Source organism: Podarcis liolepis (assembly GCF_965112155.1).
Source record: "Podarcis liolepis genome assembly, chromosome: 6".
NCBI classification, from domain to species: domain Eukaryota; kingdom Metazoa; phylum Chordata; class Lepidosauria; order Squamata; family Lacertidae; genus Podarcis; species Podarcis liolepis.
The window spans coordinates 3,396,407-3,539,600 of NC_139559.1; the positions used below are offsets into that span (position 1 = coordinate 3,396,407).

At 48.7% G+C, this 143,194-nt stretch overlaps 3 protein-coding genes across 5 annotated transcripts in view; all 3 read right to left on the reverse strand.

Annotated features, from left to right (window-relative positions):
• Window positions 1–13,334, reverse strand: part of HCK (HCK proto-oncogene, Src family tyrosine kinase) — a 40,543-nt gene extending 27,209 nt beyond the window's left edge. The window contains exons 1-4 of the mRNA XM_083507471.1: window positions 13,313–13,334; window positions 3,143–3,248; window positions 1,194–1,236; window positions 333–432 (exon numbers count right to left, since the gene is read on the reverse strand). Coding sequence (XP_083363597.1) covers window positions 333–432; window positions 1,194–1,236; window positions 3,143–3,247 — 248 coding nt within the window. The 5' untranslated portion in view covers window position 3,248; window positions 13,313–13,334. The remainder of the gene's footprint in view (window positions 1–332; window positions 433–1,193; window positions 1,237–3,142; window positions 3,249–13,312) is intronic.
• The window catches only part of CCM2L (CCM2 like scaffold protein), an 881,881-nt gene extending 837,690 nt beyond the window's left edge, over window positions 1–44,191 (reverse strand). The window contains exons 1-10 of one of the 2 annotated variants that reach the window (XR_014527168.1): window positions 43,856–44,191; window positions 38,663–38,830; window positions 37,754–37,837; window positions 36,932–37,115; window positions 33,440–33,948; window positions 32,029–32,164; window positions 30,701–30,764; window positions 29,629–29,776; window positions 28,379–28,517; window positions 24,231–28,130 (exon numbers count right to left, since the gene is read on the reverse strand). Coding sequence is in view for 1 of the 2 variants with exons in the window: in XM_083507468.1 (XP_083363594.1) it covers window positions 27,820–28,130; window positions 28,379–28,517; window positions 29,629–29,776; window positions 30,701–30,764; window positions 32,029–32,164; window positions 33,440–33,948; window positions 36,932–37,115; window positions 37,754–37,837; window positions 38,663–38,830; window positions 43,856–43,885 (1,773 nt within the window). In the remaining variant the exon portion in view is untranslated. Of the gene's footprint in view, window positions 1–24,095; window positions 28,131–28,378; window positions 28,518–29,628; window positions 29,777–30,700; window positions 30,765–32,028; window positions 32,165–33,439; window positions 33,949–36,931; window positions 37,116–37,753; window positions 37,838–38,662; window positions 38,831–43,855 lie in introns of those variants that run through there. The other variant, XM_083507468.1, reaches the window with a different exon arrangement.
• Window positions 44,192–61,430: 17,239 nt separating this feature from the next.
• XKR7 (XK related 7) lies at window positions 61,431–110,856 on the reverse strand. 2 transcript variants are annotated; one of them, XM_083507682.1, is made up of 3 exons: window positions 110,753–110,856; window positions 65,808–66,007; window positions 61,431–62,764 (listed from the first exon to the last, which is right to left on the reverse strand). In XM_083507682.1, the coding sequence occupies exons 2-3, from the start codon at window positions 65,929–65,931 to the stop codon at window positions 61,803–61,805; spliced, it is 1,086 nt and encodes a 361-aa protein (XP_083363808.1). In that variant the 5' UTR covers window positions 65,932–66,007; window positions 110,753–110,856; the 3' UTR covers window positions 61,431–61,802. The 2 variants fall into 2 exon arrangements, with proteins under 2 accessions (XP_083363808.1, XP_083363809.1); XM_083507683.1 differs by lacking the exon at window positions 110,753–110,856 and adding an exon at window positions 66,737–66,772.
• Between the last annotated feature and the right edge of the window lie 32,338 nt (window positions 110,857–143,194).

The window sequence follows — 143,194 nt, forward strand, 5'->3', positions numbered from 1 at the left end:
CTTGCCGCGGAGGACGCGCCAGGCAGCCCCTCCTCACAGCCCCGCCTCCGCCGCTGCTGCTGCTGCTGCAGCTGCTGGGCCGTTGCATTTTCCTCGCCTCTCTGCCCCCCTCCTCCTCCGCGCAAGCGGCGTCGTTTGGGCGGCAGCGCCAGCGGCAACTCGCAGGTTAGGGGTTAGGGGGGGCGCAAATTACTTGCCTTGCCCCAGGTTAGGGGGCGCAAATTACTTGCGTTGCCCCGGCTGCTGACAACTCATGCTACGCCGCTGCCCAGATTAGACCCCCCCCACCTTCGCTCAATAAACAGCAGCACTAGAGGGCGTCTTGTACTTACTTTTCTAGGACTTTGAGACGGTCGCCCTTCTGGAAGTTCAGGTCTTCCTTGTGGATGGCTTCATAGTCGTAAAGAGCCAGAACGATAAACTCCTCTGTTCCTGCGAGAAGAGCAAGGGTTGTATTCACACAAAGACAGTGTTTACTCTGGATGCAGGGACAAACCTCACTTCGCCGGCAGCTAAATTATTGCTAAGTTATTGTTGCTGAATTTCCTCATTGACGATTTTATTCTTCTATCTTTTTTTCTTTTTTGTAAACCACTATGATTTTTTATTTTTGTTTTTGCAATTGGTATATAAACGTTACAAAATAAAACAAATAAAACCAGCTGGTTGATAGGCAGGTATGGATGTGGAACAACGGACGCGGGTGGCGCTGTGGGTTAAACCACAGAGCCTAGGACTTGCCGATCAGAAGGTCGGCTGTTCGAATCCCCGCGACGGGGTGAGCTCTCGTTGCTCGGTCCCTGCTCCTGCCAACCTAGCAGTTCGAAAGCACGTCAAAGTGCAAGTAGATAAATAGGTACCACTCCGGTGGGAAGGTCAACAGCGTTTCCATGCGCTGCTCTGGCTCGCCAGAAGCGGCTTAGTCATGCTGGCCACATGACCCGGAAGCTGTACGCCGGCTCCCTCGGCCAGTAAAGCGAGATGAGCGCCGCAACCCCAGAGTTGGTCACGACTAGACCTAATGGTCAGGGGTCCCTCTACCCTTTATCTTTTTATGGGTGAGGAAAGCTGAGCCCCTGGCTGACAAGGAGACATATGTCTTTGCAGCACACAGCTCTCTGATGTAGGCCAGGGGCCATAGATCTATGTGTCTCCCTCCCGCCAAGACAGACCATAGAAGCAGGTATACATACCATCGGTTACGGAAGGCTTCGGTTTGCTGGGTGCTGTGCCACGCTGGGATGCAAGAGAACAGAAATAATTTATGAACAGGAAAACAGAACCTTCGCAAGACAGCATTTCTAATCCTCAGTCTGCTCCACAGTCTCTGTAGCACGCTTTGCCAAGCTGGTGCCCTCCAGCTGTTTCAGGAGACAGGTCACATCACTGCCGGCCTTACGGAAGATGGAGTTCTTGTTATTAACTATACCAAGAGCACACCAAGAACTCAGGCCAATACAGTGGTGCCTCGCAAGACGAAAAGAATCCGTTCTGTGATTCTCTTCGTCTAGCGGTTTTTTTCGTCTTGTGAAGCAAGCCCATTGAAGGATTAGCGGATTAGCGCTATTAGCAGCTTTTAGAGGCTTTTAGCGACTTATCTGCTGATTGGATCAGCTGATAAGCGGCTTAGCGCTATTAGCGGCTTTTAGCGGCTTATCTGCTGATCGGATCAGCTGATAAGCAGCTTAGCGCTATTAGCGCTATTAGCGGCTTTTAGCTGCTTTTAGCAGCTTATCTGCTGATCGGATCAGCTGATAAGCGGCTTAGCGGCTTAGAAAAGGGGGGGGGGAGAGGAAAAAAAAAAACCCAGCAGGAATTCGCAAGACATTGTCGTCTTGCAAAGCAAGCCCATAGGAGATTCATTTTGCGAAGCACCTCCAAAACGGAAAACTCTTTCGTCTAGCGAGTTTTCCGTCTTGCGAGGCATTCGTCTTGCGGGGCACCACTGTATAAGTTTCAATAGTGGGAGTGGTCCCTACTCGCAAATCAATAGTCAATTGTAACAAGAACTAATCCATTCAAAAGTATGTATTCTGACGAGGATTGCAACCTCAAATAGAGATTACAAACTCAAACTCATAAGGATATGTATAACACAATAATCCGTTACAGAATTAGAGATAAGAGTTTATGAGTAGGGATAAATTCATGTTAGTCCATAATCAGGTTTGACGTGAAGGTCTTAGTTTCAATCCTTGAGCAGAAGTCAGAAGTCAATGACGGATCAGAAACCAGGAAAGAGCCCTTTTTCGATGTATTCACCTTCATCAGCTGGAAGTATCAAATATTACATGAAAATACATTTAAATTCTAAATTAACATAAATTGTAAAACAGTCATAACTCTATTTGAGTTTGTAATTCTTGTCAGAATACATACTTTTGAATGGAGTAGTTCTTGTTACAATTGACTATTGATTTTTGTGAGTAGGTACCACTCCCACTATTCAAACTTATATTGGTCCGAGTTCTTGGTGTGCTCTTTTCTCTTGGCCTTACAGAAGATGGCATAAGCTCTTACGGCTTAGAGACTGCTTCCTCTAATGGTGATCTCTAACCCCCCAAAAGCTTATCCCATCACAAATATACCAGCCTTTAAAGCTAATGCTTCAAGAGTTTGAAGGGACCCCCAAAGGTCATCGAGCCCAGCCCCCTGAAATGCAGGAATCACAGCTAAACAATCCATGACAGATGGCCATCCAGCCCTCTGCTTAAAAACCTCCAAGGAAGGAAAAGTCCACCACTTTTGGAGGGAATCTGTTCTGCTGTCAAACAGCCCTTACCATCAGAAAGTTCTTAACACTCCGTTAAATACCCTTAACACTTCATAAAATACCGTATTTCTCGCTCTATAAGACGCACCAGATCACAAGACGCACCTAGTTTTTGGAGGAGGAAAACAAGAAAAAAAAATATTCTGAATCTCAGAAGCCAGAACAGCAAGAGGGATCTCTGCGCAGTGAAAGCAGCAATCCCTCTTGCTGTTCTGGCTTCTGGGATAGCTGCGCAGCCTGCATTCACTCCATAAGACACACACACATTTCCCTTTACTATTTAGGAGGGAGAAAGTGAGTCTTATAGAGCAAAAAATACGGTATCTCTCTTGACTTTTTCTTTGAGACTGGCAAGTAATTTAGACTTACAGGGTTAGTGGGGTCTGGCATGTAATTATTCAGATCACTCAAGCTCTGGCGAGTTCCTGAGTCTTTTTCATCGAGGTTTATTTCCTTGGATTTCATGCAGCCCATTCTGGGGGGGGGGGGGGGGAGAGAAGAGATTCTAAGCCCAGGCTCTAGATGAAAATACGTGTTTTTCTTTATTTATCTAACAAAATTTATGTACCGCTTGATGGTAAGGAAATCTCCAAGCGGTTTACAGAGATATAAAACAAAACATTAACATTGCTGATTAAAACAAGTAAAAGCAGGTGGTTTAAAATATTCAGAAGATTGTTAAAATCAACAGCAGCTAAAAAGAAATAAAAGACGTGTAACTTCGACACGTCTGTAGGCTTGCCGAAATAACAATGTTTTAAGTCAACTGTCAAAAAGTACAGCCAAGGTGTCAAGTGGCAGGGAGTTCCAAAGTGCAGGTGCTGCCACACTAACAGATTGGTTTCTTGCAAGTGCAGAACAAGTAGGATGTTGTGCAGTCAAGAGGGCATAGCCCACAAGTAAACTGGTCCCAAGCCGTTAAGGGCTTTGCAAACCAATAGTAACACTGTGAGCTTTTGTGAGCAACCATAAGCTTCAGAGTTTGCATCCACAAGCGCAGCACCCTCAGCGTCCGAGTTGAGCTGCACCCAATTTGCATCCCAAACAGACCCTTTCTTCTTCTGCCCTTGTAACTCAAGCCAACATAATTCTGGAAGCTTCAAGCTAATCCCGTGGCCCGTCCATCATTATTGAAATAGGCAAAGCAATATTTAAAAGACTAACCCAGCGGCGGTACTCCTGCTGCTATCAGAAACAGGAATCTTCCCTCACAGATGGTCAGAGTTGTGAGGCTGCGCAGCAGGTGAAAAATTCGGGAGTGGAAACCGAGTTCCCTGCACACAGAAAGCAAGCCCTTCAGGATCTTGCCTCCAACTTTTCACCATGTCTTTTCTGTGTGCAGGGAAGTGTTGGCTGTGCGCTTATGGTTTGTTCAGGTGGAGGCCTTCACTCATGTGGTGCTACACCCTTGCGCATGAATCCGGCTGGCACAATAGGAGTGTGGACCAGATGAGCCATTGGCCTGATCCAGGAGACTATTCTTTTTTTGTTTTAAATCATTTTATTAAGAATTTCAACATAACAAATTATCAAAACATATCATCTTCATTGTTTTCCCCCCTTTCCCCCTTCCGCAACCCCAGGAAGAACCCCCAAGACTTCCCTCAGCTCCTCTCTCTGATTTTTCAACACATGTTATTCTCTGCACATTGTAAAATTGTAAAGATCCTCAAATTCTCTGTCTATTATGTTAACAATCAATAAATTTGTGTATGTTTATTCAAAACCTGCCAAGGAGTCCTATTCATTTTGTTGTTTTTTTTAAGTAGTTTGTAAAAAGTTCCCATTCTTCTTTAAAGTCACAGTTGTCCTTGTCTCGCAGTTTATATGTCAACTTGGACAATTTTGCATAATCCATCAATTTCTCTTGCCACTGTTCTTTTGTCGGGATTTCCTCATTCTTCCATCCTTGTGCTATTAAGACTCTTGCTGCCGTTATCGCATACACAAATAAATTCTTAATTTTCCTTAGCAGGTCTTTTCCTACAATCCCTAACAAAACTGCTTCTGGTTTTTTTTACAAATGTTAATTTGAACATTTTCTTCAACTCATTATATATCATTTCCCAGAATTTTTTAATGTCTCATATGTAAATAGATTCTTTATTTTCCTTGGCAGATCTTTTCCTACAACCCCTAACAAAAATGCTTCTGGTTGGTTTTTTTTTTTTTTTTTTACAAATGTTAATTTAAACATTTTCTTCAACTCATTATATATCATTTCCCAGAATTTTTTTATTTCTCTACATTCCCACCACATATCATGAATAGCAGACTATTCTTAACACCTTACGCTCTCAGGAAAAACACTCACCCCAGAGCATTATCTCCCTACGAACCGTGGCCACCACAATAACCACAGAGCTGTGATAGGAGGCAAGTGGGGAAAGGCCATTTCCTTCGCCGCTGACATGATCCCCTGTAGACATTTAACATCCCCTCTCAGCCTCTGAAAAGCAGAATCATAGAATCATAGAATCATAGAGTTGGAAGAGACCACAAGGGCCATCGAGTCCAACCCCCTGCCAAGCAGGAAACACCATCAGAGCACTCCTGACATATGGTTGTCAAGCCTCTGCTTAAAGACCTCCAAAGTAGGAGACTCCACCACACTCCTTGGCAGCAAATTCCACTGTCAAACAGCTCTTACTGTCAGGAAGTTCTTCCTCATGTTTAGGTGGAATCTTCTTTCTTGTAGTTTGGATCCATTGCTCCGTGTCCGCTTCTCTGGAGCAGCAGAAAACAACCTTTCTCCCTCCTCTATGTGACATCCTTTTCTATATTTGAACATGGCTATCATATCACCCCTTAACCTCCTCTTCTCCAGGCTAAACATGCCCAGCTCCCTTAGCCGTTCCTCATAAGGCATCGTTTCCAGGCCTTTGACCATTTTGGTTGCCCTCCTCTAGACACGTTCCAGTTTGTCAGTGTCCTTCTTGAATTGTGGTGCCCAGAACTGGACACAGTACTCCAGGTGAGGTCTGACGGTGCTCTCAACTCAGTGGATCCAGAGGCATGGCACACAGGGAACAGAATTTGGCCACCGGCCCAAAGCGGCGCCACAAGGATACGAGATAAGCTTTCCTCAGCACAGCGGAAGTTGGTTAGGAGGAAGAGAAAGTTTCTTCTCTCTCTCTCCGGGGACAGGAAGAAGCACACACACAAGCTACCGGTTTCAATTGGCCTCCGCCTGCTAGCATTTGGGGTTTTGATCTTTACACATTGCATTTGTTGCAATGGCGGCCTCCAGACGTTTGCGTGGCAACTCACGCCAGCTCTGGCCGGCACGGCTGCAAGTTGCCCCCAAAACATCGGGGAGGCATTTCTCCTCTTGCGCCCTCGGTGCCAGTGGCAGCAATTTTAAATCTTGAGTCGCCAAGACTTCTCAAACTGCTTGCAATCAGTCGCCAAATGCGCCTGGCGCCTGGCTAATTTCGAACGCTGGTCAGAAGCCGGGGAAGGGTGACATGCAGCAAGAGGGCAAAAGTGCCTCTGAACATACTTGGGACAATAGACCAAGGCACTGCTGGGGTGGAACTGTGTGTTTCGGGGAAATTAAGCCCTGTTCGCAGCACTGTCATAAGTCGCTCCACACACTGGTCCGTCTAGCTCAGCCTGTCACTTTGCAGGGGTTCGCACTAGCGGAACTTCAAAACGGGAAGTTCTTTTGCTATAAAGTGCTGTTTCATGCCACCTCAATCTCTGAGCGGGGAAACGCCAAGGCTTTCTGGGCACTTACTCAGGGTTCAATTTCCTCAGAATGAAGGTCAACAGAGACTGAGGTATTTTGGATACAGTGGTACCTTGGGTTAAGAACTTAATTTGTTCTGGAGATACGTTCTTAACCTGAAACTGTTCTTAACCTGAGGTACCACTTTAGCTAATGGGGCCTCCCACTGCCGCTGCACCGCCACCATGTCATATCTGTTCTCATCCTGAAGCAAAGTTCTTAACCCAAGGTCCTATTTCTGGGATAGCAGAGTCTGTAACCTATAGCGTCTGTAACCTGAACCGTCTGTAACCCGAGGTACCATTGTATATGTAAAAGGTAAAGGACCCCTGGAGACTATGGGGTTGTGGTGCTCATCTCGTTTTCAGGCCAAGGGAGCTGGCGTTTGTCCACAGACAGCTTTCCGGGTCATGTGGCCAGCAGGACTAAACTGCTTCTGGCACAATGGAACACCGTGGCAGAAACTAGAGCACATGGAGACGCTGTTTACTTTCCTGCCACAGCGGTACCTATTTATCTACTTGCACTGGCATGCTTTTGAACTTCTAGGTTGGCAGGAGCTGGGACAGAGCAACTGGAGCTCACTTTGTCGCGGGGATTTGAACCGCCGACCTTCCGATCAGCAAGCCCAAGACGCTCAATGGTTGAGACCACAGCACCACCTGCGTCCCTAGTCTTTTGCATATATGGCTTTATTTACACACAGTGGTACCTTGGTTGTCAAACTTAATCCGTTCTGGGAGTCCGTTCAACTCCCGGAAATGCTCGAAAACCAAGGTGCAGCTTCCGATTGGCTGCAAGAGTTTCCTGCACTCAATTGGAAGCTGTGATGGACGTTTGGCTTCCAAAAAACGTTCGCAAACCAGAACACTCACTTCTGGGTTTGCGGCATTCGGGATCCAAAACGTCCGAGTACCAAGGCATTCAACAACCAAGGTACGACTGTATCTACAACCTGAGCATAAGATAAGAGGGGCTGACAGCATGAATACCCCAAAGGATCTTGCTTCTCAATGAGTCACTGCTTTGAACCCAGCACAGAGCAAGCAGGTCTCTGTGTATCCAGCTTCCTGCCTGCTTCCAGCTCAGCTCACACCCCAAAACTCTGGCAGTTGTTCTCCTACCTAGCAGCTAGGAGATGAGGGGCACCTATCTGCCCAGATGGCGCCACCACTCAGTTGTAGTTCTTGCAACCTAGCTCATTTTTTGAGGTGCTGACCAGGACGCTTAAGTGGCCTGCAGAGGTCATTGTCCTAAGAGAATTGTCTAACTAGTTTGGCGAATTCCTCTGTTAGATTCTCTTCTTCTTCTTCTTCTTCTTCTTCTTCTTCTTCTTCTTCTTCTTCCTCCTCCTCCTCCTCCTCCTCCTCCTCCTCCTCTTTGGCAATCACTTGTAGCTGAGTAAGATTGTCTTCCATGAAAACGGTTTTAACAATGAGTCTGTAAGTGACTATGGAGGCCAATTCTGGATCCACACATCCTTCCACAGTGGGGACATTGGTTTCCAGGTGGGAGTTGATCACAGTGTGGATTTGCCAAGCATGCCTTCCTCCTAGCACGTTTTTCCCTTGTGTCCTGAGTTTGAGTGTCTTCAAAGCCCAGGACACCTTTGGTAAAGGCTGTTCTCCAACTGGAGCACTCACAGGCCAGTGTTTCCCAGTCGTCAGTGTTTATATTACATTTTTTAAGATTTGCCTTGAGACAGTCTTTCAACCTCTTTTGTTGACCACCAGCATTACGCTTTCCATTTTTAAGTTCGGAATAGAGTAGTTGCTTTGGAAGACGATCATCAGGCATCTGCACAACATGACCAGTCCAATGAAGTTGACATTGAAGAATCATTGCTTCAACACTGGTGATCTTTGCTTCTTCTGGTACACTGGTATTAGTTCACCTGTCTTCCCAAGTGGTGTGTAAAATTTTTGCTGGGACAATTATTAATCAAGATACAAGAGATGGGAGGAGGAGGAGGTCATGGAAAGAAGGTAATGAAAGTGGAGAATTTGAAAATGATGGTTTTATAGGATTTGCTGGGACAATTATTAATCAAGATACAAGAGATGGGAGGAGGAGGAGGTCATGGAAAGAAGGTAATGAAAGTGGAGAATTTGAAAATGATGGTTTTATATTTTTTCTTTTTATGTTTTTGTCTTTTTTCTCTGTAATTTTGTTTTTTTTTTCCTTTGTAATTTTTAAAAATTATTTTCTCAATAAATATTATTTTAAAAAAATAAAAAATAAAATTTTCCGGAGACACCGTTGATGGAATCTTTTGAGGAGTTGGAGATGGCGTTTATAAGTGGTCCACGTTTTACAAGCATATAGTAAGGTTGGTAGCACAATAGCTTTGTAAACAAGGATTTGGACCCCAAGAACTGGAAGGGACTCAGGACATCATCCAGACTGACCCCCCAAACCGACGACAGTGCAATATTAAGCATTTTAATGTATTGCACATTTGCAAATGTAGGGCCAACAGTATCTCCAGGTAGGCCTTCCTGAGCTGTCAGCTGTCAGTGTGTAGAACAAACTAAGCTAGATCAGACCCTCTGAGTGTCCCTATTTTTCAGGGACAAGCCCAAATTTACAGAAGCCATCCCAGTTTCTGATTTGATCCCGGAATTTCCTCCTTTTCCTTAAAGGTAAAGGGACCCCTGACCATTAGGTCCAGTTGTGACTGACTCTGGGGTTGCGGCGCTCATCTCGCTTTACTGGCCGAGGGAGCCGGGATACAGCTTCTGGGTCATGTGGCCAGCAGGACTAAGCCGCTTCTGGCGAACCAGAGCAGCGCACGGAAACACCTTTTACCTTCCCGCCGGAGTGGTACCTATTTATCTACTTGCACTTTGACGTGCTTTCAAACTGCTAGGTTGGCAGGAGCAGGGACCGAGCAACGGGAGCTCACCCTGTCGTGGGGATTCAAACTGCCAACCTTCTGATCGGCAAGTCCTAGGCTCTGTGGTTTAACCCACAGTACCACCCCCGTCCCCTTTGGTTCCTAGCAGTGGTTTAAAAATAATTTAAAAAGAGAACTTGTCTTTTGGCTCAACAGATCTGCAGACAAGGCAGCCCCTGTGCACTGACCATGCTTTTGCATGAGGAAGAAGAACTTTCTCGGGAAATTAAGACTTTTCCCCACAGTGCATAATTTCATTCAGGGGCCCTGCCAGCTCCTTTTTCCTATGGTGGCCACAAGTGTTCCAGTAAATATACCCTCAAAAAACTACAATGCCCAGGACAGGGGGGTAGGAGATGCTTGCTCAATTTTGGGTCCCCAATCTCTCTTTTTTCTGATCTTTTAGATGTGGCAGCTATTAGGTGTTACGCTCCTGCCTAACGGCAGCCATTTTGTGACTGGCGCCCCCGGAGTCTTCTGAAGTTTCCAAATGGGTCCGTTGGCCAAAAAAAAAAAAAAAAGGTGGGGAATTTAATTCTTTGCATTCACTGCCACACAATGAGATAATGGCCTCCACAGCTTTGTGACTTTAAAAGGGGATTAGGCCAAGGCTTCTCAAACTTTCTAACTCCAGGGGGCCTGTCTGAAAAGTCCAAAAATTACTGAGGTTCATCCCCCTCACAGAGCTATAATTCCCAGAATGGTTTAAAAGCCAATCTCTCTTCATAGCGAACTCTGGGAATTGTAGTTCTGTGAGGGGAATGGGGGGGGGCGTCTCTTAGCAAGTTTCACAAACTACAGCTCCCAAAATTCTTTGGGGAATACAATAGGGCTGTCTAAAGTGGTATCACAGAACTTTAAAAGTATGGCATGAAAGTTGCCTGAAATTGTCCCAGTTGGAAAGGGCGCATGTTGCACTTTTCTAAAAGAAAGAAGGAAATCTGTTTTTTTTAAATAATAATAATAATTATTATTATTTATTTATTCCCCAGCCACTCTGGGCGGCTTCCAACAAAACACTAAAATACAATAACCTATTAAACATTAAAAGCTTCCCTAAACAGGGCTGCCTTCAGATGTCTTCCAAAAGTTTGGTAGTTATTTTTCTCTTTGACATCTGATGGGAGGGTGTTCCACAGGGCGGGCACCACCACCGAGAAGGCCCTCTGCCTGGTTCCCTGTAACTTGGCTTCTCGCAGTGAGGGAACCGCCAGAAGGCCCTCAGAGCTGGACCTCAGTGTCTGGGGAGAACGATGGGGGTGGAGATGCTCCTTCAGATATACTGGACCGAGGCCGTTTAGGGCTTTAAAGGTCAGCACCAACACTTTGAATTGTGCTTGGAAACATACTGGGAGCCAGTGTAGGTCTTTCAAGACCTACTTGCATCAACACATTTTTCCACTTAAGCACCATTGCACAAGTATTTTTTAATTGGCAAAAGTGGGTGCAAGTACAAATTATGAGATCAATTCGAATAAAATGGTGCTGACGAGACAGGGAATATTTTCAAGGTGTGCTGAAGTTGAGGAGTGACAGCAGGGGCTCACCTGTCTGAAACATCAAAGCTGCCGAGTCACGCTAAAGCCGCCTGCATTTGCAGAGAGAATATGCAAGCGAATCTTTTGGCCACTTAGATCCCGCAATTCCAACCATATGTGGCTAGGGGCCGGCTGGTTGAAATTCTGCAAGTTAAATGCAAGCAAAGCGGAGAGCTTGAAAGCTCTTTCCACACCACGTAAGCCAAGCAGAAACAGCGTGGTATGAGCTCTTCAGCTCTCTGCCTTGCTTGGAGGGGGCGGGGGCGGGGTGAGGGGCAAAGCCCTGTTGGTGCACCAATTCTGGAGTGCTCTTGCGAGGTCTTGCTGGGCTCACATGAGCATCCCTGGCCTTCCGGAGCCCATGCGCAGAGCATCCCTTGGCCTCTAAGAGACCTCGTGCTCTGTTGGAGCAAAACCAACCACAATGGACATACTTCACCCACCAGGAGAGTTGTTAGGGGGTAGACCAGTGGAGATATGTCTATGACACACACAACACACTCTGCACAATTTGCTCAGAAGCATTCATACATTATGAAACAGCTAATGCAAATTTGTGCCCTAGACCTATGTGCAATGCGCCTGACACTAGGAACCATGGTTTGTTTCCTCTGTGTGTTGAGGGGACAGGACAACCCACCATCAACTATGGTTTACTGTGACGTGCCATTTGGTCACAGAAGCAAACCAATATTTCATTTTATTTATGAGAGAGGAAGAGAGATGATTTTCAAATATACCAAAACTAAGGAAACAACAATAAGAATATTAGGTGCACATTCCACTCCAAACTCCTTGAAGACCCTGGGTGGAGATGTGGGCTCAGTTTTTTACCCCCCAAAGCAGCAGTGTTGGAGGAGGAAATTGTCTGGTTTCCATGTAACACTACACTGTGGTTTGACAAACTACAAGTTCACCATGAGTTGCCGCACAGACAATCAGACAAACAATGGCTTATTTATCCAAAGTTTGTTTGTTTGTTGTTGTTTTTCCAGTTGCTCCTGCAATTGAGGCGGTCTGGCCAAACAAACCTTGGTGAAGGAGGGGGTGGAGTTTAAACATGATGACAAGCTGCAGTTAAAACAAACGAAGGTTCATAACCCAATAACAAACCATGGTTTGTTGGAAACCATAGTTATACCTATGGACAAAGTTTGTGTGTGTATGATTTTAATAAACCATAGTGGTGCTGTGGGTTAAACCACAGAGCCTAGGACTTGCTGATCAGAAGGTCAGCGGTTCAAATCCCCGCAACGGGATGAGCTCCCGTTGCTCGGTCCCTGCTCCTGCCAACCTAGCAGTGCGAAAGCACGTCAAAGTGCAAGTAGATAAATAGGTACCACTCTGGTGGGAAGGTAAACAGTGTTTCCGTGCGCTGCTCTGGTTCGCCAGAAGCGGCTTAGTCCTGCTGGCCACATGACCCGGAAGCTGTACACCGGCTCCCTCGGCCAGTAAAGCGAGATGAGCACCACAACCCCAGTCGGCCATGACTGGACCTAATGGTCAGGGGTCCCTTTACCTTTTTAACAGTCTGAGGCAGCCATGCCAATGGTTAGTCTTTCCTCACACAACTATTGGAAGAAAAATACAGGTACCGTATTTTTCACTCTATAACACGCACCCGACCATAACACGCATGTAGTTTTTAGAGGAGGAAAATCCGTAGGCATGCCACCCGTAGGCATTCCCTCCATACCACGCACAGACATTTCCCCTTACTTTTTAGGAGGAAAAAAGTGAGTGTTATGGTGCAAAAAATACGGTACTTGTATCCCCCCACCAACTGGGTGAGCAGTGGATTGCAGCTTTTGCAGGGGGAGGGGGAGGTGTGTATAAACAACCAGAAGGACAGAGCTGGACACCCCCCCCCCCCGAGCTGCGATACAGACTAAAACAGAATCAAGATGCTAGATTTCCTCCATTGTTCCTTCCCTTAGAATATCTTTGCTGTGCCTCTAGAAACTATGATGTGCTGAAAGGCCTTAGGGCACCAGAGCTTGCGCGACTTAACTCCGGTTCAATTGCAGTGTACAGCACGTTCTCAGGTGCACACTGAATAGCGTGGTTGAGGGCTATACATTTAGTTGAAAGGGTGAGTTGAGTCCTTGTGAAACTCCTTTCTTTCACCACCTGGCTACATATTCCAGCAGCCTTCTCCAACTTGGTGCCCTCCAGGCTCCAGATGTTTTGGATTGCAAGGTTCAGCTCCTGCCGCAACAGCCACTGAAATTCAGTGGGGTGACTTATGAGCTATACAATGCAAACAACAGAGGGTTTTGGGGGGGCATGTCCCCTACAAACCCCCCCTGAAAAAAGAGACGTCTGATCAAGCAAGATGAGCGCCGCAACCCTGTTACTTCGTAACAGAGAAGTACCGAGGCTCACGACTACCCAGATGCGCAGGTGAGTGATGACTCGGGGAAAGAGGAAAACAAACTCTGCACATGCTCTAGAGAACGCTCTCCGCTGCCTTATCATTCCACAGGCTCCAGGGCCTTAAACACACAGACAAGACTCCGGGTTAAGGATTCCTTACGCTTCCCTCGTACGACCCATCTCCTTCCTGCCATTGCCGAGGGAGGGGAGGGTCGCGGCTGCCCCCTGTCCCCGCCGTCTCTCCCCGGATTCACCTGCCTGCCGCCTTCCGACGTTCCCTCGACGGCGCGTTCTCAGCAGCCCGGCAGCTCCTGCGCGCTCGCTAGTGCCTCTTCGGGGGCCAGGGGCATCTCCAAAATGGCTCTCGCCTGTACGCAGTCCTCGGGGGGACGGGACGCGCCCCACAAAAATGCCCGGCAAGGGGAGAGGGAAAGGTCTCTGCCCCGTGCAGTTGCTGCAGCAAAGCAGGAAAACAGCAGTTGTTGCGCCTCCCCGACGGTTTCACGGTCCGCAGAAGCCAACGCGCCCGCGATGGGGAAGCCGCGCGCTTAAGAACCGCCCAGCCCCACGGCGGCCGCGCCTCTTTCCCGAAGGCCTCGCCCCCCAGGCTCCTCGTCCCCACCAGCCCTTCCACTTTTTAAAAAGAGGGCTCTCTCTCAGCAAATACTGTAGTTACCTTTCACTCTCGCAAGAGGCAAAGGGCGGTCACCCCTCCGGATGGAGACTAGGCAAATTCATGGCTAAATTGGATAGAAGCGTTTTCCTTCCTCTCTCCTCCTAACACTAGAACTCTTTAGCTCAGTCGGTGAAGCGAGAGACTCTCAATCTCAGGGTCGTGATGGCCGAAAGATTCTTGCGTTTTAGGGGGTTGGACTAGATGACCCTCAGGTTACCTCCTAACTCCTCCTCCTCCTCCTCCTCCTCCTCCTCCTCTTCTTCTTCTTGTTTAGTCGTGTCCGACTCTTCGTGGCCCCCTGGACCAGAGCACGCCAGGCACTCCGGTCTTCCACTGCCTCCCGCAGTTTGGACAAACCCATGTTGGTAGCTTCAAGAACACTGTCCCACCATCTCGTCCTCTGTCATCCCCTTCTCCTTGCACCCTCCATCTTTCCCAACATCAGGGTCTTTTCCAGGGAGTCTTCTCTTCTCATGAGGGGGCCAAAGTCTTGGAGCCTCAGCTTCAGGATCTGTCCTTCCAGTGAGCACTCAGGGCTGATTTCCTTCAGAATGGAGAGGTTTGATCTTCTTGCAGTCCATGGGACTCTCAAGAGTCTCCTCCAGCACCATAACTCAAAAGCATCAATAAGAGCTTACTGGGTCAGTTTGCCCCTATGGGAAGTGCACGAGCAGGACCTGAACACAAGACCCCTCCTGTGGTTTCCAGCAACTGGGATTCAAAAGCATTTCTGCCTCCAACTGTGGAGAGCCATCATGACTGATAGCCATCAATACCCCTTTCCTCCCAAGAGTATGTTTAATCCTTTTTAATTCTTAAAGGTATATCTCTAATCCCTCTCTAACACCATCTAAGTTGGTGGCCCTGTCTCCTGTGGAAGGGAGTTCCACAGATTTAATTCTGCCAAGACTTTGCCCCCCTCCTGAGAATAGAAGACTCCCTGGAAAAGACCCTGATGTTGGGAAAGATAGAGGGCACAAGGAGAAGGGGACAACAGAGGACGGGATGGTTGGACAGTGTTCTCGAAGCTACCAGCATGAGTTTGACCAAACTGCGGGAGGCAGTGGAGGACAGAAGTGCCTGACGTGCTCTGGTCCAGGGGGTCACGAAGAGTCGGACACGACTAAACAACAACAACAAGCTCTTACTATGTTTTTGCCTTGCAATATGGAAATGTGAACCCTGCATAGATGTTCTCAAGAGGTTAAAGGATTGCAGCAGGTGCAGGGGGGGGGGGAGATAGGGGAGGAGGGAACGGTGCTTTCCCTCCCGGGCAAGCAGCTTATTTCTCTGCTTGCCCTACTCCACAACTGGACCCCTGTCGTTACTTGCACCGCTCATATCCAAATCACAAATTACACATTCAAATAAGGGTGCTGCCTTAACCAGACTTACTGGAACGTTAACTCCTGAAGAAACCAACAGGACTTCCTTCGGAGAAAATAAGCGCCAGATGTTTGTGTGGAATGTGCTGCTGTTCATCTTTCAGAAATGTGGGGTGGGGCTGCTATCCAAAATGCACTTTGCCCCTTCTGGTCCTGAATGGGGTAACTGTGCCCCTGAAGGACCAGGTGCGCAGCCTGGGAGTCATTTTGGACTCACAGCTGTCCATGGAGGCACAGGTCAATTCTGTGTCCAGGGCAGCTGTCTACCAGCTCCATCTGGTACGCAGGATGAGACCCTACCTGCCCGCAGACTGTCTTGCCAGAAAGGTGCATGCTCTGGTTAGCTCATACCAAGAACTAACTTAGTTGGTCTTTAAGGTGCTACTGGAAGGAATTTTTTTATTTTGACTATGGCAGACCAACACGGCTACCTATCTGTAACTGGTTATCTCCCGCTTGGACTACTGCAATGTGCTCTACGTGGGACTACCTTTGAAGGTGACCTGGAAACTACAACTAATCCAGAATGCGGCAGCTAGACTGTGACTGGTAGCGGCCGCCGAGACCACATAACACCGGTCTTGAAAGACCTACATTGGCTCCCAGGACGTTTCCAAGCACAATTCAAAGTGTTGGTGCTGACCTTTGAAGCCCTAAACGGCCTCGGTCCAGTATACCTGAAGGAGCGTCTCCACCCCCATCGTTCTGCCCAGACACTGAGGTCCAGCACCAAGGGTCTTCTGGCGGTTCCCTCACTGCGAGAAGCCAAGTTACGGGGAACCAGGCAGAGGGCCTTCTCGGTGGTGGCACCTGCCTTGTGGAACGCCCTCCCACCAGATGTCAAAGAGAAGAACAACTACCAGACTTTTAGAAGACATCTGAAGGCAGCCCTCTTTAGGGAAGCTTTTAATGTTTGATGTATTACAGTATTTTAATTTTTTTGTTTTTGGAAGTCGCCCAGAGTGGCTGGGGAAGCCCAGCCACATGGGCGGGGTATAAATAATAAATTATTATTATTATTATTATTATTATTATTATTATTATTGTTGTTGTTGTTGTTGTTGTTGTTGTTGTTGTTGTTGTTGTTGTTATTATTATTATTACTTCTGAACACCCCCAAATCACGTAGGATGAGGCCACCATTGGCTCCTATCTCCCTCCACTGCTCTTGCGGCCGCATCCTGCTCATGGCCTTACCTTTGGAGCATCAGATTCACCACTCTGGGAGCAGGATGCTGTGCTAGACGGGCTACCTGTGGTCGGCCAATCCAGCCACCAAATACCCAGCTCAGTGTTGCAATTTTTGCTTTGTTAGTCACTTAAAACCAAAACGTCACCATCTTTTTCCCCTCCAGAGTGTCAGCGGCTGGTGGGTGGGTTAATCGCATTAGATTTCTTTTCTTTCTTTAATTGCCACAGCAACAATCTTCCAGGTTTGTTTGCAAATTCAGACTGTTTCCGTTTAGGATATTTTAATTTCATGTAGAGTCAGAATTGATAACTGTGTTTGTAGCATTTTAATAGTCTGCATTACAACCGTGTTTCCCAGTTTTTCAGTTCATTTATTTTCATTCATATTAAGTTCTTATATTTTCTCTTGCTTCTTGTTTTCTGATTTATTGTGGGAAGTGTTTTGTTGTATATAAAGAAGCCTCTTATTACTGCCTTACCGGCATCCTGTACCATATTTAAGTCTGTCCCTTTGCTTAAATTTATTTCAAAGTACCGTAGTCTTTTAGGACTTTCACCCCTTTCCCCTATAGCTCTGGCTTCTTTAATAATCCTTCATTTAATGACCATCTATATGTTGATTTCTGTTTTATTATTTATATGCCACCCACCTGACTGGATTTCCCCAGCTGCTCTGGGTGACTCACAACAAAATATTTAAATCACAATAAAACCTCAGACATTAAAAACTTCCCTGTACAGGGCTGCTTTCAGATGTCTCCTGGAAATAATAGAGTCGTTTATCTGTTTTACATTTGACAGGAGGGCATTCCACAGGGAGGGTGCAACTACGGAGAAAGCTCTCTGCCTGGCAACAACAACAATAATAAACATAATAAAAATTTATTATTTGTACCCCGCCCATCTGGCTGGGTTTCCCCAGCCACTGGGCGACTTCCAACAAAGATTAAAAATACATTAAAATGTCACACATTAAAAACTTCCCTGAACAGGGCTGCCTTCAGATGTCTTCTGAATGTCAGGTACCGTATTTTTCGCTCCATTGGACGCACACCATAGGACGCACTGGACCATAGGAGGGGGAGAACAGGAAAAAAATTTTTTTTCTTGTTCTCCCCCTCTAAAACAAGGTGTGTTCAAGGTACATTCACCAGACCTTGTGGGGCTGGCGGTAGAGGGAAGCGCTGCTTTCCCCCACCGCCAGCCTCAAAGATCCCTGAAGCCTTTGGAGCGCAGCGCCCCGCTGCCCTGCAAAGGTTTGCGCGCAGCCGTCCCCAAGCTAGAGCAGCGAGACGGAGCCCTCCGTCTCGCTGTTCTGGCTTGGGAACAGCCTTGCTAGCTTCTGCAGGACAGCGGGGTGAAGGCACCCAGCTGCCCTGGAGAGGCTGTGCGCGCAGCCGTCCCCAAGCTAGAGCAGCGAGAGGGAGCCCTCCGTCTTGCTGTTCTGGCTTGGGAACAGCCTTGCTAGCTTCTGCAGGACAGCGGGGTGAAGGCACCCCGCTGCCCTGCAGAGGTTTGCGCTCAGCCATCCCCAAGCTAGAGCAGCGAGACGGAGCGCTCTGCAGTGCTCCGTCTTCCTGTTCTGGCTTTGGGCTTAGCGGCGCAGCCTGCATTCGCTCTATAGGACGCACACATATTTACCCTTAATTTTTGGAGGGGGAAATGTGCGTCCTATAGAACGAAAAATACGGTAATTGTTTATCTCTTTGACATCTGATGGGAGGGCGTTCCACAGGGCAGGTGCCACTACCGAGAAGGCCCTCTGCCTGGTTCCCTGTAACCTCACTTCTCGCAGTGAGGGAACCGCCAGAAGGCCCTCGGCGCTGGACCTCAGCGTCCGGGCAGAATGATGTGGGTGGAGACGCTCCTTCAGGTATACAGTGGTACCTCGGGTTACATACGCTTCAGGTTACAGACTCTGCTAACCCAGAAATAGTACCTCGTGTTAAGAACTTTGCTTCAGGATGAGAACAGAAATCGTGCAGCGGCGGCGCAGTGGCAGCAGGAGGCCCCATTAGCTAAAGTGGTGCTTCAGGTTAAGAACAGTTTCAGGTTAAGAACGGACCTCCGGAACGAATTAAGTACTTAACACGAGGTACCACTGTACTGGACCGAGGCCCTTTAGGGCTTTAAAGGTCAGCACCAACCCTTTGAATTGTGCTCGGAAACGTCCTGGGAACCAATGTAGGTCTTTCAAGAGCGGTGTTATGTGGTCTCGGCGGCCGCCCCTGGATCCCTGTAGCTTCACTTCCCGCAGTGAGGGAACCACCAGAAGGCCCTTGGAGCTTGACCCCGGTATCTGGGCTGAACGATGGGGGTGAAGATGCTCTTTCAGTCTATTTCTACTGCAGAAATAAGCAACCTTTCACTCTCTGGGGAGAAGAAAAGAGGAAACATCCCTCTCTCCCCCCCCCCCGCACTTCCCTCTCTAGCTCAAAAAAGCATGACAGCTCTGGAGCCAACCCGCCCACCCCTGCCCACGGGAGGTTCATCTTCTAGGGTCACCGAGGAAAGGAGCCTCGCTGGCGTGCTTCTCTGTTAAAAGTTTAAAACAGGAACATGCAGAAAATAGAGGGAGGGAGGAGGCCGCTGTTAAGGGCTGCTGCACTTTGAAGCAGAATTACTCTGGAGTAGCATTTTGAAGCTACAGCAAAGCCTGGGCTGCTTGCTGTTCCTGCAGGACCCCTCCCCACCAAAATGCATTTTTCAGGGCTCATTATTTGTTCCTTATGTGCTGATTATACCAAAATAAGCCCCAGGGTACGTGGTTGACAAAACAAAAAGAAAAGACTAAGCAAATGAAAAAAACCACAAGCATCTCTCATCTAACACCATTTACAGAAAGGAAATGCACAAGCCGATCGCATTGAAAATAGTGTTATAGGTGGTGGGCTGGTCAGTCACGGGTCATAACCCGCGAGTCCCTTGCGCACCTGTGACCTGCCATTGTGAGTCTAGATTCTACAAGAGGAAGCACGGTGAATCGGTCATACTGGTTTATTGGTCAGATAATGGCCTTAGCTAGTCAGTTAAGCACAGATGGACGTTTACATGGCCAAAGAGGGAGTTCTGTTGCCATAGAGGCAAATGGACGGGACTTTTCACAACTCATTCTATTATTTTTTTTATAAAATATTTATTAAGAATTTAAAGAATAAAACACCATTCACATACACAACCCGAAAGATAAAAAACACCATCACCGTCCATCAAATAGACCAAAAGAAAAAAACAAAAAAAGACATACAAAAAAAGACAAAGGACAAAAAATCATAAAAAAGGACATGAAAAATAGTTCAGTTTCATGAATAGTATTTCCATAACCCTCTTTTCTGACTCCCTCACATCTCCCTTTTCTGTGTTCAAGTTTCACCTTTGTTCTTATAGATCAATTGTTTCCATACTCCTTTCGGCTATGTCACTAATGCCATATTATCTTTATATCCTGCATCATTCTAACATTCATACAATTTACAATACTTTTGTAAATAATCCTTAAATTTCTTCCAGTCCTCTTCCACTATCTCTTCTCCCAGGTCTCGGATTCTGCCAGTCATTTCTGCCAGTTCCATGTAGTCTATCAGTTGCATCTGCCATTCTTCCAGGGTGGGCAAATCTTGTGTCTTCCAATATTTTGCGATGAGTATTCTTGCTGCTGTTACTGCATACTTAAAGAAAGTTCTAACCTTCTTTAACACCATTTGGCCAACAATGCCCAGAAGAAAGGCCTCTGGTTTCTTAGGGAAGGTTCACAACTCATTCTAGAATGGAGAGCAATAGGCCAAGAAGGAGCAATGTGTGAGGCTTGTGGTTGGTGCTGGAAGCTGGAGACACAGAGGCTTGTCTTGCTCTGAGCTGAACCTTGCAAAGGACCTGCGACATAAACATTTCTTTTTTAACTGACTGAAACTCAGAATGTGGTTGAAGTATCGCACATAACGGCAGCTCCTGGCTGTGTGGCCGTCAACGCGTCCTCTCAATGCAATTTTGCTTATATTTATGTAGCTACGAATGTTGCCATCTTTCTGGCTCAAGAGATAATGGAGTGCACCTCTGGGGGTGTTTGCTGCACCAACGTGATCTCCCCGGGTGCAAGCCTGTGCAGGGTGTCTGGAGCTCCTGGGCTGCCCAGACGACAAGACCTCCCCCCCTCAGCCTCGCTGCTGTGGCCCAAAGGATATATATTCATAGCTATGGGGGGCTAAGAATTCCTAGGGGGGGCAAAGAGGTAAGAGAGTTTCAAGGGCTGCTGGAGGTGTAAACCACAATCAATCTCTGAAAAGCTGGCATCCCTGGATGAAGTTCGTTAACATTGTTGAATTAATCGAACTAAGTAGTTTAAACGGACCCTCCTAGCAGGGCTGTCTTAAGATGGGTAGGCCTTTCGACAGCTTGCCCATCCCAGGTGCGCAGGAGGGCAGAGCTGGCCGGCTGCCTCAGCGCCTCGCTCGCTTGCAGCAGAAGAGCTGCAGCGCTCAGAGGGCTCTACTTTGCTTGGCAGCAGCTGTCGGCTCTTCCCAATACCTGGACTCCAAATCTCGGCCCCAGACTCTCGGCTTGGTGCCCCTGAAAGCCCGGTGCCTGGGTGCCCCGCACCCCTAGCACCTATGGGTAAGACGGCCCTGCCTACAAGTGTCTCTATTTTCCAGGGTCAGCCCCAGATTTACATAAGTCTTCCCATTTTCTGATTTGATCATGGAATGTCCCTCTTTTCCTTAAAAAGGTAAAGGGACCCCTGACCATTAGGTCCAGTCGTCGCCGACTCTGGGGTTGTGGTGCTCATCTCGCTTTATTAGCCGAGGGAGCCGGCATACAGCTTCTGGGTCATGTGGCAAGCAGGACTAAGCCGCTTCTGGCGAACCAGAGCAGTGCACGGAAACGCCGTTTCCCTTCCCGCCAGAGCGGTACCTATTTATCTACTTGTACTTTGACGTGCTTTTGAACTGCTAGGTTGGCAGGAGCAGGGACTGAGCAACAGGAACTCACCCCGTCGCGAGGATTTGAACCGCCGACCTTCTGATCGGCAAGCCCTAGGCTCTGTGGTTTAACCCACAGCGCCACCCGTGTCCCTCTTTTCCTTAGTACATCCCTATTTTAATCAGAGAAATGTTGGAAGGTATGAAGTTATGTGACCCATGAACCAAGGACATAAGTAACCATGCAAACTTTAGAAGACATCTGAAGGCAGCCCTGTATAGGGAAGTTTTTAATGTTTAATGTTATGTTTTCATATATGTTGGAAGGTGCCAAGAGTGGCTGGGGCAACCCAGTCAGATGGGTTGTTATTATTATTATTATTATTATTATTATTATTATTATTATTATTATTATTATTCTGAATAGGATGCCCCTATTTTAATCAGAGAAATGTTGGAGGGTATGGTGTAAATTGAATTTTGAATAAACAGGTAAGGGGCACTGTGTGAGAGATGAGTTTATGGAACCAAGGGGGCGGTAGTTAGAAAAAGTTTGGGATTCTATTATTTCAAGTTCCCACACTTCATAACAGGACGGTGTGGGGGTCATCGTCTGAGAGCACCATGAGTCATTTCCCTCTCTTGACAAGGCACTGGCATGAAAAAGAAGGCACTTCTCCAATTTTGTTATTTTCTCAGTCCCTCCACGCCTCTATGTGGTCACTGCCCTGATTACGACGAGCTTAAGAAGGTTCCCAACACAAACTGTGCCACTTCACTGATGTGAAATAACTGCCCACAAGTATTTTTCTTGTGATGGCCTGGGACTTGGGCTCGGACTTGGAACCAGAGGAGTCTCAGTCCGCACCGGATCTTTTGCCTCAGGCGGCACCTGAACCGAGTCTGGGGCCTGATCCTGAAGAGTCCCATTCTGCACAGGTTCCCCTGCAACAAGCCTCAGCTGGGCCAAGTCAGGGGCCTGAGCCTGCCGTGGCTCCAGATGCGGGGATGACCTCTGTTATGTACTGAGTTGAATAGGATCCAAAAGGCAGCATTCTGATTGGTCCACAGGAACCACCCAATCCAGCTCCAGGTGGAAGTGAATCCCCAACCTGATTGGCCTACAGGTGAATCCCAGAATTAGCCAATCACCTGTGGCCCATTATGTAAATAATGTATATAAAGCAGACATTCTGGGGGAGCTTCCCTTCCTCCTCACCACTATGAGCTGAATAAAGAGCATGAAATCCACTCTCAACTCCAAGTTTATTTTTTCAACCTCGTTGCCTCCAGCTGGGCCATCACTTACAGCTGCTCCACTATCGGTTGGGTCAGGGGAGGCTGAGGCGGCCTCTGGGTCTAGTAACCCACCGACGTCTCCTGAGCTGCAGAGACTGAGGTCTGAGAGAAGGAGAGACCTGAGTACTCGCAGGAGGAGTGCTCGCCTTCGGCCGAGACAGGGAGGTGAGTTGCCGGGGGATCAGGACCGGCCGTTACCCCATCAGAGAGAAAAGGCTGTTGGACCCCGCCCCAGGGTCCATTGCTGCTTGCTGGAACCTGCCTGAGACCCTGTGCCTGACCCCTCGCGGAATCCTTGGATTTGGGACCGGACCTGGACTGTGTGGCTCGGGTTAACCCCCGGGCCCAGCACATTTCTTTACAATCATAGAATGGTAGAGTTGGAAGGGACCCCCCCCCCCCGGGATCATCTATTCCAACCCCCTGCAATGCAGGAAGCTCCAATCAAGCATCCATGAGAGATGGCCACCCAACCTCTGTTTAGAAAACTTTCAAGGAAGGAGAGTCCACCACCTCCCGAGGAAGTCCTTTCCACTGTCGTACAGCTCTTATGGTCAGAAAGTTCTTCCTGATGTTTAGTGGGAATCTCCTTTCTTGTAACTTGAAGCCATGGGTTCGAGTCCTACCTGCTGGAGCAGGAGAAAATGAGCTTGTTCCCCCTTCCATGTGACAGCCCTTTAGATATTTGAAGATGGCTTTCATATCCCCTCTCAGCCTCCTCTTTTCCAGGTTAAACATACCCAGTTCCTTCAACCATTCCTCATAAGGCTTAGTTTCCAGACCCTTGATCATCTTGGTCGCCCTCCTCTGTACAAATTTCAGCTTCTGTTTAAAAGAAGGAACTAGCAAAGCCTCTGAATGCAAGGTTTAAACAGAAAGCCTTTGCTCTTCTGCAGAAAATGAGGTGGTGGATTTTTCTCTCTTCACTGAACGCTACACCCACCTGCACCATCGACCTAACGTGCCGTTTTGCACAGCCAATTTCTCTTGTGAAAAGTTACAGGAGTTCATTGCTCACCCAACTTTTTTTTCCTTTGGGAGGAGGTCACTGGAGGCTTGCTGGTGTTTTGCTTGCAACATTGCCTTTAATTTACAAGCACACAGGTTGTGTCAGGAGCTCGTCCTACACTCGAGTAGGACCCTGGCAGAGACACATGCCCAACTGGCATGTTCTCTCCCTCCTGGTCAATCGTTCGGGAGCTTAAAAATCTTTCTTCAGCCCAAACATCACAGCGACCGATGCCAACAGACACCGACACACTTAGGGATCCGCAGAGTCTTCGCAGTTTGCGTAACAGACCTCAGCAACTCAGCATTTTGGCTAATCGACTTTATTTACATATCAACACACACGGAGCACTGCAACATGGCTTCCTCTCTCTCTAGCATCAGACAGCAAAGAGAAAAAGAACAAAGGACAATAGTCCCACTTCACGGAACACAGTAGCACATCCTGTCTCCGTCACTTCCCACTCTGTGGAGTAAAAACATACACCATAATGTGAAAGACAACCATCCCATGACTGCAACCAGGGAGCAGGAATTCTAACAGGTTGAGTGTAGTTGGAGGAACACGGCCGAAGAACTCAACTCACCTGACGTCCACTGGTCTGACATCAGGTCTTCCAGGGAAGGGGCTGCAGGACTACAACTCCCATCTTTCCTGACGATTGACCATGCAAGCTGGGGTTTATGGGAGCTGGAGTCCAGCAACATCTGATGGAGGCAAGCAAGCTTCCCATCCCTGCTTGACAGGACCAGCCAGCACCTCCCACTCTGCTTGCAGAGCTCAAGAACTCAGCTGTGTCCTGGTCCTCAATTTCTGACTCAAGACTGCTGGTCTGCAATTCTTTTCCACAGACACTGGGATTTACAGATGCCTTCGTCTGGGAGTCAGTGTGGATGAATGGTATCTTAGCTACCCCCAGACACTCAAAAAGCCAGGGATTGACTCACAAAGGAGATCTGCCAGGCTAGGCTTAGCCAGACCAGTTTAACCTAGGATTTCATAGAATCACAGAGTGATTGCTCTGCAATGTAGGATCCTTTCACCTGACATAGGGCTTGAACCCATGACTTTTAGATTGATAGCTCTACCGACTGAGTGTTGCAGGCATTTTTTAACAATATAGATTTAAAAGGGGGATTTAAGACTTTTGTCTGTGGAGTGGACAGTGGGGTGGTGCTCCAATGGAATTGGAGTTCAAGACCTGGGACTTTTACTAATATTTTGTTAAGCATTTCTACGGAGTTTCCCTGCAAAGCGTGGTTTTTACCACGTTGCAAAAATGCAAAGCTTTGCCCGAAATGGTGGGAGGAAGTTGGTGCAGATTCCGGAATGATGTCACAACCGCGTCCTTCTGGTGACTCACCCTCCAGCCTGGTCAGGGGCATCTGCTGGCCAGCAGGTACTAAACGAGAAGCAACCTTAGCCCCACCCAGCTGGCAGGAGGCCTGGGCTTCTTCTCGGAAATTGCGAGAGGGGGAACTTCCTTTTCTGAAATGCAAATTGCTCCATGTTTACACTTTGATGCAACCCACGAATCTTTCTTTTGCTGCTCAGTCAACTGAGAATTGAGGAAGAAGGAGACAGAGGGAAAGTCCTTAGCCATCAGAGCTCATGGTTTCCTCCAGCATCCGTGCTGGACGAGGTGGACCCCCTTGGGCCTGATCCAGCCACAAGGCTTTTCTTCTGCCCGTCACATTTTCCAGGGACAGAACTTGATGTGGAAAACACCTTACGGGAATGATTTCCACGAGTTATAAGCGCCACTGCTGAGCCAAGAAACACAGGTAGCACACAAGCCACTCACTGAAAGAACATGACTTACCCAGCAAAAAATCCCGGGAGTTGTAGTTTGCTAAGGGTGCTGGGAATTGTAGCTCCGTGACGGGCAAACCATTCTGCCTTACACAAACCTTAAAAGGGAAGGGTGTTAGGAAGAGAGGAGAGCACCCTCTTGTGGCTTCTCAAAGCATCGCCAAACGGACTCATACTGACCCTTGCTTTGCTGCAGGTCAGAGAAAACCTTTGGTCCCCAGGTTTTGTTGGGCTATTACAACTCCCACCCCCCCCAACTAGCTGGTTTGGGATAATGGGAGATGTAGTCCAACAATGCCAGAGATCCAAGATCGAAGAACTCTGGCTTAGAGGAATCTCTTGATCAACCAAGGACTGTCCGCAGAGCTGCAAAGCAGCCATTGCAGAGACCTCAGGAATGGTGAGCCCAGGGGGTTCCAGATGTTGTGGCACTCCATCTCCCATCTGCCCCTGCCAGAATGGCCCAGTGGGCAGGGGCGATGGGATTTGGAGTGTAGCAATGTTTCAGGGACCCCCAGTTTCCCCTCTCTGTGTTAGAGGTAGGGCAATGGGGAAGGACAGGATGGATGAAGTCCCATTGCATGAGTGGAGGCCCACTTGCAGAAGTGTTGGGTTCCGCCTAAGTTTTTAATGATTTTATTGTGGGAGGGCCGTTGCATAGGGCTGGAAACCAGTCCAGAAAGGCTTCTGTTAGTATGAAAACAAATAAATATTGCAATTCCAAAAAGAGGTTGTAACCTCATTTCAAAAACAAAATAAAAACCCTGCCGTTGCACCGATTGTAAAAGCTTGAGTCTCGAAAGAGAACTTGCAAACGAGGCTGCAACGTGATACCTGTCTTGGTTATCACGTTATAAGCTCACTGCATAGGTTCTGCAAGAGACCAGCAGAGGGCAGTCTTGCTCTATTAAAAATTTCTTGGCGCTTGACCAACTTCACAAGAGAAGACATTGGAAGTCCATCCAAAGGGACTCTCCTGAACCTAGCAGACCAGCAGAACGAACTCAAACTGCAGAGAGCAAGCTGTGGGTGGGACAGGTGCGAGAACATAGGCAGAATTCCTGCATTGCAGGGGGTTGGACTAGATGACCACAGGGGTCCCAACTCTACAATTCTATGATCTCTGGTGGATCAGGCCAGAAGTCCATCTAGTCCAGCATCCTGCTTCTCACATTGCGCAACCAGATCCTTCTGGGATATACGAAGGCAGGACATGAGCTCCACAGGCTTCTCCCAACCCCAACGCTCAGCAAATGATATTGAATGGTAGACTGCCTCTGAACATGGATGTTCCAACGCAGATCAGTTTCACAACTGGGGAGCAGGTGGGGAGAGAAAGGGGTGGCTCACCTTTGCTTGCCAGGATCTGTGCCCTCCAACATTTCTCCGATGAAAATAGGGATGTCTTATTCAATAATAATAGTAGTAATAATAATGATAATATTTATACCCTGTCCATCACACTGGGCTGCCCCAGCCACTCTGTGAGGCTTCCAACATAGATAAAAACATAAAACATTAAAAAAACTTCCCTATACATTGCTGCCTTCAAATGTCTTCTAAAGGCTGTATAGTGACTTATCTCCTTGGTTCTGTACTTATTCTCCATTTCTCTGATGAAAACAGGGACATCCTAAGGCTAAGCAGGACATTCTGGGATTCAGAAACCAGAATGGCTTCTGTAAATCCGGGACTGTCCCTGGCAAATAGGGGCAATTGGAGGGTGTACAGGATCCAGATATTCATTGAGTAAAAAGGTAAAGGGACCCCTGACCATTAGGTCCAGTCGTGACCAACTCTGGGGTTGCGGCGCTCATCTCGCTTTACTAGCCGAGGGAGCTGGCGTACAGCTTCCGGATCATGTGGCCAGCAGGACTAAGCCACTTCTGGTGAACCAGAGCAGCGCACGGAAATGCTGTTTACCTTCCCGCCGGAGCGGTGCCTATTTATCTGCTTGTACTTTGACGTGCTTTCGAACTGCTAGGTTGGCAGGAAAAGGGACCGAGCAACAGGAGCTCACCCTGTCACGGGGATTCGAACCGCTGACCTTCTGATCTGCAAGCCCAAGAGGCTCATTGGAGATACCCACCCTAAAAGGCTGCTGTCAGTCAGTATAGACCATATTGAGCCTGCTGGACCAATTGTCTGACTTCATATTAGAGAGCTTTCAGTGTTCCTGGCTCCCCTCTGCCTTTCAGGCCCAGGTGGTCTCCCCTCCTCACAGGTAGTTGTCTTCATCATCATTGTCACCGCTGCCATTGTTGTTGTCGTCTTCCTCCTCTTCATCCTCATCCCTCGCCAGAGCTTCGATGTCGTGGGTGATGTCCGTGATCATGCGGTTGAAGGACTCTGACTCCGAGCGCAAGGACCAGCTGTCGTAGCTGCGCACGGCAGAGGCCGAGGTGTTGCTCATGCTCTTCTTGATGCGCCCAAAGCTGTCAGTCAAGATCCCTCCTTCGCGGATGCCGATGTTCTCCAGGAAGCTCTCAAAGTAGCCGATGTCCTGGTCAGGGATGAAAGGGCGCATTCCTGCGGAGGCGGAACAGAGAAAGGTGCCAGGGAGATTGGGCGAAGGCTCCTTGGCCCACCAGGTCACCAGGAGCCTGTCCCTGCAATCCCCCAAAACATCACCCGATCACCTTGCCAACAAAGGCCCGTATAGTTAAAGCCATGGTTTTCCCAGACGTGATGTATGGAAGTGACTTGACCTCCCCCAGCTGCGATTTCCCCATCTCTTCCCTCTTCTGCCCCACCAAAAGCAGATATTTTTCATTTACCCAGCAGCAGGAACTTCCGCTTTTCTCCATAGAGCTGGAGGAGGCCGGCACAGTATCCCTCCACCGCCAGACCCATCCGGTATTCTCTCAGCAAGAAGGCAAACTGTTGGATCTCCTGCGGCGTCAGCTTGTTCCTGAGCTGTGGGGCGAGGCAAAGAGGCAGCACAGTCACGCCAAACGACAAAGTTTTTTCATTTGCAAGGAGGGAACTGTAAAAACAGACGTCTTGCACCTCTTTCGGGAAACGGTTGGAAGACGTTTATTGAAAATAGGGGAAATAATTGTGTACACCTGAAAACGGTGTAAATAAGTTTTGATGGATGCAATAATGGAATACTGATTGGTATAGTTTTTGCAAAATATGCAGGGATTTATGATATGTAAAATGGACCATTGGAAAGAGAATAAAGGAAGTCATTGATATCTTAAGGATGTAAAATGGGTATTGTAAATTGTAAAACAGAAAATTTAGTAATACACACACACACACACACACACACACACACACTCCTTTTTTCTAAAAAAAAAAAGTTTAGGGGTACTCTCATTTTCCTACTCATATTGAAATACAGCCCCTCAACGAGGCCAAACTTAGATTCACAAAATGTTTAGGGGTATGTGTACCCCTGCGTCCCCCCCAAAAGCAGTGTGTGTGTGTGTGTGTGTGTTTTTCTTCTACAGTGGTGCCCCGCAAGACGAATGCCTCGCAAGACGGAAAACTCGCTAGACGAAAGAGTTTTCCGTTTTGGAGGTGCTTCGCAAAATGAATCTCCTATGGGCTTGCTTCGCAAGACGAAAATGTCTTGCGAGTTCCTGCGGGGTTTTTTTCCTTTCCCCCCCTTTTTCTAAGCCGCTAAGCCACTTATCAGCTGATCCGATAAGCTGATAAGCCGCTAAAAGCCGCTAAAAACCGCTAATAGCGCTAATCCTCTAATCCGTCAATGGGCTTGCTTTGCAAGACAAAAAAACCGCTAGACGAAGAGAATCACAGAACGGATTCTTTTCGTCTTGCGAGGCACCACTGTATCTACTTGCTCCATGCCTATGCAGTGCTATAAACTTCTATCATGCTGCCTACGTTTACATCTATAGGTGAAATAGTTTTGTAGTGATTTTGATTTTTGCAATAATAATGCAAATGGACAGTTCCCAGGAGGAGGTTTTAGAAGCACCCAGTGACTGCAAGGCTCGTGGATTCAGGGCACCCAAAGTGCATCTCCCCCCAGGCCACCTCCCCAAACCCCACTCACTGTGATCATGTAGTCCTGGAGTTGCTCCAGGCCAGAGTTGCTCTGGTCGCTGCCACTGCAGGCCGTGGCCAGGCTGTGATGGGACTGGTGGAAGGAGGGGGACGAAGTGTCGCTGCAACAGGCCTCAAAGGTGTCGTGGGAACCATCACTGAGGGAGGGAGGAAGGAAGCGGATCAGTAACGCTTCCCATCTCATGTTGTCAAGAAGGCCTCCTTCTCCTCCCCACTCCCCAATTGCAGACGTGGTGTTGGACTAGGTCAGCCTTCCCCATTGTGCCCTGGGACTAGGACTCCCATCAGCCCTCACTGCCAGTGCAGCTATTCTGGACTACAACTCCCAGCAGTCCCCAGCCGGAGCAGACATTTTGGACTACAACTCCCATCAGCCCCCACTGCCAGTGCAGCCATCCTGGACTACAACTCCTTTACCTTTTTAGCAGATGAAAAGGTGCTTAATTGGTTACCATAACCAGGTAAAGGTAAAGGGACCCCTGACCATTAGGTCCAGTCGTGGCCGACTCTGGGGTTGCGGCGCTCATCTCGCTTTATTGGCCGAGGGAGCAAGTAATCCGGGTCATGTGGCTAGCAGGACTAAGCCGCTTCTGGCAAACCAGAGCAGCGCATGGAAACGCTGTTCACCTTCCTGCCAGAGCGGTACCTATTTATCTACTTGCACTTTGACGTGCTTTCGAACTGCTAGGTTGGCAGGAGCTGGGACCGAGCAATGGGAGCTCACCCCGTCGCGGGGATTCAAACCGCCGACCTTCTGTTTGGCAAGTCCTAGGCTCTGTGGTTTAACCCACAGCACCACCCGCGTCCCTCCCAAATGGTACCTGATATCTTATCTTATCATAGAAATGATTTATTAAAGAATCCCATAGGGTACCTTTTTAGCAGATGAAAAGGTGCTTAGTTGGTTAACAAAACCAGTTAAATGAAAATTAGGTCAGCCTTCGACAACCAGGTACTGTTCCCATGTCAACTCCCATCAGCCATTTTGGACTACAACTCCCATCAGCCCCATCCAGACATCCCGCTTGTTACCAGTGTGTGTGTGTGGGGGCAGGACTCACAAAGAGCTACAGCAGCTGAAATCAGCATCATAGCCGTACGTCCCATCCGTCCGACAGCTCTCACCTGGAAGCAGACAGCACAAGGGGTTAAACGGGGTATAGGAAAACAGGTTTCTGCGCTGTCAGACCTCAACCCTCCATCCTTTGCAACCACCAGGTGGCCCAGGGGCAGCCCATGCAGTACCTGGCAGATTTTTTGGACTACAAATCCCATTATCCACAGTCAGCCAAGCCCAGTGGTCAGGGATGAGGCAAGTCATAGCCTAAAGTATATGGAAGGCACCCATAAAACTATTTCCACCAGTTTTTTTTTTTAATCACTAACCAAAGGGTGTTTGCAATGCTAAAAAATGTTTGCTTGCAATGATATTCGGGAACCAATGGCACTGTTCTACTCATCAGAAGACCCATACCTAGTTTTGGGCACAACAGCTCAGTCACTGCTGATCATAGCAGACAACACTGGGGTAGTATTGATTCTTTAACATCAACTTCACTGAACTGGTCATGTTCTTCAGATGCCTGATTATCGTCTTCCAAAGCAACTACTCTATTCCGAACTTAAAAATGGAAAGCGTAATGCTGGTGGTCAACAAAAGAGGTTGAAAGATTGTCTCAAGGCAAATCTTTAAAAATGTAGTATAAACACTGACAACTGGGAAACACTGGCCTGTGAGTGCTCCAGTTGGAGAACAGCCTTGACCAAAGGTGTCACTCGAACTCAAGACAAAAGGGAGAAACGTGCTAAGAGGAAGGCACACTTGGCAAATCCACACCGTGATCAACTCCCGCCCGGGAACCAATGTCCCCACTGTGGAAGGACGTGTGGATCCAGAACTGGCCTCCACAGTCACTTACGGACTCACTGTTAAAACCGTGTTTATGGAAGACAATCTGGCACAGCTACGAGGGATCGCCAAAGAAAGCAAAAGCAAAAGTACCATGCACCCAATTTTATGGAGTTCCTTTCCAGTTGAGGTCAAACATGTCCCCTCTCGACTCAAGTTCTTCATTCCAGCATGCATTTATATTTGTCTGAATAGTTTCAACTGATTTTTTCACCATTGCAACTTTGCAATTTGCTTAGAGACGCTTGCAGTTAAGCGGTATATAAATTGTTCAAATAAATAAATGAATGAGCTGACTCTGTCTAAGGCGGTTGCGTAATAATAATAATAATAATAATAATAATAATAATAATAATAATAATAATTTATTTATACCCCGCCCATCTGGCTGGGCTTTCCCGGCCACTCTGGGTGGCTTCCAACAAAATATTAAAATACAGTAATGCATCAAACATTAAAAGCTTCCCTAAATGTACTCACTCCGGCTAGACAGCCAAGGACGCTTCATGGTGGATGTGTAGTGATAACCAGCCCGGTCCACACACTCAATGGTTTGGTCCCCGTAGATTATCTGGAAAACCTGGCAGATGAGAGCACACGATTCTTCTGCCATGTCCTGCGCCCGAGGGAGAAAGGGCAGTCAGATCCATGTTCCAGAGTTGCTTGATCATTTGTGTCCAGTCTAGAGGACGTGGTTATTTAGGTGGTATATCATACCCTCCAATATTCCTCTGATGAAAATAGGTAAAAGGTAAAGGGACCCCTGACCATTAGGTCCAGTCGTGACCGACTCTGGGGTTGCGGCGCTCATCTTGCTTTATTGGCCGAGGGAGCCGGCGTACAACTTCCGGGTCATATGGCCAGCATGACTAAGCCGCTTCTGGCGAACCAGAGCAGCGCACGGAAACGCCGTTTACCTTCCCGCCGGAGCGGTACCTATTTATCTACTTGCACTTTGAGGTGCTTTCAAACTGCTAGGTTGGCAGGAGCTGGGACCGAGCAACGGGAGCTCACCCCGTCGCGGGGATTTGAACCGCCAATGTTCTGATCGGCAAGCCCTAGGCTCTGTGGTTTAACCCACAGCGCCACCTGCGTCCCTTCCAATGAAAATAGGAATGTCCTATTCCATTATTATTATTATTATTATTATTATTATTATTATTATTATTAACCCGCACACCTGGCCGGGCTGCCCCAGCCACTCTAGGTGGCTTCTAACATATATAAAAACATAATAAAACATTTAAAAACTTCCTTATCTAGGGTTAGAATCATAGAATCATAGAGTTGGAAGAGACCACAAGGGCCATTGAGTCCAACCCCCTGCCAAGCAGGAAACACCATCAGAGCACTCCTGACATATGGTTGTCAAGCCTCTGCTTAAAGACCTCCAAAGGAGGAGACTCCACCACACTCCTGGGCAGCAAATTCCACTGTCAAACAGCTCTTACTGTCAGGAAGTTCTTCCTAATGTTTAGGTGGAATCTTCTTTCTTGCAGTTTGGATCCATTGCTCCGTGTCCGCTTCTCTGGAGCAGCAGAAAACAACCTTTCTCCCTCCTCTATGTGACATCCCTTTATATATTTGAACATGGCTATCATATCACCCCTTAACCTCCTCTTCTCCAGGCTAAACATGCCCAGCTCCCTTAGCCGTTCCTCATAAGGCATCGTTTCCAGGCCTTTGACCAGGGTTGCCTTTTTCTTTTTTTTCCTCCTTTTTTGTTTTCGTATACATGTCCCCCCCCTTCTTTTTCTGCTTTTGTATTTATACAGATCACTTTTTTTTATCTTGTTGAGTCATAAAAAAAAGCTTTTAAAAATATGAAAGAGAGAGAGAGAGAGATTGTCTATTTTGAAGGAAGGACGAGACCGGGCTTCAGGCTGCTCACCCTGTTAGCCACAGCCAGGATGATGAGATTGCAATAGGCTTCGGGGCTGGGCTCTTTGGGGTCTAGGGGGTTGTTCCCGGTGTGCCACCGGCGCTCCCAGCTGCCCCAGGTCTTGCCCCTCTCCCAGCTGCCGCTGTAGGCCTGTCGCCTCCTCTCCCAGCTGCCCCCAGCTTTGCCCGTGGGGCGGCGCTCCCAGCTGCCGCTGTAGGTCTGCCGGCGCTCCCAGCTCCCGAAGGGCCTGCCGCCTGCGGGACCCTGCCTCTTCTCCCAGCTGCCCGTGCCCTGCTTCCGCTCCAGGCTGCCCCCTCCGCTGGGTCTGCCCTCTGGCCCGCCCCGTGCCATCTTCCAGTCCAGGCTGCAGATGGTGTGGCGTCGCTCCATCGTGCCCCCCAGCTGCCGGGGTTCTGCCGGTCTCTTCTCAGCTGGCCCTCCGGCGAATTTCTTCTCCTGGGTGCTTCCAGGGTAAACATCCAAGCTACCTCCTGCAGGGACCGGGTCCACTCCCAAGCCTGGGAATAAGAAGAACAACAACACAACCTTAACCTGAGCCAACACTGTGATGCAGCAGCAAAAAAGGCCCATGAGCTGGACCGAGGCTGATCGCCGAAGAATGGATGCTTTTGAATTATGGTGCTGGAGGAGACTCTTGAGAGTCCCATGGACTGCAAGAAGATCAAACCTGAAATATACTCGGAGTCGAGTGTGGATTTCATGCTCTTTATTCAGCTCATAGTAGTGAGGAATGAATGATTCCCCAAAATATCTGCTTTGTATACATTATTTATACAATGGGCTGCACGTGAATGGCTAATTCTGGGATTCTCCTGTAGGCCAATCAGGTTGTGGATTCACTTCCACCTGGAGCTGGATTGGGTGGCTCCTGAGGACCAATCATACTGCTGCATTCTAAATCCTATTGTTCTAGGACCAATCAGACTGCTGCATTTTGGATCCTATTCAACTCAGTACATAACAAAACCTCTCCGTTCTGAAGGAAATCAGCCATGAGTGCTCACTGGAAGGACAGATCCTGAAGCTGAGGCTCCAAGACTTTGGCCACCTCATGAGAAGAGAAGACTCCCTGGAAAAGGGAAAGATGGAGGGCGCAAGGAGAAGGGGATGACAGAGGACGAGATGGTGGGACAGTGTTCTTGAAGCTACCAGCATGAGTTTGACCAAACTGCGGGAGGCAGTGGAAGACAGGAGTGCCTGGCGTGCTCTGGTCCAGGGGGGCACAAAGAGTCGGACACGACTAAACGACTAAACAACAACAATTCTAGGCTGCATCTGCAGAAGTACAGTGTCCAAGAAAAGCTCACTAAATGCTGCTGGAACCTTCTCCTCCTCTCAGTCCTCTCCCGTTTCTCCCTTTGACCACTCATCACCATCCCACCCCCAACCCCCTGGCTCTGAGTTTTCTTCCCTCGGGGGTTCCCCAGCTGCTGCCTTCCATCCTTCCTCTGCGTCCAAACAGTCCATAACACCTAGTACAGTGGAACCTCGGTTCTCAAACGTCTCTGTTGACGAACGTTTCGGAACCCGAACGCCACAAACCCGGAAGTAAATGCTTCCGCTTCCGAACGCGGCTTGGAAGTCGAATGGCTTCCGCTGTGTGTTTTTCAGTTTTCTCTCTCTTTTTAAAATTTTTATTTATTTATTATATATTACAAGAAAATAAGTAGAAAAAGGAAATCGAAACAAAAGTCCATACATAACATTGTAAACACATTTGTCTATGTATTTTCCAAAATGCAGACTCGAAAAGAAAAAAAAGACAAAAGACAAAAGATAAAAGAAAAAAGAAAAAAGAAAAAAGAAAAAAAGAAAAGAAAATAAGAAAAGAAAAAGAAATATTTTTCATAATCAATAATACCAAATATATACAATATATAAATCCTAGTTAAAATATTAGTTCTTTCATAATCCATCAAATCTTTGTATTCTTTATATTCTTCACAAGGTTAGTCTAAGCACAACTTTTGCATTTGAGCCCTGCTTGTATAAATATTCATTTAAACATTCCCATTGTTTCTGTACCATAGTTTTGGGTTTATGCTTTATTAAATCCGTCAATTTTGCTAACTCAATTCAATTTGCCAACAGCCCTCTGTGCCTCGGTTTTTGAACATTTCAGGTGTCGAACCGTCTTCCGGAACGGATTACGTTCGAAAACTGAGGTTCCACTGTAGAAGCAGCAGCTCATTGCAGAGAAGTTCTGCAAGGAAGAACAAGCTTGGGATTTCCTTTTGGGACCAGAGCGAGGAAAGTTTATTGAACCGCAGTAAAACTTTGAAGCCCTTTACTGCAGTGGAGACACACCATTCGTACGCAAGGTCCAGATCAGGGAACAACTCTAACACAGACTCCCTCGGAAGGTGGTGGACTCTTTTTCCTTTGGAAGTTTTTAAGCAGAAAACTTAAGTTTTTTAAGTTTTCCTGCATTGCAGGGGGGGTTGATCTAGATGACCCCCTGGGTCCCTTCCGCCTCTGCAATTTTCTGATTTTATCCACGACAAGCGGTGGCGCTTAGGGAACTCCAATGGAGAAGAGGCTGTATTTGCTTATCTCTAACCTGTCAGGATAATAGTGAATGGATTTCTCTTGGTCTAACCTCAGAACAACCTTGTGAAGCAGGTTAGGCTGGGAGATAGCAATGCTCATTTGCTCTCAAGTTGGCAACAACTCGTTGCAAAATAAGGTTGTGTTTTGGGAATGGAAGACCCACGCTGCTATAAGTAACCAGGTGAGCAAATCCTGCGCGTTCACACATTACAGCCGAGGAGAGCCTGTTATCCTGGCCGAACCCCTGAACTCAGGAGAAATTAGAGGGAAATGTTTTGACTTGTTCTTGGTACTTCTTTGTATCAATTCCATAAAAACGCCAATAAAAATTATTGCAAGAGAAAAGAAGTTTTGTAAGGTGGATTATTTGAAATATTGCAAGAAGAGAACCTCCTTTGGCAATCTGCATAGAATTTTTGCTTAACGGTTGCCTTCAATTTGATTTTAATTAATTTTTATAATGAAATGTTTTTAGGGGGTTGCATTATTTGATTGTTGTCAGGCGCCCTGAGCCCGGCTTCGGCTGGGGAGGGCGGGATATAAATAAAATTCATTATTATTATTATTATTATTATTATTAGTTAAGGATAATTATATGTAAGAAATGCGGAATAAGTGATAAAAACGGAAACTCATCAGAGGTGTTGATGGAAGTCCAAAATACTGTATAAGATGAGAAGATATGTTGTATGACTGTTGGAAGTGATATGTTAATTTTTTAAAATAAAAATGTATATAAGGTATTAAAAAAAAATTATTGCAAGAGAAAAGGGGAAAGATATCGCAAATAGTGTGTACCAACTGAGCCAGCACATGCAGAAACACGCATTCTGCCCTGAGGCCCATGGCTTGGAAGTGGCCTGATCCATTTTCAACCAGGTGGGAATCCTGTAGCCAGGAATCCTCCAGGTTACCTGAACCGACCCACACCTGTTTTGAGCACCAGGAGGTGCAGGGCATCGTCCCGCAGGTAGGAGGCGGCTGCAATTTCGTGGGTGGGGATCCTCAGGATGAGTTCCTCGTTGTCCCTCCAGGTAAGAAGCAGGCAGCGGGCCGAAAGGCTCAAGATGCTATCCTGCTCCGGGGTTGTCTTCAGAGAAAGCTCCTTCAGTTGCTGCAGGAAAGGTGGAGCAAAAAGGAGGTGGGAACCCATTAAATGTTGCCCAGTTTTGCATCCCTGGGAAGGACTTCCCCAAGCTGTGGTCCTCCAGGCCAGCTGCTCTGGACCACAACTCCCATCAGCCCCTAGAGGACTCCACGTTGGGGGAATCTGGACTATGAGGCCATCCCATCAATGCAGAAAAGCACAGGGGGTTAGACTAGACGAGCCTTGGGCTTCCTCCCAACTCCACACTTCTATGAAATTGACTCAGATAACTCAGGCAAGTCAGCCAAGCCACACAACACAGCGAAAGGCAGAATAGTCTCTGAGCCTAAACATACATGCTTATGCTGTGCTGATGATGACCGCCAGACAGGTAGCTTCAGAAAGGGATTAGAAGGATTGGCCCAAGAGGCTTTGTCACCTGGGCTGGAGCACCTGGGATATATAGCATCCCAGGTGGCCAAGTTATTTTGGCAGCCGAGACATGGCGACATAACTTCTTCATCCTAGTGGTTCTCCCTAGGGGCGCCTGTCGCAAGTCTCTTCAGCACCTCTGCATCCCTTTGCATGCTCCCAAGTTTCCGTTTCAAGCATAGGACTGTTAATTGAACAACACCAAAGCGCATTGAAGTACATTGGAAGGTTACCCTTGCGGTGTCCAGTAGCTGCAACAGCTCGTCGCGGCTGGAGGGGTTCAAGGAAGTCGTTACCCAAGTCAGATGACCTAAAAACTGGAGATAAAGAGATAAGAAGCCACGATAAAGTGGGACAAGGCTGAGGCAGGAATCTCCTAAGTGATGGTTCCATGCTGAAAGCAGAGGGGTCTGTCTGGATGGATCTGTGGTGAGGAGGACAGATTGAAAGACCTACATTGTCTCCCAGTACGTTTCCGAGCACAATTAAAAGTGTTGGTGCTGACCTTTAAAGCCCTAAATGGCCTCGGTCAGTATACCTGAAGGAGCGTCTCCACCCCCATTGCTCAGTCTGGACACTGAGGTCCAGCTCCGAGGGCCTTCTGGCAGTTCCCTTGCTGCGAGAAGCCAAGTCACAGGGAACCAGTCAGAGGGCCTTCTCGGTAGTGGCACCCGCCCTGTGGAACGCCCTCCCACCAGATGTCAAAGAGAACAACAACTACCAGACTTTCAGAAGACATCTGAAGGCAGCCCTGTTTAGGGAAGCTTTGAATGTTTGATGCATTACTGTATTTTAATATTTTATTGAAAGCCGTCCAGAGTGGCTGGGGAGGCCCGGACAGATGGGCAGGGTATAAGTAATAAATTATGATGATGATGATGATGATGATGATGATGCAGATCCAGAACATACATTGCATCATTTTGGGATGTTTTCGTGATTTAGGCTGTCAAATAGTTTAGAAGTTTTAATTGCAAAGGAACATAAGGTATAGCACACTTAAAGCTTGAGTTCTCACAAATGCAGAGCCAAGGGGAAAACCCTCCTCTCAAAATCCACACTGGCAGAAAATTTATCACATGGTCCTCAGTTGCTGCGTTGACACCAGCAAGTTCCGCACTCTGCCCCTTGGGCACCCTCACCTTCACTTCCTTTTCCACGTAGTCGTGCAGGAGGATCTGAGGGTCGATGAGATAGTCCGGAGGGTAGAGCGGGACAGAGTGAAGAGGGCGGCGGCAGAGGCTGCTCTTGAGGGCCTGCCTTCGGGCTGCCTTTGGGAAGACGAGCCTCTTGATCGGTGACACGAAGCCCTGTTGGGGAAGCAGGCAGAAGCAGAGCCCCCGTCAGTAAAGTCGCAACAGGAGGGTGATGGAGAACGGGCTGCAGGCGGCCCAGATGCCGGCAGATGCCCTCGTTGCAAACATGAGCCAACAGTGCGATGCAGCAGCAAAGTAAGCCGATGCAATCCTGGGCTGAGGTGGAGGGAACTAAGTTCCCGCAGGAGGAATGCCTGCCTCCAGGCCAGGAGAGGCGAGTCACCTGAGGATCGGGGCTGCCCTATGCCTCAGGGCAGATAAAAGCCAGCCAGCCCCAGTCCCTAGTTGCGGGAGCAACTTTGTAGGTTGCCAGTTCCTGCCGGCACCCTGTCCTGCTCTCCTGCCATCGCTTCTGACCTCACCAGACTCCCTGCCCTGCACCCAGCTTCAGCTTTTACGGACTGCCTCCATATTGCTCCTTCGACCTTGGACTGGACTCGGACCTCGCCTCTCGGTTGACCCACGGGACCAGCACAGTAAGGCTTGAATCAATGGATTCAAATGACGAGAAAGGAGATTTCGACTAAACATTGAGAATAACTTTCTGACACTAGGAGCGGTTTGACCGTGGATTGTGGAGCAGATTCCCTCAGAAGGTGGTGGAGGTTTTCAAGCAGAGGTTGGATGGCCATCTGTCAGGGATGCTTTAGCTGAAGTTCCTGCACTGCAGGGGGTTGGAATAGATGACCTTTGGGAGTCCCTCCCAACCCTACAATGCTATGATTCCATGGCTTCGTCCAGACTCCGTGATGAATGCAGATGGCTCCGAGCGCGCTCTCTGCCAGAAGGCCAAATTAAGTTCTGTATCAAGGAAATAAAAAGCCTGCAGCCTAATTGAATGCAATTTGCATATCATTGCTATTTTGCATTATTTATCTTTGCTCCTGCTACAGCAATCAACAGGAAGGAAGGATACCGGGCGAGGAAACCCGGGCTCTGTCACCCCACACAGACCCTTCTCTTACATTCCCAGAAAGCAACTAGGTAGCTCCTTCCTCTCTCCAGAAGTTTTGCCTCAGTTTCCAGCTAATCTCATCCAGTTCCACACGTTAGGGGCTCACCCACATTTACCTTTCGTCCCATGCTTTCCAGGCACCAATTCCAGGCATCAATAGAATTTATCTATAATCTATTGAAACATACATATCATCATAAAAGCATCACAGCACCAGCCCTTTCCTTTAAAAAGAGCCCGTGGTTTCCTCGGGTGGGTAGTAGCGACTCCTGGGGGGGGGCAGTGGGAGACCCTAAGAGGTAGGGGGCATGAGAGGTCAATGACTATCAGACTTCGAAATCATCAGTTTTAATTGAATTTAATTGTTTTAATTGGATTTTGTGCAATTAATTGTCGCTGCTTTGAATTTTACCGTTATTATTTTCCTTAGTGGGGCTACCTTTGAAGGTGACCCGGAAACTACAACTAATCCAGAATGAGGCAGCTAGACTGGTGACTGGGAGTGGCTGCCGAAACCACATAACACCGGTCCTGAGAGATCTGCATTGGCTCTCAGTATGTTTCCGAGCACAATTCAAAGTGTTGGTGCTGACCTTGAAAGCCCTAAATGGCCTCGGTCCAGTATACCCGAAGGAGTGTCTCCACCCCCATCGTTCTGCCCAGACACTGAGGTCCAGCACCGAGGGCCTTCTGGCGGTTCCCTCATTGCGAGAAGTGAGGTTACAGGGAACCAGGCAGAGGGCCTTCTCGGTGGTGGCACCCACCCTGTGGAATGCCCTCCCATCAGGTGTGAAAGAGAACAGCTACTACCAGACTTTTAGATTAGAAGACATCTGAAGGCAGCCCTGTTTAGGGAAGCTTTCAATGTTTGACAGACAACTGTATTTTAATACTTTGTTGGAAGCCGCCCAGAGTGGTTGGGGAAACCCAGCCAGATGGGTGGGGTATAAATAATAAATTATTATTATTATAACATGCAAACCACTATTCTGGATGATGCTTTCTATAGGATAGAGGGCACCGGGGTCCACGACATTTATGGAGCCAAGGGGGAGGCAGCTCAAAAAAGTTCAGGAACCACTGCATTAAGATAACCATCGCAAACAAATTGCAATGCACGTTCATTAAACAGCCGGTGTTACCCAAACTCCCTGCAAACAAATCAGGATGAATTCTCCATCAACAGGTCACCTGGCCACAAAGTGAGGTGGATGGATCCTTCGGGTGCAGGGGTTTGCAGATATGACACACACCCCTGGGGAAATTTCCCTGTGCAAAAATCTCACTGATGTGGGATCTTTTGCAGCTCCCGTTCACTTCTGTGGGGCTTGAACTGGAAAACCTTATGATGGATCAGGAAACCTCTAAACCAGGGGTCAGCAAACTTGCCGCGCCTCGGGCCGGTGTCTCCAGCGCCGATCACACAGTGGGCCGGAGGGCAGGGGAGTGCATGCCCATACGCTTGCACATACGCTATTTCCAGCACACCTCTGGGTCAGAGGAGCATCGGAAATAGCTTCTACGCATGTGCACGGGCCTCCTCTGACCCAGATGTGCACTGCAAATAATGCTTGTGCATGTGCAAATAACGCTTGCACATGTGCAAATAACACTTGTGCATGCACAAATAACACTTGCACATGTGCGAATAACACTTGTGCATGTGCAAATAATGCTTGCACATGTGCACAAGCAATTTCCGGTGCTCCTCCGACCCAGAAGTGGGCAGCCGCGCAGCACAGCGCGGGTAAGAGCGGGTGGTGGGGGTAACTGTGGGCCGGATAAACGAGTCCTTGGGCCTTATCTGTCCCATGGGCCTTAGTTTTGGGACCCCTGCTCTAGACAGTTAGAGTGGAGGCAGGGGAGACATTGGGACCACCTGCTTTGGGCACCCAACAACTGCCTTCTCTTTGCCCCATGGGTGATGCCCAAGCAAACCAATTTAACATGCCGGCCTTGGGATCGGCTGCTGCTGTTTTTTCAGCCAGGAGCCCAGGCTGACAGCTGGGCTTCGCCTTGGACAGCTGGAGGGGAAATGTATCCCCAGAGGCTTCGGATGGTGCTGGAACTGTGACAGGGTGGGGAAAGGCCACCCAGACCCATCTGCTCAGGATGTGGGCAGGGCGGGGGAGAAGACATCATTGCTCCCCTCCCTCAATTCCTAAAGCTAAACCAAGAACGGCAAGCACATTCGCTTCTCTTGAAAAGATTCTGCAAGGCTCGAAATGAGCCTGGGCTGAGTCCTGGGACTTGCAGGGTCAGTTCAATGCCTGTTCGCCTCAGTTCCCTCCCCTTTTTATGAAGATCACCCGCTCTGGGATCCCACAGCTAATTCTCCCCTGGTCTCCTCGCTGGCCCAAATAGGACTAATTTAGCCAGCTAGCCCTGGTGATCGTCCAGTGTTTATTGGATGGATTTCCCCTCTAAATTGATTTTTGAATTCTGAATTTATTGCTATTCATGTTTTATACTGTATTTTATGCTGTTTTTTGTTGCATCAATTAAGTGTTTTAGAAAAGCAATGACAAACCTAGACAGCATCCCATACAGACCGCGCATGTGCAGCATCCCATGCGTGTGCACTCCATGTGGAATACTGCATATGCGCAGTCCGTAGGGAATGCCGCACATGCACACTCCGTATGGGATGCCGCTCACTCGCAGCTTCTGTACGCTCTGCCGCTTACACGGCAACCACGAGCATCATCCCGTACGGACTGCGCATGTGCGGCATCCCGTATGGAGTGCGCACGCACGGTAGCCTGTACGGACGCCCATATGGACGGCGTGCGAGAGCGGCAGCCCGTACGGACGCCGTGTGAGTGGCGCCCATATGGACTGTGCGTACCCTCGGCCGCTCTACAGCTGGGGGAAGGCAGAGGCCTTCTTGTCACCCCCTGGAGTGTCACCCAGGCTGCCCCGCCCCCGCTGTCCCCCCTCCTACACCCCTGATTAAAGTTACCTGGAAACGATGCCTTATGAGGAACGGCTAAGGGAGCTGGGCATGTTTAGCCTGGAGAAGAGGAGGTGAAGGGGTGATATGATAGCCATGTTCAAATATATAAAAGGATGTCACATAGAGGAGGGAGAAAGGTTGTTTTCTGCTGCTCCAGAGAAGCGGACACGGAGCAATGGATCCAAACTACAAGAAAGAAGATTCCACCTCAACATTAGGAAGAACTTCCTGACAGTAAGAGCTGTTCGACAGTGGAATTTTCTGCCAAGGAGTGTGGTGGAGTCTCCTCCTTTGGAGGTCTTTAAGCAGAGGCTTGACAACCATATGTCAGGAGTGCTCTGATGGTGTTTCCTGCTTGGCAGGGGGTTGGACTCGATGGCCCTTGTGGTCTCTTCCAACTCTATGATTCTATGATTCTACTCTGTTTGCTCTGATGCATTGCACTTATTTTTGCAAACCCTGGCACTCAACTTGGGGTTCCCTGAACACCTTACGCAGCCCATGCCACCCTGGTGCCTGACGGATATTTTAGACTACAACACATGGGAGTTTTAGTCTGAAACACCTGGACCAGGGGTCAGCAAACTTTTTCAGCAGGGGGCTGGTCCACTGTCCCTCAGACCTTGTGGGGGCCAGACTATTTTTTTTTGGGGGGGGGGGGGGAAATGAACGAATTCCTATGATCCACAAATAACCCAGAGATGCATTTGAAATAAAAGCACACATTCTACTCATGTAAAAACACCAGGCAGACCCCACAAATAACCCAGACATGCATTTTAAACAAAAGGACACATTCTACTCATGTAAAAACACGCTGATTCCCGGACTGTCCGCGGGCCAGATTGAGAAGGTGATTGGGCCGCATCCAGCCCCTGGGCCTTAATTGCCTACCCATAACCTGGACTATACACTTGGCTGTTGCCGGCTCCCTTAAGAGATCCAAGGATCTGTTTTGCACCCAGAAACACAACTCAGCCTTCCTCATCAGGTCAGGTTGGAGAGGTGGAAACTGATGTGTGTCATCCCTTCACCCCATAAAGCACCCAACACCCCCATTCACAGAAAATCACCCCCATACGGCATTTGCCCCCCCCCCCGCACTCACCTTCTTGCCTTTCTTTGCTTCGTGCTCCATGCCTCGTCCTCGCTCTGCTCCTGCCCCAGGAAGGCGGCTTTTCCTTTACGCCAGCCATCCTTTGTTTCCTCCATCCTGTGTCGGAAACTCCACCAAGCGACCGGCCCTGATGTCAAGTCGCCAAGTTCCTGCCCCTCCTGGGATTGATAAGCAGATGGGAGCTGCTGTGGAACAGCAAGGGGCTCGGAGGGGCTTTTGGATGTCAGAGAAGGATCGAAGTGTAGAATTGAGAGGGAACCCCCAAGGTCATCCATACCAACCCTCAGCAATGCAGGAACCACAGCTAAAGAATCCCTCCTAGGTTGCCACCCAACCTCTGTCCAAAAACCTCAGTTGGGGGGGGTGGACTAACAAGGCAGCGTCAAGTTTCTGGGTTCATCCACAATTCCTCTTGCCCTGGCACTTTCCCCTGGGTAAACCCACTGTTTACTGCTGAAACACAGCAAGTGCCAACTATGTTTTATCCAGATTGACATTTGCTCTGATTTAGTGCTAAAGAGGGACGCGGGTGGCGCTGTGGGTTAAACCACAGAGCCTAGGACTTGCCGATCAGAAGGTCGGCGGTTCGAATCCCCGCGACAGGGTGAGCTCCCGTTACTCGGTCCCTGCTTCTGCCAACCTAGCAGTTCAAAAGCACGTCAAAGTGCAAGTAGATAAATAGGTACCGCTCCAGCGGGAGGGTAAACGGCGTTTCCATGCGCTGCTCTGGTTCGCCAGAAGCAGCTTAGTCATGCTGGCCACATGACTCGGAAGCTGTACGCCGGCTCCCTTGGCTAGTAAAGCGAGATGAGCGCCACAACTCCAGAGTCGTTCGCAACTGGACCTAACGGTCAGGGGTCCCTTTACCTTTACTTTTTCAGTGCTAAAGAATGGGCTTTCCGGGAGAAAGCAAAACTGCTTGGACCCGTGCCTTCTAGGTATGGGATGGGTGGAAGTGAGGACGAGCCTGGAAACAGTCAAGTCAGAGTCACAAAACTGTAGAGTTGGAAAGGGTTCTGAGGGTCATCTAGTCCAACCCTCCTATGCTGCAAAAGTCAGGAAGAATGGAATCTCCTGGGTGTGGGAGGTACATGGGAATCCACTCTGCTGGCTGGGGCTGATGGGGATTGTAGTCCAAAACAGCTGGAGGGCACCAGGTTGGCGAATGTGGCACTAAGCTATGCCTATCTCCCCTTATTTCCCTTGTTGTGATTTGATTCATTATAAGCTGCCTTTATTTTGTGTGTGTGGTGGGAAGGCAGTGATCATAGTTTAGAGGTCCCGGGCCCTAAGGAAATCAGAATATCCTCCACCAGGGCCAGGGTCTTCTCAGTGATGGCTCCAACCTGGTGGAATGCTCTGTCCCAGGAGACCAGGGCCCTGCAGGACTTAACTTCCTTCCACAGGACCTGTAAGACAGAGCTATTCCGCCTGGCTTTCAACTTGAACTGTGCCTGATCTTTTATTCCCCTTCCTTCCCTCCCCCTCCCCTTTTTATGAAGATTACCTGCTCTGGGATCCCACAGCTAATTTCCCCCTGGTCTCCTTGCTGGCCCAAATAGCACTAACTTAGCCAGCTAGCCCTGGTGATCATCTAATGTTTATTGGATGGATTTCCCCCCTAAATTGATTCTTGAATTCTGAATTGATCGTTATTCACGTTTTATGCTGTTTTTTGTTGCATCAATTAAGTGTTTTAAATTTGTTGTTAGCTGCACTGAGCCCAGTTTTCTGAACCGGGAAGGGCAGGATATAAATAAAAAATTATTCTTTATTTATTATTATAAAGGTCCCAAACAAAAACAAGCTTGGTGTGCTGTCGACTCCGGCTGGCAATGGCTCCCTGTCTTCTTACCTGAACTCTTTTTTTAAGCAGCAGTACCAGGAAGGGAATGGGAGTGCAGGAAGGAGGTGTTCTGCATGCAAAGGCTTTCCTCCTGAGCTACGGCCCTACTCTGCTCTCCCTCCTTGCCAAAGAGCCAGCGCTGTGACAATGTGAAGAGCGCATTCGGATTTCATCCAGGGACTTCTTTCACAGCGCTGAGGCAGAATGCGAGAAGGCATTGAGCACTCGCCTCCCAACCCTACAACAACAGATGATTTTGTTTTTCTCTCCTTGGGGAGAAATGTTGGGAATCGGCACCTCCTCTCCCCTCCTGCAACAGATCGGCGCTGTCCCTTTGTCCAGAAATGGCAACAGCTCTGAACGCAGCTGGTAACTTATCTCTCTCTCTCTTTTTAATTGCGTGAAATGGCAGGAAGCCTGGACATGAGAAACGACGGCGTGCCGGCCAAGAGCCGGTCAGATGACAAGCGTAATCATGGCTAGTAGCCACCAAGAGACCTCTTCTGCGTCGCAGGCATCTGATCTTTGCATTAATCTGGAATAAAGGCCTGCGACCTTGCAAATGACCCCGAAGAAGGAAGACCATAAAAACAGCCCGGTCAGCTCTGGCTGAAGCCATACCATGCATTTAAAGTACCACGATACCACTTTGAACAGCTGCGGCTACCCCAAAGAATTCTGGCAGCAGTAGTTTGTTAAAGGTGCAGTAATTAAAAGATAAAGGGACCCCTTAGCATTAGGTCCAGTCGTGGCTGACTCTGGGGTTGCGGCGCTCATCTCGCTTTATTGGCCAAGGGAGCCGGCATACAGCTTCCGGGTCATGTGGCCAGCAGGACTAAGCCACTTCTGGAGAACCAGAGCAGCGCTCGGAAACGCCGTTTACCCTCCCACCAGAGCGGTGCCTATTTATCTACTTGCACTTTGACGTGCTTTCGAACTGCTAGTTTGGCAGGAGCAGGGACTGAGCATCGGGAGCTCACCCCGTCACGGGGATTCGAACCGCCGACCTTCTGATCGGCAAATCCTAGGCTCTGTGGTTTAACCCACAGCACCACCCGCGTCTCACCAAAGAGTAATTAGGGTCCCTCCTATTTCCTGCCGGGTGCTACCATTCCCAGAGTGGTTTAACAATCAAGCCCTCTTCCCAGGGAATTCTGGGAATTGTAGGTCTCCTAACAACCCTCAGTGCCCTTAACTAACTACAGCTCCCAGAATTCTCTGGGGGAAGCCATGACTGTTTAAAGAGCACATCGCTTCCCACAAGCAGGACGTAAAGGCAATGGAGTTTCCGGCAGCTGGGAGTCAGAGGGACTTGTCCAAACTGGGCTTGACCATAAGTTATTATTATTATTAAGTTGCAGAGGTGATTTGATTCCAAGATCCCTAGGCATCATTCTCATTGATGTTGCCCTCAGCCAGAACCAATCTCACATTTTTTTTGTCTAGTGACTTTGGATTTGCCCCCCAAAGGAAAACCCGAGGCAAATCTGCCTAGCTGCATACTGTAAGTGAAAAATGACATGGGAGCTGCTGCTAAAACCATTGGTTGTTCAATCTATTTGAAAGTGTTCTGTGCTTTTTTAACCCAGGCATCTGCTTGAATTAGAAATTTTAATTTTTGCCATTGTAGTCCCGCTTGTTTGTCTTATGACAGAATTGTTAATACAATTAAGTGTTTTAAATTTGTTGTTAGCCGCCCTGAGCCCGGTTTTTGAACCAGGAAGGGCGGGGTATAAATTTATTATTATTATTATTATTATTATTATTATTATTATTATTATTATTATACTACCTTTTCAGGAAGTACATACTTAAACTATAGAACTCATTTGCATAGGAGGAGGGTACAGAAGAAAAGCCTTTCAAAGGCTGCTAGTCATGTTGGCAGCAATGATTCCGAAGGCCAGTTGCTGGAAAGCCCAGAAGGAGAGAGGGCGCTTGTGGTCGCATCCTGCTTGCACTTTCCTACAGGCATGCAGCTGTCGCATTTGAGAACAGGATGCTAGGCTGGGTGGGCCACTGGCCGGATCCAGCAGCCTCTTATGTTTTGATGTACTCCCCCCCTCCTTTTGCATTCTATTCAGTTATGGTGGCACCAGAAAGATCTACACCAGGGGTCAGCAAACTTAACAGGCCTCGGGCCGGTGTCTCCAGCGCCAATCGCATGGCGGGCCGGAGGGCAGGGGAGCGCGTGCCCATACACGTGCGCACACACTATTTCCAGCGCACTTCTGGGTCGGAGGAGCACTGGAAATAGCTTGTGCGCATGTGCACGGGCCTCATCTGACCCGGATGTGCACTGGAAATAACGCTTATGCATGTGCGAATAATGCTTGTTCATGCACAAATAACGCTTGCGCATGACCAAATAATGCTTGCGCATGTTAAAACTTTGGACCACCTTGAAACTCTGAATGCCCCTGCAAGCAGCTGTTTGGGTTTCTTAGGCCTTTAAAGAAGCAACATTGAATTGGCTGTTTGGCTTGTGGAGCTGCGGACTGCATTTAGGATCCTGCTTGCGCTTGTCAACCTGCCCTCAGATACACTGCTAAGGACCACTGAGGTTCACCTTTAGCCATTGTGGCTCTCAGCCATCAGGGTCACATGCATACCAAAAATTTAGCTTTGTGCAATTAAAATGGATTGAAGCACTTTAGCAAAATATATCCACTTTAAAACAAGCAAGCCCTCCGTTCCCAAAAAGGGCTTCTTGGAGTGAGGAAAGCGATGCCAAGATGCTCTGAAAAGTGTGGGATGAATGAATGATCAACAAGAAGTTGCACCAGGAGAAGTGATCATTGTAGTATGTTGTTGTTGTTGTTTAGTCGTTTAGTCGTGTCCAACTCTTCGTGACCCCCTGGACCAGAGCACGCCAGGCACTCCTGTCTTCCACTGCCTCCCACAGTTTGGTCAAACTCATGCTGGTAGCTTCGAGAACACTGTCCCACCATCTCGTTCTCTGTTGTCCCCTTCTCCTTGTGCCCTCCATCTTTCCCAACATCAGGGTCTTTTCCAGGGAGTCTTCTCTTCTCATGAGGTGGCCAATGTACTGGAGCCTCAGCTTCAGGATCTGTCCTTCCAGTGAGCACTCAGGGCTGATTTCCTTCAGAATGGAGAGGTTTGATCTTCTTGCAGTCCATGGGACTCTCAAGAGTCTCCTCCAACACCAGAATTCAAAAGCATCCATTCTTCGGCGATCAGCTTTCTTTATGGTCCAGCTCTCTCTTCCATACATCACTGCTGGGAAAACCATAGCTTTAACTATACGGACCTTTGTTGGCAAGGTGATGTCTCTGCTTTTTAAGATGCTGTCTTAAGATGCTGTTGTAGTATGACCTACCCACAAACAAATCAGAATAAACGCTCAATAAACACTGGGTAGAGTATAATCTGAGTGCTCAGTGGAAGGCCAGATCCTGAAGCTGAGGCTCCAATACTTTGGCAACCTCAGGAGAAGAGAAGACTCCCTGGAAAAGACCCTGATTTTGGGAAAGATTGGGGGCACAAGGAGAAGGGGATGAGAGAGGACGAGATGGTTGGACAGTGTTCTCGAAGCTACCAGCATGAGTTTGACCAAACTGTGGGAGGCAGTGGAAGGGAGGAGTGCCTGGCATGCTCTGGTCCAGGGGGTCACGAAGAGGCGGACATGACTAAACAACTAAACAAAAAAAGAGTATAATCTCCCTGCAAGTTTTCTGCAAACAAATTGGGGTGAATTGTCAATAAAGAGGTTGTCCAGAGTGCCCCACCCATGCTGAGCCTGATCTCTTTTTAAACCATCTAAGTGAGTGATCCTCGTCATATCTTGTGTCAATGAGTTCCACAAGTGAATTGCATGCTATTCCCCAATGGCAATCAGAAGCGTGGTTTGCCTGCAGAGGAGAAGCAGGCAGGAGGAAGGAGAAGAAAGAGTCTCACCCAGGCAGGCTTTATTGAAATGAATTTTAATATCATGTTGCAGCAGAATTAAAAATATACAAAAAGTTTGTGGTATACAAAAGAGTCTCAGTACAGATCCTCGGCTCCTCCCGCCCACCGACATGTGTCTGCGTGGGAGAGTCAAGAGAAGAAAGAGGCGTTTGATGTATGTACAGAACGTGGTGGAGAGGACCAGATCCCAGGAGGGCGGAGGGAGAAGGGGAGGGAGGCACGGATGGGGAGGGGAGAATGTGTCCATGTGGGGTCCTCCGCCCCTTCCTCCATGGTCAGCTGCTGGCCCAAGTCAGCCAGTTCCTTGGCCTAGCATAGATCAGAGTGGCCCCGCCAAAAAAGCCTGAACAGGGCTCTGGATTCTAAAACAGCTTTTCCTTGAGCATCATAACTCCACAGAAGATACTGAATGGCTCCTATCTCAGAACATCACAGCCACAGAGCATCCTTGTCCTCCCTTTCCTCTTTTGGGAAAGTCTGACCTGGCAGTCCTGCTTCTAATTTGCACCAGGGTAAGCCAGGAGTTCAGCATCCTCATTTTGAGAAGTGTGTGTGTGTGTGTGTGTGTGTGTGTGTGTGTGTGTGTGTGTAGCACCTCTGAAGACACACCTGCCCTGCCCCTCGCCCCCAAACCAGTGTTTCTCTTAAAAAGCAAAGCCGCTCCCCCCTTCCACACGTGCCACCATCCCAGGGAGACCTAAATCTATACGGAAGCACCCAGGTTCAAAATTCGGCGCGTGGGCCTTCAACCTGGTCCAGAAATCCTCGTTTCTGGGTTGCACTGTGGCTTTTAACTGGGGAGAGACGGCTTAAGAGTGAAGCAAAACAAGGTCTGGTTTTTAATAATAATAATAATAATAATAAATTTTATTTATATCCCGCCCTCCCCAGCCAAAGCCGGGCTCAGGGCGGCTAACAACAATAAAATAATCAGTCAAATAATCACACAATCTAAAAATATTCCATTATAAAATTAATTAAATCAAATTGATGGCAACCAATTATGCAGAATTATGTGCAGGTTGCCAGGGGAGGGAGTCCGGCTGCGCCCTGACCAAAGGCCTGGCGGAACAACTCTGTCTTGCAGGCCCTGCGGAAAGATGGCAGGTCCCGCAGGGCCCTAGTCTCTTTTGACAGAGCATTCCACCAGTTTGGAGCTGCAGCCGAGAAGGCCCTGGCTCTGGTTGAGGCCAGCCTAACCTCTCTGAGGCCTGGGACCTTGAGGATGTTATTTCCTCATGGATACGATACACTCTTGTGGAAATTGTGGCCTGCCTCGTTCAGGATCCAGGTAACAGCAAAACATACATTTTTCAAAGGTTTCGCTCGCCGTTTTGTTAAGTCAGCCCTATTTTCAGCTTCCATGAAACACCAAAACAGTAACGGAAAAAAGTTGTGAATGATGGGAATTGTTTTTTTCCTCTCTCTCCAAAGCTCCTTGGCCACCCACCATCCCCACCGATTCCCCAGCTGCACCCCGTAATCTCAGATGGATGTTCCAACATGGCAATAATAATTTTATCATTTATACCCCGCCCATCTGGCTGGGTTGCTCCAGTCCATTTGCAGACCTCCATCTCCCTGTCCCAGGTCAAGGAGAGCTGTATGGCCGAGCTACAGAAACTCAGAAGGGGACCCCCTCAGTCTGGGGAGAGAGGGTGGATGCTATTGTGTTCTCCTTTTAATCTCCCTTCCATCACTGCCTTTTGCATGCAGAGACATGTGCTGGCACCCACACCAAACTCACACACCTGTACACATCACCAGGGGGAGAGAAGACACTGGCCGGCTGAGGGAGTGTCTGCTTGGGATCTACTCTGAGATTATTGCAAAGGTTGAGAGAGCTCGCAGCCCAGAGGCTGAGAAGACCGTGGCGAGAGTGCATAGAGAGTAGACCCCCCTCCTTTTGCCAGCAGGATCTCCCCCTCCCCCAGCAAGAACTCCCCATGTAGAGGATGCTGTAGAGATGCTGCGCATCTTAAAGAATGGCTTTACTCAGCTCTCGGAGGCTCCCCCCAGCCCTTCTGAAAGACCCACAGAAGGGCGTTTCAAGGTCATTGCTAATCGTGCCGTTTTCCCCACAAGGAGAGGGAGCAAACACATGCACACTCATGCTTAGGACTGTCCAGTCCTTCATGTTCCCCTTTCCAGAAAGGACCAGCAGGCAGAAGCTTCAGTCCCTATCAAAACCCATAGCCATTGTAGGGAGGGGGGCAGCTGGGCACCCAAGAGATGTCACCAGGGGAAATGGTGCCTTTGGTTTGGGTGACAGGGGCATGTAGCACCAGATACCTAAAGCTGCCTTGGTTTGTTCTTTCCGCTTCAGCCCTCCTGAATTTCTGGTGGTGATGAAGGTGATGATTATTTGCCCATCCAAAACTATCCCCTCAACAGAACAAGTAGCATTGGGGAGACATTGCATCTGCTGCATTTTAAGAACCAGCCTGGCTGCGTAAGCATCCCAAGTGCTTAGAATGGCTACTATTTACTTAAAGGACTGGTGCCCGAGTTTGCTATTTTTCCTCTTCCCTCCCTGTTCCTTTTCCCTTTTGTGTCGTGTCTTTTCAACCATAAGCCTGCACACAGAAGCTGAAACTCCAGGAAATTGCACAAAACAAATGAAATACCGTGAAATACCGGTATTTTGTTCGTTTTGTGCAATTTCTCGGGGCCATGACTGTCTTTTTTGTACTGGAAACTCCGGGAACACAGGAAGTTGCCTTAAACTAAGTTGGAAGAATGGTCTTTCTAGCTCAGTACTGTCAGCAATGGCTCTCCAGGAGGACTCTCTCCCTGCCCCACATAGGGATGCCAATGGCGCCTGACCCAGAGACCTTCTGCATTCGGGTGCAGATGCTCTGCAGCTGAGCTACTTCACCCTCCTCAGAAAGAGCACAGAATCCTGCCCTTTCGAATTGGACCCGTGGCAAGACCTCAGCCCAACAACTGCACATCTCGGGCAAAAGACCAGACCATCAAGAGCTGGTCCAATTCACCAGGCAGGAAACAATGATGGTTCGCACCAGCCTTGCAGAGGAAGCAGTTCTGATAGATGTTCCCAGAAGGCCTTTTAGGCACCTCTTTGGATCAACAGGATATGGACAGCAGGAATCAGCAGCTTCAGAGGAATGCTAAGGTACAAAAAATCATCTGGGGGCTGGGGAAGTAATATGGGGGAGTGGAGGAACCTCCGAAAACAGCCCACAGCCCATTGAGGGCCGAGTAGCTATGGAGTGCTCACTGACGCTTGCAGGTGGGGTGAAGCGACAGAAAACCAGCAGGGAAAAGGAATGGAATGGAGTCATACGCAGGAGGGCACAGCTGGCTGGCTGGCACAGTGAATGGGACCGCCCCATACTGCAGGTCTCATTTGCCTTTATGACTACATGGCCCAATATTGCTTCCTTCTTGCTCTCCCAATAGAGTCTCGGTTTCTAGGGAGCGAAATTAAGCTCAGCTGCTGAGGAAGGTGCAGGCAGGCAGCTGTGATTCGATTCAGAGCTATGCTAGGGACCTCGTTTTCAGCGCTAGGTTTCAGCCCTTGGACAAAGCGTTGGAGAGCTCCCAGGATCCTGTGCCAAATCCCTTTCCCAATAACTGTGTAACCAAAACCAGCCCCCTGCCCGCCCTTAACACACACAAGAGGTTCTAGTTACAGGTAGGTAGCCGTGTTGGTCTGCCGTAGTCGAAACAAAATTCAAAAAATCCTTCCAGTAGCACCTTAGAGACCAACTAAGTTTGTTATAGGGGACACAGGTGGCGCTGTGGGTTAAACCACAGAGCCTAGGATTTGCTGATCAGAAGGTTGGCGGTTTGAATCCCTGCGATGGGGTGAGCTCCCGTTGCTCAGTCCCTGCTCCTGCCAACCTAGCAGTTTGAAAGCACATCAAAGTGCAAGTAGATAAATAGGTACCGCTCTGGCGGGAAGGTAAACGGCATTTCCGTGCGCTGCTCTGGTTCGCCAGAAGCGGCTTAGTCCTGCTGGCCACATGACCCGGAAGCTGTACGCCGGCTCCCTTGGCCAATAAAGCGAGATGAGCACCGCAACCCCAGAGTTGGCCACGACTGGCCCTAATGGTCAGGGGTCCTTTACGTTTGTTATTGGTATGAGCTTTCGTGTGCATGCACACTTTTTTAGATACCAAGTGTGCATGCACACGAAAGCTCATACTGTACCAATAACAAACTTAGTTGGTCTCTAAGGTGCTACTGGAAGGATTTTTAAAATTTTGTTTCACACACAAGAGGATTAGCCAATGACTTTAGCCTTCCTTCTTCAGACTGAACCAGGGGAAGCTGGTTCACATGGGCTGCACCCAGAAGTTCTAAGACGTCTGGACGTCTGGAGCACAGCAATGGCAGCTGCCAACGAAACCATCACCAAGCTGCCAAACACACGGGCGAGCAAGCTCCTTTGCCGACCCAGCGCCCTCCAGATGTTTCGCCCTACAGTTCACATCAGCCCCATCCAGCAGTTTGTTTCCTTCACACTTCGGTTAAAACCGTAAGCCCTTTGACAACCAGTTTGGTCCTTTTTAAATGCCCACATCTGCGTGGTGGTGTCCCACTCACATGGATGGAAGTGAGCTTTCCCTCAATGGAAGAGTCAAAGCAGAGGTCAGTTGGGCATCTGCCAGGGATCCTTTCGCTGCAATACCGACATTGCAGGGGGTTGGACTAGATGGCTTTTGGAGGGCCCCTTCCAACTCGACCATTCTATGATTCCGTGGTGGCGAGGAAGCCCCTGGCCCCATCACAAACCTCCAGCTGGGTGAGCCCTTCCAGGACGCTGCCAACTGGCACCATGGAACTCAGTGAGATGGGAAGCTGCTTTCTGGTGAACCAGAGTATTGGTCCATCAAGCTCAGCGTTGGGCTGGCTCTGCAGGGCTTCAGCCTGAGGACTTTCCCAGACCTACCTGGCAATGCTGGGGACTTCCTGCATGAAAAGCAAATGTTCTGCATCTGAGCTATGGCCCTTATCCTTTCTCAGAGGGAAAGAACCTGCCTCAGCCTTAGCCTTTGCTGTGCTGTTTGGCCTAGCTTAGCTTAGTGGTCTCCTAAGTGGCTTATATCTACTGTACTGGAGGTGTCAGCACAAGTCAGGCAGGAACAAAAAGCCCAGGGCCCAGAGGAGAACTGGATCTTCCATCAGGACAAACATCTGCACCTGGCATGGTCTGGCAAATGCCAGCGCCCCTGAGCCACCAGATGTCCCACTTCGGCTTCGGTCCTGTATATCTGCAGGAGCGTCTCCACCCCCATCGTTCTACCCGGACACTGAGGTCCAGCGCTGAGGGCCTTCTGGCGGTTCCCTCCTTGCAAGAAGCCAAGTTACAGGGAACCAGGCAGAGGGCCTTCTCGGTGGTGGCACCCGCTCTGTGGAACGCCCTCCCACCAGACGTCAAAGAGAACAACAACTACCAGACTTTTAGAAGACATCTGGAGGCAGCCCTGTTTAATGTTTGATGCATTACTGTACTTTAATATTTTGTTGGAAGCTGCCCAGAGTGGCTGGGGAAGCACAGCCAGATGGGCGGGGTATAAATAAATACAGTGGTGCCTCGCAAGACGAAAAGAATCCGTTCTGTGATTCTCTTCGTCTAGCGGTTTTTTCGTCTTGCGAAGCAAGCCCATTGACGGATTAGCGGATTAGCGCTATTAGCACTATTAGCGGCTTTTAGCGGCTTATCTGCTGATCGGATCAGCTGATAAGCGGCTTAGCGGCTTAGAAAAAGGGGGGGGGGGAACCCCACAGGAACTCCCAAGGCATTGTCGTCTTGCGAAGCAAGCCCATAGGAAAATCGTCTTGCGAAGCACCTCCAAAATGGAAAACTCTTTCGTCTAGCGAGTTTTCCATCTTGTGAGGCGTTCGTCTTGCGGGGCACCACTGTAATAATAATAATTATTATTATTCCCCCGGGCACCCCTCCACTTCTCCATTTTCAGCTCACTTCTCTATTTCAACCTCCCTCCCCCCTGCTGCTGTAGTCCTGATCCAGTTTGGCTGCTGTGAGAATAAATTAGGATACATTCTCAGAGACAGGAGAGCAGATCATGGGCCTTCAATGCCTGGCTCCTGCCTTCACTCCACCCTTCCGACAATGTGCATTTTGCCGCTTCGTAATAAAGAACACAGGGGCTCCCATATTCTTTGCAGCGTCACTTATTTTGCTAAGCTGAAAAGCAAAACGCCACCGCCTACGTCTCCAGAGAACACAAGAAGAGCCAATGGCCCATGTAGTCTAACATCCTGTTACCACAGTGGCTGAACAGTTGCCTATTATGGGAAACCAGGAAGCAGGATTGAAGCACAAGAGACCTCTCCGCTTCTGGGGTTTCCAGCAACGGGTATTCAGAAGCGTTGCTGCTGCCAACTGAGCCTAGCCCTCCTGGCTAGTAGCCATAAATGCACCTTGCTTGCCTCATGCAGAAGAGGGCAAACTTTGTCTGCTGCTCTCCTAACAGGTGGGAACACGCAAGCCTGGGGATGATGTTGCAACACAGGTCATTCCACAATCACACCCTCCATTCTGTTTCCACAGTGCTGCTGCTGCTGCTGCTGGATTTGAGAGCCAGCCTTTCAGATCCCTTCCCAGTCCCGAAATAGCCCTAGCAGCAAGGAAGGCTCCCTGATAGCCGAGACTCAAGGAGTAGAGCAACAGGGACAAAACTGTCCCTTTCAAATGGGCCCCTTTGTCTCGGCACCTTGGCAGCCGTTGGGGGCCTCAGCTGATCTGCCACAGAAGCTGGGAATGCGTTGCTAATTGCCCGGTCCAAGCTGTGCATGATGGCACAGGCTGTTCAGGGGAGGGAGAATGCAGGCAAGGCTCCCCTCCCTCCTAAGGGCCCCCCCTGCTGCTGCTGGTAGTGTGGGGGGCTTCAATGGACACTGCTGATCACAGCCAGAGGTAGATAGTTTTTCACATTGGGCGGAAGCAAAGTGATGGGCAACTGTTTTCAGCTGAGCTGGTGAAACAAGGTAGGGAAAATGGAAGCAGAACGGATCCGGGCCTTTTGCACAGCCGTCATTCTTGCAGCGAGGTTTAAGGTGGGGCCAGGGACCTCTCTCCTCTCTGCAACAGATCTGCTTTTCTCTTCCTCCTATCCCTGCCCTAGCAGCTGCAGATATTTTTGCAGTAAATGTAGCACCAGGGGACTCTAAGCGGCTGCTGTGTAGCTGCCCTTCGGTCTTGCACAGTTAAAGGCAGGGTCATGTGCATTCCATGCGCTGGAACCACAGCAGTGCAGAATTTAAAATTGGCCCTAGGTTGTCAGCTCTTCAAAACAAGTTTCTAGCCCTTATAGGAGCCAGAGATAAACTCAGAAACGGCTGCGCAATGGCTGGTGGCATCTCAGGGGCTGAATGGGTTCGAGTGCTCTGCATATCCCCATCAGAACCAGTGGTTCCTATTTACATAATCTACCCACATCACAAAATTCAAGCTACTTCATCACAGAAATATGGATGCGTGAGCACTGAGCGCTGAATCTACAAGGCTCAGCTAGAGCTGGAGACTAATTTTCTAATCCAGTTAAGGAAAGTTTAGCGTCAAATTCAAATGGGCTGGACAATCAAATTCCACACCCAGCAAATGCCCACCCACAATTTTGCACACATCGCTTACTAATTTGGGTGGGAGCTTTTGTCAGCAGTAGGACTGATGGACAGTTTCTAAAAATATCCCACTCACCCTCCAAAGCCTCAACAGCAAAAAAAGGCAGCACAGAATATTTTCAACTCAATAAACCAGAATGTTCCCCTTTCTCATCTTTTACCAGCCATATTCCTGTCAACAGTAATATCACTGCCCCCAGCTGACAGACCTCATCCCTGCCCCTGCTAAAATAGCTTCCTCCCACCCTTTTCAACCAATGCACCTTCTCTACTGGCCAAAAAGCACAGCCCCTTCTTCCACATTCTTCCTTCCCCCTCGAGGCCAGTCCCACCACTGCCTAGACCTAAGGATGCTTAATCATGTATGTGGCCTGTATCAAGGATGACACAGGTCCAATAGGAACCCAAAGAGCAAGGTTAGCACTTCAAATCAAATTAGTTCCTTTAAAGATCTCTTATTCTTTTCCCGGGACGTGGGTGGTGCTGTGGGTTAAACCACAGAGCCTAGGACTTGCCGATCAGAAGGTCGGTGGTTCGAATCCCCGTGACGGGGTGAGCTCCCATTGCTCGGTCTCTGCTCCTGCCCACCTAGCAGTTTGAAAGCACGTCAAAGTGCAAGTAGATAAATAGGTACCGCTCTGGCAGGAAGGTAAACGGCGTTTTCATGCGCTGCTCTGGTTTGCCAGAAGCGGCTTAGTCATGCTGGCCACATGACCCGGAAGCTGTACGCCGGCTCCCTCGACCAATAAAGCGAGATGAGCGCCGCAACCCCAGAGTTGGCCACGACTGGACCTAATGGTCAGGGGTCCCTTTACATTTACTGTATTTTTTGCTCTATAAGACTCACTTTTTCCCTCCTAAAAAGTAAGGGGAAATGTGTGTGCATCTTATAAAGCGAATGCAGGCTGCGCAGCTATCCCAGAAGCCAGAACAGCAAGAGGGATTGCTGCTTTCACTGCACAGTGATCCCTCTTACTGTTCTGGTTTCTGAGAGTCAGAATATTTTTTTTCTTGTTTTCCTCCTCCAAAAACTAGGTGCATCTTGTGGTCTGGTGCATCTTATAGAGCAAAAAATACGGTACCTTTTTATTCTTTTCCCACACCCTGCTGAGGTTCATATCAATCTGGTCAGGTCCTTTCTGCTGTCGAATACTGTATGTACACTTGACAAAGAATGCTGTATAGCTCAAAGGCTGTATTTGGAACCATCCTTAATATATTTACTGGATTCAGTAGGGCTTGCTCCCAGTAAAGTACGCATTGCAGGTGAACAGAAGCTTTGGCCCTCCAGATGTTGTTGAACTACATTTCCCATCAACCCCGGCCACTGGCCGTGCCAGCCTGGGTTGATGGGAGTTATAGTTCAACAGCATATGGAGGGGCAAAGTTTCTCCACCCTTGATGTTCAGGATTGCAGACTGAGGCTACAGCTGTCAGTGGGACAGACTGCGGAATGGCCATGCTGAGGACTGCATTGAAATTTAGTCAAATAAAAGGGATCACTTTATTTGCACTGTATCTTCGGGTTTGGGGGCAGGCATGAGTATTAGGACTCACACCATATTTCAAATTTAAACCTCTGCCCTCCAAAAGCCTTTGGAGAAAACTCACGCCCCCAACTTAAATATGAAAATTAAATATGTGGGAACCATCACAATTTGCTATTTTGCTTATTTCTCCTCCCCTCTTTCCCCCGTTGCCTCCGCCTCCCTCCATGCACACTGTTGGACGTTTTGGAACAGGCAAAATAGACAGTCCCCTGCCCTGAGCAGCTTACAATCGAATTTTCATTAGGGCAGTTGGTTTACTAGGCCAAGCAGCATGTTGCAGGAATACAGAACTCTTTTATCAGGCTAGATGGTAAACATTGACAGGAACAGGTAAACAGGGAGGAAAGGGATATCAAGGGCTACGTGCCCACAGACTGTCTCGCCAGAGTGGTGCATGCTCTAGTTATCTCCCACTTGGACTACTGCAATGTGCTTTATGTAGGGCTACCTTTGAAGGTGACCTGGAAACTACAACTAATCCAGAATGCGGCAGCTAGACTGGTGACTGGGAGCGGCCGCCGAGACCACATAACACCTGTCTTGAAAGACCTACATTGGCTCCCAGTACATTTCCGGGCACAATTCAAAGTGTTGGTGCTGACCTTGAAAGCCCTAAACAGCCTCGGCCCAGTATACCTGAAGGAGCGTCTCCACCCCCATCGTTCTGCCTGGACACTGAGGTCCAGCACCGAGGGCCTTCTGGCGGTTCCCTTGCTGCAAGAAGCAAAGCTACAGGGAACCTGGCAGAGGGCCTTCTCGGTGGTGGCACCCGCCCTGTGGAACACCCTCCCACCAGATGCCAAAGAGAACAACTACTACCAGACTTTTAGAAGACATCTGAAGGCAGCCCTGTTTAGGGAAGTTTTTAATGTGTGACATTTTAGTGTATTTTTGGTCTTTGTTGGAGGCCGCTCAACAAATTATTATTATTATTATTTAGCCATGATGGCTCTGCTCTGACTCCACAGTTGGAGACGGCATTGCTTCGACATACCAGCTGCTGGAAACCACAGGAAGGGAGAGGGGTCTTGGGTTCAAATCCTGATTGCCAGTTTCCCATCTAGTTGGCTGCTTTGAAAACAGAGTGCTGGACTTGACGGGCCGGTGGGACTCTTTGTGTCATTATCTGCTTACCATCCAGCCCGATCAAGTCTTGCACACATTATTCTGTAACCATGTGGCTGCTAGCTTTCCCTTGGAATCACGAAATGGTAGAGTCGGAAGGGACCCCGTGTCCATCTAGTCCAACCCCTTGCAGTGCAGGAGTCCCAGCTAAAGCATCCATGACAGATAGACGCTTCTTCTTTTCTACATGTCATTCCAAAAAAAGCACCAATGTATACTGATAGCGCTATGGAGACGAATACCCACCTAATGTATACACTTCTGTTCTGGGTCGCTCATCCTGCGGGGCCAACACTGCTGCGATTGGCCTGAACGGAGCTTTTTGGGGGGCAGTTGGGGAAAAATACATCATCTGGGAAGCCACAAAGCAGCGGCTGCTGCCACCAACCCACTCAGGTGAGAAGCCCTTTCCTCAGTGGGCTGAGTGGGGGGGAAGGGGGACAACAGCCCATTTGATCCTGGCTAGAACACTCACAGCACCTCCTTTAAGGCATATATATCTACACTACAGACTAAAGTGGTGCAGTGGCCACGCCCCCTCTCCCAAGGAACCCTGGGAACTGTAGTTCCATGAGGGGGAAGCTGGGGCTCTCTTTAGCAGAACGCCGTCGGTGACCTTGACCCGACTACAACCCCCAGGGATCTTTGGGGAGGGGGAAGCGAAGAAGAGGTATAGAAATCAAGATAAGACTGCAATGTAGGTAACATGTCCTTAGAGACCGGCTCCTTGGCTTGGCGTATTAACGGTGCGTGCCCTGCCTTTTATGCCCGCACGGCTTGGAAGAAGACCCATTCATTCCTGGAAGCCCTCCTTGTCAATGTCAAATTACATATATTTAAATGAGGGGACGCGTGTCGCGAGAAAACGGACACCCAATGGAGATGGACGAGGAACGAGACGGGCAGTCATGTTTTCGAGGGCTAAATCTGCTCTCGTTTCAGCCCCATGGTCTGTTTACAGAAGGGTCTGTTTATATTACCAGTGTGCCCCAGACCGGCCTTCTCTGGTACCATCAAGGTGTTTTGGACTACAACTCCCATCATGCTGGGGCTGATGGGAGTTGTAGCCCAAAATTTCTGGAAGGCACCAGGGAAGGGAAGGTGGCCCCAGACCCTCACATCAAACCCACACGGATGCCAGCAGGTATCACACAGCCCCTAAAGGCCCAGCCCCAGCCCCTGTGAGCCACTCCTATCTCCCTCCCAGAAGCCATCTTTTGATTCTCCAGCACCCTTTAGCGTCCCCAGAATCAACGCCGCCACCTGCCCACAGGTTAACTTTGATCCCATCATCACTGCTCAGCCACTCTTAGGCGGCCTATTCTCCCCATTGCCCAACAACCAGAGGTCAGCAAATAATCCACGGACTCGAGAGGCCTTAGCTACCTGGGCTCAGGTGAACAGGTGAGGTATTTTGAGAGAGACCACAGGGCCTCCTTCACAGGGGCGCATCAAGGGGATGGGTGGCATTTCCCCCCCCCCCTATTCAAGGCAGCACACCTGCCTGAGGGATGGGGAGGGGGATGAGAAGAAACCTTACGGCCGGGCAGCGAGACTGCGGAGGAGAGATAGCACCAATTGGCCTCAATCCAGCTCACCCCTGTCTCTGGAGGAGTTGGGGACCAGGAGTCGTCAGTGCTGTGTGTGTGAGAGTTGGGGGGACAGAAAGAAAGACCAAATCAAAGTTGCTGACGAGACATTGGGGTCAAGACGCTGCTGTCTGGGCCTCCGTCGCCTCGCCTTAAAGATGGCGGTGAGAGGACCACAAGGCCAGCTCGCTCTGGCTGCTGAGGAGCCAGGCGTGGCCCTTGGGGTTGGGAAGGGCCCCTGCGGTGTGGCTCCAGGCCCCCACGGGAGGGGGGACTCCGCTTTACACTGTGGTCTCATACTCCAGCAGCTCCTGAGAGACCCCCACTGTGCGGTACTGCAGGCGCGGAGTAGCGGGCGAGGTGTACTCCAACGCCAGGATGGTCTTTCGGAGGCGCCTGTCGATGAAGTGGGCATCCCAGGCAGGGTATTTCTTGCGGGGCAAGTCGATGCGGATGACGGGCCCCTCTGTCCGTGGGGCCCGGGCGACGGGCGTGGGGGGGACACTGGGCCTCACCTGGAAGACCGGCACGCAGCTGTCTCTGTCCCCCGGCACGCCCTCCCTCTCGGCCCCTGTAGTCCTCGGCAAGGAGCGCGGGGGGCTGGTGACGACGTCGGCCGGGGGCCCCGCCCCGCAAGGGACCGCTGTGGGCTCCTCGCCGCACACACAGCCCCCGCCGCGCGGCCCGAAAATGGTTCCGTTGGGGTGCAAGAGGCAGTAGTAGATGAACATGAAGAAGACCCCTAAGGCGAAACTGGAGGTGACCACGCAGACGACAATTAAGGCGTTGGACTCGGGGACCCCGCTCTGGTCCCTGAACCAGTACCAGAGGCCCGTCATGGCGGCGTTCTCCGACAGGATGATGACGTAGTAGATGGACATGCGGCAGCGGCTGCGGCCTTCCTTGACGTTGAACCAGCAGAAGATGTAGATGATGCCCACCACCATGTTGTAGATGATCTCCTCCCACTTGGACATGCAGAAATCCGTCTCGCCTTGGATGATCCAGAAGGTCATGATGCACCAATGGGTGACGATGAAGATCCCAAAGTAGAGGTGGAACACCGAGGCGAAGAGGGCGAAGGCAATGGCCCGGGCGGCGATGGTGAAGAGGTGCCAGAGGATTTGCGTCACCGCCCCCTTGTAGGACATGGGCATCTTGTCTTCCCGGGAGTCCCGCAGCACCTTTTGGTAAGAAGCCAGCGTCCAGGCCAGGGACACCAGCGAGGCGGAAGCTGAGAGACCTGCCCAGGTGAGAGAGAGAGAGAGAGAGAAAGGGAAAGCCGGGAATTAGGGGGAAGAGAAACGGTCTTACTGAGGGATCGCAGGGAGAGAGAGAGAGGGAGGTGGAGACAGGAGGAGAAAAGGAGTGGATCCAAGAGGAGGGCAGGAGACAGAGGTCATGGAGAGAGACTGGAGTGATGGAAGGATGAACAGGAGGATTCTGGTGCTAGCCTGACCCTGCGTGCATGTGAGAAAGGCACACAGGCAGGAAGAACGGAGTCATGGTTGAGGAAATCCCAAGAACATGGTGAGAAGGGAGCCAATTGTGGTGTGGTGGTTAGAGCATTGGACTAAGGTTTGGGGAAGGCTGGGGTTCAGATCCCCACTTGTTGGCCATGAAACTCACTGGGAGTGACCTTGGATGCCAGTCCTTGCTTCCTGCCTCACAGGGTTGTTGTTGAGGATCAAACGGAGAGGGGGAGAATTGTGTGTGCACCCGGAGCTCCTTTGAGAAAACATGGGATGCAAGGAAATCAATAGATAAGAGGGGATTGGGTCGCAACTTTGTGGACGCGTCCTTAATGCTGGTCATGCCCACCTCAAGGAAATATATAGCACACAGAGACGAGCTGTAGGAGGGTGGAGCAGTTTGGAAAGAAAAGAGGGGACACCCTGTAACGATCAGGAGGCCAGCGCAGTGCAAACACGCTGGCAGGAGATCCACTTTGTCACCTTCAGCATCATGCCCCTCTCTCTCCCAGTGATGCCTGTGACAGACCGCTGCTGGGAGAAGGAATCTGTTCCTTATGAAGCATTTGACCTGCTTAGGGCATGGGGTGGAGGAGCTGAGGGGCACAGGAGAGATTTGTGGAAGTATGGAGAGAGCATTGTGTTTTGCCTCCTCGATGCACTGCACCGGACTTCCCATTTCCTAAAACTAAAAAGACTGGTAACTGCTGATGGGGCCAGCTTGTTTTCCATGGCTCCAGGGGGTAGAACCCAAACTAATGGATTCAAATGACAAGAAAGAGATTTCGGCTAAACATCAGGAAGTACTTTCTGAGAGTAAGAGCTGTTCTACAGTGGAACAGTCTCCCTCGGAGACTTATGGGACTGCCTCTCCCGGTATGCCCCGCGGAGGACCTTAAGGTCCATAAATAGCAACACCCTAGAGGTCCCTGGCCCTAAGGAAGTCAGATTAGCCTCAACCAGAGCCAGGGCTTTCTCAACACTGGCCCCGGCCTGGTGGAACGCTCTATCTCACGAGACCAGGGCCCTGCAGGATCTGATTTCTTTCCGCAGGGCCTGTAAGACGGAGTTGTTCCGCCTGGCCTTTGGCTTGGAATCAACTTGATCCTCTCCCCCTCTTTCTTTTTCCCTTTTTTCTTCTGTGATGGAACTCCTATTTGGGGACTTCCCTGGCTTTTTTCTGGTCCACGTAGGACCAGTCTGGATAGTTGGCCTTGGTGAAGACTTGACGTTTTCAACCCCAAAAAAGTTTTTGAGTTTCTGCTGAAATGAGGCTGCATTTTAATGTTGTATTTCAATCTTGTTTTTTAAGTTGTATTTTAATCAATTGTTTTTATACCTGGTGTTAGCTACCCGTCTTGGCTGAGGAGGGCGGGGTATAAATATTATTATTATTATTATTATTATTATTAGTAGTAGTAGTAGTAGTAGTAGTAGTAGTAGTAGTAGTAGTAGACTCTCCTTCCTTGGAGGTTTCCAAGCAGAGGTTGGATGGCCATCTGTCATGGATGCTCCAGCTGAGATTCCTGCATTGCAGGGGTTGGACTAGATGGCCTTTGGGGGGCCCTTCCAACTCTACATTTCTATTATTCTATGCTCTGGCTTAGCATAGTCATTTTTATTGTGGAAACAGGAAGCATGAGTAGAGGGTGTGGGGAAGATGGAGAGAGAACAGAAAGAAGGTGACAGCCTGAAAATGGAAAGAAAGAGGTAAAATTGCAGGTGTACAATTGCAGGAGCTACAGCAAGGTGGAGAAAGTGAGCACTACAGGGTCAAGGATTGAGGGACAGGAAGAGATACAACATTTCTGAAAATTTTGAAGGTGTGGAAAATATAACTTTTTTTTAACCTCTCTCTTTCTTTTTAAAAAATATGGAAATACTTGGGGTGAAATAGAATAATTGCAGCATTGACTTGACTGTTAATATCAATCTGAGGTGCAAATGCTGTTACATTCATGCATCACCTGCCCAAAAATGATAGCTGGATTTGTGCAAAGGGCTCTGGGGAAGAGTGGAATTCTAGGCATGTTTGCTCAGAAATAAGCCTCAGCATGCTCAGTTCCTATGATAGTTAAAAGGTAAAGGGACCGCTGACCATTAGGTCCAGTCGTGGCCAACTCTGGGGTTGTGGCACTCATCTCGCTCTATAGGCCAAGGGAGCCGTCGTACAACTTCCTGGTCATGTGGCCAGCATGACGAAGCCGCTTCTGGCGAACCAGAGCAGCGTACGGAAACACCATTTACCTTCCCGCCGGAGCGGTACCTATTTATCTACTTGCACTTTGATGTGCTTTTGACCTGCTAGGTTGGCAAGAGCTAGGACCGAGTAACGGGAGCTCACCCCGTTGTGGGGATTCGAACTGCCGACCTTCTGATCGGCAATTCCTAGGCTCTGTGGTTTAACCCACAGCGCCACCCGTGTCTCTCCTATGAAAGTTAGGGAAAGGAAAAAGTGGTGCTGTGCTCCCCAGTTACTGAATCAAATCCTCCTCCCATAATCTGGTCGAGAATTTATTGACGGGAGCAACAGATAAGTTGCCCACGGGGCGTTGGTTATGATTTGTTTTTAGGGAGGTTAGATGAGGTTGCAACAAAGCCAACGTCATCCCACACTTTCCTAGCGCATTTAACAATTTCCTTATCGCAAAAAAAATCAACAACCCATCTTTTGGAGAAGTGGGCTTGTAGTAAAAGGCCTTCAAATCAGCTGTACAGGCATCCCTGTACTTAGGTGCAATCAACTTAAATCACCACCAGTTGGGTGAGGACTTTGATGGGCTTTGAGGGGGCTTCTCCGCAGGCTCCACTCACCCTGCAATGGATCAATTCTGTTCTGCTGCACCATGATGCTGAGCTGCAGCACCAGCTGCGGGGCGCTCTTGAGGAAGGTCTCCAGGAGTCGCAACATGCTGATGTCGGCGCTTTCGAACATCATCCTCCAGTAGAAGTGCCGCCGGCGATGCTCCGACTGCCAGCGGCTCTGGAGACCCAGGTACAGGGTCCGCAGGTACCTGCGCAGAAGAGAGAGGGGGCATGCGGAAGACAGCAGGTGAAGACCGGAGAACCACAAGCCTGGAGGGGACCAAACTGCGAATTATTGCAATGGGATCAGGAGTCTTTTTCCTTGCACCTCTAGAGGAAGCTGCTGGCCTGATGTCCAGGGCCACAGAGCGCCACCACTGCGGCTGGCTGGAAAGTATAGCGCAGTTTGCATCTCAGCAAAGATCAGGTGATCACACTAAGCCAATATGGTTGCATTTGGCCTCGTATAACTGCTGGCTTCTGCTTGGCAGGGGCGTATGAAGGGGGGCGGTCCACCCCAGGTGCCACTTGGGGGGGGTGACAAGATGGCCCACTGCCCCCCCCCAGCTGTAGAGCAACCGAGGGCGTGCTGCGCATACGTTGTCCATACAGGCTGCCGCTTGAGCATCGTCCATTCGGGCACCGCGCATGCGCCATCTCTATGGGCATTGCGCATGCGCCGCCAGGAGGTTTGCCCTGCCCCAGGTGCCAGAGAGGTTTCCTCTACCACTGCTGTTTGGTTGCTCAATTCAAGCAAGAAGCTCTGATCTGTCTAGTTGGAGTCCTCCTTGAAAGTCTGCTGCAAAGGTGGGGAACCTGCAACACTCAGGTGTCATTGGACTCCAGCTCCCATCAGCCCCTGCAGTCAACATGGGACAATGGTCAGGGAAGATTGACGTTGTAATCCAGCAAGGACGGGAGGGTCTCAGGTTCCTCACCTGTGCTCTGCCAGGCTGTCTGAGAACCTCCAGCTTGGCTTCTAAGTGGGTGGGGTCCCGCTTCTGCTCAGCTTGGTTCAAATAAATAAGTAAATGCACATCCTGCCATTCCACGGTCACACAAAGCCCTCACAAGACAGCAACAATTTATACTTGGGATAGTGATTGCACAATTGTTCATACAGCACCACTATGTGAATCCCATAAGCAAGTAGACTGGGTCCCTGCCCTAGGAGTTTACTAGGAAGAGAAGAGGAAGGGGAAGTGCCCAGGGAACAAAGGGTTAATGTGAGCCAATGCCTTCTCAGGTACTGAAGCTGCATCCTGGTTGAGTTGGATGATTGGGTGGGCTCTGGCGGGAGAGAGAAGTGTGGGATGTGAAACACAAGAGCAGTCAAGTACAACATTCCTAGATTGAACATGTTTACACATGGGGAGGAATGTTTGTCCAGCCAGCAGGAAAACTTCCTGTTTCCTTCTGGGCTGGGACAGACTTCCTCTGCATGTGACTATAGGTGGGTGTGGCCTCACCTGTGCAGGTAACCACAAAAGCACAGGGCAGGGCAGCCATCTCTCTCTCTTTGACTACATGCATCGAAGAAGCAACATCTGCTTAGCCAAAGATGCTCTCTGTCTCCTTATGAGATAGTTTCCAAGTGTATGTTACTTTTCTAAGCTAAGTCTGCCTTCTAGGATCCGATTGTGAACAGAATGATGTGTGAGTAAACCTTTTTATACTTTTATAGAAGACTGTGTCGTGTCTTATCTTTTATGAGGGAAAAAGGGGGAAATACCAGAACAGTTATTATAGAGGCTTTAGCGAGCCTGAGAAATGCATCCGCTGTGAGTTTAAAAAGGGGAATGTTACTCTGCTAAATTGTGAACTTGTTAACACAAGTTGGAAAGGCTATAATCAGAGAATATATCCTCTCCTGCATCCCTGAACATTCCCACAAGAAGCAGCACCAACAGAGGTGCCTTATGATGAGACATGAGACAGGACACTGATTTGTCTGGCTCGGTACTGCTGACACTGACTCAAACTCCCTGTGGGAGGATTTGCAGACAAAATCACAAAGGCATGATTGCTAGACAATTGCAAACCGGGACAAAGGTAGCCTGCTGTCTCAGAACCCGCGTGGAGGGGGGACTATGACATCATACTTCCAAACCTGGTGGTGGGAAAAAATACAATGGCCACTCACACACTTTTTCCTATTTGCGATGGGTGAAGACAGTATCTCTGTTCTCCTCCAGAGAGCAATTGCCATTTTGAACTGGACTATGGATATTTGTAACGTTTTGGGATTATTGCCTGCCTGATTTTCATCACTGTATATGTATATGTATCCTAGCAAGACTTTTGATGTGAATAGACCTTGTGGGGTTTTTTTTGGGGGGGGCGCGAAGGAACTTTGGCTCGTAGGAGTTTCCAGTGAGATCTCACGAGCTCGCCCCCAAATCTCGCAAGTTCTCACCCAAAACAGCCACCACTTCCCACAGCCGCAGCACAACCTAGGTAAAGGATGCTTCAACAGGGGTGGCAGAAGGACAGGGAGACAGTTTCCGTTTCTCCTTAAGAAAATCAACAAGCAGGAATGTTTTTTTCACCATCTCTTTCACTTTTAGAATCATAAAATCATAGTTGGAAATGTCCCCAAAGGTCATCTAGCCCAACCCCCTGCGATGCAGAAATCGTGACTAAAGTTTCCCTGCCAGGTGACCATCTGTTTACAAACCTCCAGTGAAGGAGAGTCCGCCATATTTAAAAGCCCAAGAGCCATGCCAGGCGGTGGCGAAAGAGGCGAAATTAGTTTGCGTGGAGAAGGAAGGACGTCTGTAGAACGTTTGTCTGTCTCCCTCTAGGTCTGCCTGCTCCAGAACCAACCTTCACCCGACTTCTAGTGAAACGCCCATCAAATGGGTGCTGTGATGGGGAGGAGATTTTATAGACAGCTCATTGCACTGATCAAATGTGCCAGAGAAGGAGGCAGGAACAGCTGGTCTCCCAGAGCCACATGGAGCTGTAGCACTGTACTCCTCGCAGGGCCGGATGACGACAGGATCCTTGGCTCCTGCTGCCGACGACTGTGTCGACCATCTGCCCATCAATCTGCACTTCGTGTAGGTGTTTGGGGGAGACGTAGTTCTGCTGCTACCCAAAAAAGGCTTTTCTTTTAGGTGCTTATTGCAAATACTGACACACTCGTCCCTGCTTCCACCGCACCTCTGCTGCCACGCTTTCCCTGCACCCCATCTTTCTGAAAGGTTCACCGAACCCGAAAAGGTTCCACAGAGTCAAGTGCAAATATTCTGTTGTCGTCGTCACAGTGCTAAAGATTCCAGGCCGGTTCAGCAGCACGCTCTCTGCAAGCGACATATTGCTTCATCTGCATGTTGCAAGTCACTGTTTGGGGCGCCATGACAGCTGATGGGGCAAACACCATTTCATGTATGTACGGCTTAGGCCCAGGCTATTCTAATGGAAGTGAGAGCTAGACCATAAAGAAGGCTGATCGCTGAAGAATTGATGCTTTTGAATTATGGTGCTGGAGGAGACTCTTGAGAGTCCCATGGACTGCAAGAAGATCCAACCTCTCCATTCTGAAGGAAATCAGCCCTGAGTGCTCACTGGAAGGACAGATCCTGAAGCTGAGGCTCCAAGACTTTGGCCACCTCATGAGAAGAGAAAACTCCCTGGAAAAGACCCTGTTGTTGGGAAAGATGGAGGGCACAAGGAGAAGGGGATGACAGAGGACAAGATGGTTGAACAGTGTTCTTGAAGCTACAAACATGAGTCTGATCAAACTGCGGGAGGCAGCGGAAGACAGGAGTGCCTGGCGTGCTCTGGTCCAGGGGGTCACGAAGAGTCGGGCACGACTAAACAACAACAACATTCTAAATGGTATTCTCCCACAAAAAGAAAAAGAGAAGTGAGATTTATACCTGATCCTGGAGCCCAGAGCAGTGCAAGGAGAGGGATCTGAAGGACTGTATTATCCCGAACCTCTCATACAAATCTGCCTGAGCTCTAAGGTCTTTGGGGGAGCACTATGGTGCAGCAGCAAAAAAAAGCTAATGCTATTCTAGGCTGCACCCACAGAAGTGGGCGTCACATATTAGAAAGGATGTTGACAAGCTGGAACATGGGCAGAGGAGGGCAACTAAGATGATCAAGGGCCTGGAAAACCAAGCTTTATGAGGAGGATTGCTTGAAGAATTGAGTATGTTTAGCCTAGAAAAAGAGGAGACTGAGAGGAGATATGATAGCCATCTTCAGCTATCAAAAGGATCATCATGTGGAGGATGGAGAAAGCTTGTTCTCTCCTGCTCTGCAGGGTAGGACCCAAATCAACAGATTCAAGTGACAAGAAAGGAGATTCTAACTAAACACCAGGAAGAAATTTCTCAGAGTAAGAGCTGTTTAACAGTGAAAAGGTCTATCTTGGGAGGTTGTGATTCTTAAGCAGAGGTTAGATGGCCAACTGTCATGTATGATCTAGTTGAGATTCCTGCCTTGCAGGGGGTTGGGTCAGACAGCCCTTGTTGATCCCTTCCAACTCTACGATTCTATGATAATGGCATAAGACTTCAGGGACTGCAGTCCACTTCACCAGATGCATTAAATTCTATCTCGGCTTGCAAGTACTTATATGTATGATTTCAGGGATGCTGTAATTGTCTGTACTTTTTGGCATTTTCCCCACCTGACTTCATGGTTTATCATCCTCTGCCCCACCCAGACACAGATATTTGTACTGTAGGACAGCACTGAATGCTTTTGATGAAGCAGGCTGTAATCCACAAAGGCACATCCCATAATAACTTTGAAAGTTTTTAAGGTGCCACTAGAAGACTCTCTCTCTCTCTCTCTCTCTCTCTCTCTCTCTCTCTCTCTCTCTCTCCAAGAAATTAATCGGAATTCTATGCCAGCGTAAGAGAAAAGAGGAAGGACTGGGGTAGAGAAGAGTGTGGGGTGAGCAGATTTTCTAAATTGTCATGATGGACACACAATGGAACATTTCAGGCTGCAGAAAACTGTAATTAAAAACCAGTGTGGGTTTTGCTCTTGACTTCAGCGAAGCGTGGATTGCAGCACATATGAAGGGGGAGGGGGCATTTTCAAACAGGTTGAACTATCTATTTACGCTCCAGCAAGGAACTATTTTCGTCCTGTGAATATTAAACCATGTTTTGATTGAGCTAAGGTACATTTCCAAATGAGAGCACTGGGGGAGATTTTGTTCCAGGGCATGTTTGGAATGGATTCAAGTTTGTTTTTCCCCCCTGATAGCCTCATCCTCTTAACAGTTTTTCTGCCGGGGAGAGTTGACTTCTCCACGTTGCTTCACCAGTTTAGCAGGACCCCCGACTCCCCAATTCTTGCCATAAAACACCAAGGCTGTACATGAACTAAGAACATAAGAAGGGCCTGCTGGATGAGGCCAATTGCTCATCGAGTCCAGCATTCTGTTCTCACAATGGCCAACCCTGGTGCCTGTGGGAAAGGAGGATCCGAGCAGGATCCGAGCAGAAGAGCAACTCTCCCCTCTTGTGGTTTCCATCAGCTGGCATTCAGAAGCATCGCTGCCTCCAACCATAGGTGCCAACTCTCTGGGGCCAAAGCACCCACAACATTCCCCATGAAGGGGCCAGGCACCCACAAATATTTGGTGCCAGGGCTGTGCACGCTGCATGGCACCCATAGCCCCGGGTACCCACAGTCGTGGGGCCAAGTTGGCATTCCTGCCTCCAACTGTGGTGGCAGAGCATAGGCCTCCTGGCTAGTAGACATCAATAGTCCTCTCCTCCTCCGTGAATTTATCTAATCCTCTTTTAAAGCCACCCAGAAGGGAGTTCCATAGTCTAACAATGGAGTTCCATAGTTTAAGAAGGACTTTACAGTCATACCTCGGGTTACAGCCACTTCAGGTTGCGTTTTTCCAGGTTACGGACCGTCGAAACCTGGAAGTACCGGAACGGGTTACTTCCGGGTTTCGGCGGTTGCACATGCGCAGAAGCGCTAAATCGTGCTTTGCACATGTGCGGAAGGGCTGAATCGCAACCCGCGCGTGCACAGACGCAGGTTGCGAATGCTGTGGGTTGCAAACGTACATCCCACATGGATCACGTTCGCAACCCGAGCGTCCACTGTACAGTGGTACCTCGGGTTACAGACGCTTCAGGTTACAGACACTGCTAATTTGGAAATAGTACCTCGGGTGAAGAACTTTGCTTCAGGATGAGAACAGAAATCGCACGGCAGCAGCGGGAGGCCCCATTAGCTAAAGTGGTGCTTCAGGTTAAGAACAGCCTCAGGTTAAGAATGGACCTCTGGAATGAATTCATTCTTAATCTGAGGTACCACCATATTCCATTCCTCTCCAGTCTGTCCTCTCATAGCTATGCAAGAGAGGCTTTTTAAAGCTTGACCCAAGGTCTCTCAATCCAATGGGGTGTTGTGGCCAACAGAGTCCTCATTCCCTCTCCGCGGGGCAATCCCAGCTAGAATTTCCATTCTGGCTCTCCTTTCTGGACAGCCAAGGAGCTCCTGGCAAACAGCAGCTCTTGAATTATTCAGTTGACACTAAACTTGTCTGGCTACGAAAAGGAGAGGTGTGCATGACCAAGGATGTTATGAAAGGAGGGCTGGGCGCCATGGCTTAGTGGTAGACAATGAGTCTTGCAAGCAAAAGGCCCCAGATTCAATCGCTGATGATGCCTCCAGGTAGGACTCCTGCCAGAAACCCTGAATTTCCACTGCCGGTCAGTGTAGACAATATTGAGTGTGATGCAGGGTTCAAATCCCCACTCAGCAATGAAGCTCATTGGGTGACCTTGGTCCAGTTACCATCTCTCAGCCTGTCCTACCTCACAGGGTTGTTGTGAGGATGGGATGGGGGGGAGGAGAATGACCACCTTGGAAGATAAAGGTAAAGGTACGCCTGACCATTAGGTCCAGTCATGACCGACTCTGGGGTTGCGGCGCTCATCTCGCTTTACTGGCCAAGGGAGCCGGCGTACAGCTTCCGGGTCATGTGGCCAGCAGGACTAAGCCGCTTCTGGCGAACCAGAGCAGCACACGGAAACGCCGTTTACCTTCCCACCGGAGTGGTACCTATTTATCTACTTGCACCTTGATGTGCTTTCGCACTGCTAGGTGGGCAGGAGCTGGGACCGAACAACGGGAGCTCACTCCGTCGCGGGGATTCGAACCGCCGACCTTCTGCTCAGCAAGCCCCAGGCTCTGTGGTTTAACCCACAGCAAGGTGATATATAAATGCAACCAACCAACCAAACAACATGGCAGCTTCCTTGGAATCTATGCCCCGGGTCTTTTGGGTCTCTTGCCTAAATCCTGTTGTCAGTGACTCTCTCTCTCTGTGTGAGCCGAGTGCTAGCAGCACACATCAGCTGTGCGGTGAAAACACCTATTCTTCTTCTTTTAAACTCTTTAGCAAAGGCAAGTGCGCTGCTGAGCTGTCGTCGTCGTGTGCTATGCAGCGCTAAAACCGCAAGTGCACGGGAAAAGCAATGGTGGTGGCCTGGCTCGCCCTCTGGTTTAAGTCATTTTTATTATCAAAGAAGAAAGGCCACCACCGGCCACCTTGTCTCAGAGTAAAATAATAATAAAACAAAACCCCTCCACCACTTGCTCAGTCTCAGTGAGCACCCGATTTGTTGTGACTTTAATTTAATTAGGGGGAGGGGTAATGATGCAATATCCACTAACGGGGGGCAAATGAAGAGAAATTGATTGCGGAGCAGGATCCAGATCGTCCGCGTGGGGAATTAATTGGGAGTAATGGTTAAATAAATTGAACTGATTCTGCGTGATCTGGGAAGCGGTGCAAATGAATCGGAAAATGTATCTAGTGTGATTTGGAGGGGGAATCAATGTGTTTGCACGCTGTGAAATGTAAATTCTACCGATTCTTTGTAAATTTGCACATATGCATATAAATTTGAATGCCTCTGGCCTGGGAACTTTTAGCTACTCACCGAAGCCACTAGAAACTCAGTCCTATGCTTGCACAGTCCAGCATCACATAATACAGTGGTACCTCAGGTTAAGAACTTAATTCATTCTGGAGCTGCGTTCTTAACCTGAAGCTGTTCTTAACCTGAAGTAGCACTTTAGCTAATGGGGCCTCCTGCTGCCGCAGCAACACCACCATCTGATTTCTGTTCTCATCCTGAAGCAAAGTTCTTAACCCGAGGTACTATTTCTGGGTTAGCAGAGTCTGTAACCTGAAGCATCTGTAACCCGAGGTACATACAAACAGTCTCTCCCTCTCTCTCTCTTTCTCGGTGTAAGGAAGGTTCCAGGTTGTAGTAGTAGTAGTAGTAGTAGTAGTAGTAGTAGTAGTAATAATATATTATTATTATTATTATTATTATTATTATTATTATTATTATTATTATTATTATTAATACCCCGCCCATCTGGCCGGGCCTCCCCAGCCACTCTGGGAGGCCTCCAACAAAATATTAAAATACAGTAATGCATCAAACATTAAAAGCTTCCCTAAACAGGGCTGCCTTCAGATGTCTTCTAAAAGTCTGGTAGTTGTTGTTCTCTTTGACATCTGATGGGAGGATGTTCCACAGGGCAGGTGCCACCACCAAGAAGGCCCTCTGCCTGGTTCCTTGTAACTTGGCTTCTCACAGTGAGGGAACCGCCAGAAGACCCTCGGCGCAAGTCAGAAATGTCGTTTTAAGGACTTAAGCTGTGGATTTAAGGCTGTGTGGAGATAAACTTTCGAACCAAAGCATGTTTTAAGAAGAGCGTGGAATGTATAAGGGCTTTGGAATGATGCAGTTAAAAATGCCGTCGCCATATTGGGAAGTTCTGTCGGAGGACATAAGTCTGGGAGGAGAAATAGAGAAATAGAGCTGTTTTTATATTGTGGGTGAAACTCCTCAGAGGGACTTAAGAGCGACAGTTCTGTAATTAATGATGGAAAGAGCGATGTTATTTATGAAGGCGATGATATATGGAAACCATCTCGATTTGAGGATTGGAAGAACGGAAAAATTCACACAGGATTATTATTATTGGTGTTTATCGGCTTAAGGAGACTATCAGAAGAGATCATAAAGAAAAAAGAGAAAATATATGAACAAGATGTGATGTGGAAACAGCAAGATAAGACTGGATAGAATTATGAACTCTGTTTGGACTGATTTGGTCTGATTTGGACATTAATGCAGTAGCAAGAAGATGATCAGAATCCCCCTTCGGATCTTGAAATATGGGTCCCCCCAACAAAATTTAAAATTCGGCTTTGTAATTCGGAATTTATGTGATGTGATTTAATTTGATTTGATTGGCCGATTAATTAATTTTTTTTAAAAAAACCCAACAACAACAACAGAAGGCCCTCGGCGCTGGACCTCAGTGTCCGGGTAGAACGATGGGGATGGAGACCCTCCTTCAGGTATATTGGACCGAGGCCGAAGTCATCGATCGATCGCCCTCTCCTCCTTCATGAATTTGTCTCCTCCTCTTTTAAAGCCAGCCATTGGTGGCCTTCACTGCCTCTTGGGAGAGATGGCTGAATTGTTTCGCTCTGCACTTTGTGAAGCAGAGAGAGAGGGGAGGAGGAGGAGGATGAGAGGGAAAGAGCGTCTTGTTTCCTGCGCCCCTTCTGCACCGAAAAGGATTCCTGCCTTTGTGAAAGGGGAGAGATGATGACTGCGAAAGGAGAAGGATTAAGCAAGAGGTACAGGGGCTATAAAGCTCCCTCCTGACCTAGTAAACCTGTCACCCAAACGGATGGCTTTTATATCGGATCCATAAAACGCTCCCGGTCGACTCCATTAGCCACCGAGGGCCAGGAGAAAAACCTTATTCCAGCACTTTCGCCCCATACATCAGCTCTAAAGAGGGCTGCAGGAGCTTGTCAGCCCCACAGCTCCAAGACACCAAGGGGGCCTGCCAAACGGCCTTCTCCGCAAGAGGGTCTGGATGCCTCTGGCAAGACAGGAGTCAGCTGGGATCATTTTCCCCGCCTGCCACCATAAGTCAAGGCTCCTTAGTCGGTGTGACTTGGGGGTGGTAAGCCTGACTCGCTCGATGGAAGGCTTGAATGGAGTCTGAGACAGTCTTCAGTGAGGCTTGTTGTGGGGGGCACCAGAGGATGGGCACCCCCCAGGGACTGGGAACGTGGTCTGTCTGCCACTGGACAAAAGGGGAATCTTTGGACCTGACCATCTGTTCATGACAAGGATCCTATGTCCCCCCGTTATATATATATATATAAATTTTATTTTCAATGCAAAATTACAACAAAAATTACAAACATTGAATCCAAAATAAAACTATACAAACAGGAAGGAAAAACAGAACACAAAAGAAAGAAAACAAAAAAAACACAGAAAATCACACATCTACAAATAAAGCCATAGGTAAAGGTAAAGGGACCCCTGACCGTTAGGTCCAGTTGTGGCCGACTCTGGGGTTGCGGCACTCATCTCGCTTTATTGGCCGAGGGAGCCGGCGTACAGCTTCCGGGTCATGTGGCCAGCAGGACTAAGCCGCTTCTGGCGAACCAGAGCAGCGCACGGAAACGCCGTTTCCCTTCCCGCCGGAGTGATACCTATTTCGCTACTTGCACTTGGACATGATTTCGAACTGCTAGGTTGGCAGGAGCAGGGACCGAGCAACGGGAGCTCACCCCGTCGCGGGGATTCGAACCACCGACCTTCTGATCGGCAAATCCTAGGCTCTGTGGTTTAACCCACAGCGCCACCCGCGTCCCTTAAATAAAACCTTCAGAATGGAGAGGTTTGATCTTCTTGCAGTCCATAGGACTCTCAAGAGTCTCCTCCAGCACCAGAATTCAAAAGCATCAATTCTTCGGCCATCAGCCTTCTTTATGGTCCAGCTCTCACTCCCATACATCACTACTGGGAAAAGCATAGCTTTAACTATACGGACCTTTGTTGGCAAGGTGATGTTTTTTAAGATGCTGTCCAGGTTTGTCACATTCACTTTTAATGTAATGCCTGGAGACAGGCAGGTCATGCATCCATAGCAGTGACCTGAGGAGGCATGACCACTGGAATGACCACAGAGAAAAGAAAGGCCAAAGTGCATCTGCATCAGAACAACAGGACACCTTCATCTGCCCCAGCTGCAACAAAACATGTCTCTCCCCTATTGGTCTCTACAGTCCAGGCACAACAGCTTGTCCCCACGATTGAGGAGGCCGGCGTCATACAACATGCTGACATGTCTCACACATGACTCTCATGCAAGTTGTGTGGCATGTGGATTTAAAAACCTGCTTTTTAAACGTCGCGAGGGATTGACTGATGGTTTTATGCTACTTTCTTATTTTAGTTTTTAATTCATCCATTTGTTTTGAGCGTTCAATAAACATTGTATTTATTACTTGCTATAAGCTGCCTTGTGAGGCTTATACCATAAAAGGTGGGATATAAGTACCTTAAATAAGCAGACAGATCCCGAGCATGACAAATCCCCTCCGCCAGAGTTATCCTCGAGGGAAATTAAGTAGCAATTATGCATATAAATTGCTGCGTGTTTATGCAGCAATTTTACACGCATGGAGGGTTGTCGCACACAACAATCTACATGTGGTATTCATCTCACACACGACTAAAGTTTGGTTTTGGCTGCATTTGGCTGACCAACACATTTTTGTTTTACTCAGACTAGGGCTTGCCGATCAGAAGGTCAGCGGTTCGAATCCCCGCGACGGGGTGAGCTCCCATTGCTCGGTCCCTGCTCCTGCCAACCTAGCAGTACGAAAGCACGTCAAAGTGCAAGTAGATAAATAGGTACCACTCTGGCGGGAAGGTAAATGGCGTTTCCGTGCTCTGCTCTGGTTCGCCAGAAGCGGCTTAGTCATGCTGGCCACATGACCTGGACAAACTGTCTGCGGACAAACGTTGGCTCCCTCGGCCAGTAAAACGAGATGAGCACTGCAATCCCAGAGTAATTCCCAACTGGACTTAACTGTCAAGGGTCCTTTACCTTTTTTTCAAGGCATAAGCATGGATCTGCAGCCCTACCAGAGAGTAAGTGATACTTTCTTCCAAGAAAGTAGGCACACACTTGAGTTGCAAATTTTAATCTGTAAAGATGCATATCGTAATCTGCGTATCCAAAAGCATCAAAGAAAATAGGCGATAAACAGAGAGGCTTAATTTGCTATTAGTTTTTTGTGTGTGCCTGTTAGGAACTAGAACTGAAATAAGAACTAGAGGAGGAAGGCTTGAAGGAAAGCTATCTGACATTGTTGTACAAGTCATCTCCTCCCATACAACTAATTAAATGCAGGGATTTATATCCCACCCTTCAAATACATTCTCAGGGTGTCCCAGGAACAATGAAAACACTAGTATAGATTAAAAGAATCTTCAAAAAAACCTGTAAATCTCTCATGGCAACAAAATTGCTTCGATTAAAAGGAATAATAGGCTAAAATTATCTTCACGTGGCACCCAAGTAGCACCCAGCTAAGGTGTCAGACAGGCCTCTCTGCAGAAGAGTATTTCACCTGCAAGGGTGCCACCACAGATGAGGCCATGTTCCTAGTATAACACCTGCTTCTACATTTTTAAAGACTGGTTTCCCCCTGTCCTCAGCATGGTGTAGTGACCTGACTTTTTTCTCTGGTTCATGAGAGCGGACTTGTCTTGCTCGTGTTGCACTGCATTGTGGGAAACAATCCCCCTGTAACCTCGAAATCACTTGTGACTCTGGGAACCTAAGAGCTGACATCCTGGCTTCAGAGATAACTGACCCCCCAATAAGAAAGGGCACAAAATCCATCATTTTCTCCCCCTTTAAGGATGCGTCTTCTTCAAGCAAACAGAGGTATGAGTTGACGATCTAATGATTGACATGGTAAAAAAATGCCCGTTCTCCCGCCATTCTCCCATAAATGAACATATTTTGCACCTTTCACAGGAGACAGAGGGGAGGCCTCGGAAGACCCCCGGATCACCTATATTACCTTTCAAACAAATCCTTTCAAACTCCTCTTGGTCCATTTCCACTCATATTTCATATTGGAACCTACGAGATCCCAAAGCACATTTAAGGTGGAGTTTCGGAACAGGTACACTCTGCTCCAACAGAGCTCAACCCACTCTACATCATTGTCAATGATCATAGAACTGGAGGGTATCAGGTTGGCAAAGGGCGATAGAAGCAGAATCGATGTCAGGAATGCTAAAAAAGACGTGTTATTTATGGAAATTATATCCCACCTTTTCCCCGCCAACAAGCTCAAGGGGGCGTGTGGTTCTCTTCCCATTTAATCTGCAAAACAACCCCATGAGGTTGGTTAGGCTGAAAGGCTGCGACTGGCCCTCAAGGTCACCCCCAGTGAGTTGGGATTTGAACCCTGACCTCCCAGCTCCTAGTCCAACACTCTAACCATTATACCACACTGCCTTTCACTGTACTGCTAGGTCCTTTTCTCTTTCCTGACAATCATCTACTTCCTATTGTGACTCCTGAGCATCCGATAGAAAAATGGCCCGCAGCGGATGCCCTTGCATGACATCTCACCCAACTGAGAACATCGCACCCAGATGATACGTCTCAGCAACAGAAGAGCCCCATAGAAGCTGGGGAATGTGGAGTGGAAAGGGGAGGCAGCAAAAGGCAGAGGGGGGGGAGCCTCCCCCCTAGAGTCAGGGCACAGAAAAGGACCAGCAGGGCAGGTTCAAAACCGCCGCGGGGTCAAGAGCGGCCGAGGCAGCCTGCAAGCCCTGATCTTGAGCTGTCAGCCGGTGCTCTGGACGGCTGCATTACCAAGGACAGTGACATGTGACAGACACTGTTAATCCCAGACTTCAAATATTCAGAGAGAAAAGGTGGGAGGGGGGAGAGAGAGAGATTGAGGATTTAATGGGCTTTGGACAGTTTCCCAGGCATTCAAATATGTCCAGAACGCTGCAGCAGCGCAATGCTCTAGGAAGCAGCTGGATGAGATGCGCCAAGGGCATGCCCGTCGCCACCAAGGAAGATGCCAAGCTCAACAGCTGCTTTTCAAGGCACAGGTTGCGTTGGGGAAGCAACAGAGGTAATGGCTTGGGGAGCAGGCAGCCTCCCTCCATCCCAGGCAGGCCTTCTGGTCTGCAAGGGGGTCATCTGGAGCTGGCGCTGAGTCCTATAAAGGCCGAGCCCCCCTTTTAAGCTCCCCATCTCACCCCCATAAAGGCAAGAACCCCCACAACATAAGGAAGGACCTCTGCTACCAAACCTCAGAGGAAGAGGTGGCAGCAGATGTTCCTGCAGGCCAGACAGGACTTTCCAGGCATTCGTCACCCCTTTGATTTGGGCTCAGTAGCAAACTGGAAGTCAGTGCTGAGGAAGAAGAAGAAGAAGAAGAAGAAGAAGAAGAAGAAGAAGAAGAAGAAGAAGAGGAGGAGGAGGAGGAGGAGGAGGAGGAGGAGGAGGAGGAGGAGGAGGAGGAGTTTGGACTTGATATCCCGCCTTTCACTCCCTTTAAGGAGTCTCAAAGCGGCTAACATTCTCCTTTCCCTTACTCCCCCACAACAAACACTCTGTGAGGTGAGTGGGGCTGAGAGACTTCACAGAAGTGTGACTGGCCCAAGGTAACCCAGCAGCTGCATGTGGAGGAGCGGGGAATCGAACCTGGTTCACCAGATTACGAGTCTACCGCTCTTAACCACTATACCACACTGACTCTCTGGAGCAAAATAGCTGCAGCTTGACCTTTTCTTCAACAGGTACTCACCGGAACTCAGTTCTGGCACCTCTCAGGTGGGTGCCATTGCTATTACAAGAGAACAAGGGAGGTGTTCATGGTGAATTCCAGCACCTCTTTTTCCATAGAAACAGCACTGCCTGTAACATGCGCTCTGCAGCCGGCTCTAGCTAAGAGGAAGGCTGCAGCATAATGCACAATATGCCATGAACAGTCTTCAAGGGCTGCCCTGTGTAGAAGTCATGGCGGTAATCTAATCAGGAGGTCAGGGATACATAAAAGACAGAGGCAATGGGAGCTGCCGGCTGCAGCAGCTCCGGCATGATTCCCAATTTCTGTCGGTGGCAGATCTTTGTAGATTCCACCACCTCTTGAAGGAGTCTGTGCCACTGTCAAACAACTCTTGCCGTCAGAAAGTTCTTCCTGATGTTTAGTCGGAATCTCATTTCTTGTAACTTGAAGCCATTGGTTTCGGTCCTCTCCTTCGGATCAGCAGAAAACATATTCCACATGACAACCCTTTAGATATTTGAAGTTGGCTATCATTATCTTAAAAAGCAGAGGCATCACCTTGCCAACAAAAGGTCTGTATAGTAAAAGCTATGGTTTCCCCAGTGATGTATGGAAGTGAGAGCTGGACCATAAAGAAGGCTGATCGCCAAAGAATGGATGCTTTTGAATTCTGGTGCTAGAGGAGACTCTTGAGAGTCCCATGGACTGCAAGAAGATCAAACTTATCCATTCAGAAGGAAATCAGCCCTGAGTGCTCACTGGAAGGACAGATCCTGAAGCTGAGGCTCCAATACTTTGGCCACCTCATGAGAAGAGAAGACTCCCTGGAAAAGACCCTGATGTTGGGAAAGATGGAGGGCACAAGGAGAAGGGGATGACAGAGGATGAGATGGTTGGACAGTGTTCTTGAAGCTACCAGCATGAGTTTGACCAAACTGCGGGAGGCAGTGGAAGACAGGAGTGCCTGGCGTGCTCTGGTCCAGGGGGTCACAAAGAGTTGGACACGACTAAACAACTAAGCAACAACAACAACATAATTATCTCCTCCCAGCATCCTCTTCTCCAGGCTCAACATCCCCAACTCCCTCAACTGCTCCTCATCAGGCTTGGTTTCCAGACGCTTGATCATCTTGGTCGCCCTCCTCTGCACAGCGTCCAGGTTATCAGTATCCTTCTTAAATTGTGCTGCCCAGAACTGGACACAGGCCTCCAGGTGGGGTCTGACTGCTTACTGCTTAATTGGAACAAATGTCATTCCACAGTAAACCAAAAGGAAAATTTGTCCCCCTTCTGAACCAGTCCTAAAATAGCTCCTGAACAGGCTTTGCTTTCCCAGGAACTGTGTTGTGGATGGTCCACTCAAACTTCTTTTGTTCCTTTGCTTACCTACCCCTGCATAATAATTTTCCCAGTTGGCTCTCCAGCTCCAAGCAGTGCACTCCCGGCTTTCTCTGTGTGCTTATTTTGCTTTCTTCTGTTTGGCACTCGTATAAAAATTACAATTCAACGATATAGGAGCTAAATGTGTGTGTGTGTGTGTGTCACTCATTTGTTTTGATTGGTTGTGATGGCTCCAATCACAGCTTTATTTTCTGCCTTTAATAATACGCTTTGGAAAGGTCCCAGCTCTTTTGTATTTGTCAAATGATTGTCTGTTCATCCAGTTTTCTGATTATCCGGTTTTCTGATTCTCTGGCTCCCTGTCCTGAATGGGCAGGACTGAAGGTGGAGACAGCAAGAAAAGTGCTGTCCTATTGATTATAGGAGGAACGAACAGGAAAACATGGCCTGGAAAACCCAGGAACAAATTGAAAAAGAAGAGGCATGGCCTTAAGGGAAACTATGGCACTGGGCTCTGATCTGCAGAGCCGTATAATGGCATGTGCTAACTGCAGAGTACCTAACAGAAGCAGAAGACATCAAGAAGAGGTGGCAAGAATACACAAAGGAATTATACCAGAAAGATATGGATGGCTTGTATACCCCAGATAGTGTGGTTGCTGACCTTGAGCCAGACATCCTGGAGAGTGAAGTCAAATGGGCCTTAGAAAGCACTGCAAGCTATGGTTTTCCCAGTAGTGATGTATGGAAGTGAGAGCTGGACCATAAAGAAGGCTGATAGCTGAAGAATTGATGCTTTTGAATTCTGGTGCTGGAGGAGACTCTTGAGAGTCCTATGGACTGCAAGAAGATCCAACCTCTCCATTCTGAAGGAAATCAGCCCTGAGTGCTCACTGGAAGGACAGATCATGAAGCTGAGGCTCCAATAGTTTGGCCACCTCATGAGAAGAGAAGACTCCCTGGAAAAGACCCTGATGTTGGGAAAGATGGAGGGCGCAAGGAGAAGGGGACGACAGAGGACGAGATGGGTGGACAGTGTTCTCGAAGCTACCAGCATGAGTCTGACCAAACTGCAGGAGGCAGTGGAAGACAGGAGTGCCTGGCGTGCTCTGGTCCAGGGGGTCACGAAGAGTCGGACACGACTAAACGACTAAACAACAACAACAACAACAACAACAACAACTGCAGAGTATTCTGTGCAAACTCTGCCAGATATTTCTCCCTCTCCAGCTCTTTCTCACACACGACTCCAGCCTTTTCTTGCGGCTTCAGAATGGCTTTTAGCAAGAGATTCGTGCAGCAAGTGAAAGGTGTTTTCTCCCCAAGCACAAAAGGGACGCCTTGCAAGCAGCCCATAATAACCCCTTTGACTTCCCCCTCCCCGCTTTAATAAGCCAACTTTCAGTCACCCCCCTCCCACCCCTTTCTCTCTTTTCCTGAGATGGTTTCAAGTCTCTCCTGCTGTGAGTCGCAAAAGGGCCCAGCGAGTGTTGACAAGTGAACAGGGCCCGTCTTGTCAGCAAATAATGTGATTTTAATAGTCACATTTCCAGCGTCATTATGTCCCAATTACTGCCATGTGGAGGTCTGGAAACCCAGTGGCCAGTTTCTCTGGCTTTAGCAGATAGGTTGTAGCGGGTGGGGGAACCAACCCTTAAGATTTAATACAGAGTTTGGCTCAAGCTGCTAAATTTAGCAGCTGGCGTAACCTGCAGCTTCATGTGACCTTTCAATGCCCAAGCTATGCCCTGGAGCATGTGAAATATTAATAAAGTGCCTGGAATCATGCACAGAGCACATCTTCCTAACCACAGGCAGCCTCTCCTATCTAGGCCACTTCCAGACTGTTGTGATTTTCGGGTAGCATTTGCTGAGGTTTTTTTTTTGTTTTTTTTTTGGAAAAGTTGAAAGTTTTCGAGTTTTATTGGATTGATCCAGGACAAAATGCCGCCTTCCGGAAAATTCTCCCTGGATGTTAATTCTGCCTTTGGAATCCCGGTAATGTCTGGGAAAATCTGGACGTATGGCAGCCCTTGATTCGGTCACTTGCGGACAGGAGTGGTTGGTTCAAAAAATCTGGCAGGAATCAGGTTGGAGAATGCTGACCTAAGATCACCGAGACTGCAGTGAGAGTCCAAATCGCACAGAAGTGTTTTTTAAAAGGTGATGCTGCTCAGGTCTGGAGTGGATCAGGCTGAGTCTCCACTTACAAATGCCATCTCCAACTTCTTGAACGATTTCATCAACAGTGTCTTGGAAAAATCACTTGGGAAGACATGTGAACTAATATCAGTTTACTGGATGAAGCAAAGATCACCAGCCCTTGAGATACTTGAAGATGGCTGTCATATCACCACTCAGGGGAGAGTGGAAAGGGACTGTAGCCTTATTGGAGTTCACCGATTCGGTCTGTGTTGCTCCGGGACAGGAGGAAGGAAGTCAAATGACACTGAGGTTGATTCCAAGAAAGAGTTTATTCTGCTCTCCGGATAGCAGAAGGCACTTGCGTGGTGAGTCAACAGCAAGTCCAAAGAAATGAGGTTTCATGCAATATATATATCCTCCAGGCACTCTCTCCCTCCTTCCCCAGGAATCCAACCACGTCAGCCTATGTACGCAGGTTGACATCACATATGTTCTTGCTTTGGTATTCTTAACCATAAAAGGGAATTCCTTCCTGTACTTCTGACCATAAAAGGATCTTCCTCTTCCTACTCTTATTTTGGAGGAAGAGGTCATCATCTCCGAGAACACGCTTCTGGCGTTGTTCCCGGACTTAGGTCTGTGCGTCTTTTGTGGTCAGGACATAAGATAAGGCACTGACGTGTCTTCTCTGTTCTACTGGTGCAGTCAGGGTCATCCCTGCTGTCACAAACTGATAAAGGAGAGGGCTCTGAGCACAGCCGGGTTTTTGTTTATACATAGAATCATAGAATCCTAGAGTTGGAAGAGACCACAAGGGCCATCGAGTCCAACCCCCTGCCAAGCAGGAAACACCATCAGAGCACTCCTGACATATGGTTGTCAAGCCTCTGCTTAAAGACCTCCAAAGAAGGAGACTCCACCACACTCCTTGGCAGCAAATTCCACTGTCAAACAGCTCTTACTGTCAGGAAGTTCTTCCTAATGTTTAGGTGGAATCTTCTTTCTTGTAGTTTGGATCCATTGCTCCGTGTCCGCTTCTCTGGAGCAGCAGAAAACAACCTTTCTCCCTCCTCTATGTGACATCCTTTTATATATTTGAACATGGCTATCATATCACCCCTTAACCTCCTCTTCTCCAGGCTAAACATGCCCAGCTCCCTTAGCCGTTCCTCATAAGGCATCGTTTCCAGGCCTTTGACCATTTTGGTTGCCCTCCTCTGGACACGTTCCAGTTTGCCAGTGTCCTACATTGACTCAGAGCTCAAGTTAATGGATTTTAGCTAAGGAAAAATAGGGATTTTGGTGCAGTTTCAAACTGCCTGCACAGTCAGTTTTGGGTTTGGGAAACCCATTCCTTCATGTATACAAAGCCCATTTTGTGAATGCGCAAGGATTCTGCCCTGGCTTCCATACTACTTCATAAGTGCCTATTCAGATAATAAATGTTGCCGAGTCAGCTCATGAGTCACAGCTATTCAGTAAGAAGGACAACAATGTCTGCTACGAGATGAAACATTCTTAAGAGTGGATTTTTTTCATTTAAAAAAGGGGGAATGGTCCCTTTGTTGACACAGCTGCTTTCAGAAGCCAGCGCAAGTTCGGTTCTTGCAGATTAAGTGGACCCAGTGATACAGCAGGTGGTGGAAAGAGTCTTAAAAATGGGATAGGTTTGCGTTGTGTGTGTGCATGCAGTACAGGGACACAGACCACACTTTCCAGACAGAAGGTTATCTACCTAACTCTTCCTGGATCTATGTTGTATTACTTTCTATATCCCTTGTAAAAAGGTCTTTGATGCGTGGTCTGTTGGTAAATAGCATTGGTCAGTAAAAGCCTTTGATGTATGGCCACTCGTAGCTGTACCTGTACTGGCCCTAACGACACAGATCTATAAAATATCCAGTTTGGGGGCACTGCAGTTGGCCGCGGACTGTTGGCCGCAGTGTTGTGCATCGAAGGCTATCTGGGGGTGACTTTGCCACTTCTCCAGGGCTCCTCAGTGGCAGATTGAAGCGCTGCTTGGTAATGTACAGGTGAAACTTGGAAAATTAGAATATCATGGAAAAGTTCATTTATTTCAGTAATTCAACTTAAAATGTGAAACTAATATATGAGATAGACTCATGTCATGCAAAGCAAGATATGTCACGCCTTTATTTGTTATAATTGTGATATTATAGCGTACAGCTGATGAAAACCCCAAATTAACAATATCAGAAAATTAGGATATTAAATGAAATCAGCAAAACAAGGACTGCAAACAGAGCAATATTGGACCTCTGAGAAGTAGTGCCACAGGCTGATAGCATCCATGCCATGCCGCATTGAGGCAGTAATTGATGCAAAAGGGGCCCAAACCAAGTACTGAGTACATATGCATGCTTCTACTTCTCAGTGGTCTCTCAGTTTGGTCTCTGACACATCACAGATCTAACAGGTAGCCAGCTCCCTGTATCTCTCTCTCTCTCCCTCCCCACCCCTCACCCCAATTCTGTTTTCATTGCAGGGAACAAATCTTCTCTCTTTCAGATGCCCAGCTTGCATTAGAATAAGGTTTCATCTCCCATCAGCTCACCAGAAAGGGAAGCTGATCCCTATTTTGCTATGTCCTGTATCCAGGGCTGTGTTCTGTGTCCAGGGAAGCTGTTTACCAGCCCCATCTGGTACGCAGGCTGAGACCCTCCCTGCCTGCAGACTGTCTCGCCAGAGTGGTGCATGCTCTGGTTATCTCCTGCTTGGACTACTGCAATGCGCTCTATGTGGGGCTACCTTTGAAGGTGACCCGGAAACTACAACTAATCCAGAATGTGGCAGCTAGACTGGTGACTGGGAGCAGCCACTAAGACCATATAACACCGGTACTGAAAGACGTACATTGGCTCCCAGGACGTTTCCAAGCACAATTCAAAGTGTTGGTGCTGACGTTTAAAGCCCTAAACGGCCTCAGTCCAGTAGACCTGAAGGAGCGTCTCCACCCCCATCGTTCTGTCCGGACACTGAGGTCCAGCGCCAAGGGCTTTCTGGCAGTTCCCTCGCTGCGAGAAGCCAAGTTACAGGGAACCAGGCAGAGGGCCTTCTCGGTGGTGGCCCCTGCCGTGTGGAACGCCCTCCCACCAGATGTCAGAGAGAACAACTCCTGACTTTTAGACGACATCTGAAGGCAGCCCTGTTTAGGGAAGCTTTTAATGTTTGATGCATTACTCTATTTTAATATTGTGTTGGAAGCTGCCCAGAGTTGCTAGGGAAACCCAGCCAGATGGGCGCGGTATAAATAATAATAATAATAATAATAATAATAATAATAATAATAATAATAATAATAATTCCGCTTCAGCTCCATGAACAATAAGGAATCAAATGCATTCTCTCTCTCTCTCTCTCTCTCTCTCTCTCTCTCTCTCTCTCTCTCTCAAAAACAAACAAAAAGAAACCCTTTTAAAACTATTTAATTCTCCAAAGCTGATGATCAAACAGAATCCCACAGAGAAGATCCTTCCCGCTAATTGCTGCCTCCATATTAAGGATGGTGGTTGGGGTGGCAGAGGCTAAGGAGCTTAATTATAACAATTAACATAAAGGCTGAAGGTATAATACAGATAAGGCGAACGCTTTCCTTGGAATAAACAGTGGGGTCATCAGACGCTAGTTCTTTTTAAAAAATTGCAGCGCTGGTGACCACTGTTGCTTGTTGGCTTAGCCACTGTGGCCTTAACTAGCTTATGACTTCTTCGTTGGTGCAATGCTCCTGAATTTAAAACTGAACTGTTGCGAGGGAAGTAAAAGCTACTCTCTATTCTGCCTTGGTCAGAGTTGAAAGGGAACCCAAGGGTCATCTAGTCCAACCCCGGCTCAGGATAGTCCAAGACAAATGGCCATCCAAGCTCTGCTTAAAAACCTCCAAGGAAGGGGAGGCCTCCATTTTCTGAGGGCGTCTCTTCCACTGTCAAACTGCTCTGGCCATCAGAAAGTACTTCATGATGTTGAGTCGCAATCTCCTTTCTAGTAAGTTGAATCCATTGGTTCGGGTTTTAACCTCAAGGGCAGGAGAAAACAAGCTCGCTCCATCTTTCATGTGGCAGCTCTTTAGATATTATTATTATTATTATTATTATTATTATTATTATTACTATTACTATTACTATTACTATTACTATTACTATTACTATTACTATTACTAGTATTATGCTTTTCCTCAATAGATCACAGGGCAGTTCACAACAAAATCTGAAGATAGTTATTATATCTCCCTGGACGCAGGTGGTGCTGTGGTCTAAACCACTGAGCCTAGGACATGGGTAGGCAAACTAAGGCCCGGGGGCCGGATCCGGCCATAGCTGTCAACTTTTCCCTTTTCTTGCGAGGAATCCTATTCGGAATAAGGGAATTTCCCTTAAAAAAAAGAGAAACGTTGACAGCTATGGATCCGGCCCAACCGCCTTCTAAATCCGGCCTGCAGACGGTCTGGGAATAAGCGTGTTTTTACATGAGTAGAATGTGTGCTTTTATTTAAAATGCATCTGTGGGTTATTTGCGGGGCATAGGAATTCGTTAATTTCCCCCAGAAAAATATAGAACGGCTCCCCACAAGGTCTGAGGGACAGTGGACCGGCCCCCTGCTGAAAAAGTTTGCTGACCCCTGGCCTAGGGCTTGCCGATCGGAAGGTCGGCGGTTCGAATCCCCGCAACGGGGTGAGCTCCTGTTGCTTGGTCCCTGCTCCTGCCAACCTAGCAGTTCGAAAGCACGTCAAAATGCAAGTAGATAAATAGGTACCGCTCCGGCAGGAAGGTAAATGGCGTTTCCGTGCGCTGCTCTGCTTCATTAGAAGCGGCTTAGTCATGCTGGCCACATGACCCGGAAAAACTCTGTGGACAAAAGTCAACTCCCTCAACCAGTAAAGCGAGATGAGCACTGCAATCCCAAAGTTGTCCACGACTGGACCTAATGGTCAGCGGTCCTTTACCTTTTTTTTTTATCCCCTCTCAGTCTCCTCTTTTCTAGGCTAAACATACCCAGCTCCTTCAACTGTTCCTCATATGTCTTGGTTTCCTGATCCTTGACCAGACCCTTGATGAAGGGTCTGGAAACCAAGCCTGATGAGGAACAGTTGAGGGAATTGGGTATGTTTAGCCCGGACAAGAGGAGACTAAGTAGTGGGTGGGATATGACAGCCATGTTCAAATATCTGAAGGGCTGTCACATGGAAGATGGAGCAAGCTGATTTTCTGCGTTATGGAGGGGTTGGACTAGACTGACTCTGGGGTGTAGCTTGCAGCTTTGCAATTCTTTGTTGTTGTTGTTGTTTAGTCATTTAGTCATGTCCGACTCTTCGTGACCCCCTGGAACAGAGCACGCCAGGCACTCTCTTCCACTGCCTCCCGCAGTTTGGTCAGACTCATGCTGGTAGCTTCGAGAACACTGTCCCACCATCTCGTCCTCTGTCGTCCCCTTCTCCTTGTGCCCTCCATCTTTCCCAACATCAGGGTCTTTTCCAGGGAGTCTTCTCTTCTCCTGAGGTGGCCAAAGTACAGAAGCCTCAGCTTCCGGATCTGTCCTTCCAGTGAACACTCAGGGCTGATTTCCTTCAGAATGGAGAGGTTTGGTCTTCTTGCAGTCCATGGGACTCTCAAGGGTCTCCTCCAGCACCAGAATTCAAAAGCATCAATTCTTCGGCCATCAGCCTTCTTTATGGTCCAGCTCTCACTTCCATACATCACTACTGGGAAAACCATAGCTTTCACTATACGGACCTTTGTCGGCAAGGTGATGTCTCTGCTTTTTAAGATGCTGTCTCCCTTAGCTGAACCTAATTTACAAGGTTGTGAGAATGGAATTGGGAGAGGAGACCCATCTGTGCCAAGCTTTTTTGAAGGAAAGGTTGGACATCAAAGCAAAAAGAAAATAAATAACAGTAGAATAACAAAACAAGACTCTCCAAGGATTTGGCCACTTAATCCTGCTTTCCTCGCCCCAGCAGCCCCTCAGGGGTGGACTTTGGTACTTTGCACAAAATTTGGAACCGCCAAATATTTCTTATTTTCGCCATAAATATTATTATTATTTTGCTCAAAGCCCTGTGTGGGGGAACCACCTGCACCACCCTAAATCTAGCGCTGAACCCATCACCTTCCCTTCTGGTCTGCATGCTGACAAGTGTGATCTAACAAACCCACAGCTGCCTGTTTTATGATGGTGTTGGTGGAGGAGAGACAAGTGGGGGGGGTCTCTAAGCCTTTAATCAATGCTCTTTGACGTGACATCATTCAGACTGACTTGCCACTCGGAGGCCTGTCTAATTATCTGACTTCGCACGATGCATAATGGATTTAAACGGCTGCAGCCCACCCCCTTCCCAAAGGCCATTTTTCCTCTCCTTGTTCTAAATAAAGGATTATAGACTAATATCGCCAAATTACTTTTTAGGAAAAATTCTACTCTGTATCAATTAGGTTTAGATCTGCGGGTTTTTATCTCTCCCTCCACCACCTTTTCTCTCTCTCTTTCTTTTTTAAAATAGAAGAAGTCGGGGGGGGGGGGAGGGAATCCTAGATGATGATTAATGAATTTAGTTACAAGGGGGGCTTGCTTTTCTTCTTCCCGACACTCAGAAATGGGTGGCTGTAATTGGAACAACTTAAGAGCGTGGCTGGCTGGGGAGAGAGATGCCCGGATTGGTTTGGATTATTTATATCGCTCTGAAGAAGGTTAATAATGAGGGTCTTTAACTGGCCACTCGCTGTGCGGCTCATCTCCAGGCAGCGGCTGGAATACGAAACGTTTTTGTTTTTTCAACAGGTCTATTCCGGAATGCGACGTTTAAAATGGCACTTGGGGTAAAGTGAGAAGTGCTTGTGGCGAAATATATATATAAAAGAAACACCCCACACATTCAAAGCCCGCGATTGTCTGCTTTGTGGCAAACGGAGGGTGCTGAGGCAGAAGTGATGGTTATTCATTCAGATTAAGAGCCTACAAATAACAGTTCTGGATCAGGCCAATGGCCAATCTAGTCAGCATCCTGTTCTCACAGGGCCAACCTGATGCCCATTATGGGAAACCTGCAATCAGGGGCTGAGCACAAGAGCAACTCCTGCCTCCTGTGGTTTCCAGCAACTGGTGTAATAAACGAAAATCTGCCCTTATTCCCTTATGGGGGACACAAGAGCCCTTATAGAGTCCTTTGTAGGTTCTCCATCAGTAGGAGAAAATAACAGAGGCCAAGCAGAGAATATTGAGAAGCAAAGCAGCTTGTAAGCCTGATCTTTGTTGATCTGTTGCAACAGGGTGCTCCCCTCACACGCAGAAAAGGAGGAGGACCCAGAACAAAGGTGTGTCCACCCTTATATAGACATTTTTAACTGCCCGCCCTGGAGTCCAAGACCACCCCCAGACACATCATACCTACATCACAGAAAGGGCGGTCTACAGCAGAAATCTGAGTGCGTTGTTTATCTCCTGTCTGGCAGGTTACCTGTTAATGCTCACTTGATTGGATACCCTGGGGAGCCTGGCCAGTCTTTTGTAGTGACAAATACCCAGTTCCTGAGCCAGGCCAAAGGCTCACCCCATTCATACACAGATATACCCTCAAGACAGGTTTTGTGAATGAAAAGACAATGGGGAGGCTTTTCCATTTCCCTTTGACCTTGCAGAGAAAACATTTGGTCAGTTTGGGAGCCAAAATGGCTCCAGGACTGCCCTCCTGCGCTGCTTCAGACATGTGGTTCACATATTTATGTACGTGTTTGTTTGGTATATATAAGACTTTAATTTATTTATTTCACTGGCTTTCAGAAGAATTGCTTCCTCCAGCTGTGATGGCCTTGGACCTAAGATGGTTTTAATAGAGGATGGGACAAATTCATAGAAACGAGGAATTGTAGAATTGTAGAGCTGGAAGGGGCTCCCAAGGGCCATCTAGTCCAATCCCTTGCAATGCTCAACTAAAGCATCCACGACAAATGGCCATTGTTGTAAAACCATCCAACCTCTGTTTAAAAACCTCCATGGAAGGAGAGTCCACAACCTCCTCAGGCTGTTCCACTGTCAAACAGCTCTTACCGTCAGAAAAGTTTTCCCTGGTGTTTAGATGGAATCTCCTTTCTCATAACTTGAAGCAGTGGGTTCGAGTCCTACCCTCCAGAGTGGTAGAAAACAAGCTTGCTCCCTCTTCCATGGGACAGCCCTGAATTCATGGAGTTGGATGAGGCTATCAAAGGCTACCAGCCACAAAGACTATGTCCAAGGTTGGAGGCAGCATGCGGTTGAAGTTTCTGAGCACAATTCAAAGTGTTGGCGCTGACCTTGAAAGCCCCAAACGGCCTCGGTCCAGTATACCTGAAGGAGTGTCTCCACCCCCATCTTTCTACCTGGACACTGAGGTCCAGCACCGAGGGTCTTCTGGCGGTTCCCTCCCTGCGAAAAGCCAAGTTAAAGGGAACCAGGCAGAGGGCCTTCTCGGTAGTGGCACCCGCCCTGTGGAACGCCCTCCCACCAGATGTCAAAGAGATAAACAACTACCAGACCTTTAGAAGACATCTGAAGGTGACCCTGTTTAGGGAAGCTTTTAATGTTTGATGCATTACTGTGTTTTGATATTTTGTTGGGGGCTTTCCAGAGTCGCTGGGGAGGCCCAGCCAGATGGGCGGGGTATATATAATAAATTATTATTATTATTATTATTATTATTATTATTATTATTGAATCATAAGCAGGGAAAGGTCTGTTGCACTCAGGGCCTGAATCTAGGCTTCCCATAGGCACCTGGTAAGGATAGGGTGCTGGACAAAATGGTCCTTTTTCCTAATTCTGCAAGCTCTTCTTTTTTTGCTCATGATGCTTCCAGCCTCGCAGCTTTGAACGCCCCCCTCGCAGACACGCTCCTTTCTCTACAACTGTAAGCTACGTGAGGAATTGCAGGCTCTTTTTACACACTTCATGGGGCATGGCATATTTTTTTGAACATGCTCATCCCTCTTGTGTTCTGTCCACACTGCTGAACACCACATGGCTGCAGGGACAGGCAAGTGACAATGAGCTTCAGCACGCTATATTCGTAGAAAGAAAACAGCGATACCGTTCTGAACTGTGGAGAGGCGGCAAAAGGCTCAGGCACCTGAAATGTCACTGCACACGGTTAGGAGCGTTACTCTTTCAAAAGGCAGATGAGGAGGGTGATTACAGTCTTTGCCAACATGGTGCCCGCCAAATGTTTTAGACTACAACTTCCATCAACGTTGAGCAGCTCTATGCAGCCTGCAACAGCCACCTCCTCCCCCATGAATTTGTCTCCTCCTCACGGGTGCTGCTGTGGGTTAAACCACAGAGTCTAGGACTTGCCGATCAGAAGGTCGGCGGTTCGAATCCCCGTGAAGGGGTGAGCTCTCGTTGCTCGGTCCCTGCTCCTGCCGACCTAGCAGTTCGAAAGCATGTCAAAGTGCAAGAAGATAAATAGGTACCGCTCCGGCGGGAAGGTAAACGGTGTTTCCATGCGCTGCTCTGGTTCACCAGAAGCGGCTTAGTCATGCTGGACACATGACCTGGAAGCTGTATGCCGGCTCCCTCGGCCAGTAAAGCGAGATGAGCGCCGCAACCCCAGAGTCGGCCACGACTGGACCTAATGGTCAGGGGACCTTTATATCTTGTGGGAGCAAAGTGTCAACAGCCAAGAGGCACACTTGCAGACTTCAGGGTGGGAATCAGTCACATGCCAGCAAGTTGAGGCTCCACAATTTATAGTTTGCGCAACACGCCCACTTCCTCAAAGGATCAGCCTTTTTGCAATTAGGAAAGAGACGGGAAGTACGAGATAGCCCTTACTTGGATGCAACTGCCCTGCAGGCTCTCTGCAAACAAATCAGAGTGAATGCTAATTGAATAGCCGGCACTGTCTAATCTCCCTGCAAACAAATCAGGAAGACAGGTTGTTTCATAGAATGCTTTCGAACTGCTAGGTTGGCAGGAAATGGGACAGAACAATGGGAGCTCACCCCGCCACGGGGATTCAAACCGTGACCTTCTGATTGACAAGCCCAAGAGGCTCTGTGGTTTAGACCACAGCACCACCCAAGCCGGCATAGACCTCTCTGAGACAGGAGTGTGCTGGGAATGTGGACTTGGGAGCGCACATCTCTGACGTAGTCCTGCCATGTGATGGCCAAAATCTTCCTGATGCAGTGCATGTGAAAGGCATTGAAGCATTGCTTCTGGTGGGTGTAAGTTGCCCTCATCAGACTACCATAATGTAGCATGCTCAACACGCAAGCCTGGTAGACCTTCATAGAATCATAGAGTTGGAAGAGACCACAAGGGCCATCGAGTCCAACCCCCTGCCAAGCAGGAAACACCATCAGAGCACTCCTGACATATGGTTGTTAAAGACCTCCAAAAAAGGAGACTCCACCACACTCCTTGGCAGCAAATTCCACTGTCAAACAGCTCTTACTATCAGGAAGTTCTTCCTAATGTTTAGGTGGAATCTTCTTTCTTGTAGTTTGGATCCATTGCTCCGTGTCCGCTTCTCTGGAGCAGCAGAAAACAACCTTTCTCCCTCCTCTATGTGACATCCTTTTATATATTTGAACATGGCTATCATATCACCCCTTAACCTCCTCTTCTCCAGGCTAAACATGCCCAGCTCCCTTAGCCGTTCCACATAAGGCATTGTTTCCAGGCCTTTGACCATTTTGGTTGCCCTCCTCTGGACACGTTCCAGTTTGTCAGTGTCCTCCTTGAATTGTGGTGCCCAGAACTGGACACAGTACTCCAGGTGAGGTCTGACCAGAGCAGAATACAGTGGCACTATATTGTTTGGAGGTGTCCAAGCAAGGAGTGAGTGGGCAAGGACTCACAGAACCTGCAGGTATTATACTTTGTACTTTGTTGGCCTTTCCCATTATTCGAAGGTGAAAACAGGAGGCAGGAGGAGGGTCCTGATGGAGCTGATCAAAGGCCCATCTAGTCCCCCCTTCTCTTTCCAAGGTCAGCCAACCAGATTCCTCAGGAATCTCTCAAGAAGGCCTGAATGTTATGAATGTGAATCTCTTGCTTCTCTCCTGCATCCGGTACACAGAGAGAACTACATTGTCTCTGACCATACAGGTTCAATTTAGCTGTCATGGCTAGGAAGAGTTAACAGACTCCCAGCCCTCTCCCCGAGGTTGTCTCACCCCTTCTTTGAAGCCACACTGTTGACTCAGTTTCAGTTTGCTGTCCACTATAACCTCTAATCATTCTCGGAAGTCCCACTGCTGAGCTGGTTGACGGTTATTCCCTGGCACGATGACAAAACCAAAATTACTGCCCATCTCTGACCGGAGACGAGCGGCAGCTTGTATTACAGTTCTTAGGACTCATCTTGACTTCTGCCAGTCTCACCGCTTTCCCCCAGGAAAACCTGATCTTTACCGCTGAATCGGAGCCAATGTCTATCGGGTTTTCCACGGACTGATGTTTGCTCCGATTCAGCAGTAAAGAGCAGGTTTTCCCTGGGGAAGCAGTGAGGCAAACAGAAAACAGCTTGGACCCGTGCCTAGAAAACACAGGGGAAGTGGAAAACCGCTCAGACCCATGCTTCCTAGGACCAGGACAAGCAGAAATGTGGGCGAGCCCATCATGTGGAAGCATAATGTGCAGATGTTAAAACAGCCTCCCCCAACCTGGTGCCCTTCACGTGCTTCAGACGACATTTCTCATCAGCCTCAGTCAGCCATGATGCAGCTGGGTAATTATGGGCCCTGGACTTCACGGTCTTAGCTACACACACACACACACACACTTTAGACAGCCATGTGCATTATCCAGTAACATCTCACTTCTGCATTCCAGATACATTAGAGCAGAATACAGAAATGTTAAGTTTGCCAAACTTGTGAAAAGCAAATAAATCCTCAGCTCACAAGCAGTTGCCCATTTTTTTGTGGGTGTATTCTGCAAAACGACATTCTGCACACAATAATAGTGGTGGATTTGTACTGGACCGTCTACACAGCATTCCATTTTGGCAATTGTTCTGCAACGCTTCCCCAACGTTACCTCATTATTGCCATTTGCTATGGTTTGCTATTGCCTTGTGCTATGGTGTAGGGGCAGACTTTGGTTTTTCAAATTTCAGCAGTGCCCTGCACAAGGCCAAAATCTGGCATGTCCCTGCTTCTCATCTTCTGTTCCGCTCATGCTGTGTCATAGATGCAGCACCCTAGGGTGTCCCCCACTTAGCTTGGCACCTAGTGCGGGGGAAACAGTTGCACTGCCCTAAATCCACCTAAATAACCTTTTAATGAGAGTGAAAGAAGAGAGCACAAAATATGGTCTGAAACTCAATATCAAAAAAACGAAGATCATGGCCACTGGTCCCATCACCTCCTGGCAAACAGAAGGGGAAGAAATGGAGGCAGTGAGAGATTTTACTTTCTTGGGCTCCATGATCACTGCAGATGGTGACAGCAGTCACGAAATTAAGAGACGCCTGCTCCTTGGGAGAAAGGCGATGGCAAACCTAGACAGCATCTTAAAATGCAGAGACATTACCTTGCCAACAAAGGGCCGTATAGTTAAAGCTATGGTTTTCCCAGTAGTGATGTATGGAAGTGAGAGCTGGACCATAAAGAAGGCTGATCGCCGAAGAATGGATGCTTTTGAATTCTGGTGCTGGAGGAGACTGTTGAGAGTCCCATGGACTGCAAGAAGATCAAACCTCTCCATTCTGAAGGAAATCAGCCCTGAGTGCTCACTGGAAGGACAGATCCGGAAGCTGAGGCTCCATACTTTGGCCACCTCATGAGAAGAGATGACTCCCTGGAAAAGACCCTGATGTTGGGAAAGATGGAGGGCACAAGGAGAAGGGGACGACAGAGGACGAGATGGTGGGGCAGTGTTCTCGAAGCTACCAGCATGAGTTTGTCCAAACTGCGGGAGGCAGTGGAAGACAGGAGTGCCTGGCGTGCTCTGGACTATGGGGTCACGAAGAGGCGGACACAAGTAAACGACTAAACAACAACAACAAATCCACCTCTGTTATAGTGCAAGAAGCAAAACCCAGAATATTTATGGTAGGAAAAGTTACAAGCAGGAAGTTGTGGGACGTGAGCTATGCGGAAATGAAGTACTATGCCCTCCCTAAAACCCCAGCAGGAGTGAAACAGTATGGTTGTACCTTGGATCTCAAATGCCTTGACTCCCAAACAATTCGGCTCCTGAACAATCAAAACTCAGAAGTGAGTGTCCCGGTTTTCAAATGTTCTTTTGGAACCCGAATATCCGATGCAGGTTCTGTGGGTTCTGTGCTTTGGTTTCCAAACGTTTTGGAAGTCTAACAGACTTCTGGAACGGATTCCGTTCGACTTCGAAGGTACGACTGTATTGAAAGCCGGGTCAAACCTATTCTGTCCTGAAACCATCATGGGCACAAATCATTCTCAATACACAATTGTTGTTAGCCGCCCTGAGCTTTGGCTGGGGAGGGCGGGATATAAATAAAATTTATTTATTTATTATTATTATTAATGAAAATGTCAGCCTGAGTGGAGTCGTGCAAGTCAGCTAAGCTTCATATACTGCAATATCTCACTTCCAACTGAACATCAGAAAAAACTTTCTGACAGTAAGAGCTGTTCAACAGTGAAATGGTCTGCCTTGGGAGGTGGTGGACCTCTCCTTCCTGGGAGGTTTTTAAGTGGAGGTTGGATGGCCATCTGCTATGGATGCTTTCGTTGAGATTCTTGCAGTGTAGGGGGCTAGACTAGATGACCCTTGGGGTCCCTTCCAGCTCTATAATTCCATGATTCCCAAATGCTACACTTTTCAGTATATCTGCTCAATACAGAATGATATGTATCTGAGATCAAATAGCAACGCTTGGCAGGTGAGTCCCATTTTTCGGAACAAATTCAGTTCACTCCAGCACCCTGTGAGAAAATAGGCACTGTAGCCATTCGGCACGTATGGTTAGAGGGTAAGGATCTCCTTACTACCCACCTAGCAAATGCATTTTTAAACATTTAAGTTGCCCCAAATCTATATATTTTCCTGTGCACCATACAGATCTGCCTTCCAAATACTATAATTTTCAGGCTTTCAAACCAGTGTGTTGTGTTGGAGATAAGGGCCATTGTACAGGAGAGGGTTAATGGGGCAGCGGCATTGTTGAAACTTCCTTACTAGATGGTGGCAAAGTTGCAGAGCACCTTTTGTTAGGGAGACTGCTAGCTTTAAATGGGGAGTGGGCAGTGGCGTAGCGTGGGTTGTCAGCACCCGGGGCAAGGCAAGTAATTTGCGCCCCCTAACCCCTAACCTGCCACCGCTGCCAGCTTCTTCTTGCTGTTGCCTGGTCTGGTCTGGTGTGGTTCTCTCCCTCGCTCAGCGCTGCGCTGGGCGGCCGCTGCACTGTCCCTCCGCCAGATAGTCCCTCGCTCTCTCTCCGCACCGCACGCCTGGCACCCACCCCCTCCACAGTGGGCGGCGACCCAGCGGCTCGGATCGGATTCGCACAGCCAGCACTGCAGTGAGAGAGAGTGAATGAGCCAGGTAGGGGCAGAGAGCTGCGAGTGCGAGCGCGCCCCCCCCAGATGTTGCGCCCGGTGCGGCCGGCACCCCCTGCACCCCGCACGCTACGCCACTGGGAGTGGGTGCTTTCTAAATGGCTAGTAAATCCCTGGAGGCCGTAAAGGGTCTTATGGAGTCTTCTTCCCCTCATCCCAGCTAAGAATGATGTAATCTGTAGACTGTTTCCAGATTCCCACTATTTTGCAGATGGGATTCAATTGCATAATGGCAAATTCAGGTTACACAGCGGATCTGACACTCTTGTGCCTCAAGCCTGCTTCCCTAAAAAAAGGGGGGGGCGATAAGCAAAGGGGAAATGCAATGCAAGTATGAGATAGCAATTGATGTGAGGGTGTGTACATAACCTCTTTGCACCCCAATCAAAATGAATTATCAGTCAACAGCAGGCGCTATGCAACCTCCCTGCAAACTTTGTGCAACAAGTCAGGATGAATGTTCAATAAACAGTTCGTTCGGAAGTGACCTCAGTCTGTGATACAGCTGAAAGGGAGGGAAAGGAGACAGGCAGCAGTAGTTTGGGGGAGAAAGGGAAGATCGGGAGATATAGGGTTGTGTCTCACTCTGGAAATCTGATGTGCAACAGTGAAGTCAGCGATCTGTTGGCGAATTAAGCTGCAACTTCACCTTTGCCTGCATATAACGCTTGCTAATAAAATATTACAAAACACCGTGAGCTTCCAGTGATCTGGGAAAAGAAAACAAACCCACACAAGCACTGTTTTTGGGCAGCTTCCAGCTTCTCACCTTGTGGGAAACTCAGGGCAAGCATAATAACAGGCTAGCAGTACGATTTCCATGCAAAAGCAAGAAAGTAGCACTTTCTTTCAGATGGCAGCAGTGGCAGAGCTTAATTTGAGCCAGGATATCACCAGGATGCAGATCATTAGGTCGTAGTTTATTTCTATGCTACCTATCTGCCAAAAGGCTTGTATGCCAACCCATGCCTTCTGAAATGCCCTCTTCTGCACAACTGTTAAGGATGCAAGAGCTTTGTCCTCTTTCACACGTGCCCCACAATTTGCCCTCTTTTTTGCAGTGTAAAGGAGCAGGCACAGGGCGTCATCAGTGCATGTGCAGAGAACCTTTCCCTTACCACCCTGTGATCACAACCAGTCTGCCAAATGTCAGGGGGTTAGAGATAAATGCTTCCATGGCATGACTGAGGTTGCCGCCATTTCCCCATCTAGCAGGTTTCCTGTCCTATGCCTTTAACAACTGCACATCAGGCAGAAATTCAACAGGTCAAGCCTTTCCCAATTTGGAGGGGCTGCGGGAAGCTAGATTGCACCTGTTGAATTTTTGCCTGCTGCACAGCTTCTTAAAGGCACAGGGCCTGTGGAAACGCAAGGTCTGATCTGCGAACAGGTCTAAGTCCCAACACCTCTCACTTGAGAAACTGTGAACTGAGTGGGACAGGCTTCCTCAGTCTCGGCCCTCCAGATGTTTTGAGACTACAATTCCCATCATCCCTGACCACTGGTCCTGCTAGCTAGGGATCATGGGAGTTGTAGGCCAAAAACATCTGGAGGGCCGAGGTTGAGGAAGCCTGCAGTAGGAGATAGAAATTTGGACGATTTGCATATGGCCCCCTTGGGAGATGAGATAGAAAACCCAAATTGTCCTCACCGAACAATAACACAATGTGTGACATTTTAATGTACAGTCATACCTCGGGTTAAATATGCTTCACGTTGAGCATTTTCAGGTTACTCTCCGCGGTGACCTGGAAGTAACGGAGCGCATTACTTCCAGGTTTCACCGCTCGCGCATGCGCAGACGCTCAAAATGATGTCACACGCATGCGCGGAAGCGGCAAAACGCGACCCGCGCATGCACAGACGCGCAGTCACATGTTACGTTCTACTCAGGATGCGAACGGGGCTCTCGAACAGATCCTGTTCACATCCAGAGGTACTACTGTATTTTTAATCTTTGTTGGAAACCGCCCAGAGTGGCTGGGGAAACTCAGCCAGATGGGCGGGGTACAAATAATAAATTATTATTATTATTATACTTTAAATAACTCACAATTTGCTGCCTTTTGTGGTGCACAAAATTGGCTGCCTTGGGCTCAAAGTCGTTGGAAAGTAAAGGTGCTTAGGTTTGCCGGATCCTCACCTGGAGTTCCTTGTTGCCTTTTAAAATAACCCCAGGTGTAGTGTACTTATTCAGCTGCTGTCTCACTCCACAACTGTTCTGCTCACTCCCACCTGCTATACAGGACGAGTTCTACTCAGTTCTACTCTTGCCCTACCCAGGTGGGAGGCAGAGGCACAGCAGGTGCTCAAAGCACTGGCAGAAGTTTAGCCCCCGCACCACTACAATCAGACCCTGAACACCAAAGAGTTGCCACACATGCAGAAGACAACAGGACGTCTGGACCTTTAACAGCTGAGCAGAAGAGGGACTCTCAGCAAGTGCAACTTGCATTGTAAGCCACACTGTGCTGGTCCCGGGGGGAAGGTTACTGTTGGCGTAGTCAAAGTCCGGTCCTGGGTCACTAGCCTGGAAACAGTTCACAAGGAGCGGGGCGAGGTCCGAAGCAGGAAGCCGGGCGGGGACAGGAACACTGGAGGGTCAGGTCTGGGTCCGGGCAGGAACAGGTACTCAACAACGATGTTGCTCCCGCAACCTGGGACCGGGCTGACTGGCCTTTATCTTCTCTGAGGCCAGGGGTGGTCCCGGCCCCCAGGAGACCCGCCTCTCCTGGCCTTAAGGCGAGCACTCCTCCTGGGAGAAACCAGTTCCCTTCGCCTCTCTGCCCTGAGCCTCTGCAGTTCAGGAGAGGCTGGAGGGTTACTGGGCCCAGGGGGAGACTCACCTGTAGGCACTGAGTCCTCAACCACCTCTGGAGCCAGAGTGGATTCACCTGGTGCCTGCTCCTGAGGATCCGGCACAGGTGCAGGCGCCTCAGAATCAAGGCCCTGCCCCAGTTCAGCCGGCCCTGGAGGCGGGGACTCCTGTGCAGGCTGGGATTCCTCCGGTTCACCCTCTGAATCGGATTCCCAGGCCATCACACCCACTCAATGAAATTTCCTCTTCTGTACAGAACAACTGTGGGGAGTCCTGTCCTCTGTTGCATCTTGGCACCTTATGGACAGAAGAGCTCAAGAAGATCCTACTGGATCAGACCCAAGGACCCATCTAGTCCAGCGTCTTATTCTCACAAGGACCAACGTGAGGCCCCAATGGGGATCCCACAAGCAAGACCTGGGCACTGCAGCAGCCTCTCTCCTCCCTTGCAATTGGTATTCAGTGGTATATTGCCTCCAGCTGTGGAGGGAGATAGTAGCCATTGTGGCTATTGGCCTGGATAGCTCAGTTGGCTAGAGTGTGGTGCTGATGACGCCAAGGTTGCAGGTTTGATCCTCAGGGTCCCTTCCAACTCTACAATTCCATGATTTTATCTCACAATACAATAATCTTTATTGTCATTGTCCCATTCAGAACAACGAAATTGAAAAATCTACATAAGACATTCAAAACCCAACAAGCCTGCTATCCCAGCTATCCCAGCCTGGTTAGCCCCCTAAAAACTCTGATACCCCATTTTTAAATACAATATACAGTGGTACCTCGGGTTACATACGCTTCAGGTTACATTTGCTTCAGGTTACAGACTCTGCTAACCCAGAAATAGTACCTCGGGTTAAGAACTTTGCTTCAGGATGAGAACAGAAATTGTGCTCCAGCAGCACGGCAGCAGCAGGAGGCCCCATTAGATAAATTGGTGCTTCAGGTTATAAACAGTTTCAAGTTAAGAACGGACCTCCGGAACGAATTAAGTACTTAACCAGAGGTACCACTGTACTCCCATACAGACTCCTTATAATGCGTTTAAAACCAAAATCGCATTTGGATAGAAACTGTTTCTCAGGCGGCTAGTCCTAGTCTTTATAACCCTGTACCTTCTTCCAGAAGGCAGAAGCTGAAAGAGATCATTTCCAGGGTGTACACTATCCCGCGCTATCTCTGCAGCTTTCTTATGGCACCTGGAAGCATAGATTTGATCCAAGGTGGGAAGAGTGCACCCAATTATTCTCTCCGCAGTCTTTACGACCCTGGACAGTATTTGTTTTTCCCTGACCGTGTAGCTCCCAAACCACACACACAGACCATAAGTTAATACACTCTTAGTAGCCATGTGAAGTCACAATTAGCGGTGCAGCCATCCTTTGCTGCATAAATGTGCATCATTATTTGCAAGATCTACTGTTTGGGTTTTGCAGAAATGTAAACTAGGAAGGAAGGAAGGAAGGAAGGAAGGAAGGAAGGAAGGAAGGAAGGAGAGGGAGAGGGTGTGTGTGTGTGTGTGTGTGTGTGTGCGCACACACACACAAAAAGGATAGCATGAAAAAGCAGATAAGGACTGGAAGGAAAAGGTAGCAAGCTGTGCAAAATACTCATTTATTTATTTTGTGGAAGCTCTTCCTACAGCACAGTCCCAGGCAGGTTTATTGATCTCATTGGGCCTCACCCCCTAGGAAGTGTGCACAGGATTGCAGCCTGCAAGCCCCCATTAAGTTTCAAAGTCTTTGACAACCAAGGGCTACCCTCATGAACTCCCACACGGATCTCTCATGTATGTGGACAGGGGGTGCTTGTTCCCACCATGAAATGCATGTCTGGGGGAAACAATTCAGAGACGCTTGATCTGCGCAACTGCACGCAGATTGACAACCCCTTCAGATTTGCTCAGGGCTGCTGCCACAAGACGCTTTGGCATCCCAGGGGTCCTCTGTGGTTGCTTCGTATGGCCCATAGTGGATTCTTGCTCGTGGCCCATTTGTTCCAACTGGGCCCACAAAGTTTCAAGAGCTCTTGAACTGGATAGAGACTCCCGTACGGCTGCAACCTGGATCTACTCTCCTTTTTGTATTATTTCAAGGTACGCTCTGCTTCCTAGCAGTGCCCTTACAAGATAGGTGTCATTCTAAAATGATACATATACAATCTAAACTCGCGGTCACAATCAAAAAGGTCAATACACACAACCCACAAAATATCAGAGCAATACCACTAATCCGAATCCAGAGTCAATACTTCCACATAACAGCTATTCTGCATTTGTAAAAAACTGGATCTTTTAGTGGGGCAGCACCTATACAGTGGTACCTCAGGTTACAGACGCTTCAGGTTACAGACTCCGCTAACCCAGAAATAGTGCTTCAGGTTAAGAACTTTGCTTCAGGATGAGAACAGAAATCGTGCTCCGGCGGCGCGGTAGCAGCAGGAGGCCCCATTAGCTAAAGTGGTGCTTCAGGTTAAGAACAGTTTCAGGTTAAGAACGGACCTCCAGAATGAATTAAGTACTTAATCCGAGGTGCCACTGTACTCTGGAACTCCCTGCCTATTGTCATCATGCAGGAACCTTCACTGTTTAATAAGATACCCAAAATTATAGCTCTCTGCTTTATTTTATGTTGGCAAGAAAGCTCCTCCTGGGAAAATTTTCTCCCCCCATCTATTTAAATTTGGAGTGGCAATGAAGGGACCATGATGCGTCCAGTTCTGGCGGGGCCTCCCCTCTTTAGCCCTGCTCACACACAGCAATTAGGCTTAGCTCCCATTCATGCAAATGGGAGCTTCCCCCCTCCAGCCTAATTGCTGCAGGAGCATGTGGTTTGGGGGCTGGTGACACCTAGAGAAGGCTAATGCTCCTTGCATGCTGCAGTTTCCCCTTCAAATCACCCTTGCACAGCAATTTGGCTTACAAAGAAAGCTCCTCTTCCTCTAAATGGGACCCTTTTTCTAATTCAAATTGCTCTCTCTCTCTCCCCCCCCCCCCCTGTGTGTGTGTGTGTGATTTTCGGAGGAGTGGCAGCTGGGGTTCTGTAACATTAACCTATTCCCACCCCTTGGCCAACCCCAGTGTGAGATCTAATTCCAGCTAGGATGACAATGTTTGCTTCCCTCGCAGAAGTTGGATTGCAAACTTTCTAGTTCCCTGAGCAACTGAGTATTGGCGGCGGTGTGTGTGTGTGTACTGGGGATACGTGATAGTTGAAAAGGACCTGAAAACCTGTGCAAAAATTGTCCCCCAACATCCGACTATGCCTGAAGGGTCTTTGTTTCCCTCTTGACAGTTCTACAATGTACATGATGAGAACAGGGCTTTGACCTCTTGTAACAAGGCACAAGGGATCTCCCCACCTTGGAAATCTTATCAGCCCGAGACAGATGCTGAAGGGCTCATCATGTTAAGGTGGTTAATTATATCTTCACAAGCACATCGCATTGGTGCTACAGAGGCTTCTGAACACAAGGCAAGGAAGGCAGGCAAACCACCTCCTTTCATGAAAGGCACTTTCCTGTAGGAATTTCCATGCAGCTTCTATGAGGATCATTGCATGTGACAATGGCTCAACATCACTTTTTGTTCCAAGGTGGTACCATGGACAGAAAACCTGCCTGTTCAGTGATCAGTCTGCACAGAAGGTCACACATGAACCAAGCTATATAGGAACATAGGGAACTGCTTTGAACTGAGTCAGCCCCTCTAGCTCAGTATCGTCTTTACACCAGTGTAAAGGGGCAACTGCCCCCTTGGTCGCCTACCCTATAAAAAGCATTATTCAGAACATCTGTTTTCACGACCCGCTAAGGAAAATAACAACACAATAATATTCAAAAGCGTGACAATTAATTGCACATTTATTCAGAACCCAATTGAAACTAGTTTAGTTAATTCAGCATAATTTATGAACTTGATCCAGCTTCTCAAACTCTGATAGTCATTTGCACCTCCAGAACCCCCCTGCTGCTCCTTTCTCTCTTAGCACCCCGCTAGGTAATTCCACTTCCCACCAGGGGGCACCACTGGCCACTTTGGGAACCACTGGTCTACAATGACTGCACGGAGGAATTGTGCAAGGCGTGACTTGGCCCAGGGAGGCTCAACATTAGCCTCTAAGAAAATTCATTTCAGAATTGTAGGCTCCTCACAAATGCAGCCTCTCAGCAACCAAGTAAACCACAAGCACTATAGCTGGTTTTGCATGGAAACAGATTCTGTGATTTTTTTCAAGAAGGGAAAATGTTTTGGTGCAAAATTATGCTCAGGGGCAAGATGCCAGGCCTTGCACACAGGTGCACACAGGTGCACACACACACACACACACACACACACACACACACACAATGCAATTGCAGAGATGAAATTGGGGAGAGTTTGAGCAAAGCCACCTCCTACCAAGTCAAAGCATGGGTCCATCTAGCCAAGCACAACGCATGCCTTGCAAGCCAAAGATCCTATGATCAGATGCCAGCTATTGAACCTGGGACCTCTGGTGTGCAAGGGATGCAGTTCGTCACAGAACTGTGGCACCAGCCCTAATATCTGCTGCGCACAACAGGCGCCGTCTCCAGAACCGTGCTATAAAGGAGCTTATGAGATGCAAGGGGGGGGAGGGGTCGGGAGGAAGCCCAGCCTCACATTCTCCTCTTCCCGGGCACAGTTCATCTAGCAATAATTCATCACTTCTTAGAAACAACTGTCTACTTCCTGCACCAAATCCAGCCTCGCTAATGGGTTTAGCAAACCGCATTTAACTGGTCAGTGGAGCAAGTGCCACAAATCCCAAGATTAGGAAGAGACTGATACACAGCTCAAGAGCATCAGTGGCCAGGAGGGCCGCTCCGAGAGGGACAGCTTTAATTGGCTTAATGCCCTGCCTGGTGGAGCAGATCAGGGAGGGGAGAGGGCCAGGCTTGAGAACAGAATAGGGGAACTTCGTACCAATTGCCATGCCTGTTTATAATCCAGCAGTTCAGTGGATTTATTTGTAGCGATGTGTATAGATGCTAGGAGAGGATATATTTATTTGATATTATCCTTCCTTCCTCACCCTGAGTTCAGCTGAGTCCCATCCCTTTGCAGTTTAAAAGGGAAGCTTTGATAGGCTAATTTTAGCATTTTAGTTTAAGTAACCCAGGATACTATAAAGCAGAAGGGATTCTCCTGGTACCCCCCCCCTTTAAAACAATAATCACACAGACAGGTAGAAATAACATTTACTCTCTCAAAATACTTGTTGAAGAGTAACAGAGAACAGCAGCTTTGTTCAGGCAGGCTTAAAATGGTAATTCAGTTACAAAGACATACTTTAGTCTAGTTTAAGAGGGTGTCTGAGCACATGCAGATTGCTGGAATGAGGTCAAAGAGCAAAGAGGGAGCAGCCTGGCCAGGTGATGAGATTACAGTATATGTATGGCTATTCCTTCCCCCTAACAGGGCACAGTGGGAGTCTCTCAGAAATTTACAGGTCCCTGAGCTTCAGCTACCATGTGCCTATCTAGCAAGCATGCATTCTTGGTTTGACTGCATTGTAAATATGCCACATAATCGACCCAAGTGGCTTAAAACCCAATTCAGGCCTGCTTGCTTATTTTCAGGGCTGGGTGTCACCCACACAAACAATATATTGCCCTGTGCCTGGGCAGTCCAAGACAAGCTGAATTATGCAACCTGCACATAGTGGGCAGATTTGTCCAGTTTATTGTCTTTGGCCTGATTCAAATCAGCTTTGATAGTTTGTAGGAAGGGTCAAGGGATGTAGAAAGGCACTGAAGTTCTGCCCCCCGCAAACGGGAGTCTCATCCAGCCACTCCTCTGGCTTTTATGGTTTGGGTGGGTATTGCTCGCCCACTTTCTAGCATAGCTCTGCAGCCACTAAGATATTTTGGACATACAGTGGAGATAGGAAGCTGAATCCAGTGTCCAATATCACATGCTGTGCCCTACAGGTGGTCAGGGTACAAACCGTTCTGTTTATTTTCTGACCAGTGCTCCCATGCCAAAGCAGTGGTCTGAGTGGATCCTGCACCAGGGCACACACAGGACCAGCCCAAGGCATTTTGTTGCTTGAAGCAAAGGACCAGATTCCTCCCACTCCCTATTCCATGTAGGGAAGCCAACTGGGCCGCCATTGATTCTTTTGAGGGGGTCGCATCCTGCACCACAGGTGTGGCAGTAAAACAGATTAGGTGGGTCCAGGCCAGGCTGTGTGAAGTAGCTGGGACTAAGGGTTGCCATCCGATTGGATTTTATTCTGATCTGATTTGAGGATGTATTTTAATTGATTGTCTGATTTTATGTTAATGTATTATACATTTGATGTTAGCCACTCTGAGCCCGGCTTTGGCTGGGGAGGGCTGGATATAAATAAATTTTATTATTAGTAGTAGTAATAGTAGTATTAGGGCACCAACACGATTTTCTGAACCCACTAAGTCACAAGAGAGAAGAAATTCAGGAGATTTCAGCCCCCTCCCAATAAATATCTGGTTCTCTGTGCTAAAACCACTTGTAGCAACCTTCATTGCAACTCACTCAAATGCATCACAAATGCTTTGGGGTCTCAGAGTTAAGTCCTGCAGCTCAAATCAAGGCCCAGCTACATCTCCATGCCCAAACTGAATCATCATGCTTCCTCCCCCCCCCCCCCCGGAAATTTTACTTCAGCTAGCAATCAGCAATTTCCTCCATTCATAACCGACAAGCTGTACTTCATGAATCTGCAACAACTTGAGCCCGTCCTTACAGCAGCTGAATAATGGTGGGGGTGTGGGGGGCGGGGGCTCCTCAACGTCCAAGCAGAACAGAGCAAAACCACAAAAAGCTTTCAATGGCGAGCTGCACAAAAGGAAATCTGCCAGAGCCTTTTGCAAGCTCCACACGTGGCAATCCCCAGTGTCAGGGAAAATTCAGACTGGCGCGATGTTGCAAAGCGATGAAATCCACTGAGGCTGCATTTCTCCATGAAGAGCACATTCTGCCGCTTTCCCTTGTCAATTCCCCGTGTCAACAGCTGCGATGAGAACGGGCTGGAATCATGAATGGGAGGGGACGTGGCTCGCCTTCTTTTGAATGGGGAGAGGAGCGGCCAAGGAGGCAGAGCTCTGTACTGTATGAAGGATGCGCGCTCTGCGTTCCTCCCTTCTCCTGAGCAAGGCCACGGGCAGCAGGAGCGGGGGAAACACCCACCACATGGCATCCCTGGGAGCCAGACGAGACCTCACCTTACACTGGAGCGTAAGGGCGAGAACTCCCTCCTGCAGCTCCAATTTGCAGCGATCGATGAATAGCTAAGCAGGCTCTTTCAGAAATTCACCATTGTCTCCAGCTCAGCTCCAACTTCCCTTGCAGGAAGATCCATTACAGACCGGTCGTGCCGTGTGGAGGGAGGGAGCTGTGAGGCTCAGGAAAAGGAGAGCTGTCTGGAGTGGGCGGGAGGGTGGGGGGAGCGAAAGGTCAGCTCAATAGTCTGGCCTGAGGAAATAGACCTGCCAGGAAATGATCATCTAAGAGCCCTGGAGTGGAGGTGCTTGCTGGAGAGGCATTCAGTGCACCTACTCCATCTGCGCTCTCCCTCTCAAGCCGGCTCCCAGGGGCCTACTTGGCTCCTCCCCGGTCTCAGATCCTTTGAAGGTGGTCTCGGGGAGTGGGGCGGTGGGGGGCTGTGGATAAAACGCAGGGAAGAAGAGGAGGGCGGGACGGGTGGGGTGGGGGGTGAAGAGGAGGGCTCTGGCTGGAAAACAGGCGCACAGCTTCTGCCCTCGTCTCCAACTGGAGAGGGCCTTTCATTTCAATGGAATCACAGACACTGTGACAAACCAGGCAGCGGTTGTCTGAGAGCAGCTCCCATGTAGCAATGATCTGCTAGCCTCAGTTGTTGGGGGGGGGGGGCGCGGGTTAGGCATGCCACTCCCCCCCCCCCCACCACTACGAGTGCCAGCAAAAGGAAGCAAACAACGTCTCGGACCAGCCTTCCTCAGCCTGGTGCCCTCCAAACGTCCAGGGCTGCAGCCGACGGGGTTGGGGACAATGTTATGAACAGGACAGCTCAGCACACTCTGGTGGATTCTTAGAAAGTCGGAGGCGTGGAGTAAACGAGGAGGCAGCGCTTCTGAGGTTTCTCTGGGGAGCAGAATGGGACGCATTGGTCCCCTCCCTCCCTCTGCCACACATGCCTAACAGGGCTGTCATGACGGTGAAGTATGACTGGGATGCACTATAACCTTCTAACCTTCTCCTCACCCCCTCCCGCGCGTGTCTCCTGGGGTGAAGAATCTAATTCTATTTCTGACACCTTCTCCCCTTGAAAGAACCCGTGATTGCCTTGCCCTCCAACCTTTCATTTCATGGGTCCCGTTCCCTCTGGTCAATGAGATGCGCGGCTACAGTTTAACAGCAGAGACACCCAGTTATGTCATGGCAATCCTTCTTCTCTCTCCTCTCCTTCTCTCTCCCCTCCCCCCCCTCCCCACCACACATTGCAGTACCTTAGATAAATCATATTTAGTACAGCACTTAAAACATCTCCACACACAGCACCAAATCAGAGTGACTCCACTGTCGCCTTCCTTTCCCCATTGGTGAGAATTCGTTTAACAAAATCGATGCTGCTCTCCGGTACCAAGCCAAGACTTGGCCCTGAAGAGACAGAGGGTGCCAAGTCCCCTTTACGCATCCTTGAGGCTGGTCTTGGAAGTGGGATTTGTCCCTCAGACACATAATAGGGACCAGCCAGGTGCTGCTCACCTCCCCGCCCCTGCTCGGAGCCAGATGCTTCAGCAAATGCCTCAGATTTGTTGCCTTGCAGGGCTAAAGGGCTGATAAGTCTCTCTATGTCCAGGAGCCCTTAAAGCCTCAGGCTACAAATTAGAGCTGGGAGGCCTGGCAGAATAAAGTGAATTATGCATTAGATTTCTAGCCCACCTTTTAGGGAGTGTAGCTTAAAGAAAGCACAGGCTCATTTCCTACCACCTGGTTTGAACAAGAGAATGGGCAGACGGAGCACCGAGGTTCCCTGGCCTGAATCAGGCCCTTTTGGGGAGAGGGGAAGGAGGTGGGGGTGCTGCTGGGCAGGGCAAGGGGAAAGAGGCAGGGAGGCGGCGGCCGGCTTGCCCAGGAACTGCCGGCGTGCCAGAGGGCTGCATGGCTGCTCTCTTTCCCTCCTACCACGGGGACGGTCCCCCCCCTCCCTCTGGCTCGGAGCCCCCGCCCCCTCCAGGCCGGCCGCGTCTCCTCTGCTCCCCGAGGTTCACAGGCGCGGTCCCCCACCACCCTAAAACTTCCCCTGGTGGGGAGCAGCGCCCAGGGGAATAAGCCGGAGGGCTTCCCACCCACCCCACCAGGATCTGCCTCCGCCCCCCGCCCCGCTCCCCCGGTGCGCACATGGAGGGAGCCCACCGCTCGGCCTGCCTTTTGTGCTCGCCGCCCCCCGGGCTCGCCTCGCTCACCTCCAGACCTGGCCCAGTTGCAGGAGGTGGATGAGGGACTGGAGGATCCAGACGCAGAGGCGGCAGCAGCCGCCGCCGCCGGAGGAAGCCCGCGGAGAAGGCGGCTGGGGCGGCGGCGGCGGCTGGAGGCCGGCTCGGGCGCTGTCCTTGGTGCTGGCGCTGTCCTTGGTGCTGAAGGCGGCGGCGGGCGGCCCCGGCGAGGCTCGGCTGGGCGCGGAGAAGTCGTAGACGAACCACCTGAAGCTGAGCAGCTGCACGACCAGCGAGGGCAGCAGCACGAAGAGCAGCGTGAGCCCGAAGAAGGAGTACTCGCCGCGCAGGTAGTAGTGCGCGGCCAGCCACAGGTCGCTGGCGCCGTCCGAGAAGAAGACGAGCAGGGCGCCCAGCACCCAGCAGCAGTCCAGCAGGCTGTACTCGCGGCCCGGCAGCAGCAGCGACGGCGGGGCGGCGGCGGCGGCCGAGCCCGAGGCGGCGGGGCTGCCCGGGTTGGGCAGCGGAGGGGGCGGCGGCCCTCCTCGACGGGACCCCCGGGCCAAGCTGGAGCTGCAGCTCCCGCCGCCGCCGCCGCTGCCTCCGCCGCCGCCGCCGCTCCCTCCACCGCCACCGCCGCCGCCGCCGCCGGATCCCTCCCGGCGCACGAGCGACGACGAGGCGGAGGCGGCGGCGGCGGCGGCGCCTGCCGCTCCTCCATCCGACTTCGCGGCCATGTTGGAGGAGAGGCGGAGGGAGAAAGGAGGGAGAGATGGAGACTTCCGGATGGAGGGAGAGAGGGAGAGAGGGATGGAGAGAGAGAGAGGGAGGGAGGGAGGAAAGAGGGAGGAGAGTGGCCAGATTGGGGTGGGGGGAGGAAGGGGAGGAGGTGATGGAGGAGAGGAGGTGGGGGAGGGAAGGAGGGAAGGAGGAAGGCAGGCAGGCAGGCAGGCAGCGCCCTCTTTCTCCCTCTCCCTCCTCTCTCGATCACCTCCCTAGATCAGGAGAGGGGGGCGTCTGGAGGAGCACGAGAGCCGCCTCCCTCCGCCCCCCCCATTCATTCCTCTAACGGCCCATTCGCGCGCTCCCTCCGGAGCTGCTTCGGGCGACGCCCTCTCCACCCTCTTCCTCGCCGCCTTGCAGGAGTCCCAGACCGGCCCCTGCTCTCCCTCCTCTTCCCCACCGCCGGCCTGCCACGCCTCCCTGCTCCCCTCGTCTAAACCTGTCGGGGACCCCCTGCTCCCCTCTTCAAAGGTGGGAGGCAACGGCTCTCCCCCCGCCGCCCCAATCTAGAGCATGCATGATGCTGGCAGAATGCTGCTGGCTGCCCCTCCCACCTCATGCCGGTTCGGGGACTCTTCTATCATTTGAAGGGAGGGGGTTTATCTCCCCGTGCAGGTGTGGAGGTTGGGGGGCTTGACAAAGGCTAGGAGTCTCCTGGGTGGGGCTCCTGCCGCTGCCTTGACCGTTCAGTTCAGATTGCTGTAGCTCTGGCCACACGTGTGCTCGGCGCTGTGCAAATCGCATCAGCCGGGAGGCTTTTTCCTCGGAGGTAAGACGGTTATTGGGGATTTAGCCATTTAAACTGTGGAGCCGGCAGGGTGTCTGGAGTCATCAATGCCAACCCCAATGATTGCGCTACAACACACAGCGGGGTAGTTAGGTAGTTAGGTTAGTTCTTGCCAATGTTCTAGAGAATGCTTGGCGGTGGGAGATGGGACTTCCTCCAGTCTAGGGTTCCTGTGACTTGCATGATCTTTCTGAGGAGACCTCCCTGTCCTGGCTACTGTCAGGTACTTTTGTTGATTGGTGACTACAGATCTTCTCAAGCCACTTCCACCCTGCCTCCATGTTGCCTTAAAAGAGAACGGACTGGTCCAGGGATGATAGCCAACTGGCTACAGTTCATGATGGCTGTCCTCTAAGGCTACTGAGTGCCCAATCGCAGGAGAGGAGAATGCTCTGGTGCTCCAGTCCTGCTTATGGGTTTCCCAAAAGAGACATCTAGTTGGCCATTGTGAGATCAGGATACTGGTCTAGATGGGCCATTGACTTGATGCAGCAGAGCTCCTCTTCGGTTCTTATTTTTTAATCCCGTCCCTCCCAATCCTCCGGTGTTTCAGCTGCCTAGCTAGTGTGAAAGGCCTTTAAACATTTGTGGGAACATATCATGCCCCTTCTTTTTCAAGCGACAGATACATAAATGTCCTTTGAAAAACAATACTAGCAATTAGACTGCCTTGCCTTATGTGCCCGCCAAATGCCAGATTTCAGACTCGTACATATGCCCCTTACAGGGTGTTCTCTGTACAGAAATAAATCCCATTGTATTCAATAGAATTTACTCCCAGGTTTTAAGTGTGCATGGGATTGCAGCCTTAATAATTCTGGCACACCAAGGAGACAGATGATCAGTCCTCCCAGTGTCTTAATAAAGATGATGTGTTTTAAAACACACACAAGATGCATTTTCAGCCTTTGTTATGCTGCCGTTTTGTAACCCACTCCGAGCCTTAGGAAAGTGCAGAGCAAGAAATCAAATAAAAGGAGAAGAGAATATTGCCTTCTTTTACTTTCCTCCTCTGCCTTTGTTTTCTTCTTTGTCATCATTGCAGGCCTGTGTGACCCCCTAACCCAAATGGGGCCTCCCTCGTCATGTCACTCCTGCTTCTCAGGGACCGTGAAGTGAAGGTTTCAAAGGGGATTCTCCAGGGGGTTTGCAGAAATGATGGGGAAATAATTTCCCAGTAATCTTTAGTCCTCTCCAGAGGCTGCACAGATCCCCTGAGCCAAAACTGAAAGGATGCAATAGGCAATAGGTTCTACAAGTTTCCTGCAGGATGTAAAAGAAATTAAGCGTAAGCAGGGAGAAAAAGAAGCCTTTTCTCTGCTAACCAGAGGAAGAAAACCTAGCAAAAGGGCAAGCCTTGAAGCCTCCGAACAGGAGAGATAAGGGCTAAAGGGAAGCAGCTTGAATGAGATTGGGCATTTGATTAACTGTCTGTCATTCTCGCTCTCAAGCAAAAACTGGATCTGCAGGATGTCGTGTCTTCTTCAGCAGGATGGGAGAGCGGGCTGTGGAATGGCACCAGCAACTCGCCGTTTCGAGATTGTGTCACAGCTGCAGCGCATGAATGGCGCCGCAGGTGTTGTGAATGCTCACAAATATTTGGCCTGGATCAGCACATTGCTAAGGCCAAGAAAAAGAGGCTCTTCTACCTTAACCAGTTGTTCTGGGGCTCTGGGAAATTCTCAGGACACCATCCCTGATGGGGTGGGGTTCTCCTATGCAAGGAACGTCGGAAGCTGCCTAATAGCGAGTCAGATCATCGGTCCGTCTGCCTCAGTACTGTCTACACAGACTGGCAGAGGCTTTCTGGAGTCTGCCCCAGCTGTACCTGGAGATGCCTTCAGGGTTTGAACCTGGCACCTTCTGCATGCTATGGCCCTTCAAGCCCCACTGAAAGGAACAGGCGTTGCGCAAGAGCATGGACTGGGCCCATCGTGGTTAACTAGCCCCTGACAGCCATGGGGCATCGCTTATCAAGGACCCTTTCCACCCAGCTAGCCTTTGTGTTGCACTTACAGCAGAGCAAGTCAACGGAGCAGGGAGGACGTGTTTTTCAACCTCACCCTCATTTCTGTATATTTCGAAAAGCGGACACACAGCTAAACTATGCCCACTCACTCCCACAAGAGGCAGAGGCAGCCACTGACCGAGATGGCTTAAAATTAGACAAGTTCATGCTTGGGAGGGTTGCTGATGGCTTCCAGCCATGATGGCTAGGCCCTGCCTCCACAACTGGAAGCAGCGATGCTTCTGAATACCTGTGGTTGGAAACCACAGGAGGGGAGAGCTGCTCTTGCACTCAGATCCTGCTTGCGGGCTTTGCACAGGCATCTGGTGGACGAGATGAGCCGCTGGCCTGATCCAGCAGCCTCTTTGCATTTTCTTATATTATTACATGAGACTACAGAGTAATGCAGCACTGAGCATGGTTAAAACCCTTGAAGGGATGGGGGGGGGAAGTAGGATGGCTTGAGTTTCCCACTGGGCATTGCAGGTGCTTCACATCGGGTCAGACTATTGGTCCAACCAGGCCACTATTGTCTGCTGTCCCTGGTGGTGGCTATGCACACCACCTGCTGCCAGGGACTGCGCTTCTGTATTCAGAGCATGTGCTCTGCCATGGAGTTATGGTCCCTCGATGAACACTTACGTCCAATGTGCAGGCATTTGCTAGTGATCATGCTTTTATTCCATCCTGCAAAAAGCAACAACACACCATCCCCCTGCTCATTCCTGCCTGCCAAGATCTGTTATGGGTACAAAGAGAGTAGGCTGGATAAGACATCTCTGTTCCACACCCCCACCCCACAGACTTCTATCTTCCTAATAATAATAATAAATTACTTGTACGCTGTGGTCTAAACCACTGAGCCTAGGGCTTGCCGATTGGAAGTTCAGCGGTTCAAATCCCTGTGATGGGGTGAGCTCCTGTTGTTCGGTCCCAGCTCCTACCAGTGTGGTGTAGTGGTTAAGAGCGGTAGTCTCGTAATCTGGTGAACCAGGTTCGCGTCTCCGCTCCTCCACATGCAGCTGCTGGGTGACCTTGGGCCAGTCACACTTCTCTGAAGTCTCTCAGCCCCACTCACCTCACAGAGTGTTTGTTGTGGGGGAGGAAGGGAAAGGAGAATGTTAGCCGCTTTGAGACTCCTTAGGGTCGTGATAAAGCGGGATATCAAATCCAAACTCTTCTTCTTCTTCTTCTAGCAGTTCGAAAGCACATCAAAGTGCAAGTAGATAAATAGGTACCGCCCCAGTGGGAAGGTAAACTGCGTTACCGTGTGCTCCTCTGGTTTTACCAGAAGCAGCTTAGTCATGCTGGCCACATGACCCAGAAAAACTGTCTGCAGTCAAAAGTCGGCTCCCTCGGCCAGTAATGCGAGATGAGCGCTGCAACCCCAGAGTCGCCCACGACTGGACTTAACTGTCAGGGGTCCTTTACCTTTACCCTGCCCATCTGACTAGGTTGCCCCAGCTGCTCGACCTGCTAGCTTGAAGCATCCACTCTATAACCGATGTTCAGGCTGTGAGTGCTTATGTTTGTGAAGCCAAATTGGCACCCCACAGCATAAAGTGGGGGGCAGCAGATGAGAGGGAAACATCAAGGTTTGCAGTAGCGTTGTGTACCAGAATCCATCTGGATGAATTCAGGTCAGCCTGGGGTGTGGCTGGGTCAAGCTGAGGCAGCCCCTGGTCACTCTGGGCCGGGTCAGGTCTACCTGGGGCTACCAAAAGGGGTGGTGGTCTGGCAGCGAGGAGGAGATGCACAGGTAAGAACACAAAATAGGTAATGAAAACAGGAAGAAAAAACAAACTAATAACCCCCCACCCACGCCACATTTTAAAGTGTATTGGGTGTTTATCAGCCAAAGGCCTGGCAGAAGAGGAACATTTTCCCCTGGTGCCCAAAAGTGTATAATGAAGGCGACAGGTCACCCTCCCTGGGGGGAGCATTGCACAAATGGGGAGCCACTGCAGAAAAGGCCCATTCTTGTGTTGCTCCCTCTGGACCTCGCGTGGAGGAGGCACATGAAGAAAGGCCTCAGATGATGGTCCAGGTAGGTTCATAGGGAGAGAGGTGGTCCTTTTGGATATTGTGTTAGGATATAGTTCCTTTCCACCTTAAAAGGGTACAGGCATGACTATTGTGTGTCACATGCCTGTTTACTTCCAGCTCTCGCTGGGAACTTCTCTTTGTATATACCGATAGCTTTTGTGTTACTGCTGTTTTGCTGGACACGAAGGCAAGCAGACATGTTTTCCTTTGTTCCTGAGCTATGCTGAATAAAACGCTTGTACATAATGCTTACATCTGCCTCTGTCCGCCACTTTCACTGTGGAGATTTATTCACTCTGCTAATTAGTGTGCATGACTTTCTAATCGTATCTGAGGCTCATGTCGCTGACTGACTGATGCTGTTCCACGGGAGACCAGTGATGGTCCAGAGCCAGCTGGGGGCCTGCCTGATGCCCCCATCTCCCCTACAGTATCCCAACATATTGCAGTCCTGTTTCTCTAGTGACAGAGAGTTCCACAGGACCAGGCCAATGACACTAAAAGTTCTATTTCTTCTTGTCCCAGACTCAACCCAAGGAACACATGTTCCAAATAATGTTTTTCCACCTCGTTGATGTTCTCTTAAGTGTACTTTCTCCCTTCCTCCTCCACACCCAGCCTCTGCCTGACTTCTCTCCCAAATTCCTAAATACTTATCTACTTAGCCTTCCTCCCACACTTCCAGCTGCTCTGTATATTGTTCACTGTTTGTTTGACAGTTTATACAGTGATAAGGGAGGGGCAGCTGCTCCCATCTCTGTCCTTGCAGCAACCGAGGCAATAATTTCCAGCCAGACCCTGTTTACATTCAGCTGAGATGAGGCCAGAGAAGACTGAAGACTGGAGCCACCTGTGGTCAGTCCCTGGCCAGGGCCTTTGGGGAAGGGGGCGGACCTTCTCTGCAATGTGCAGAATGGCAGCAGACCCACCCCAGACATTTAAGGCACACCCAATGCACATTTAAAGGGCATAACTTCTCCCAGAGAATCCCAGCAGCTGTAGCTTGTTAAGGAGGTTGGGAGTCCTGTGAGGTGGGAACTACAATTCCCAGGACTTTTGGGGTGGATCTGCGCTGAGGTTTAAAACACAGCTAGGTCATTCTTTCCCTCAGTTTGGATCAATGCTACTTTTTTGGGAAGCACACCAAAAGCCAGCTTTTTCTAAAATAAATAAATGACTGGATAGCTATGGATTGTGATGTTAGGTTGTGTACACTGCTACCCAAGGGCCCTCTTAGAAATCTGATGTGCCATTAATGCCGCGAATTTCCACCTATGTGCAACCAATGGATATGTATAAATAAATATATCACAGAATGCTTTAAGTCTTCTGTGACTTCATTCAAAAGGTATTTGCAGGAACCTCTGAAATCTCTCGTGGCTCAGAGACCTAAGCACACATTAAATGGTACTGCCATTATAGTTGTTGTATGACATTTATATACTGCCCTTCAGCCAAAGATAATAGGACTGCTTACAGCATAAAAACACAAAATAAATAACGTGATCACAATAATAACCCCACCCCCACATGACATGCCTAATAAACGTAGTTAAACACCCATCGTGCAATCTGCTTTTTAACTGGTCCCCTACTGTGTCATCTGCCCCAGGGCTTCAGTCCAAAATGTTCCTTCCATATTCCACGTGATTGGTTGCTTATTGACCAGCGCTGGCACTGAAACCTCAGAAAAAGGGAGTGGAACAGTTTGAACTAAGAAATGATGAAGAAATTGAGAGCTGCAATCCAGTACAGTGGTACCTGTGTGGTGTAGTGGTTAAGAGCGGTAGTCTTGTAATCTGGGGAACCAGGTTCGCTTCTCCGCTCCTCCACATGCAGCTGCTGGGTGACCTTGGGCCAGTCACACTTCTTTGAAGTCTCTCAGCCCCACTCACCTCACAGAGTGTTTGTTGTGGGGGAGGAAGGGAAAGGAGATTGTTAGCCGCTTTGAGACTCCTTAAAGGGAGTGAAAGGCGGGATATCAAATCCAAACTCTTCTTCTTCTTCTTCTTCTTCTACCTCGGGTTACAAACACTTCAGGTTACAGACACTTCAGGTTACAGACTCTGCTAACCCAGAAATACAGTGGTACCTCGGGTTTCATATGCTTCAGGTTACAGACTCCGTTAACCCAGAAATAGTGCTTCGGGTTAAGAACATTCCTTCAGGATGAGAACACAAATTGTGCTCTGGCGGCACGGCGGCAGCGGGAGGCCCCATTAGCTAAAGTGGTGCTTCAGGTTAAGAACAGTTTCAGGTTAAGAAGGGACCTCTGGAATGAATTAAGTTCTTAACCCGAGGTACCACTGTATTATGCTTACTGGTGATGAATGTGTGAATTGCAGGCATGCAGGCACACACACACACACACACACACAGAGAGAGAGAGAGAGAGAGAGAGAGAGAGAGCCCTCTCTGCCCTATACCTCTTTGTCTTCTTTGCCTCTCTTGGTTCTCTCTCCTTCTCACACAGTTCTTCCACCTCCATAGCTCTTTTGCTTGTTGGCCTACGCACTTGCTGTCCATGGCACACGGCCCCTCTGTTCCTCCTAGACCCCCACAGAAGGTAGGACTCGAACCCATGACTTCAAGTTACGAGAAAGGAGATTCCGACTAAACACCAGGGAAAAGTTTCTGACAGTAAGAGCTGTTTGACAGTGGAACTGCCTCCCTTGGGAGGTTGTGGGCTCTCCTTCCTTGGAGGTTTTCAAGCAGAGGTTGGGTGGCCATCTGTCAGGGATACTTTAGCTGAGATTCCTGCCTTGCAGGGGGTTGGACTGGATGACCCTGGGGGGTCCCTTCCAACTCTACAGTTCTCTGATTTGCTCAGTGCACAGTGGGAGTCATAGGTGAGGGGACAGACAGGTCAGAGCCAGCTTCAAAGTCTATATTTAGCACTTGGGGGTTTGCCTGCCTGCCTGTTTGTTTTTTTCCTTTCATGGAAATGCTTCTCTGACGCCGGTGGTGCACTTTGTCAGAAACGGTCAGATCAGGCGCTCGCAGGCAGGCGTGCTTGTCTGACTCATGATGAGTTGCTCTCCTGGCCAATGTTCAGCCCGGGCAGCAGTGCCAAGCTTGGGAGCTGGTGCCAGGAGCTGGTAGAGGATCAGGGAGCAAAGAGACTTATGGGAGAAGAAAGAGCTAGCTGCTGCCATAAGAAAAGGGAGAAGAGATGAGCTGCAGGGATACAAAGATTCCCCACCCCTGACTCTGAACACCTATGTGCTAAAAGAGCACATGGAATGTCACAGGAGGAGGTGTGCAGAAGACTTTTGCAGAAGACTTTTGCTTTGGAGCGCATGCTTTGTACATTATCTAGAAGGACCCAGATTTCATCTGCAGTCATTTTAGTTCAAGAATTTCAGGGAGCAGCAGAGAGGCTTGAGAAATAATAATAATAATAATAATACTATTGAACTGATTTTATAATGAATTGATTTTAGAATGCTGTATTATTTTACTGTTGTTAGCAGCTCTGAGTCCGGCTTTGGCTGGGGAGGGCGGAATATAAATTTTTTATATGTTTTTATTACTTCTACTACTACTACTACTACTACTACTACTAAAATATGTTTGTTGGAGAAGGTTACAGGTTTGTTTTTTGTTAAGTCTTTTGTGTCCTCGTTTTGTATTTTATGCTCTGAACTGCACTGTGATCTACAAATTTAATAAGTGTAATAATAAGTATAGTAATAAGAATAGTGGTAATAATAATAATAATAATAATAATAATAATAATAATAATAATAGAGGCCCTTTGGGAACTGCCACTAGTCGGAGTAGACACTGCCAGGGGATATGAAACCCTGGTTTGACTCAGTTTAAGGCAGGCTTGTGTGTCTTGGCTGCTCTTTCTGTACAAAGTGTGGCAATTCTGTTCCCTTTCTTCCCAAGTGGGCAGAAAGCAGTTTCCTGCAGTTGCGAATGCTCTCAGACAGCATTCACCAGCCAAGCATGCCGGCTTTGGGGCTGATGGGAAAGGCAGCCTGAAACGTGCAAGTTGGCGAAGGCTGTGCTTGGCCACTTTCAGACTGTCACGGTTTTGCAGGTGAGATTCAGCTGCATACAAGCACATTCAGATAGGGCAGTTAAAGTGGTGTTGGCACTCAGGGGAAATGAACCCACTTCAAAATGGTGCTGCTACATTTTTGCTTTGTTTTGCAGGTGGGAGGATTTTACTGTTACGTTGTTTTATATGCTGCCTCTCTCTCTGTGCGTGTGATCTTTGTTATTTTGTAAACTGCTCAGCAATTGCCTTAATATTAAGCAGTATATAAAGATACAAAGTAAGGAAAGAAAAATCAGACTTCTTGCAAGAAGGAAAGTGAGGGGGGAAACGGATTGGGAAGTGTGGGCTGACAATTGCTTGGCACAACACCTTTAAAGCCCTATACGGCCTAGGACCCTCATACCTACGGGACCGCCTCTCCTGTTATGTCCCACAGAGAAACTTACGGTCTTCAAATGAAAACATCCTGAAGGTCCCAGGCCACAGAGAGGTTAGGCTGGCCTCAACTAGAGCCAGGGCTTTTCCAGCTGTGGCTCCAATCTGGTGGAATGCTCTGTCACAAGAGACTAGGGCCCTCCAGGACTTGACATCTTTCCGCAGGGCCTGCAAGACAGAGCTGTTCCACCAGGCCTTTGGTCAGGGCGCAGCCTGACTCCCTCCTTTGGCAACCTTCACAGAACTTTAGCCTAATGGTTGCCATCAATTTGAGTTGAATTAATTTTATAATGAAATGATTTTAGAATGTTGTACTATTTTATTGTTGTTAGCCACCCTGAGCCCGGCTTCGGCTGGGGAGGGCGGGATATAAATAAAAAATATTATTATTATTATTATTATTATTATTATTATTATTATTATTATTCTCCCCATTAACAAGTCAGAACAAACATCAATAAACAGCCACCTCTATCACCTCCTTGCAAACTTCTGCAAACAAATCAGCTGGAATATTCGGTAAACACTCTTCCTAGAAGCGACCCTGGCATCTTACAGAGTGGTGGGTGCTTTTTTCCACACTGACTCCAAGGCCTGAAGGGATGAGAAGGCAGCCCTCTCTGTGTAAGAGCTTCCCCCATGATTAACCCGCCACACAATCCATTTAAAGAAGAAAACAGACGTAGGGTATGAGAAGGAACGGTAAGCCGAGCTGACACAAGTCGCTTTGCTGCCCAAAGTGGAGGTCTCTCAGCTCAGCGGTGGAAACCTCATCTTGTGTGCTGAAGGCCCCAGGCTCTTAGTGAGAAGCTTCCTGGGCAAAGCCTTGCCACCAATTAATACTCAATTATCTCAGTGGGTCTTGGCAAGAAGGCACAGCTACTGATTAATGGGTGCTTTCAAGTTCACCTTTCAAATACATTTGGCCAGTCGGCTCAGCGGAGTTCCTTGGAAACCTACGGAGAGGCAGAAGTTTTGAAGCAGAGAAAGACTGAAGGAAGCAGATGCGTCTGGTAGCAGTGGAAGTCCATGGCAAGCACTCTGCAGGATGCATAAACCCTCCCTGTAAGTCTGTGATTCATCCTGGTAGAGACAAGGGCAAGAAGTCCTTTGACTAGGACCACCTGGTCCCAGGTATTATAGGGAGCTGCCTATGAGTTAAGCCATTAGTTTCAGGCAGAGGTCTCTTTGAACCCGGGACCTTCAGATGCAAAGAAGACACTCTGCCACTGAGTTATGGCTGTTTTCTGAGGATTCCTGGAGGCTGGATAAAACTTGTTAAAGGAATGAAGTTGACAACCTTCATTTGAGGTCCTCTGAGGCCTCTCTAGCATTCATCCTGCTCCACATCCATCATTTGGCAAGCAATTTCCTTCTCAAACCACCTGGAGAGGTGGGTATTCCTTGCTTGCTTGCTAGGTGGTTGCAGGGCTTGCTAAGAAGGGTTACCTGATAATATAAAGGTAAGAGCGCCACTAAGCATGAGAAGAGTGCCACTTCTTCCTCCACAACCACAAGCAGTCTCCAATTTTTGTGAGTTGTTGCGTATTAGGTAGTGTGTATTAGGTGTGTGTGTGCAGTGTCAGACCACATCTGGAATACCGTTTCCAATTTTGGGCACCACAATTTAAGAAGGATGTTGACAAGCTGGAAGGTGTACAGAGGAGGGTGACCAAGATGATCAAGAGGCTGGAAACTGTGATAAGAATTTTAAAGTTTTAGATGTATAATAAATGTTCATAAGTGTACCAACCTTAGCACGTACATAGATCAGCACAGGAAGACCAACCTGAAACCATTTTTTATTCCCCAACTGACCAAATGTTTTCTCTGCAAGGTCAAAGGAAAATGGAAAAGCCTCCCTGTCTTTTCCTTCACAAACCCTGTCTTAAGGGTATGTCTGTCTGTGTTTGAATAGGGTGAGCCTGTGACCTTGCTCAGGAACTAAGTATTTGTCATTACAAAAGACTGGCCAGGCTCCCCATGGTATCCAATCAAGTAAGCATTAACAGGTGACCTGCCAGACAGGAGATAAACAATGCACTCAGGTTTCTGCTGTAGACCGCCCTTTCTGTGATGTAGGTATGATGTGTCTGGGGTGGTGGTCTTGGGTTACACCCTTTCTGTGATGTTTGTATGATGTTTACGGGGGTGGTCTTGAACTCCAGGGAGGGCAATTTAAAATGTCTATATAAGGGCAGACACACCTGGGTTCTGGGTTCCTCCTCCTTTCCTGCGGGTGAGGGGAGCACCCTGTTGCAACAGATCAATGAAGATCAAGCTTACTAGCTGCTTTGCTTCTCAATATTCTCTGGTTGGCCTCTGTTATTTTCTCCTACCAATAGGGAACCTACGTAAGGACTCTATATGGGCTCTTGGACGCCCCATAAGGGAACAAGGGAAGATGTTTGTTTACAACAAAACTGCGCCTTAAAAGGAACGGTTGAAGAAGCTGGGCATATTTAGCCTGGATAAGAGGAGACTGAGAGGGGATATTATAGCCCTCTTCAAATATCTTAAGGACTGTCACAAAGAGGATGAAGCGAGCTTGTTTTCTCCTTCTCTGGAGGGTAGAACCTGAACCAATGGCTTCAAGTTACAAGAAAGAGGATTCCGACTAAACATACAGAAAAACTTTCGGATGGCAAGAACTGTTTGACTGCGGAACAGAGGTGTTGGACTCTCCTTCCTTGGAGGTTTTCAAGCAGAGGTTGGATGGTTATCTGTCAGGGATGCTGATGAGATTCCTGAATTGCAGGGGGTTGGACTAGATGACCCTCGGGGTCCCTTCCAACTCTACGATTCTATAATAATCCTTAGAACATATATGGTGCCATTTGCAAAGTGACTGATGTACAATATCTCAACAATCCATGCAACAGCCCTGTGAGATTGGTCCCCACATGAAAGGCAGCAATGGAGAGATAATGGTTTGTCTTCGGTGATATGTTCAGGGCTTAATCTGCGGCAAGGCTGAGCCACTGCCTATGTTTTCCACATCCTGGCTTAATCTTGGAGCATGTAGGAATAGATCCACTGTTTTCCAGAAGCACCTTCCCACGGCTGTTTTGCAGAGGAGAAGCAGTGGCCACACCGCCTTCCCCAACCTGGTGCCCTCCAGATGCTTTGGACTACAATTCCCATCATCATTGCTTGCATGCGATCTGACAGCTGCAGCCTCTACCCACCCAACATCTCCTGCAATGCTGAAAGGGATTATTGAGGAATGGGGAGGGTGTGTTGCATTTCCTTTGGCCTCTGGACCTGCAGCCGCCATTGAACTGTGGCAGCACCGACCTGGTTTTGAGAAAGGACCCTCATTTCCTATTCATGACTTCCCAATGCATCTGCTGAAATATTTAAACCACCAATAACACAGTAACCCCATCCTAGGAAGCTGACTCACCCTCATCAGTAAAAGGCCCAGATGAGAAACAATGAAGTTGCAACTTATCAGGGAAGGGCTGGGAGCTTTAGCAGACTGCCTGGGAGCGTGGTGCAAGGCATGAACGTGGAAGCTTCCGGATGCTCCGCAGGAAGCCAGTCAATTACACTGGCCCAATCTTCATGGCTGAGTGGGGAACTGAACCCTGGTCTCCCAGATCCTAAATGTTGAGAGATTATAGTAAAGGTAAAGGGACCCCTGACCAGTAGGTCCAGTCGTGGCCGACTCTGGGGTTGCGGTGCTCACCTCGCTTTATTGGCCGAAGGAGCCGGCATACAGCTTCTGGGTCATGTGGCCAGCATGACTAAGCCGCTTCTAGCGAACCAGAGCAGCACACGGAAATGCCGTTAACCTTCCTGCCGGAGCAGTACCTATTTATCTACTTGCACTTTGATGTGCTTTCGAACTGCTAGGTTGGCAGGAGCAGGGACCGAGCAACGGGAGCTCACCCCGTCGCGGGGATTCGAACCGCCGACCTTCTGATCGGCAAGTCCTAGGCTCTGTGGTTTAATCCACAGTGCCACCCGCATCCCAATTGAGAGATTATAAATTTACGCAAACTCAAGTGTCTGGTCCCCCTTGCACTGCCAGTTCTGCTGGAATCCTGCTTGTCTGACTGGTACGGCACTCTAACCACTGCTCCACTACGGACTCTCTCTTAACATTTCGTGATTGGTCCTCCCCAAGGAATTTCTGTTGGCACTTTCCCGGCCTCGTTCAGAAGAGTGGTCCCTTCCTGCTAGATCTCCTTGACTGTGTCATTGACAGAGATGAGAGGAACTTTCAAGTGGGGCACAGTCAGTCTGAGGCCGGCTGTGAGTCATCCCATCTTTTTCCAGGGGCTTCACTGGTTCATTGCTTCCTCCCTCGAAGGCGAGAGGTGGTCAGCTCTGGACCACATTTTCAACTGCGTTGCTGAACTCTGAGGACGCACTTATTCCATTTTTGCAATCCTGAATCTGCTGACAGGCCTAATGAAGCCAGGACACGGTGTCCTGAGAAAACAATTTTACCAGGCCCTCTCTGACCCTTTTATCTCAGGCAGTCAAAATAGCAATGCAACAGAATTGTGGGATGATGGGGGAAGAAAGTTTAGAGCGCTGGATGCTTTTATTTCATAGGGACTTAGACTCAAGGACTACAACATCCTCCTCCCAGAGCTTACAAAAAGGCCGTCTCCTATGATTTCCAAACTTCCCTTCAAGGCGATATATCCCAGGGAGGTTTGCACACATATATTGTTAAAGGATCAAATATACACAATAAAACCATCAATGTTTCAAGATTTTCCCATTCAAAGCAATCCAGACATTAATAATAATAATAATAATAATAATAATAATAATAATAATAATAATAATAATTTTATTATTTATACCACGCCCCTCTGGCTGGGTTTCTCCAGCCACTCTGGGCGGCTTCCAACTGAATATTAAAATACAGTAATCCATCAAACATTAAAAGCTTCCCTAAACAGGGCTGCCTTCAGATGTCTTCTAAAAGTCTGATAGTTGTTCTTCTCTTTGACATCTGGTGGGAGGGCATTCCACAGGGCGGGCGCCACCACCAAGAAGGCCCTCTGCCTGGTTCCCTGTAACCGCCAGAAGGCCCTCGGCGCTGGACCTCAGTGTCCGGGCAGAATGATGGGGGTGGAGATGCTCCTTCAGGTCTACTGGGCCGGGGCCGTTTAGGGCTCTAAAGGTCAACACCTTGAATTGTGCTCGGAAACGTACTGGGCTCCCATGTTAGATGCCCATGAGCTCTATTGTTGCAAGAGAGGGAGAAAAACTGTTCCATGACCGATTGATGTAGATCGCAGACTCTCTGAGGGCATTGTAAACAGCTACAAGGACTAGCATTTTGTCTCTTGCACTGGCTGCCCAAATGCTCCAGGAAAGCTTACAAGCAGGGAATGAAGGCAACACACATACACAAACATGGTTTGCCCTTCTGCATGACCCTTCCCAGCATGTGCTCTTTGGAACATGTTTTGTCATTTCTTTATTTACAAGGGGGTGTGGGGAGAACCCTACGAAGAGTGCCACTCAGAACCACCATATTCCGTGGGAATTTCCTCATTCACTTCCGCCAAATATGGATCAGAACACTAGCTACCAGAGAATCTCCACTTCCAATCTGAATTGGAAGTTTGAAAATATGGACAATGCCTGGTAAAATCTGGGAGGCCAGAGGGGGGAGAGGCAGACTGACTGCCCCCTCTGAATTGATTCCTGCAGCTCCTCGCTCCTCTTTAATAGCCAGCGGAAGCAGAATGCGCTAGGCAAAAGACCATGCACATCTGCATAATTTATTCAAACTGCAGAATTAGCATCCCTTTGTGCGGAATTAGGAGGAGGGCTTGGTGCAGAGAACACTCAGCTTTGTTTGTAATACTTTGCATGGGGTCTTGATGAGGAAGGGTAGTTTTGGACTCAGTTCTTCTAAGCCCAGTGCTTCATTCACTGGACTGACTACACAGTCCCACGGGTGTTGCTTTCGAGCTGGTACAGAAATCAGCCTCTCACCCCCAGCAAACAATGAAGTATGCTTTGGATCAGGTTGCCGAGGGCTGAACTTCGGCTCAACCAAAATGGGGAAAGAGATCTCAGTGAGTTCTTGGTGTGCCTATTCCTTGGGCAACCTAAGCATTGGGAATTGCAGGGCACAGCACTCATTTGCAGCACCGTCTCACTGGTGCATCCTGTTGCTTGTCAGTGTGGCATCTCTAGCTAACTAGAACAAATAGCCTTATGTGATTATGACCCATAATCTTCCAATTTAGAGGTAATCTTTCAGAAGAGATTTTAGCCAAACAAAACTGCATTGTTACTGCTTTGGGAGTACCTGTTGCCTTGCGCTATTTGATGGGCAATGGGGACATATCCTGGCTGGCTGTCATCCCGTGTTAAGGATAATGGATAGGTATTTTCAGGAACAAGGGTAGCCTAAGCCGGGCACTGAATCCACTGTGATGGAATTAGAAAACAGCAGAAGGAGCCTTGCAAAGTCCAGATTTTTAAAAAAGTTCTTATTGCTGGGAGGAAATTAAGGAGAAGTCTAGGTAGGATTGGGATCTTCAAGACTAAGCTTTTGGTTTTCTTTCTAGGATTTGTAGTGCCTTTCAGGTACACAGCCTCCCAAACTGGTTTACAAAAAGGTTTTAAAATGACTTTCAAGTTTCTAGTCCTTATGGATATGAAGGTGAGCTTGAAAGTGAGTGGCCAATACTTTCTGATCTCAGAGATCAAAGAGGTAGGAGGAGGAGATTTCTAGTGGCTGGGGTGCATGTGCAGCTTCAGGGTCACGCAGAGCTCTCTGCCCCTTCCCAAGGCCAAATAAATTATGCAAAATAGAAGAATAAGATATGCAAATTCAAAAAAACCCCCACACATTCAGGCTGCAGAATTTCCTTGCTCCCTACTTTTCCTTGCACTTCAGAATGTTGTTTGATGCACACAGCTCTGCCTATAATTCAGATGGCGTTTGCCCCAGGATCATAACTTCAGGACTACTGCAGCCTCTTTAACGTAGAAGAATGATGGCTTTTGGCAAAGCTAAAGAGAGTCTTTGTCTCCCTTTTCCATTTCCTCCAGAGGAAGGAATGATAAGTTTTTCAGCTGATGCTTAGAGACACTCAGGATGAGTGATAAAAGCTTTCTTCAGGTTGGTGGTTAAGGACCTGCCTTCGAGAATCCTTGTGTGCTGCACCTTCTCTTCCTTATAGATGAAGACAACTTCATTTAGCAGGAGAGGCCTGTGCCTCTCCATCGAGAGGATGGTTTGTTGAAACAGAAGGGCTCCTTGACCTTTTGGCTTGGCCCAGATTAGACGTGAACGGGGCAGTGGGCAGTTTTATGATTCATGCCCCGTGGATCTTTTGTGACTGCACGATACCACTACACGTGAACAGTCTTTGTTTTGGGAAACGGAATTCCTCTCTAGGCTCTCAGTGATTATTCTGAACAAACTAAGCTCCTAGACCTCACGGAGCCTTGTGGGAAAAGGTACAGTGGTGGTGGTGGTCTGAGATTATACAAAAAGAAAAAGAAACGTTCTCCTTTTCTTTCTCTTTTCCTCTTTTTGGTTTGGGTTTTTATTGAGATTCTTTTATCTTTAATGTCCTAAAAAGATATTGGATATTAACTTTTGTACAGTGGTACTTCGGGTTACATACGCTTCAGGTTACATATGCTTCAGGTTACAGACTCCGCTAACCCAGAAATAGTACCTCAGGTTAAGAACTTTGCTTCAGGATGAGAACAGAAATTGTGCTCCGGCGGCACGGCAGCGGTAGGAGGCCCCATTAGCTAAAGTGGTGCTTCAGGTTAAGAACAGTTTCAGGTTAAGAACAGACCTCCGGAACGAATTAAGTACATAACCAGAGGTACCACTGTATATCTTTTGTATATCTTTTCAAACTTTATTAAAATAAAATAAAGGGAAATGTGCAGGGGGAAATGTTTGACCCCTTTCCCCTAGGTACTAGTAAATGCTTGTCCCTCCAAACCAAACTTTAGTCCTTTGTTCCTTATAGTTCTGTTTCCTATTGAGCCTCACCTTCTTCCTGGAACCGATCTCTACTTGTCCTCCCCATCTGTGTTTTGCTTCTTGCTCACTTGCCCTCTCAAATTAAGGATCCAGCATTGCAGGTGTTGGACTAGATTACCCTTTTGTGTCTCTTTCAACCCTACAATCCTATGTTTCTAAAAGCCAACTAGGCAGTGGTGTCCATCATACTGCCCCTTTACCTTGGGTGTCCCACAAACAGAGCCCAAAGCGTTTCAGATTGAAATATCCACTCTATGAACTGGGAAATCTGCACCTTAGACTTCTATGGGTGCACACCAGGTGAACTACTTGCTCAGAAAGGAATGGAAATGATTCTGTACAGTACGATCACATCTTATGCATGTTTAGCTTGCGGAATTTCAACCATACGCGGTTGAAGGCAGGCTGGTTGAAATTGTGCAAGTTGAACCCAAGCAAGGTGGGTTACTGTTATGTACTGAGTTGAATAGGATCCAAAATGCAACAGTCTGATTGGTCCTAGAACAATAGGATTCAGAATGCAGCAGTCTGATTGGTCCTAGAACAATAGGATCCAGAATGCAGCAGTCTGATTGGTCCACAGGAGCCACCCAATCCAGCTCCAGGTGGAAGTGAATCCGCAACCTGATTGGCCTACAGGTGAATCCCGGAATTAGCCAATCATGTGGGGCCCATTGTGTAAATAATGTATATAAAGCAGGCATTCTGGGGGAACTTCCATTCCTCCTCACCACTATGAACTGAATAAAGAGGATGAAATCCACTCTCGACTCCCGAGTATATTTCAGTTACCCAGCACACACAAAAAAAGTTATAACCTGGCTCTGGGATGCTCATGTGAGATCTTGCGGGAACCCAGATAGCCATGCGAGATCTCACATGGGCACCCCAGAACCATCTGAGTATATACTGTTTTATTGGATCACGATGAAAGGCTGTTCCCTGAAATTAAGAGGGGATACAGGGTGGACTTCTGGTTCATCTAAAATGAGGGTGCTTCCCCCATGTATTCAAGGGGGGATGTGTTGAGCTTCATCGGGTCCTCTAATTTATTTGTCTTATGAAATGTACAGACCATTCTGTATACCAGCGCTGTTCCCAAAAAACGGAGCACAAGGTAGAAATTATATGCCAAAGTAAATAGAGTTAAAATGGCAGAAAAACACCATGAAAAGGTCAACAGACAACCATTAAAATGTTCTTTCTAGAAGAGGCTGAGGGTTTTGTTTTATTTTTAAGTCTTAAGCATATATCTGAAATATTGGATTGTCAGAGCATGCCTTGTACTATAGTTAATAATGAATTGCCCATTAAAGGGACCAAAATACTGAAAGCCCGACTTTCTCATGCCATGTCACCACTGCTTGGAAAGTCTCCCATTTTGAAGGGTTCAGGATTTCAAACAGCCTTTGCCAAGCAGGCAGCTGGGGAGAGACTGATGGATGAGACTTCCTTTTTTCGGACCAAAATTATTTCCCATTACCTCCGCTGCTGATGACAGAGGACTGGACGGAATGCACCTGCTTCTCCCTCCCCCTTCCCCTCCGGTCCCCACTTGACCCTCGGAAATCTGTGGGTGATGTGGAACGGTATGATTTTAATCAGGAGAAGCAGGGCTGGAATGGCAGGGGAAGGGGATAATAATGACTGCTCCATAGCAGCTTTATGCAGGGGGGGGGGGGAGGGCTCACGAGGCACTTCTGGAATGCTAAATTGCCTCTGACAAATTGCATGGCAGTCAACAGCTGCTAAAAAGGGAGATGAAGGGGGACGAATGGCTCAGGGGGATCCAGGGCGGGAGAGAGAGAGAGCCAGGCCTGGTTACGCAGAGCACGAACTGATGGCTCCCTGGTGGTGCAGGGAAGCCAATTGCCAAATCATTCAGGGGGCTGAAGGGTGAATCTCGGCAGGATTAGGGTCAGAGCTGGGGCTGTCCCCATATCTCCTCCGGCGACATTATCGCAGGACTGAGTAGCATCAGTGAGGCGATCGAGGGTTCCTATTCCAAATGAGACACCTCCATTCTCACATAGGAATTGACTTGACCATAATAATAATAATAATAATAATAATAATAATAATAATAATAATATTTATACCCCGCCCATCCGGCTGGGTTTCCCCAGCCACTCTGGGCGGCTTCCAACCGAATGTTAAAAACACAATACAGCATTAAACATTAAAAACTTCCCTAAACAGGGCTGCCTTCAGATGTCTTCTAAAAGTCAGATAGTTGTTTATTTCCTTGACATCTGGTGGGAGGGAGTTCCACAGGGCAGGCGCCACCACCGAGAAGGCCCTCTGCCTGGTTCTCTGTAACCTCATTTCTTGTAGTGAGGGAACCACCAGAATATGGTTACCAGATTTTTTTCAATGAATCCGGGGACACTTTTTTTTTTTTTTTTGAAGCTGAGTAGCAACAGGGAGTGAGTAGTGGGGATGGTGAGGCAAAAGACCCTGGGCCAAAGCACACATGCATATTGTATAAACGTGCAAAGCCCTTTTTTCGCAGAGTTTTTTAAAAACTGGGCAACAGCGCACCACCCACCCGCAACTCCCGAGCCTCCCCCGATCAGTCAAAACAAAGGGGGCAGGGGGTAGGAGATCTGTACTGCTGGACGTCCCCGGTTCCCCTTTGGCAGTGGCAGCAGCAGGCAGCCTCAGCAGCCCAGAGCCAGCCTGGTAGCGCAGTTGGCTCTGGCCGGCTTCAGGAGCTGCTCGCTGCCCTCTGCCCATTTTTTCTTCTCTGGAAGTCCCCATATGATGTGTTGCGCACAAGACACATCATATGGGGACTTCCGGAGAGGAAAAATGGCGGGCGCCATGGCAGCGAGCCGCTCCTGAAGCCAACTGTACTACCAGGCTGGCTCCGGGCTGCTGAGGCTGCCGCTGCCACGTTTCCCGGGGGACAGATTTGCAAATCTGGGGACTGTCCCCAGAAACCGAGGACGTCTGGTAACCCTACACCAGAAGGCCCTTGGTACTGGACCTGGGGTGGAGATGCTCCTTCAGGTATACTGGGCCGAGGCCGTTTAGGGCTTTCAAGGTCAGCACCAACACTTTTGAATTGTGCTCGGAAACGTACTGGGAGCCAATGTAGGTCTTTCAGGACCAGTGTTACACGGTCTCAGAGGCCACTCCTACGATGTGCACACGGGAACACTGAAGAAGCTGCCATATGATTAGTCAGACCATTCTTCCATCTTGCTCAGTACTGCCTACACTGACTGGAAGCAGCGGCTCTCCAGGATATTAGGCAGGAATCTCTCTAAACCCTACTTGGGAGATGCTATGTTGTTGTTTAGTCGTTTAGTCGTGTCCGACTCTTTGTGACCCCATGGACCAGAGCACGCCAGGCACTCCTGTCTTCCACTGCCTCCCGCAGTTTGGTCAGACTCATGCTGGTAGCTTCGAGAACACTGTCCAACCATCTCGTCCTCCGTCGTCCCCTTCTCCTTGTGCCCTCCATCTTTCCCAACATCAGGGTCTTTTCCAGGGAGTCTTCTCTTCTCATGAGGTGGCCAAAGTCTTGGAGCCTCAGCTTCATGATCTGTCCTTCCAGTGAGCACTCAGGGCTGATTTCCTTAGGAATGGATGCATTTGATCTTCTTGCAGTCCATGGGACTCTAGTGGAGATCAAACCTGAGATCTTCTGGTTGCAAGGTAGATGCTCTCATCACTGAGCTATGCCCATTCCTGAAGCGGACAGGGGGATTTGAACTGGACACCAGGCACTGCAGCAGAGATTCCACACCACCCTTCCTTTTACGCATTGACTGTAGCATTAAGGGCTTTTGCCTCTGGAAGCTCACGCCACCAGTTGGGGCAGCCGTCTGCATGGCTAACCATCTGCAAATACCGTCCCCTTGATGCTGGTTTCCCGGGTTCTGCGAAACGACTTCTCGGCAGCCCAGTGGAAAAGTACGCCAGCCCTTTGCTGCGAACTGCAGCTAGCAAAGTGTGTGTGTGTGTATATGTGTGTGTGAGAGAGAGAGAGAGAGAGAGGAGGGCGCTTCCAGCAGTGATAAAATGCCAGCGCCAAGCCAGTCCTTGAAACATCAGCAGAACAGCCAGATTTACCATTGGCAGGCTGTCAATGAGGGATGAATGGAAACAAGAAGCAATTTGTCACCGTCAGGCCTCTCCAAAAATGCCGGCAGGAAGGGAAGAAGCTGGGAGTGTGAGCCCGAGGGCCAGGGGAAGAGCCCTAATGCATCACAGGCTAACTAGCCCAGTATATTACGGTCCCGGACAAAGGAAGTGTGTAATAGCCTCCTTGGCCATTAATACGGCACTTGTGAGCGCCTGTCGATCATGATCTAATTGTGTTTTCTGTTAAAAATGCATGAGGGCCTCAGCTCCAGTAGCCACAGAAGGGCTGATGGGACTGAGCAGGGCAGCAGCTGGGAGGCTGGAGCTTAAACAGCCCCTCCTGTTAGTTAATGTACAAATTAGCACCCGTCCTGTCTGAGGAGTCCTAGAGACCCCTTTGAGGTGTGTGAGCCCCACAGAACGGCAAGAAGATCATCACACGAGGGAGTGACATGAAGGCTCTATAGATCGCGTGCCTCTTGCAAATCCCAAGAGAGCGTGCAACAAAGGCTTCACGCCACCCCCTTGTATGGCGACGAGCTCATGATGTGAAAAATTAGCCTTTTATCGCACACCCGAGACAACCGGTTTTGCCTCCGCCACTTCCAAGGCTGCAGAGAGGAGACGTGAGTCACCGTCCATTCCCCTGCCCTTCTGTCACCCGTGCCTCCTGTCCCAGCCAATTTTTAAAGAGAAAGGGAGAAAGATGGCAGGCCAAGGAGCCATCGAGTCTACGCTGTCTCTGGTGGAGGCCAGCCAGCTGCCCCCAGGAAACTCTTAAGCAGCAGCGAAATGGATAGAGCTGCTGTTGGCTTGGCCATCAGTGCAACTCGGGGGCAATCAAAGATGTGCTACCCATTCCGCTTCTTGCTATTGCAGCAAAGAGCCATTGCAAAGACCTCCATGCGCCTGTTTTAGCAACTCTTTCTTAAAAGCCCTCTGAGCTAATGGTGACCATGTGAGAGGAGCTCTGCTGGGTCAGACCAAAAGACTTTCTAGTGCGTCACCCGGTGGCCCACAGCGGCTCCCAAGATGCCTCTGGGAAGCTCAGAAGCAGGCCATGAGGGCGATTGTCCTCTCCTGCCTCTGTTTCCTGGAGACGGTATATGACCATTGTGACTTGAAGCCATTGACAGACTTCTCCTCCATGAATTTGCCAAATCCCTTTGAAAGTCACCTTGTGTCCATGGCAGGCACCTGGCAGGGAGCTAGTGTGATGTAGTGGTTTAAGTGTTGAACTGTGACCTGGGACACCAGGGTTCACATTCAGCTATGAAGCTCAGTGAGTCATCTTGGGCCAGTCGTTCACTCTCAGCCCAGCCTACCTCACAGGCTGTTGTGAGGACGTTATGTACTGAGTTGAACAGGATTCAGAATGCAGCAGTCCGATTGGCCCTAGAATAGGATTCAGAATGCAACAGTCTGATTGGTCCTAGAACAATAGTATCCAGAATGCAGCAGTCTGATTGGTCCACAGGAGCCACCCAATCCAGCTTCAGGTGGAAGTGAATCCACCCAATCCAGCTTCAGGTGGAAGTGAATCTGTAACCTGATTGGCCTACAGGTGAATCCCGGAATTAGCCAATCACGTGGGGCCCATTGTGTAAATATTGTATATAAAGCAGACATTCTGGGGGAACTTCCATTCCTCCTCACCACTATGAGCTGAATAAGGAGCATGAAATCCACTCTCGACTCCGAGTATATTTCAGAGGATAAAATAAAGAGGGAAGAGAACCATGTGTGCCACGTCACCTTGAGTTCCTTGGCGGAAAGATGGTAATTGTGATAATAATAATGTCGCTGGGTGTGGAGGACTCATAACAACAACAACAACAACAACAACAACAACAACAACAACAACAACAACACCCTGCCCATCTGGCTGGGTTGTCCCAAGCACTCTGGGTGGCTTCCAACACATATAAAAACACAACAGAACATCAAACATTAAAAACCTCCTGACTGATAGAGGGCTGCCTTCAGATGCCTTCTAAAAGCTGCGTAGTTCTTTATCTCCTTGACATCTGTTAGGCGGGTGTTCCACAGGGAGGGCGCCACCACCAAGAAGGCCCTCTGCCTGGTTCCCTGTAACTTCTTGCAGTGAACTTAACTTCATGAGTTAAGCCAAAGACATCACAGGAGAAACATGTTCGAACGAGGGATTTGAACCGTCGGTGGAGAGCTCTCTCTTCTACCATCTCCCCAAATGAGTTCTCTTAACCCATGCTGCCAGCCCACTGGATTTCCAATGTAAGAGTCCACTAACACCCCCCCCCCACACACACACCCTTTGGTCAGATCCAATTTCCTAGCTCCAAATGTCAGTCCGTGTGTCAAGACTGCAAAACTGGCTTGCAGGCAGACGTCTATCTCGGAGGACAGCCCAGCTGAGTCGTGGCAGGATCAGGTGTGGCCAAACTGTCAGGGAAGATTAGGTTGCTATTCCTAGCGGGAGCACAGCTGCACAGCAACAGGGCTGGCCATTGGCGGATCGTCCATGCCGGCTGAATACAAACAAGCAGCAATTTGTCATCATCTCTCTGCAAAATGCGAGCTAAGGGGTGTGTGTGTAAAGAAGGGATGCTTCACACACTACGTTGCAACAAACTGAGTTTGCCGGGTAGTGGACACTCAGCGGTGAGCCCCAGCCAGTCTGCTTGTGCAAGTCGAGCAGCAGCAAATATGTGTGGGTCGCATTCATGGTTCATTTGTGGCACACACAAAAACATGTACAGTGGTACCTCGGGTTAAGTACTTAATTCGTTCCGGAGGTCCATTCTTAACCTGAAACTGTTCTTAACCTGAAGCACCACTTTAGCTAATGGGGCCTCCTGCTGCCGCCGGAGCACGATTTCTGTTCTCATCCTGAAGCAAAGTTCTTAACCTGAAGCACTATTTCTGGGTTAGCAGAGTATGTAACCTGAAGCGTACGTAACCTGAAGCGTATGTAACCTGAGGTACCACTGTACTTATAGGGGAGTAGCCAGGTTAGTCGTGAAGTAATCCTAAAACCAGAACTCGTTTTCACAAGCGGCACCAAGGGCGTGGGGGAAATTTGGGTCCTGCTGCTGGAAGATCTGAGGCTGCCAGCCAGAACACTGGAAGAAAGTGTTTGTGGGGAGTCCTTAGTCCCAGGACTATTATGTTTGTCGTGGCAGGGAGGTGGGCAGGTGGGGATGGGAAGCCTTTGGGGGCCAGGTGTATTTCTGGTCTTCCAGGTACCTGCTGCTAGTCTGCAGGCTCTCTGGGAGAGGTTTGACCCTGAAGGCTGAAGCCTGGTTCCTGAATGACAGAGAACCTTGTCTTGCTTTCCTCAGAATAGATTCTGTGCGGGCGGCAGGTGTTGCTTGTCTGCAGAAGGCCAACACTAACAAATGCTCTACTTTTAAGGCAGCCGTTCTCAAGCCTTTTCTTTTACTAAGGGTGACACGTCGCCGGCAGAATCCTGCCTTTGTTCTCGCAGACAGATCCCACTTTCCCTTGGCTGCCGGCAGAGGCAAGAGCAGTCTGTGCTTGGGCCAGAGAATGAAATCTGATCTCATTGGCTGCACCGCTCTCTCCAGTGGTCTCTGAGCGATGTACTGCTAAGCCAAAACGCAAGGAGGCAGCCCCCTTCTCTTGTAATGAGCCCATCTGTTTGACATGGGTGGATTGTTACAAAGAGAAAGAGAGAGAGAGAACAAGCATCAGAGTGCATCACCCAGGAGGTGGTGGCAACGAAGCAGTGGGAATCGAGTATGACAAAGCATGCATTATTTAGAGGCGTGTGGATCTGTGCGTGTGTGCAAAAGGGACAACTTTCAGGTGCCAACCTTTCGCACGCTTAACTTGATGCAGCGGGACTTAGGTCTAAGTAGATGTCCGTGGGACTGCATTGGCAAAGGTGGACCTGCAACAAATGGTTTCTCGCGTACACAGCTGAAATTGCTACCACAACATGTGGCGGCGGTGGCTTTAAAGCGGGGTTAGTTAGACACACTCATGTGGGAAAGATCTGTCAGTAAGTCGCAGCAGAATGGTACCTCAGTGTTCAGAAGCACCGTATCTCTGAACACCACTTGCTTGGGGTGGGGTGCAAAGAGTGAGGAGCAGCTGTTTATTTCCAGCAAACAAGTTGCTCAGCTGGATGGACTTTTGGTCTGATTCAGCCGTACTCTTCTTATAGAGCTGGACAACGACTCTTAACGGCTTCACTCAACAGTCTCCTGGGGATGGAATCTTAGAATTGTAGAGCTGTGGGAGGGACCCCAAGGGTCATCTAGTCCAACCCCCTTCCAATCTCCCCCTGATTTCTCCTGATTTATTGGGCTGGACGGTGCATGGGGACACCATAGGGGATACAGCCATTTATTTCCAAACTCTTTCCATTTCCACTCTCTGCTCTTCCTCTCTGTCATTTCCCCTCTGAGTTTCAATTAAGTTATGCTGCCATTTCAGTATTTTGGGTGTGCCTTGCCAGCCAGCTAGAGGGTGTCGGCTTTTCAGTGCGTGGTGTGGCCACTGCCATTTCATTCAGAGCTATTCGCCCACAGCTTTCAGCCATGTGGTGATGTGCATTTTCCCACCAGATTTGAAATATGACTTCTAAAGTCAAGGTGCCATTTCAAATTTCAGTTTGGGCAAGGCGCAAAGATTTCAGCGGGGATGAGTAAAATGCTCCACAAGTGTCCAAAGGCCTGTTCTTGGGTCTGTTCAAGATTAAACTGCAAAACATACTTATAAAAGCAGTGTATTTTAGAAGCATTTACTGTGGCTCTTTGTTTAAGAGATTAATACTTCGCCCGTCAGTCAAATGGCCAGAGCTGCTTGCAAAACAGCACAACACAACAAAAAACATTAGGGACATACAAAAACAATAAAAGGAACGCACAACAACCTGTACCAAAAGCTGTGCCAATGCTACAAACGAAATCAAGCAAGCGATTTTCTGCTTTGCAATATATACCTAATAGAGCAGCCCATTTAATGGTGAATTACAATTGCCACTACTTTTCTTTGCAAGCCAGTGTGGCGATGTGACAGGCGGAGAATTGGACTTGGACCAGGGAGATGTGGCTTCATGCTCCTGCTTGGTTCATGAAGTTTGTGGGGCACAGCCTTCTCCAAGCTGGTGCCCTCCAAATGTTTTGAACTGTGGCTCCCATCAGGCCACGCCAGCAAAGTCGTATGACGCTGAGCTAGATGGGAGCTGCAGTCCATAACACCTGCAGGCCACCAGGTCTGTGAAGGCTGCCATAGGTGGAACTTGGTCCAATTGCTACCCCATGGTTGCTTCCTTTCACTCCTTGGGGGAAGGGTGGGGTGCAAATGTGACTCAGGATGAGACTTGCCACCACTAGGCTTATCCCAAGCCACAGAGGGGTTCTCTATTATGAGAATCATTGGCATCGTTCATAACACAACTCTGAATCTCCTTCTCTAGGGCTTCTTCGCCTGTTGCCCCATAGCAAAAGAACTTGGTGTCAGCCATGATGCAAATACGAGCTCTAAGCGTGCATAATGCAGTTTCAGAACTCAGGCAGCAGCTAAAGCCAAGAGCTTGCAATCTCCTAATGACAATTGGCTGGCTTTCTGGCAGGGACGAGTCTCCGCGAAGCCACAATTTCTCACTTTTATTGCTTTTGTGCATTTAGCAGATGCCTCTCATGAACCAAGTGCCCCTGTTTAATTACATTAACGTAATCTAGGACTTCATGCAGCAGAGTTGCCAGTTCATCAAAAGTTCTGCTGACTCGTTTCCACAGAAATAGCCATCCTCCCTCCACCGCCACTTTAGGCTGCCAAATATTCAGAGGCCGCTTCTGCGGCAAATAATCCATCACAGGGTATCCTGGCAAGAGAAGGATATCAATGGAAGAATGGGGCAAGGAAGAATGGGGCAAAGTAGGTATGCGTGTGAGAGAGACACGGAGAGAGAGAGAGACAGAGAGAGAGAGAGAAAGAAAGAAAGAAAGAAAAAGAGAGAGAGAGAGAGAGAGAGAGAGAGAGAGAGAGAGAGAGATGGAAACAATTTACTTTATTTATTTATTATTGAATTTATATCCCACCTTTCCTCCTAAGGAGCTCAAGACTGCGGACACTGATCTCATCTCCATATTATATTCACAACAACTTTGTGAACTTTGGATTAGGCTGTGAGCTGGTGACTGGCCCAGGATTACCCAGTCACCTTCATGAACGAACAGGGACTTGAACCCTGCTCTCTCAAGGTTAAAAATTTGTGAGCCCCTCACACATTTGCCTAAAATAAAATAAAATAAATTGTCCTGTTTTTTCCCCATTTGGGCCAGCAAAGTGAAGTGAATAAATATATGTTTTTGGAGGCCAGAAGGCTGGATTTAAATTCCTGCTCAGTCATAAAGTGGATAAATGTGGTTAAGATTTGCAAAGTACTTTCTTCACTGAAAGCTGCTACTGAAATTATAAACCACAGACTCACCAAGTTGGGAAAGTGCATCTCACCCGACACTCTGCTGCAACAAAACAGCACCCATGCAATCCAGGGCAAAGCAAATCGCTGTTGAGAGAGCGAATGCACGTCATGGAACAAGCAATGCAGTTTTACACGACTACAGGGTGATCAAATCCTACAGAAGAAAGGGAGAGGCAAATGGTCACCTTTCCATGGGACTGGTTAGGAAATGTCCTTCCTATCTCTCCACTACCACAGTTAGACAGTAACCACCCACTCAATAAATCCCTAGGTAGCAACTAAATTCTAAAACGGACCACCGGCTGGCCACTTTCCCCAAATCCGAACATTTGTTCCCCATTCCCTTCTACGTCCAGGCCCTGATTTCAGAGCTCTCCATGACCTCACTGCAACTTAAGTTTCTTTTTCCTTCTTTCTTTTATATAATTTTGCTACATTTTCTGTATTACAATTTTGAATACTCGTTTAAACATATTTAAATTATCAGTGACTTCCCTTCCTCTCTTTCCATGGTTCATTTTACATATCCTAAATCCCTGCATATTTTACATAAACTAAACCATTCAGTATTCCATTATTACATCCATCAAAACTTATTTACACTTTTGAATTTATCTTAATGCTGCCAACATTTTCAAGTGTACACAATTCAATAAACATTTCCCAATCTTCTCTAAACGTTATGTTCTTCTTATTCTTATTCTAGATGTTAAGTCTGCAAGCTGCGCACATTCCATCAGCTTAAGTTGCCATTGTTCTTTAGTTGGGACCTCACTTGTTTTCCATTTTGAGGCTAACAAAACACGGGGCACAGTAGTGGCAATGAAGCAATGATTCTTCAATGTCAACTTTGTTGGACTGGTCATGTTGTGCGGATGCCTGATGATCATCTTCCAAAGCAACTACTCTATTCTGAACTTAAAAATGGAAAGTGTAATGCTGGTGGTCAACAAAAGAGTTTTAAAGACTCACTCAAGGCAAATCTTTTAAAATGTAGCATAAACACCAACAATTGGGAAACGCTGGCCTGCAAGCGCTCCAATTGGAGAACAGCCTTTACCAAAGGTGCCCTGGGCTTTGAAGACACTCGAACTCAGGACGCAAGGCAGAAATGTGCTAAGAGGAAGGCACACTTAGCAAATCCATGTTGAGATCAACTCCCACCTGGAAACTAATGTCCCCACTGTGGAAGGACGTGTGGATCCAGAATTGGCCTCCACAGTCACTTTTGGACTCATTGTTAAAACTGTTATGGAAGACAACCTTACCTGGCTACGAGTGATCGCCAAAGAAGAAATACATAAATAACCAACTTACCTTTCTGCCCTTTATTCTTCCAAAGCTCCCAGGCAGTTCCTCTAGTTTTGTTCCTGCAGTTCTGCCCCCTTCAACTGGTCTCTTACATGTTGTAAACAAAATCTGCTCCTTTTCCCTTATGGGGTATCCAAGAGCCCCTATAGAGTCCTTAAGTGGGTTCCCTTTCGGTAGGAGGAAATAACAGAGGTCAACCAGAGAATATTGAGAAGCAAAGCAACTTGTAAGCCTGATCTTTATTAAACTGTTGCAACAGGGTCCCCACTCACCCCACGCAGGAGGGAGGAGATGTTGGGAAACTGCCAGGGAGATAGTGTCCATCATGAGCCCCCAAGCCGGAGTTCTGGACGTCCATCGGCCTCCCGTACTCACGCAGATCCAACAGTTAGGAGCACAAAGCCTTTGGAAATTCTTAGCCACATTCCTAGGCTGGTGCACCCTCTTTATCAGCAGAAACGCAGCCGAAAGCTTGCATCACAGAAGAGCAGAAGAGCATAATTTACAGACTTTATTTAGCGTTTAACAGAACAAAAGAAAACACGTCCATTCTGTCAGCGTGTCTGAGCCGACTGAGAAAACGAAAGGAAAAAACAGCAAGCATAAACATCCTGTGAATAGGACATGCGCAGACTCTGTTGCTTACAAAAGCCTGCTCCCTTTTAAGGTGGAACGGAAATATCCTAACATCCTCCCCCTTTCCGTGTAACCTGTTGTACCTGTGGTTCACCCAATTGCAACTTTTGTACATAAACCTTTAGTTGTTCTTTGTTAACAACCTTAGACAACAGATCAGCAGGAATTTCATTTCCTGCCATGTAGGACACCTGAATAAGTCCTTTCTGAATACACTCTCTTGCACGATGTAACTTAATCTGCAAGTACTTGGTTCTCTGCTTGCAACTCTCGGAGTTCAGCAAAGCCAAACACGATCTATTGTCTTGATACACTTGTATAGGACATTTCACAGACACTCTGATGTCCTTAAACAGTTGCATCAACCATTCACAATCCATGAGTGAAAATGACAGAGCATTGAGTTCTGCTTCACAGGAACTTAGGCTCACTGTCGTCTGCTTCTTGCACAACCAGTCAAACAGGCAGTGGTTGTACATGTAGCATACTCCAGAAGTGCTTGTACCATCCGTGGTGTCACTTCCAAAACTTGCATCTGCAAAGATTTCAAGACCTCCAGTCTTCTGACTGGTGAACTTCAGCCTGTAGTGCATAGTCCCTTTCAAATAGCGGGCTATGCGCTTCAGAGCTTTCCAATCCTGAACCGTAGGATTGTTGGCATGTCTGCTAAGCAGATTACAGCTTACAGCTATGTCAGGTCTTGAACATCTGGCAATGAAATTCAGCTTGCCTAGAATGCATCTGTACAGCGTTGTGTCAGAAAACGCTTCAGCAGTACTGTCTACCTGGTAACCTGTCACCATCGGTGTGTCTGCTGGGTTTGCATCAACCAAATTCAACCTGGTTAACACATCAGCAATTTTCTGTGTTTGGTGTACCAGAAAATTACCTGCTTGGTCCTTCTCCACCTGCAGAGAAAGATAGTTGGATACCTCACCAAGATCCTTCATGTCAAAGTGCTCCTTCAGCTGAGCTAGGGTGCTTTGGTAAAAAGCCTGATTCTTCCAAAACATCAGAAGATCATCAACAAAACATAAACAATACAGTTTGTTTTGCCCCTCCTCCTTGACAAACACACATGGATCAGCTTTGCCCTGGTGAAAACCTAGAGAAAGCAATGTCTCAGTGAGTTTTGTGTTCCAACACCTGGCACTCTGCTTGAGACCATATAAGGATTTCCGCAGTTTACAGACCATTCCCTTCTGTATCTGCATCCCATCAGGTGGAAGCATGAACAGCTGTTCATTCAAAATCCCGTACAAAAAAGCTGTATTAATGTCGTGGTGGGAAACATGCAGTTTCTCCTCCGCAGCTACCTTGAGCATCAGCCGAATGCTCTCATATTTGACTGTGGGTGAGTAGGTCTCGTGGTAATCCTGTCCTGGTACCTGTGAAAAACCTCTGGCAACTAATCTGGCTTTGTGTCTGACTACCTTGCCATTCTGGTCTGTCTTGGCCTTGAAGACCCATTTGCTGCCAACCAGTCTCATTCCTGGGACTACTGGTACCAGTTCCCAAGTTTGGTTCCTGTTCAAGGAATCAACTTCAGCCTTCATGGCATTAAGCCAAGGCTCAGCATCTTTAGAGGTCAACTCCTGAACCTCTTTGAAGCTTGAAGGTTCCCATACCTTCTCTGAGCTACTAAGAACAGCAGTTGCTGTCTTAGCAAACTCATCAGCATACCTCTTTGGAGGTCTGCCTTTGGTCGCCCTTTCAGACCTACGTACTAGACGCAAGTCTTCTGGACTCATCTCCTCTTTCTTAGGAGAAAAATGACCAATGGTGAACAGTGGTTCTTCCAGTTCATTGTCAGACGCATCAGATGGTCTGACTGAGGCCTTTGCGCTCTGGTAGTCTGCTGTGTCATCACTTTCACTGACATCAGCAGCAGCGCCGCCCACTGAACTGGAATCCGAACTCTGATCATCATCATCAT

What these genes read in the sequence shown, in the direction of transcription:
- XKR7 (XM_083507682.1), bottom strand. Translation starts at nt 65,931, where the DNA reads ATGATGTTCGAAAGCGCCGACATCAGCATGTTGCGACTCCTGGAGACC. An exon ending in CAGAATTGATCCATTGCAGG is followed by an intron (nt 62,765 to 65,807) that starts GTGAGTGGAGCC and finishes TCACCTGGGCAG; the next exon opens with GTCTCTCAGCTTCCGCCTCG.